Below are 144,179 nucleotides of genomic sequence, written 5' to 3' on the forward strand. Positions count from 1 at the left end.
CTGGGGTTAGTGGGTGGTAGGTTAATTATGAAAAAGGAAACACTTCAATTCTGAGTATAAAAGACTGCCTTGCATACCGGTTACTTCAAGAACCCCAGAAAGTACTTCTATTCAGTCAAAAGCCCTTGTGCTGCCCATGAAGAGAAACATACAGCTGAATGCCTGTCTCATCCCCCGCCAATCAAAATTAGTGAAATACACTGCTGTCACAGCAAAAACAATGGTATATTAATTTTAATAGTAAGAGCCGGGAAGAAAAGACAAAAACATACAAATACGTAGATAAAAGTGAAACACTGAATAATGTGGACTATTTAACTATTACACAGATGCACAGGATTCTGTGCTCACAGAGAATCTTGCTTTATTCCATGGGGGTGGGTCCCACAATAGTTTTAATTGCCCATCCCCATCCCCAAATGAATCAGACTGAAATGAATCACTAAATTCTGGATGACTGTTGCACTTCACTAAAAGGAGTTATCTGTATATAAGAAAAATCAACCATTACGGCAAAAACAGCCTGTGAATTGTAAACACACCAAGCAGGACAAGCTCACACCTGAAAGAGAACCTGCCCTGAGTCTCAGTGTTTGGAAGCAGATCAGACAGCTGTACTTCTCAGCCCCGTGTGAGCTCCCATCTTGATGTCATACAGGGTGCATCCTACAGGCCAGGTGTGTGCTCACCAACCTATACAGGGGTCTGGGCAGTCCCGCAGGTATGTTTCAAATTGGCCTTTGGTAACGTCTATCAAGGCTGTGTATACCGTCAGCTGAAAGAAAAGTTATTTTTACTTTAAGGATGTTTTCAATTCTAAGATGACCTGCCTCATATTAGCATTTCTTGTGGAATTGCTTATGAAGTTTCTTAACATTAAATAATTAATATATAATGTATATGTGAAAAGACACAAAATAAGTATCATATAATATAAAAATCCAAAAATTAATAAGTCAATAACAACTAAAACAACTGACTTCAGTAGAACCGTTACTCCAGGTCATGATATAAACAGGCGTGGGAGAGAATCTTCAGTTCTTTACAAGGTCTTAATTCTGAGCAGTATACTGCTTCACCACCAAAGCTTTAAGACTCACTTAACCCTCCTCAGTGCACAATTTACAAAGACTAACGGTGTACTATGGAGTCTAAACAGTTTAGCTTCAGCTATCCTTATCCTGAAAGCATTTCTCACGCAGTGAGGGAAACTATGCAGGCATGCAGAAGGCACACACCCAACTCCCACAGGATGTGTAACCCAACTGTGAGCTCACACGAAGATGGTGCGGGCAAAATGAGAAGTACGGCGGGGTCAGGGGGCATAAGGAAGGCTTCCCTCAGGGGCCAGGTTCTCAGTCACATGCTAATGAACAGGACAGTTTGTTCTGCCAGAGGTGATGGAAGCACACTGATTTTAGGGAGGGTTTAGGAAAAGGACCAAGGAAAAGAAGAGAAGGAACAAATGGGGAAAATCAGAGGAATCAGAAATACACAAGAAGGGGCTATTGGCTATTGGCAAATTGGATGATCAGGACACTTCTGCATATTTTAGCTATAGAGAAGGGATAAGATAAAAGGATGTAATAACGTTTAAGAGAAACCCTAATCCACTAAGAAAGAAAGCTGTCTGAAAACATACTTCAGACTTTGTCAAGTATCAGGTGCAGCATACAACATTCGATTCCCCACAGACGGAGAAGTCAAGACTGACATGCTAGACTCAGTCCAAATGCCATGTAAGTAAAGCTGGAAATAACACTCTGACCAAACTGGATTATCAAGCTGCAGTGACCAAGTTCTTTGTCACATTCCAAGAGTTACAGTTTTGGTCACACAAAAACATTTTAAAAAGCAGCCTTAAGCTGAACATGACTTGGGATTCTAGCTCTGATTAATCCAAGACAACAGGGAAAGATAAAACATGGGATCAAATTCTTTTCCTAAAAGCAAATTAATTAATTATTTTAAAAAAATACCTTGTTGAGGACAGGTTTTGTTGACAGGACATCGTACATGGTTGCAAATGAGATATTCTAAAACACAAAAATAGTTCTTTTCAGTACAATAAATACAGATGTTGGCAGCCTTATCCACACAAGTGGGTCATTAGACCAAGACATTCTTCAATCAACCTCCCCCCTCCCCCATAAAAGAATTTCCCTTGGGGTCACTGTTACAGGTGATGATTCTAATATATCACATTTTCTTTCTTTCTCTTCCTCCCCCCTTGAATTCTTGCCATTCAACTCCACAGAGTGGTGTCCAGCATTAACTAAGAAACAAAAAAGTACGGCAAAATTTTACTCTTTACATTAAAAATAAAACAGAAACTCGGTTGGGACTGTCCAGAGACAATGGCTAACAGGAGCTTTATAAATTCTTCAAAGGCCGATGAAAAATGCCAGAATGGAGATAACCTTTAATAGTCACCATTTCTTTCTGTATATGACACTGTGAATGTACCTCTTGGGTTGTCCGGTTTAGACACATCTTTGCAGGTGTTCTGCGATTATCAAGGAAGAAGGGATTTTTCCAACGGTCATAATTTGTTTGTACCACATACCATATACCCTGCTTGGGGTCGAGTCTAGATAAAAAAAGAGAGATTCCTCCTAGGTTTCATGCCTTAAACCTGTACATACGTCAGTCTATGCTTTACTGTCTGCTTATTTTGCTTTAACAAATGTACTTACTCATATATATCCAAAGACTGCACTCTGTCTCGTGTAATCACACAACCCTCCCCAGACTTGCTGCCTCCCAGGATAAAGTATGCTGGGGCCAATATCTTGGATTTGGTCAATATAGTCTTGGCTTCTTCATAACTATATAGAAACATTTGAAACAAAGGAAACATTTTTAGTTGACTTGGAATGGGAAATTTTTAGCTGTGGAAACAAATATCTGAGGAACACATTTTTTTTAAAAAGGATAGTGAACAATGGCTCAGGAAGAAACAATCCCTGACTCCTATGTGGTGAAACACTGAGATCTGAAATGTTCCCTCTAACCTGAAGGACAAAAAAAACGGTCTCAAGAGATCACCTTTCACCCTTACAGTCTATACCTTTCACTCAACAACAGAACTAGGAAAAATAATATAAATTTATATATATATTATATATATATATAAAATAGGTGATCACAAAGCACCAAGCTGATCTCCCTGTGCTATGCAGCTGCTTCCCACTAGCTATCTATTTTACATTTGGTAGTGTATATATGTCCATGCCGCTCTCTCACTTCGTCCCAACTTCCCCTTCCCCCTCCCTGTGTCAAGTCCATTTTCTATGTCTGCGTCTTTGTTGCTGTCCTGCCCCTAGGTTTGTCAGCACCATTTTTTAAGAAATATAGATTCCATATATATGTGTTAGCATACGGTATTTATTCTTCTCTTTCTGACTTACTTCACTCTGTATGACAGACTCTAGATCCATCCACCTCACTACAAATAACTCAATTTCATTTCTTTTTATGGCAGAGTAATATTCCATTGTATATATGTGCCACATCTTCTTTATCCATTCATCTGTCGATGGACACTTAGGTTGCTTCCATGTCCTGGCTATTGTAAATAGACCTGCAGTGAACCTTGTGGTACATGACTCTTTGAATTACGGTTTTCTCAGGGTATATGACCCAGTGGTATTGCTGGGTCATATGGTAGTTCTATTTTTAGTTTTTTAAGGAACCTCCATACTGTTCCCCATAGTGGATGCACCAATTTACATTCCCACCAACAGTGGAGGGTTCCCACTTTTCTCCACACCCTCTCCAGTATCTTATTGTTTGTAGATTTTTTGATGGTGGCCATTCTGACCGGTGTGAGGTGATACCTCATTGTAGTTTTGATTTGCATTTATCTAATGATTAGTGATGTTGAGCATCCTTTCATGTGTTTGTTGGCAATTTGTGTATCTTCTTTGGAGAAATGTCTGTTTAGGTCTTCTGCCCATTTTTGGATTTGGTTGTTTGTTTTTTTGATATTGAGCTGCATGAGCTGCTTGTATATTTTGGAGATTAATCCTTTGTCAGTTGCTTCATTTGCAAATATTTTCTCCCATTCTGAGGGTTGTCTTTTCATCTTGTTTATGGTTTTCTTTGCTGTGCAAAAGTTTTTAAGTTTCATTAGGTCTCATTTGTTTATTTTTGTTTTTATTTCCATTTCTCTAGGAGGTGGGTCTAAAAGGATCTTGCTGTGATTTATGTCACAGAGTGTTCTGCCTATGTTTTCCTCTAAGAGTTTTATAGTGTCTGGCCTTACATTTAGGTCTTTAACCCATTTTGAGTTTATTTTTGTGTATGGTGTTAGGAAGTGTTCTAATTTCATTCTTTTACATGTAACTGTCCAGTTTTCCCAGCACCACTTACTGAAGAGGCTGTCTTTTCTCCATTGTATATTCTTGCCTCCTTTATCAAAGGTAAGGTGACTATATGTGCATGGGGGTATTATGATTTAAATGAAGATTTTATTATACAAATTTTTCTTTTCTGTATGGGTGGGGATTTTTTTTTTAACACCAAGAAAAATTCATAGATGCCCTTCATAGGGGCACTATCCCCAGAACTTTTTAAATAAATCATTTCATTTTCTTACTATAAACATACACACACAAAACATGAAGAATTCCATGAGTGTGAAAGGTTCACCTAAGAAATTCTGAAATAGTTCCTCAGTGGAAGATAAAGCTGGGAAATATTTTAATATGAGTAATTTAAAGTAAACTATATTAAAAGGATCATACAGCATGATGCAAAGATGGTTCAACATCCACAAATCAATCAGTTTGATACACCCATTAATAAAATGAAGGATAAAAATATGATCATCTTAATAGGTGCAGAAAAAGCATCTGACAAAATTCAACGTCCATTTATTCAACATCTCAAAAAAGTGGGTATAAAGGAAACATACCTCAACATAATAAGGGCCATATATGACAAGCCCACAGTCAACATCATACTCGGCAGTGAAAAGCTAAAAGCTTTTTCTCTAAGATTAGGAACAAGACAAAGTTGCCCACTCTTGCCATTTTTATTTATTACAGTATTGGCAATATTAGCCAGAGTAATCAGGCAAGAAAAAGAAATAAAAGGTATCCAAATCAGAAAGGAAGAATTGGACTTGTCACTATCTGCAGATGACATAATACTCTATATAGAAATCCCTAAAGACTCCACCAAAAAAACTGTTAGGAATAATGAATTCAGTAAAGTTGCAGGACACACGATCAGTGTACAGTGGTTCCATACTACCAGAGAGAGAAATTAAGAAAACACTCCCGCTTACAATTACATTGAAAAGAATAAAATAGGGCTTCCCTGGGGGTGCAGCGGTTGAGAATCCACCTGCCAATGCAGGGGACACGGGTTCGATCCCTGATCCGGGAAGATCCCACATGCCGCGGAGCAACTAAGCCCATGAGCCACAACTACTGAGCCTACGCTCTAGAGCCCGCGAGCCACAACTACTGAGCCCGCGAGCCACAACTACTGAAGCCCGTGCGCCTAGAGCCCGTGCTCCGCAACAAGAGAAGCCACCGCAATGAGAAGCCCGCGCACCGCAACTAGAGAAAGCCCACACACAGCAACGAAGACCCAATGCAGCCACAAATAAATAAATAAATGTATATATATATATTAAAAAAATCTCTATAAAAAAGAATAAAATACATGGGAATAAATTTAACCAAGGAGGTGAAAGACCTGTACACTGAGAAGTGTAAGACACTGTTGAAAGAAGCAGAAGGAGACACAAATGAACAGAAAGATACTCCACTGTCATGGACTGGAAGAATTAATGTTAAAATGTCCAAACTACCCCAAAACAATCTACAGGTTCACGGCAATCCCTATCAAAACTCCAAAGGCATTTTTCACAGAATTAGAACAATCCTAAAATTTGTGTGGAATCACAAAAGGCCCTGAATAGCCAAAGCAATCTTGAAAAAGAAGAATAATTATATTCCACACTGTATTACAAAGCTATAGTAATCAAAACAATGGTACTGGCATAAAAACAGACACACAGATCAATGGAACAGAATAGAGAGCCCATAATTAATTTACGAAAAAAGAACCAAGAATATACATTGGAGAAGGACAGTCTCTTCAATAAATGGTGTTTGGGAAACTGGACAGCTACATGCAAAAGAATGAAACCAAACCACTATCTTACACCATACACAAAAATCAAAATGGATTAAAGACTTAAATGTAAGACCTGAAATCATAAAACTCCTAAAGGAGAACACAGGCAATAAGCTCCTTGACACTGGTCTTGGCAATGAGTTTTTGGATTTGACACCAAAACAAAGGCAACAAAGACAAAAATAAACAAGTGGGAATACCTCAAACTAAAAAGCTTCTAAACAAATAAAACCATCAACAAAATAAAAAGGCAACCCAGTGAATGGGAGAAAATATTTGCAAATCATATATCTGATAAGGGGTTAATATCCATAATATATCTGGAACTCATACCACTCAATAGCAAAAAAAAGACAACCTGATTAAAAAATGGACAGAGGATCCGAATAGACATTTTTCCAAAGATGGCCAACAGGTTCATGAGAAGGTGGGAAATGCAAATCAAAGCCAAAATAAGGTATCATCTCACATGTCAGACGGGCTATTATCAAAGAGACAAGTGGTAACAGTGTTGGCCAGGATGTGGAGAAAAGGGAACCCTTGTGCACTGTTTGTGGGAATGTAAATTGGTGCAGCCACTATGAAACCACGAGTATGGAGGTTCCTCAAAAAGCTAAAACCACCATTACCACCACCACCAATCCCACTTCTAAGTATTTATCTGAAGGACATGAAAACACAAACTCAGAAAGACGTCTGCAGCCCCACATTCACCGCAGCACTATTTACAATAAGCTAAGTTATGGAAACAACCTAAGTGTCCATCTAAGGATGAATGGATAAAGAAGATGTGGTACATATACACAAGAGTATTACTTAGTCAAAAAAAAAGAATGAAATCTTGCCATTTGTGACAACATGGATGGACCTTGAGAGCATTTTGCTAAATGAAATAAATCAGACAGAGAAAGACAAATACCATGTGATCACACTTATAAGTGGAATCAAAAAACAAACAAAGGAATTCATAGATACAGAGAACAAACTGGTGGTTGACTGGGGGCGGGTGGTGACAGGTGGGCAAAATGGGTGAAGGGTCAAAAGGTACAAACTTGCAGTTATAAAATAAGTCCTGGGGATGTCATGTATATCATAATGACTACAGTTAATAATACTGTACTGCATATTTGAAAGTTGCAAAGAAAGGAAATCTTAAAAGTTCTCATCAAAAGGAAGAAGAAATGTGTAACTATGTGCGGTGATGGACGTTAACTAGACTTACTGTGGTGATCATCATGCCATATATACAAGTATCTAAATATCTTGTAGTACATCTTAAACTAATATGTCAATCGTATCTCAAGAAAAAAATAAAATAACAAATATTAAATCTGATAATAAAGCAACCAGATTACCTTGTGCTGTTTTCCAGAACTGATCTAATGATGAACCCTATCCACTTGGCATCTTTCTTTCCCAAAATCCATTCTATGACACCTGGAAGAGATCAAACACACACAGTGTCACAGGTCCTAGAAGAGATTAAACTATTAACCAGAAGGCACAGTCTAGCCCTCCTCTTAAAACAGCTATGAAATTCCCATTTTATTTAAGAACTCTCTACTCACCCATAAAACCGCCATTTGTACTGAAACGCTCATTGAGCGTAAGACTAAATAGTCCCTGAAAAGAAAACAAAGCAACGTCAGAAACCTCAACCATCCTGTTTAAGGCCCTCTCACTGTGCCATTTTACACTCTTATATCAGGTCCTGAATTGGGGAATTGAGCCGGGGTAGGGGGAGAAAAATCAAACCCATGATACTATCACCTTCTGTTAACAGAGCTTTTTTAGAAGTTCAAAGCATTTTTCACATGTACTGTGTGAGGTAAGTAGGTGGGATGTTGTTGGCCACAATTTTCTGACCAGGAAACTTAAGTGCAGAGACTTAATGACTAACTTGCTTGAGGGGCAGACCCATGGCCAGATTCCAGATTTACACTCCCAGCCCTTGAGACCCACCACATGCTTTATCTCCACAAAAGGCTCCGAAACCTCCACTTCCTACTCTTCTCTACCACGTGAGCTCAAACCTAAGAAGGAAGGTAACAAGTACAATGCCATGAACTGGGGCTTCATATGCTTTCTAGATCCTCATTTCCTTAGACTCCACCTTTCGCAGAGAGCTACCTGTAAAATTATGTAACAATAGATTCCTTACTGGTTTGAATCCTGTTAACATGCCCACATAGCCAGCAAAGCCTGCCGCCTTGAAGACAGTTTTACTGTTTCTTTGGAAGTCCAAATTCACTGTTAAAGGTTTTAGTTCCTCAGTTACGACCCAGGTATTATTATTTACATTCCACCTACAAAAGACAAATTTCAGTGACGTTTAATAACAATGGTAATAATGATGAATATGATAATGATGGTCAGGCATTACACCATGTGCTTTATCTACCTAATCCCTAATGATCAATCCTCACAAGGATTTTTCAATACGGGTTGTTTTAGCCTCCATTTTCCACATGATAAAACTGAGGCTCAGAGAAGTTAAGTGACTCCCCCAACATGACACAGCCTATATTAGCAAACCCCAGGTTAGTATTTAGGTCTCTAATTACAAAGCCCTGTTATATTTTTTTCAGAAAGGTCAAGAAGACACATGAAATAGAATGCTACTCTTCCTTCTAAGCAATAAGCTAGACGTGCATCTAGGGCCTTCAAGCATGCTCCAGATTTCTGTTCACTGGGTGCACCTCAGCTACAAACTCTCAAATAACTGAGTAAGACCGTGCCCACCTGGTCTCAAAACGACGGAATCTGGGATCTCTGCTTCTGGTCATATTCTGGGAATGACTTGGGACTTACTTTTCATCAGTGTAATACAACCTACTCTTCTTAGGGACTGAGACACACCACATTTTTTACTTACCCAAGAAATACTCCAAAATCCATGTTTCGCGCATGTAGTAGATGACCTAATTCAAAGTAAGCAGAAGAGACATGTAACAGCAATTATGACAGTATGATTGATTCTAAACCAAAGCTGGACACTTAATTCTGGTTAAGTGATATTCCCAACTGTTCAATCCAACAATAAGAATTAAGCAGCATCTCATATCATAGGCTATAACAAGATCAAACTGCTGTCCCTGTCACATTGGCCAGATTCCCCCCCCAATACCTGAGAGCACAGGGTTCCAGAGAACTGAGACTGGAATATGGGACAAGGGTAGGCGGTCATTTTGTGGTTCACTATGACACAGTCCTACTCAGACACAGCTATCTCAGCCTCATCTAATGCAACTTACCAACATGTTTCCCTTCAGGGATTGTCACCTACAGCTATACCCAGAGTACAGGTCAAAAATAGAGTGAATCAGGGTAAATCATCCTGTGCCTTGTACACTGGGGACTTGTCAGGAAAAACATGGAAAAGTGAGCACAGGGTCCCTTGGCTGGAAAATGATGGGAGAAAGTCTGTCCTGCCCCTGTGAGTACTTATATCAAATCATAAATAGGGGTATAAGTAGACTATGAAGAATAGTAAGAATGTTTATAATCCTGAAACACTTCTTCAAAGAGTTTTGCATACCTGAATTAAACTTTAGTAGGCATTACAGTGGTCTTAAAATAAGAATAGCTTTCAATTCACTTTCAAAAACTTACCAAGGTCTGTAAAACCATATGCAACATGCACATGGTATTTACATAGTTAAGCCTGTATTTTACAAGTTCTAATTTCATTTATTTAAAGATTTTTCTTCTACTTTGTACCACCCACCTTCCCTCAGCACACGTTTATTTACCTTCTTTGTCTTCTGTTATTATTGAAGTACAAATGGTAAAAAATTCATAGAAAATATTGAATAAAATAATCTCTCCTATGAGAAAAGACAGGAAAATTTTGGTCAATATATAGAACCATGACATTGTTAGAAAATTCTTTTTTAAGAAAAGGTTGAAATATCATCGCCGTGTGAGTTTTTGCCTGGGCATACGTAAGTGTACGCAGACAGTCTGAGTGAGTCTGAATGGCTGGTTGGGTGGACATGTCTCACTAGCCTGTACTCTCTGCAGACTCAAGATAAAACGAGTCCCCAGAGAAGCAGCTATTGGACAAGCTGAACCCCTGGGCATGTTGGAATTATACGGCAACATAATGTTCACATTTTTCGTCAATATGCTTCATTTTAGTTTTCTTTGGAGGGCTCAAATATGATAATTTAATACATCTGGGTGTTGGTTGGATGCCGAAAATGTATTTTGCCCAGGTTTTTAGAGTGTGACTAATATTTCTAAGGTGAGAAAAGAGACAATAAAATAAGTGTTGAGCTGATCAAGAAATTCCATTGTAAAACATTTTAATTTTTGAACATTTTTCCTAACCTGTACAATAATGATACCACTCAGCCTTTAATTGGAAGGTATACAACATACTTTTTCTCTGTTCCATTTCATGTTAACATGTTAAGCTTAATATGTTTTTTGCCCACCCTAATGTTTATTTTATTTCCATTTGACTTCTATTTTGGTGAAATTCCACTCTAATTTTATTATGACTCATTGGTTAACCTTCTCAATCCATTTTTCTCTTGAGATATTTATACGTGGTATTCATTTGCTAGAGTCCTTTACATAATAAAGGAATTAAAGACATTTCTCATATAGACTGAAAAAATATATTTCTAGTATGTTAATTATATTTTTAAAGAAGCAAAAACAAAAAAAATCTAGCCACTTTTGTTGATAAATACTATTGATTTTTAGAAATTCTCAGTCATCTCTTGTAAAACCAAGGTATATAGAGTTTACTTAAAGTAACAACTCTATTGATTTGATGGCTTAAAAATAAAACTTTGGGGCGGCAGAAAAAGTCTTTTTCATTAAATTAAGTGCTATAAATTGGAAATGGAAATTTTAAAAATAGCTTCCAAAAACATCAATACTTAAGGATATAATGATTATGAAGAATATGATAAATGATATAACAAAGGATCTGATGAATGAATGATATGCAAGACCTCTTCCCTGAAAATAAAAAATACTGCTCAGAGAAATCAATAACCTAAATAAATGCTGAAATCTCATATACCAAGTTTGTGGCTTGGAAAACTCAGTATTATAATCCCACTGAAAATATCAGTAGGCTCTTTTGTCAAGTTGATTCTAAAATTTATGTGGAAATGCAAAGGGTCTAGAATACCTAAGAGAATTTTAAAGAAAAAAAGTTAGAAAACTTACACTACCTAATATTAAGACTTACTATAAAGCTTTAGTAATTGCAGTAGCATGGTATTGGTGTAAGGAAAGACAAACAGACAAATGAAACGAGGTGGAAAGTCCCCAAATAGAATCAGATACCTGCAATCATGTGATTTATATCAAAGGCACCACTGCAATTTACTGAGGGAATGATAGTCTTTTTAATAAACGGTGTTGTCAATTGGAAAAAACTTGAACCTTGATCCCTAACTCATACCATATGCAAAAGTTAACTCAAGATACACAATGGGCCTATATGTAAAAAGTAAACAAAAAACATACAGAAGAAAACATAGAAGAATATGTCTGGGGGTAGGCAAAGATCACTTAAATGGGCATAAAAAGCACTACCCATCAAAAAATTGAAAAACTGGACTGCATTAAAATTAAGAATTTCTGTTCATCAAAAGACACCAATAAGAAAATAAATGCAAGCTACAGTGTGGGAGAAGATGTTCGGCATACATATATCTGACAAAGGACCTGTATCAGTATACATATAAAGAATTCCTTCAAACCAATAAAAATGGGTATTAGATTTAACAAGCACAATGAAGGAAGGAGGGAGGGAGGGAGGAAGGGAAGAAGAAAGGAAGGAAGAAAGGAAAAGGTCAATAAACTGTTCAATCTCATTAGTCATCAGGGAAATGCAAATTAAACAATAATGGGCGAATATAACACACTCGACAAAATGGCCCAAATAAAAAAGACTGAGACTATCACGTGGAGAGTTAGCAAGTGGAGAAAACGAAAACTCTTGTACTAGGTTGACTGTCAGTGGGTACAGTCACTTTGGAAAACTGGCTGGCAGAGTGTACAAGGCTAAACATATAGCTACCCTATGACCCAGGACATAGCGCAGAGAAATGAGTGCGTATGCCCATCAAAGCACATGTACAAGAGTGTTCATAACTGCTTTATTCTTAATATCCCAAATCTGGAAACAACAAATATCCTATTCATACAATAGCCTACTACCTATAATGATAAGTGCAAGAAACCAGACAACAGTTCATACTGTTCGGCTCTATTTGTAAGACGTTCAAGAGGCAAAATTAATCTACAGTGAAGTCAGAATAGTGGTTAACAGAGGACTCAGAACTGTGTGAAAGTGCAGGATGGAGCGTGCTGGATTGCTGGAATTTATTTCTGTATCTTGTTCTGAGTTGTGATTACACGTATGTATGCATTTAAAAAATTCTACTGTATACTTAAGATCTGTGCACTTTATTGTATGTATATCATACCTCAATAAAAAAAATTTTAAGTACTTTATTCAATTTTTTAAAAGCTGTGAAGAGAACTTTACCTAAAGGTATTTCAGTAACTGCTGCAATCCCCTTCATTTCCTCCTCGAAAGGCCCAGGAAAGCTGCCAAGTAGACCAGGCTGAAAAACAAATACATTAACAGTCATTCAGCCTAAAGTGTGGCTTTGAGATTTGGTTCTTTTACATAGAATTTGTACTAGCTATTGCTGCCATAATAGGTGATCAAAGCTTACTTTTGAAAGCACTTTCACATCATGTATTTCTAAAAGATTCTATGTAATACTCAATATTGGGCCCCTATAATTCTTGCTTGTGTACCCCATAAACTCATCTCAAGTACTAGGCAGAGACCTATGATTCTCAGATTGTTTTTTCCTGCCTTACAGTTCACCCTATTCTCTAGAGAGATGAACTGGAGTAATTCCACTTGGATGTCCTAACATGGCTCACAACACAGACACATCACAACAAGCCCTCCTCATCTCTGCTCAAACTTGCCCTCCAGCCATTAGCGTCACACCCTCATTACTGCTGTCCTTCCTGAACCGTGGTTTCGCTTTCTGAGGTTCCAGTTACCCGTGGTCAACCACAGCCCAAAAATATTAAATGGAAAATCCCGGAAGTAAACAATTCATGAGTGCTAAATTGCATGCCATTCTGAGTAGCACGATGAAATCTCCTGCCATCCTACCCTGTCCCACCTGGGGTCCCCAACCACTGACGCTGTCTGCTCCTGACATTCAACCATCAGCTTTGTCATGGCTTGATGATCCAGGATCACCAGAAGCACATGCTCCTCCTTCTGAAGTAATGTCAGGTCACTAGTAGCCTAATGGTACGTCACAATGCCCACTTCATTCACCTCACGTCATCTCATCATGTAAACATTGAATCATCTCACATCTCACAAGAAGAAGGGTGAGTACAGGACAGTACGACAGCTTGAGAGAGAGAGCACATTCACATGACTTTTATTACACTGTACTGTTATAATTGTTCTATTTTATTATTAGTTGTTGTTAATCTCCTACTGTGCCTAATTTAAAAATTAAACTTATAGGTGTGTATTTATAGGAAAAAAATAAAGTACACATAGGGTTCAGTACTATCTATGGTTTCAGGCATCCACTGGGGGTCTTGGAATGTATCTCCCAAGGATGAGGGGTACTAATGTACTAGTCCCTTCCCACACTCATAGCAACAAATCTGTATTCTAGTGATTCACAAAACATTTGTCATGGTTAACAGCCAATTTTAGGCTGAGATGCATTACCACATCCTGTTAGCAAACAATGGACACATGAGCAAATTCAATGGTGGACATACATACTTTTTTTGCATGGTTTGATTTATATACATTATTAAGTGATTACCAAAATAAGTTCAATGAACATCCATCATCTCATATAAATATAAAATACAAAAAAAAAGAAAAAAATTTTTTTCTTGTGATGAGAACTCTTAGGATTTTCTCCTTAACAACTTTCATATGTAACACACAGCAGCGTTAATTACAATCATCATGCTGTACATTACATCCCTAGTACTTATTTATCTTGTAACTGAAGTTTGTACCTTTTGAACACCTTCATCCAATCCACCTTCCCAAATCTGATCTCTTTTTCTACGAGTTACTTTGTTTTTGAAGTATAATTGACCTACAACACTATGTTAGTTCCCAGTACACAACAGGGTGATTCAATATTCTATACATTTAAAAATGATCCAGTCTAGTTTTATCTGTCACCATAAAAAGATGTTAAATTATTATTATTAATTATATTCCCCACACTGTGCATTTTATACCCATGACTCTTTTATTTTGTAACTTTAAGTTTGTACCTCTTAATCTCCTTCACCTGTTCCTCTCCTCCCCCCAACCCCTCTTCCCTCTGGCAACTACCTGTTTATTCTCTGTATGTATGACTCTGTTTCTGTTTTCTTAACGTTTGTTCATTTGTTTTGTTTTTTAAATTCCACATATAAGTGAAAACATACAGTATCTGTCTTTCTCTGACTTATTTCACTTAGCATAATACCGTCTAGGTCTTTCCATGTTGTCGCAAATGGCAGGATTTCATTCTTTTTTACGTCTGAGTATTATTCCATTGTATGTATATATACGCCACATCCTCTTTACCCATTCATATATACTTTTATTCTCAACTGCAACTATTCACTAACAATTAGATCAAGAATTAAGCTTACAGCCCCTTGCTAAGATAATGTGTTTAAGGTTCGCAAGTCTCATTTTTCACCAACTTGGTATTTATATGTAATGTAATCTAACTAAGCAAATCATTTTTCCACCTAGGAATTCAAAGCATTGCACAAGTGGAATACTCCTGCCAATTTAACAAATGAAAATGACTTACTGAACATTTGTTTACCATTTTTTACATGCAAGCACTGGGCTTTACATACAGTAAGTCATTTAACCCTCACAACCACCATATGAAATATGTATTATTAGTAAATTCTCCCTGGTGAGAAATCTGAAGTTGCATATGTTAAGAAACTTGTCGAAGGACACACAGCTAGTGTGTGACTGATCTAACCTTAAAATCCAATGTTTAAAGAACAAACAAAACCCCTAATGTCTGATTGCGAAGTCTGGGCACCTAGACCTTCTGCATGCTGCCCTCCCTGCTGACACGCAGGTTAGGGGGATTAGGGCACCTGGGGCATCTGGGGGCCTCTTCTGCTACTGCTTCTGCCAACATTTGTATTTTGGGGAAGGCTGGTGAGTATGAACACAAAGGATAGCCTTAATCAAAGGCTCTGAGAGCATAAACATGAGGAATAACAGGTTTGGTGGCTGGCAGGTTCAAGTGTCATAGGGATGGTGTGCCCATAACGTCCAGCCTCTAGGACAATGATTCTCGACCAGGGATGGCTTTTCCCCCAGGGGAGATCTGGTGAAGTCTAGAGACATTTTTGGTTGTCACAACTGAAGGGGTGCTACTGGCATCCAGCGAGTCGAGGCCAAGGGTGCTGCTCAACATCCTACAACGCACAGACAGTGCCCACAACAAAGTGTTACCCAGTCCCACGCCATCACTACTGAGGTTAGAACAGCTGCCCTAGGGCCTCAGGTTCCTCCCCAGTCCTTTGCACCCTGCCAGCCGGCAAGGGCCCCAAAGCAAAGACTGAAAGAGGATGATGAGGATCTCTCTGGGGGTTCTAGGGGCCAGGCCCTAGATTTTCCACTGGTTTCATCTAAATAAAAAAAGGGTCTGAGAAATGGAATCTTCCTGCATGACCAAGAAATGAAATGGTCTGGTGAATGCACAAAGACACGAAACACACAACCCAAGTGCGTTTCAGTGGTCACAGCTACTGAGGGGCAGGGCTGGGCTGAGCATGTCATTTGTTCGTATCTAGAACATCTCTCAGTGTCTTGACATACTCAGGCAGAGTACTTAAGAAAAACCCCAAATTTTCAATAGTGAACTTGCAAACCTAAGTACACATAACAGAAGGAAATGCTGTCCTCCCAGATGAAACATGGATATTTGCCCAATGCTCTGTAAAACAGTTCATACTTTTATAAAACAATGAAGAGCAGCTAACTGCCAACATTTGCCACGCTATTTTATGTCGTCCTATTACTGTCATATTACCAAGCCCCAGAATTTTAAGTCCCTCTGAAGTTTTGACAGTAGTCTGGAATAAAAGCAAACTTGTCCAAATTATGCCTTTAAATAAATAACAGAGCCTTTGCTGAACTCTTGTGTGTATATGTGTACCTGTGTGTGTTTAACATTTACTGTAGGAAATAATATTTCTTACCAACTTTTGATCCACTAACTGCACAATTTTTCCACTTGGCTCAAATGCATTTATCATATTTTTCAGGTAATTCACTATAACTTTTAGCTGAAAAATAAATTTAAAAATTGATAAGAGACATAAAGAAGTGTTGACATTTAAGATTAATACTGGTATAATGAAAACAGATATAGACCTTTTGACTTACCCATATGCAGCTAAATAAAGGAGTACTATTTAAAAACGTATACGTAAACACATCTTTAACATGACATTTGATTAACCATTTAGATGATGCATATGATATGAGATAAAGAAACAAAGGCAAAGGCTAGTAAAAAGAGCAAGACGCTACAGAGAAATGACATCTTTCCTCTACTATCATTTATTGTAAATGGCAGAGAACCATGGAAAGCAGATTCTTAAAATACTTGGTACATAATATCATGACGTGTTCTTTCAAATGCAATTATATCCAGTAAAGTCAGAAACAAAAGATTTAAGAATCATAGCATACCGCTGGTGCCTTGTCAACCATCAATTCATGCCATCTTTTGTACGGTGGTAAATCGAGATTTATAGTGTACCACGGAACTGGACCCCTATAGCTGTAATGAGAGGGGTGTCATCTTGAAATGTTAAAAGCAGTTTTTTGATGATGGTTAGATAGTTACATCCATATGGGTATGTTAGAGACACATTCTTAATAACAATAGAGAAACTGGTACTCAAACCAAAACTCGCAAAAAAAGCTCATTTCCCACGCAGTGCTTCTGCCCTATGTTGTATATACAATCACAAGTCATTTTAGAAATCCTAGAATAGAATTATATGTTCTAGAAGGTTAATGTGTCGTGGTGATAGGCAAAATAATCAACTTTGGCTCAAGAGCTATACGTAACCTGAATATCACTGCTAGAAAATATCTGCCCTTTTTTCCCTCCTAAATCTCTACGAAGATTTAGTCTAGGCTCTGGGCACTTCTCCAGTTGGTTTCCCAGTCTCAGAATTCCCTCTTAGACAGTCTAACACTACTGTCAAATCACTGACTCCAGCGCTGGCTTCAGTAAGGTCACTTTTTAAGCCCCCAGAGTGGCAACACAGTGTATGAGTTTCCCATGACTGGCTTCAAGAAACTTCACTATTCCCTCGGTCATGCTACTCTTCCTACTGTACTCCCTCTCTTTCCTCTCTTCTCATTCTTCTGTAGTAAGTCCAAGCCCAAGCACTGTTTGATCATACCCATTCCCCAAAGTCCTACTCCTCAGTTTACACACAGCAATTTCTACTATGAGGATATAGCAACATCCACTCCCGTACCCGTGGAGCTGGGCCGTATTCCTGACGGATGAACTCTACAACTATTCTCTGTCGCCATAGAAACGTTATCTTCTGGCACTTGTTACTGAACTGAAATAGCCTCTAAGGGAGTGCCAGTCAGTGACTGATCAGCTTAAAGTGGCCTAAAAATAGCCAGCATTTGCTCCCTTACTGCCCTGCTCCAGAGAAGCAGAGGTGAGGTCTGGTGGGTACTACAGTGTTACCAGGCTCTTAAACATACAGACATAAATCCAGACTTACGTGCACAGTGGGGATGGGTTAAGGGAGTATGAGTTAGTCCCTAAAAGTCAAGAGTTGGGGTCCTATCTATACTTCTAGAGTCATGAATAATTATTTGATTCACACTGCTGAGCTTGGGCCCTGGGTGTATGTATACGGTTCTATGAAACTGTTAACCAGAAGCCACTCACGCTGTGATTTAGACAGAAAAGGAAAGCACATGCAATTCTGGAAACATACATGTAAACCAAATCACAAGATTGAATTTTGTTTTTCTCAAAGCACTTTCAACCTCCCATTTCCTTAGTAGTTGATCTCTATATTAAATACTGTAACACTTAAATCCCAGAAAAAAGCTTTATATAAAAACAAATGAATTCAACTTCTAACCGTAATTTCACACGTGAAATTCTGTCCCACAATTCAGTAAAATAATGACTGTTCCTCCTGTTATGGCAGGGGCTACAACCCCCTCGCCTCTCTGCCAGCACACGTTTGGATTTCCGTGTCTACTAGCAATGGTAAGTCAGCGGCCCCCTGGAGGCAGGCACTTTGGTGGCACTGTCATAAGATACGTGTTCTACCTGTGAACTCCAATCAGCTGCTTCTCCCCGCGTAACTTCCAACAAAACCCAAACCATGTCCCTGTATCTGCCCTAAACTCCTGGTTCTTTTTCAGTCTAGGATTCCAAAGAAGAAATGGAGAGGACAAACTCATTACAGCAGAGGATTATGATTAAGTGGGGATGGGAAGACCCCAGAAGCCTCTCTACAGTAAAATCTCCACTCATCAGAATTCTTTGACAAAACCGTTATTAATCTGATTAAGAAAATTATTTTAATAGCTAAAGCTTACTATGATTTTGGCTAACTATAATCCCATGTTTCACTTCTCATTCAATACTTTTCTAAAATATTTCAGTATTTAACATCTGTACCTCAATTTCCTAGAGAAATAAAGAGTATTTACCTTATGAGAGCAGTGAAGATTACATGAAATATGCAAAAAATACTTAGCAGCATCGGTATTTATTTATCTATTAAGGCTGTGCCGTGCAGCACGTGGAATCTTATTAGTTCCCCAACCAGGAACTGAACCTGTGCCCCCTGCATTGGGAGCTCACAGTCTTAACCACTGGACTGCCAGGGAAGTTCCACAGCATTGGTTTTTTTTTTTTTTGAATTTTATTTTATTTATTTTTTTATACAGCAGGTTCTTATTAGACATCAATTTTATACACATCAGTGTATACATGTCATTCCCAATCTCCCAATTCATCACACCACCATCCCCACCCCCCCGCGGCTTTCCCCCCTTGGTGTCCATATGTTTGTTCTCTACATCTGTGTCTCAACTTCTGCCCTGCAAACCCGTTCATCTGTACCATTTTTCTAGGTTCTACATACATGCGTTAATATACGATATTTGTTTTTCTCTTTCTGACTTACTTCCCTCTGTATGACAGTCTCTAGATCCATCCACGTCTCAACAAATGACCCAATTTCGTTCCTTTTTATGGCTAATACTCCACTGTATATATGTACCACAACTTCTTTATCCACTCGTCTGTCGATGGGCATTTAGGCTGCATCTATGACCTGGCTATTGTAAATACTGCTGCAATGAACATTGGGGTGCATGTGTCTTTTCGAATTATGGTGTTCTCTGGGTATATGCCCAGTAGTGGGATTGCTGGATCATATGGTAATTCTATTTTTCATTTTTTAAGGAACCTCCATACTGTTCTCCATAGTGGCTGTATCAATTTACATTCCCACCAACAGTGCAAGAGGGCTCCCTTTTCTCCACACCCTCTCCAGCATTTGTTGTTTCTAGATTTTCTGATCGTGTCCATTCTAACTGGTGTGAGGTGGTACCTCATTGTAGTTTTGATTTGCATTTCTCTAATAATTAGTGATGTTGAGCAGCTTTTCATGTGCTTCTTGGCCGTCTGTATGTCTTCTTTGGAGAAATGTCTATTTAGGTCTTCTGCCCACTTTTGGATTGGGTTGTTTGTTTCTTTAATGTTGAGCTGCATGAGCTGTTTATATATTTTGGATATTAATCCTTTGTCCATTGATTCGGTTGCAAATATTTTCTCCTATTCTGAGGGTTGTCTTTTCATCTTGTTTATGGTTTCCTTTGCTGTGCAAAAGCTTTTAAGTTTCATTAGGTCCGATTTGTTTATTTTTGTTTTTATTTCCATTACTCTAGGAGGTGGATCAAATAAGAACTTGCTGTGATTTATGTCAAAGAGTGTCCTTCCTATAAGAGTTTTCCTCTAAGAGTTTTATAGTGCCCGGTCTTACATTGAGGTCTTTAATCCATTTTGAGTTTATTTTTGTGTATGGTGTCAGGGAGTGTTCTAATTTCATTCTTTTTCATGCAGCTGTCCAGTTTTCCCAGCACCACTTATTGAAGAGACTGTCTTTTCTCCATTGCATATCCTTGCCTCCTTTGTCACAGATTAGTTGACCATAGGTGCGTGGGTTCATCTCTGGGCTTTCTATTTTGTTCCATTGATCTATGTTTCTGTTTTTGTGCCAGTACCATATTGTCTTGATTACTGTAGCTTTGTAGGATAGTCTGAAGTCAGGGAGTCTGATTCCTCCAGCTCCGTTTTTTTCCCTCAAGACTGCTTTGGCTATTCGGGGTCTTTTGTGTCTCCAGACAAATTTTAAGATTTTTTGTTCTAGTTCTGTAAAGTGCCATTGGTAATTTGATAGGGATTGCACTGAATCTGTAGATTGCTTTGGGTAGTTTGGCCATTTTCACAATACTGATTCTTCCAATCCAAGAACATGGTATATCTCTCCATCTGTTCATATCATCTATAATTTCTTTCATCAGTGTCTTATAGTTTTCTGCATATAGGTCTTTTGTCTCCCTAGGTAGGTTTATTCCTAGGTATTTTATTCTTTTTGTTGCAATGGTAAATGGGAGTGTTTCCTTAATCTCTCTTTCAGATTTTTCATCATTAGTGTATAGAAATGCAAGAGATTTCTGTGCATTAATTTTGTATCCTGAAACTTTACCAAATTCATTGATTAGCTCTAGTAGTTTTTTGGTGGCATCTTTAGCATTCTCTATGTATAGTATCATGTCATCTGCAAACAGTAACAGTTTTACTTCTTCTTTTCTGATTTGTATTCCTTTTATTTCTTTTTCTTCTCTGATTTCCATGGCTAGGACTTCCAAAACTATGTTGAATAATAGCGGTGAGAGTGGACATCCTTATCTCGTTCCTGATCTTAGAGGAAATGCTTTCAGTTTTTCACCATTGAGAATGATGTTTGCTGTGGGTTGGTCGTATATGGCCTTAATTATGTTGAGGTAGGTTCCCTTTATGCCCACTTTCTGGAGAGTTTTTATCATAAATGGGTGTTGAATTTTGTCAAAAGCTTTTTCTGCATCGATTGAGATGATCATATGGTTTTTATCCTTCAATTTGTTAATATGGTGTATCACATTGATTGATTAGCATGTATTGAAGAATCCTTGCATCCCTGGGATAAATCCCACTTGATCATGGTGTATGATCCTTTTAATGTGTTGTTGGATTCTGTTGGCTAGTATTTTGTTGAGGATATTTGCATCTATATTCATCAGTGATATTGGTCTGTAATTTTTTTTTTTGTAGTATCTTTGTCTGGTCTTGGTATCAGGGTGATGGTGGCCTCATAGAATGAGTTTGGGAGTGTTCCTTCCTCTGCAATTTTTTGGAAAAGTTTGAGAAGGATAGGTGTTAGCTGTTCTCTAAATGTTTGATAGAATTCACCTGTGAAGGAGGTAAGGGGGGTGGATAAATTGGGAGATTGGGATTGACATACACACTACTATATATAAAATAGATAACTAATAAGGACCTACTGTATAGCACGGGGAACTCTACTCAATACTCTGTAATGGGCTATATGGGAAAAGAATCTAAAAAGACTGGATATATGTTTATGTATAACAGATTCACTTTTCTGTACAGCAGAAGCTAACACGACATTGTAAATCAACTATTCTCCAATAAAAATTTTTTTAAAAATTAAAAAAAAAAAAAAAAAAAAAAAGAATTCACCTGTGAAGCCATCTGGTCCTGGACTTTTTTTTGTTGGAAGATTTTTAATCACAGTTTCAATTTCATTACTTGTGATTGGTCTGTTCATATTTTCTATTTCTTCCTGGTTCAGTCTGGGAAGGTTATGCCTTTCTAAGAATTTGCCCATTTCTTCCAGGTTGTCCATTTTATTGGCATAGAGTTGCTTGTAGTAGTCTCTTAGGATGCTTTGTATTTCTGCGGTGTCTGTTGTAACTTCTCCTTTTTCATTTCTAATTTTATTGATTTGAGTCCTCTCTCTCTTTTTCTTGATGAGTCTGGCTAATGGTTTATCAATTTTGTTATCTTTTCAAAGAACCAGCTTTTAGTTTTATTGATCTTTGTTACTGTTTTCTTTGTTTCTATTTTATTTATTTCTGTTCTGATCTTTATGATTTCTTTCCTTCTGCTAACTTTGGGTTTTGTTTGTTCTTCTTCCTCTAGTTTCTTTAGGTGTAAGGTTAGATTGTTTATTTGAGATTTTTCTTGTTTCTTGAGGTAGGCTTGTATTGCTCTAAACTTCCCTCTTAGAACTGCTTTTGCTGCATTCCACAGGTTTTGATCGTTGTGTTTTCATTGTCATTTGTCTCTAGTATTTTTTGATTTCTTCAGTGATCTCTTGGTTATTTAGTAACATATTGTTTAGCCTCCACGTGTTTGTGTTTTTTATGTTTTTTTCCCTGTAATTGATTTCTAATCTCATGGTGTTACGGTCAGAAAAGATGCTTGATATGAGTTCAATTTTCTTAAATTTTACTGAGGTTTGATTTGTGACCCAAGATATGATCTATCCTGGAGAATGTTCCGTGTGCATTTGAGAAGAAAGTGTAATCTGCTGTTTTTGGATGGAATGTCCTATAAATATCAATTAAATCTGGTCTCTTTTGTCATTTAAAGCTTGTGTTTCCTTGTTAATTTTCTGTTTGGACAATCTGTCTATTGGTGTAAGTGAGGTGTTAAAGTCCCCCACTATTATTGTGTTACTGTCGATTTCCTCTTTTATAGCTGTTAGCAGTTGCCTTATGTATTGAGGTGCTCCTATGTTGGGTGCATATATATTTATAATTGTTATATCTTCTTCTTGATCATTATGTAGTGTCCTTCCTTGTCTCTTGTAACATTATTATTGTAAAGTCTATTTTATCTGATATGAGTATTGCTACTCCAGCTTTCTTTTGATTTCCATTTGCATGGAATATCTTTTTCCATCCCTTCACTTTCAGCTTGAATGTGTCCCTAGGTCTGAAGTGGGTCTCCTGTAGACAGCATATATATGGGTCTTGTTTCTGAATCCATTCAGCAAGCCTGTTTCTTTTGGTTGGAGCATTTAATCCATTCACGTTTAAGGTAATTATCGATATGTATGTTCCTATTACCAGTTTCTTAATTGTTTTGGGTTTGTTTTTGTAGGTCCTTTTCTTCACTTGTGTTTCCCACTTAGAGAAGTTCCTTTAGCATTTGTTGTAGAGCTGGTTTGGTGGTGCTGAATTCTCTTAGCTTTTGCTTGTCTGTAAAGCTTTTGATTTCTCCATCGAATCTGAATGAGATCCTTGCTGGGTAGAGTAATCTTGGTTGTAGGTTCTTCCCTTTCATCATTTTAAGTATATCATGCCACTCCCTTCTGGCTTGTAGAGTTTCTGCTGAGAAATCAGCTGTTAACCTTGTGGGCGTTCCCTTGTATGTTATTTGTCGTTTTTCCCTTGCTGCTTTAAATAATTTTTCTTTGTCTTTATTTTTTGCCAATTTGATTACTATGTGTCTTGGTGTGTTTCTTCTTGGGTTTATCCTGCCTGGGACTCTCTGCACTTCCTGGACTTGGGTGGATATTTCTTTTCCCATGTTAGGGAAGTTTTTGACTATAATCTCTTCAAATATTTTCTCTGGTCCTTTCTCTCTCTCTTCTCCTTCTGGGACCCCTATAATGCAAATGTTGTTGCGTTTAATGTTGTCCCAGAGGTCTCTTAGGCTGTCTTCATTTCTTTTCCTTCTTTTTTCTTTATTCTGTTCCACAGCAGTGAATTCCAGCATTCTGTCTTGCAGGTCACTTATCCATTCTTCTGCCTCAGTTATTCTGGTATTGATTCCTTCTAGTGTAGTTTTCATTTCAGTTATTGTATTGTTCATCTCTGTTTGTTGGTTCTTTAATTCTTTTAGGTCTTTGTTAAACATTTCTTGCATCTTCTCGATCTTTGCCTCCATTCTTTTTCCAAGGTCCTGGATCATCTTCACTATCATTATTCTGAATTCTTTCTCTGGAAGGTTGCCTATCTCCACTTCATTTAGTTGTTTTCCTGGGGTTTTATCTTGTTCCTTCATCTGGTACATAGCTCTCTGCTTTTTCAACTTGTCTATCTTTCTATGAATACGGTTTTTGTTCCACAGGCTGCAGGATTGTAGTTCTTCTTGCTTCTGCTGTCTGCCCTCTGGTGGATGAGGGTATCTAAGAGGCTTGTGCAAGTTTCCTGATGGGAGGGACTGGTGGTGGGTAGAGCTGACTGTTGCTCTGGTGGGCAGAGCTCAGTAAAACTTTAATCTGCTTGACTGCTGATGGGTGGGGCTGGGTTCCGTCCCTGTTGGTTGTTTGGCCTGAGGCGACCCAACACTGGAGCCTTCCTGGGCTGTTTGGTGGGGCTAATGGCGGACTCTGGGAGGGCTCACGCTAAGGAGTACTTCCCAGAACTTCTGCTGTCAGTGTCCTTGTCCTCACAGTGAGCCACAGCCACCCCCAGCCTCTGCAGGAGACCCTCCAACACTAGCAGGTAGGTCTGGTTCAGTCTCCCCTGGGGTCACTGCTCCTTCCCCTGGGTCCCGATGCGCACACTACTTTGTGTGTGCCCTCCAAGAGTGGAGTCTCTGTTTCCCCCAGTCCTGTCGAAGTCCTGCAATCAAATCCCATTAGCCTTCAAAGTCTGATTCTCTAGGAATTCCTCCTCCCGTTGCCGGACCCCCAGGTTGGGAAGCCTGACGTGGGGCTTAGAATCTTCACTCCAGTGGGTGGACTTCTGTAGTATAAGTGTTCTCCAGTCTGTGAGTCACCCACCCAGCAGTTATGGGATTTGATTTTACTGTGATTGTGCCCCTCCTACCGTCTCATTGTGGCTTCTCCTTTGTCTTTGGATGTGAGGTGTCTTTTTTGGTGAATTCCAGTGTCTTCCTGTCAATGACTGTCCAGCAGCTAGTTGTGATTCTTGTGTTCTCACAAGAGGGAGTGAGAGCACGTCCTTCTACTCCGCCATCTTGGTTCAGTATCCTCACTGCATTGGTATTTAATCAGTAGTGATCACTATAGAATATTTTCCTCCTTTACTCTGAACAATAAACATCATGAAATTATTTTTGAAACTTAGCATTTCCCGTGCCCAAATCAGCACAAGCAACATTAATCACTGACTGAACCCACCTGGTAGCGTGGCAACTAGTCCAAGTGACAAACACACATACACAAATAAGACAGCAGATGCTAAGCACCAGTGAGCAGTAGAAAAGAAATGATAATGGGATTCAGTTGGATACAGGAGTGCCCTTGTTGTCAGTCCCTTGATCTCCAGCACTGATTTGACTGGTCAGGCTGGATAAACAGGTGTTTCTCTCCTCCCTCACAACTGCCAATGCAGACCTCCAGAATCTGTGCACTTGATTAAAAAGGATGGTCTTAAAGGTACAGGAGGGACTTCCCAGTGGCTCAGTGGTTAAGAATCCACCTGCCAATGCAGGGAACACGGGTTCGAACCCGTATGCGCACGCACGCACGCGCACACACGCGCACACACACACACACACACACACACTAACATGGAACCAGTTCAATGCCCAAGCAGAGAGTTTGCAGGGCAATCAATTCACCGACACCTACACACAAAATGGAGTAGGGACAAAAAAGCCTTAAATGTGGCAGGTACTCATTAAACGTTCGATGAACTGGGGCAGAGAGAGCAGCCAAGAAACCCTCGCAATCAATAAGGCACTGAAGATCAATACAATGCCAGTGGTGATGAAAAGGAAGAGCCTCAGAGACCGAGCCATGAGAGAGGGCTGGAGTGTGCACTGGCTTCATAGCAACACAGACACTGGTAACTTCTAAATACTTCCTGCCAAATATTTGCTGCTTTCCACAGAAAGGTGAGTAAATACAAAGAATTGAGTTTATTATGGCTTCACTGTATCTAGGACAGAGGCTATTTAGAAAACATAATTCAGACAAGTGTAGCACAATGTATATACACTTGAAGTGCCATGAAAACTGAAATGCCATCTTGATTTTAGTGGTTGAAGTTGTACGCACTCTGCCTTCCCTTCCCTGCAGCAGGCTTTTAGCGACAGGGAAGAGCAGGGATAGTACGCTTACCCTTCCCCACACACCTCTTCCTTCTTTTTCACATTCTGCACCCTCTGGACCGGTGCGCTGTTTTTATGTCTTTCCCACAGGCTTATTTAGCCACATAGGATCTGAAAAGGCCAAAACCCTAAACTAAAAATATTAATGTAAACACACTAAAACACGATATTGGCCCATCCCTATGTTTTCCAATCCGGTTTTGTCCTCAATAGCTTTGATTATCATGCCAGGGTTAATTTTTTTAATGTTCCACATGAGACCCTACACTTCTTTGTTTCAGTATGATCCAGTAGTTTATACTCAGGCACCACAGAAAACCACAGGTCGCCTCTGCCTTTGTCATGATGAGAAAAATACTCAGGGGTAGATAGAAGAATTTAGTGGAGAATGGAAATCCTTTTTTTTTCTCCTATGATTTTGAAAGGCTAGAAATGGACATTTTCATCACGGGGTATTTTCATATTTGTTCAAAGTCTTAGCCAAATGCATAATACACAAACCTGAGGGAAGAAAAATTTGTCTCAGGATAGAAGACATGACTTAAGTTTTTATTCACTGTCATTATTATTATGAGATCATCACATGGAGAAAAGTCTCCACGAAGGTCAGAGTGAGTCTTGATCATCTGATGTTTACTCACGTTGGTCCAGAGGGAGGATAAGTTGATTTTCTGCAGTCTTCTGTCCACTAAAAAACAAAGACAATTAAGTTTCAGAAAAACAAACTGAGTAGGCAATCTGCAAAAACAGTTAAAGCTTGTGAAGACAAAATCAAGTATGATCTGTCACTTTAGACCATTTCAATGCCTCTTAAAAGTCTTTTCCTCCCCTGAAAACTTCTAAAATCTCAAACCTAAGTGCATTTTCATTCAATTCAACTTGCACTATTTGCCAGGTATTGTAATTTCACTTTTCTACTGCAAATATATTGAGTAAAAAGAAAATATAAGAACGTAGATGGACAGAGTTCCCAGGTGGCCCAGTGGTTAGGGTTCCGGGTGTTCACTGCTGAGGCTCAGATTCAATCCATGGTGGGGGAACTGAGATACCCAACAGTGATTTATCATTCTTTTATTACTAGTTCAAGATGCCAAGGCATGTTCATCTCCTTTCTGCTGGAGACCCAATATTGTAAAGGGAAAAAAAATTTTTTTTTAAGAAGTATAAATCCACAATAAGAGGAAGGCCAAGTAGGGAAGGAAACTACTAGAACTGTAGTTTGAGCTCAGAAAATATATCTGCAGCAAATTTGTGTGGGAATGGAGATCTCACATCCTGTTTTAACTTTTGATTGTATGGGAAGTGTATAAGGTAGCTTGACATTACCTGAGATTCAAACATTAATTGTTGTCAAAATACTACAGTATGTTTCCCATATAAGTACTGTTTGCCTTGTAATTTTAGGTTGACCTCATTAACAGCATCAAGTGTAAACTTAAATTATCAAAGGATAATCATTAGCATTTATATTCTATTTCTAAATTATTAGAATATAAAATATTAGATATTAAATAATACCAATTTGATAATTCAGTATCAAATTAGCAAAAGCTAATTTCCAAAGCCATTCAGTGTTCAATAATAGTGGTTAAGGGTGGTTCTTCTTATTCAGAAAAATTTCAGTCTCAGCCTTGAGCTCAAAAGTTGTAGTAAAACTTCACTGCTACCAACCTATCTAACTGTTGAGTGGTAAGGGCAGTCAGGATATTCAGCATCTATTTCTTACAAAATTTACTCAAGTGAAAATCTATGAGAGCAAAAGAAGTTCATGGTTGAATATTAACAGAATGATAGATTTAAGTATTGTCCACAAAGGACCTGCCAATCAACAATATATTTAATAACCACAAGCTTTAAACATCTTGCATTTTCAGAAGTTCTGTACATTTGTCCAACTAAGATTTTTTTTGCTCCACACATATTTTTACCACTGTCAACTGTTACACATCATAGCAGATTCCACTTCAGGTCTTTCTGAATTACTCAATTCTCAACTTCTTTGAAAACATCCCTGCCTGTTATTGTTTTATGCAGACTATTCATAGAGACTAATTCTTTAGTCTCAAACTTGGCATCGGATGCTCTAATAAATGTTGATAACTGATCAGTATCAAGAGTCAAGAAAAACAACTAGGAATCATTTGCCTTGTTCTTTAATTGATGTTGATGTTGCTGCCAAAGTCCCAGGCAACTGTTCTCGGCTAAAAGCTAATAGTGTGAAACAAATTTTCTCAGGACACATTTCTTCAACTTGTACAAGCAAATGTGATTTCATCAACTCATCTTTGGCAAATGGCTTTCCTTGCTTTGCTAACAAATAAGCTACCTGGAGACTTAATTTGGCTGCAGCCTCATTTTACTTTGTAAAATTTGTAAATAAATTCTGCTGTGATGAGATACTCTAGATCTTGTTTTTCTAACCACTTTTTTCCCTAGGAGCTGGGAATACTGTGATGACTGCTCGGTCTCGTAATATCAACATACACTGTATTCTTTTAGCATAACTCTAGCGTCACTGTGTAATAAACACAATGCTTTGCCAGCTAATTAACAAGATAATCCCTACTCCGCTTGGCCTGAAGAGCACGTCTGAAGTCCACTTTTCCCTTCTTTTCTTGTTTTGATGTGATAGGTCTAGACTAGTAATTTACTTAAAGATTAAAATAACCTGGTGCATTGATACATGCGGAACTTAAAATGCAGTTGAGTTATAATTGCATAAGCGTCATCTGAAGTGTGCAGAGCAGCAGTGAAAGCCACGAGCACACTGCATTCAGTCTCTGCTGCAACAACCCAACTGCCATAGTGCTGAAGCAGCCAGACAAAATGCAAACAAACAAGTGTAGCTGTGCTCCAATACAACTCAGTTTATGGACCCTGACATGTGAAATTTACAAAATTTTGACATGTTACAAAATATTAATCTTCTTTTGAATTTCCCCCCAACTTTTAAAAGACGTAAAAACCATCCCTCACTCGCAGACTTTAAAAAAACAGGTGCCAGGCTGTAATTTGCCAACCACCACTCAGGATACTAACACCCATACAAGTTGCCCTTGCTCTTGCTAGATGATTTCTTCGGTTTCTGTCAAGGAAAACCCTTTGAGGTGGTATATATGTGTGAAAAAAAGAGAGAAGAGGGAGAGAGAGTGTGTGGGTTTAGTCTTTTGCTTAGCTATAATGTTATATGCAGATCTCTATGCAGAGGTTGGGATGGGGGTTATTTTCTGTTTGCTGGCCCCTCAACTAAACTCTTTTCATCCTCATTTATTATTCTTACTCTCCAGAATAAATGCTACTCTGAGCCAGGAATCTCTCTGGGATCTCCTTTCCTCAAAACAGCTTTGTCCACTTTGTTTCATCAGTCAAAACTCCTCCACCTATTACCTAAATGCTAAGAAGTAACTAAAAATCTCTCAGACATACAGAGACTCAATTAAAATCATACGCTCTTGGACTGATATTAGTCTTTGGTGGCACTTAGTTGTATTAGTTTCCTATTGCTGCTGTAACAAATTACCGCAAACTTAATGCTTAAAACAACACAAATTTATTATGTTACAGCTCTGAAGGTTGGAAGTCTAAAATGGTTCTGCACAGCTGAGTTTCCCGTGGGGCTCCAAGGCAGAATCTTTTTCCTTGACTTTTCCAGCTTCTAGGGGTCACCTACATTCGTTGGTTTGTGCCCCACTTCCTCCATCTTCAAAGTCAACAGTATAGCATCTTCTCTCTTCTTTGGCCTCCTGCCTCCCTCTTATAAAGATGTCTGTGATTATATCGGCCCCCTTGGATAATCCAGTACAACATCCCCATCTCAAGATTGTTTACTAAATCACATTTGCCAAGTTCCTTTTGCCATAAAAAATACAAGATGAATGTACAACAATCAAATGTATTTCTATACAGTAACAATGTGCAAACTGAAATGAAACTAAGAAACTACTCCACTTACAACAGCATCAAAAAGAATAGAATACTTAGGAATAAATTTAACCAAAGATGTGTAAGACTTGTACATTGAAAACTACAAAACACTGTAGAAAAAAAATTAAAGACCTAAATAAATGGAAGGATATACATTGTTCATAGATTGGAAGACTTAATATTGTTAAGATGGCAATGCTCCCTAAATTGATCTACAGATTCAATGCAATACCTATCAAAATCCTAGATGGTTTCTTTGCAGAAATAGACAAGTGATCCTAAAATTCACGTTGAAATTCAAGGGACGCAGAACATCCAAAACGATCTTGAAAAAGAATAACAAAGTTAGAGGACTGACACTTCCTGATTTTAAAACGTACTATCAAAGCTACAGTAATTAAGATAGTGCACTACCAGCATAAAGATATAAATCAATGGAATAGAATTGAGAGTCCAGAAATAAACCCTTACATTTATGCCGATTACAAACCATATATTTGGTAAAAGATTTGTCTAGAATATATAAAAATCTTACAACTCAATAATAAAAAGACAACTCAATTAATAAATGGGCAAAGGATCTGAACAGACATTTCTCCAAAGAAAATATAACTCAATAAGCAAATGAAAAGATGCTCAACATCATTTGCCAATAGGGAAATGCAAATCAAAAGCACAATGAGATACCACTTCACACCCAATAGGATGGCAGTTATAATAATAAAACAAGTGTTGGCATGGGTGTAGAGAAACTGGAACCCTCATGTACTGCCAGTGGGAATATAAAATAGTGCAGCTGCTTTGGAAAACAGTCTGGCAGTTCCTCAAAGAGTTAAACACAGAGTTATCATGTGACCCAGCAAATTACTCTCCTAGGTATAAACCTAAGAGACATGAAAACATGTGTTCACACAAAAACACTGTACACAAATGTTCACAGTAGCATTATTCATAATAGCCAAAAGCAGAAACAACCCAAGTGTCCATTAACTGATGAATGAACAAAATATGGTATATCCATAAATGGAATATTACTCAGTCATAAAAAGGAATGCACATTTACTGTACTGATAGATGCTACAATGTGAATGAACCTTGAAAACATTATGTGAAAGAAGCCAGTCACATGTATTGTATGATCCCCTTTATAGAAAATGTCCAGAATAGGTAAATCTATAGAGACAAAAAGTAGATTAGTGGCTGCCTAAGACTGAGAAGTAGGTTTCAGGGTTAAGGCTAAGTGGTGAGGGGTTTCTTGGGGGTGATGAAAATATTCTAAAATTGATTGTAGTGATGGTTGTACAACTCTGTGAATATACTGAAGCCATTAAGTTGTACACTTTTAGTGGGTGATTTGTATGGTGTGAATTATATCTCAGTAACACTGTTAAAAAAAGAAAAAAGAAAGGTGCAGGGAAGACTGTTGAAAGTAAACTACATTTTTATCCATCACTGAGATGGATATGTATGAGAGCAGACAATGCCTCAAGTGGATTCAGACAAATTCAGCATAAACACATTATCAATAGCAGTATTCATAAAGCTAACCAGGGGTGATATTTGGATCTTTCAGCACCCAATTTGGCATGGGCACCAATTAATCAAAACAGACTGAGCTGCAAACAACTAGTAGGACAGTAGAGGTGGTATCTGGCTGAACATCACTTGGGTACGAACAGTTAAAAGTGCCTGCTTCCAAGATGAAAACTCTAATTCGAAAAGATACATGCACCTCAATGTTCACAGGAGCACATTTACAATAGCCAAGACGTGGAAGCAACCTAAGTGTCTATCAACAGATGAATGGATAAAGAAGATGTGATGTATATATACACACTGGAATACTACTCAGCCATAAAAAGGAATGAAGTATTGCCATTTGCAGCAATATAGATGGACCTAGACATGATCATACTAAGTGAAGTAAATCAGAAAGACAAAGACAAGTATCATGTGATATCACTTATATGTAGAATATAAAAAGTAATATCAATACAAATGAATCTACTTACAAAACAGAAATAGACACACAGACATAGAAAACAAACTTATGGTTACAAAAGGGGAAAGGGAGGGAGGTAGGGAGGGATAAGTTAGGAGTATGGGATTAACAGATACATACTACTACATGTAAAACAGATAAGCAACAAGGATTTACTGTATAGCACAGGGAACTATATTCAGTATTTGTAATAACCTATAATGGAAAATAATTTGAAAAAATGTATATAACTTAATCACTTTGCTGTACACCTGAAACTAATGCAATATTGTAAATCAACTATACTTCGAAAAACACAACAATAACAACAAAAACAACAAAAAAGTGTCTGCTTCCAGAGAAGGGGGATGGGGTAGAAGGAATAAGCCTGGATACGGCTGGGTTTTTTTTATCATAAGCCTCTCTATATTATTTGACTTTAACTATGTACACTTTGATACCCATTTTAAAATATCAAATTAAAAAACTGCATGATTTCATTTACATTATGTTGAGGATTTTCAGAGAGTGATTCCCTGACATGATTTTAAGTTTTTTTAAAAAATTTATTTAATTTATTTATTTTTGGCTGCGTTGGGTCTTTGTTGATGCACGCGGGCTTTCTCTAGTTGCAGGGAGCGGGGGCTACTCTTCATTGCGGTGTGCGGACTTCTCACTGCGGTGGCTTCTCTTGTTGCGGAGCACGGGTTTCAGGAGTTGTGGCACACAGGCTCAGTAGTTGAGGCTCATGGGCTCTAGAGTGCAGGCTCTAGAGTGCAGGTTCAGTAGTTTTGGCGCACAGGCTTAGTTTCTCTGCGGCATGTGGGATCTTCCCGTACCAGAGCTCGAACCCATGTCCCCTGCATTGGCAGGCGGATTCTTAACCACTGCGCCACCAGGCAAACCCTGATTTTAAGTATTTTTAGCTGTCAGTATCTAAAATTATTTTAAGATAACAACATATGACTGCATTGGAGGGCAGAGTATTCTAAATTCACTAGTCCTTGCTTAGTGAAATTGGAAATGGGACACCAAAAGGCAACACTCTACTTAAGAACATCTTGATTTAAAACTACGAATTTTCCAAACAGCACTTAATAAGAAGGGCAAGTATTAACTTTAGAAATACAACTCTTACTTCATTCTAATTTATTCACTATAAGATTCTTCTAAATATCAGAGCTTTCGGTGAGTTTAAAATGTGATTTGATTCACAAAAATCTAATTCATGCCCTTTTTACTGAATTTCAAGTTTTCAGGAACTTTAGGGTCATGGGGTCATGTTCTGGATGCAAGGCCCAGCTCCATTAGTGACAAGGTTACACAGCGGGTGACAGAGCCCCAGTTCAGGCTCCCCCTGATCTCTCCCATAGCTTCCCACAGAGATAACAAGAAAACCTCAATTTAATTCCTAATAGGGAACAATCTGCATTTCCTTCAGGGTTTTTGATGATCACTAGAATCAACTCAGTGAGTAAATGAAATGTAATGACGCTCATCTTTCCCTAGTAATTTTATCTGCATGACCTGGGTTCCAAAGCCAATATAAAATTAAACTACAAGGCATATTTCTTACGACTGTAGGGAAGTTACAAGTGCTCTATCAAATTTTAGGAGAGAGTTCAACTGCCCCAGAGGTAAGAGAGCAACCTAATCATACATGCAAGAGTCTGAGGTTGATAAGACATTTTACTATGATAATGCTGACAGCAATAAATAAACATGAAATACAAAGACATGAAATCTGCATAGAAATTGGCTGTAAGAGTAAAGGGTAAATGTGATTGTAAGTTTTAAAGCTAGCAGCCATAAGATCAGGGTATTTCAGGTGTTCATAAGGTACTGACACTGAAGTCATTTTTTTTTGTTTTTAAAATTTTTTAATTTTTTAATTGAAGTAGAGTTGATTTACAATATTATATTAGTTTCAGGTATATGGCATAGTGATTCAAATTTTTATAGATTATACTCTATTTAAAGTTATTATAAAATATTTACTATATTCCCTGGAGTGTACACTATATCCTTGTAGCTTATTTATTTTATATATAGTAGTTTCTATCTGTTAATCCCCTACTCCTTATTTGCCTCTCCCCCTTCCCTCTCTCCACTTGTAACCACTAGTTTGTTCTCTATATCTGTGAGTCTGTTTCTGTTTTGCTATGTTCTTTTGTTTGTTTTATATGTTAGATTCCTTGTATAAGCGATAACATACAGTATTTGTCTTTGACTTATTTCACTAAGCATAATAGCCTCTAACAACAGTCATTTTAAACAAAAAGATTAGATTTGGGGTAGAGTGGAGACAGGTACATCCTTACTTTCAAGGGAGACCTCAACAGAAAAAGACAGCTTCAAAGACAGACTTGAAATAAAATTACAGTGAGCTCATTTGTTATTAAAGTTTCTTACTATCTCCAAATTTAACTATACATGGTTTTAATAATAGACAACCTTATCAAGGTAAGTAAAAATTTAAACACATGATAGGTATAGAATGTAAATAGATGAAAGGGAGCGATATTAGGTAGTCAACTTGGTATACTGTGCTACCTTGTCAAAGGGTGAAAAAATACAACCAACTTAAAATCTCAATCTTTCACGTATGTCCTCTCTCATTTTTGCTTCCTAAAGCCAAAGAAAGTGGTGAAAATCTCTGTAAAATGTTTTCTTAATATTTCCTGAGTCAGCGAATTCTCTAATTATTCTAGTTATTTGATAAGAACTTGAACGTCTTCAAAATTAATCAGTCTTTACGTCCTCCCCACTCACTAAAAAGAAACTAACTACAGAGCTACTTGACATAACTATATTTAGGAAAATAAAATATAAAGTGAAAATTATTCCGTTAGCAACCCGAACGCTCCATGCCTAAAAGAAATGAGATAATTCATCCAGCTCCCTAAAATATTTGAGTCCTCTGGAATGAGAACCTCAATGAAATGTATGCTTCTAAGACTGTACAAAAGAGTTCACAAAGCCCTCATTTGCTTGTCTTATTCACATAACCAGAAAAAGGCAATGAAAGGTGATTTAATTATATAGCTCACATCAGTGTTCTTACCATCAGAAAAGAAGCTGAACAATTTCAGCAAGACAACTTTTCTTTCTTCCTTCCTTCCTCCCTTCCTTCCTTTCCTTCCTTCTTTTTTCCTTTCTTTCTTTCCTTTTTTCTTTTGTTTCCTTCCTTCCTTTTTTTTAATTATTATTATTTTATTTTTTATTTTTTTTATTTTTTTAAAGATTTATTGATTGATTGATTGATTGATTGATTGCTATGTTGGATCTTCGTTTCTGTGCGAGGGCTTTCTCTAGTTGCGGTGAGCGGGGGCCGCTCTTCATCGCGGTGCGCGGGCCTCTCACTATCGCAGCCTCTCTTGTTGGGAGCACAGGCTCCAGACGCGCAGCCTCAGTAGTTGTGGCTCACGGGCCTAGTTGCTCCGCGGCATGCGGGATCTTCCCAGACCAGGGCTCGAACCCATGTCCCCTACATTAGCAGGCAGATTCTCAACCACTGCGCCATCAGGGAAGCCCCTTCCTTCCTTTCTTTATTCCTTTATTTATTTATGGCTGCATTGGGTCTTTGTTGCTGCGTGCGGGGGCTACTCTTTGTTGTGGTGCACGGGCTTCTCACTGCGGTGGCTTCTCTTGTTGCGGAGCACGGGCTCTAGGAGTGCGGGCTTCAGTAGTTGTGGCACACGGGCTCTAGAGCGCAGGCTCGGTAGTTGTGGCACGGGGGCTCAGTAGTTGTGGCTCACGAGCTCCAGAGCACAGGCTCAGTAGTTGTGGCACACAGGCTTAGTTGCTCCACGGCATGTGGGATCTTCCCGGACCCAGGCTTGAACCTGTGTCCCCTGCATTGGCAGGTGGATTCTTAACCACTGCGCCACCAGGGAAGTCCAGCAAGACAATTTCAATTCAATTCTTTAATTCACTGACAACTATTTTCTAAATAAGATTTGTTTCTTAAAGTGTTCCCTATGTAAGACAGAGCAGACACATATTCAAAACACACTTGAATAAGAAAAGGCATGTTTTCTTGCATATATAACAAATTCAAATGAGCATGCAAAGTTTTTCACTTGTTTCCTGACCTCTGATGGAACGGTACCCTATTAAATTGAGAATATTTAGGTAAAAGGCATGTGAACAAACTCTCCATAAGGGCAAAGACCTCTCTGTCTTGTTCACTGACCTGTTCCCAGCATCTGTAACAGGCTGGCACAGAGTAGGCGTGCAGTATTTGTTGACTAAGCAAACATATGGTATCTGTGTATTCCTTCCTTTAAAGTACTGGGTGGAAAGCAAATGCAGTACAGTAAAACTGGCCAGGCCAGATGGGGTTTAGGTGATTTGGGAAAACTTTGTAAAAATCATTGCTAAAAACCTGATTCAGTCGCTAATGTCAACAACGTTATTACTCACTTGAAAAACTGATGCATAAAAATAAGTTCGATTCAGCAATTCACTACTGAGCCAGTGTGTTTAATTTTCACACATTTTAGGGATCTGCTTAGATTTATTACTGAGAACAGTCATCTCGCCTACTCTGATTCCTTTCCTTCTGATCACTCCATAGGCTACTACAATCTATTTTCTGCTCCCAACATGCTCTGGCCAAGGTGACCAATGACCTCTAGGTGCCAAGCACAACAGATACTAGACATCTCAATGGCATTCAACACAGGTGACCTGTCCCTCTCTCCCCTGAGCTTCCCTAACACTCACTCTCCAGTTCTGGCTGCTGCTTTAACTTTGCCAGTTCTTCCTGACCTGACACATGCCAGTCCCCTGAGCCTTTGACTAAGCCTCTTCTCTTCTCTTCTCTTCTATCTGCTCATTGTTCACTCCAGTGGGCTTCAAATAATATGCCTACGACTTCCAATACCCTCTTCTGAGCTCCTGTCCCAAAGGTCTGCTGGGTATCTTGGTGCCATCTGAAATTCGACGTAACCAGAGTGAAAAATGATCTTCATTCTTCCCTCCTCATGTTCCTGGGTAGTGATGCCACCATTCTCCCAGCTGAGCACTTCAGAAAGGTGCCAGTATCTCATCCCCACCCAACCCCTCCTTCTTCTCATTCTACCTCCGAACCTTCTCCGGAACCATCCACTTCTTTCCTTTTCCACTAGCACAACCCTCCTGTAAGTCACCCCTGGACTAGCTCCTCAGATCCACCCTTGCTCCCTTCCAATCCAAACTGATCTTCCGAAAGTGAGAAATTCATCACATCTTGTTTAAAACCAGTCAACAGCTTCCCATTGTTTTTAGGATGAATTCCAAAATCCTTAACAAGGTCTACAGGGCCCTGGATGATGTCATCTCCATCTCCTTCTCCAGATTTTCTTGCACCACTTCTGTCACCACCAGCTCTCTTTTTAAAATATTTTTTAAATTTATTTTTTATGGACATAATATTGGTTTATAACATAAGTTTCCAGTACACATTATATTTCTACTTCTGTATACACTACGGCATGCTTACCGCCAAAATTTTAGTTTCCATCCATCACGATACAATGGATCCCCTTTACTCATTTCACCCTCCCTCTGCCCCTTTCCCTCTGGTAACCACTATGCTGCTGTTCTCTGTATCTACGTGTTTGTTTTTGTTTGGTTTGTTCATTTATTTTGTTTGTTTCCACATTTGAGTAAATCATACAGTATCTGACTTTCTCTGTCTGATTTATTTCACCCAGCATAATTCTTTCAATATCCATACATGTTGTTACATATGGTGAGATTTCATCTTTTTTTTATGGCTGACTAGTATTCCATCGTGTGTGGTGGGTGTGTGTGTGTGAGCAGGAGAATCACATCTTCTTTATCCATTCATCCATTCATGGGCACTTAGGTTGTGTCCATGTCTTGGCTCTTGTAAATAATGCTGCAATGAACATGGGGATGCAGATATCTTTTCAAATTAGTGTTTTCATTTTCTTTGGATAAATACCCAGAAGTGGGATAGCTTGTCACCACCATCTCTTAATAGAATCAAATAACTCAAGAAGACCTTAAAATATGCCATAGTCTGAAACGCCTCAAAAACAAAACAGAACAAAATCCACAGACATTCCAAATCCAATTTTTGTTTGTAATTTAAAGCCAGTTCCCACTATCATATTTATCAAAAGTAGTTTTGAAATATATTTTGTTACTATGTGTGGCTACAAACAGTTTATCATAGAACAATTCAAAATGAAAAAAAATGCTTATTCTTGTCAAAGGATGAGATCACTGAACTTCTGTGAAGTTCTCAAAATCCTGTCAGCCAGTGGCGCCCAGATTTTCCAGATCAGTTAAAAAACTGAGAGGGGCCCAGCACAGGGGAGTCCCAGTTTTTGTTCTCCAAAGTGAAGATTTTAAAACAAACAAAACAAAACAACTCACACACATAAAAGAACATTTTAACAACAAAAATTGGAAGGTCAAAAAAAAAAAATTGGAAGGTCATAATCAGAATAAAAGCTAACATTCTAAATTAATAATTTCAAGGCCTCATTTTTCTCATTTCATTAAAGACTTGTGAAAGCAGCTTCCCAAACTGACACCAGAGGCCAGACTAGAATTTGACAACCACTGTTCCAGATAAGAACTATTAAATTCATGGAGGGGTTGTTGTTTTTTCCTGTTCTACAAATACCTTTTAAAGTACTTTTGCTTGAAAAAATAAAGTACTGAGAAAGAAAATAAAAGGCAGACATTGACATATGAAACTGTTCTGAGGTCCACAAATAGACCTCTCAGTATTATCACTTGCTGATCCGACACTCAAAAGCCAGGCCGTTTCTGTTCTCTTGTTAGACACAACCAAACTCACAGAATACCTACCTCACTGAAGGTGAATCTGAGACATGATCAAATGAGACAAAGCAAGGCCACTTCATGACTCTGTCTAAGCAGACAAAAACAAAGGTACGTGTAACACGCAAAATACCAAACACCTCCTTCTCTTGCCAAACAAATAACTGTTTCTTCTTTACCCATAGTGTTGCCTCACTTTCTAAAAACAACCAATCTAGAGCAAACCACCGATTCCTAAGACCTGCCCCTGAAACACACAAAGTCCAAATTATAAAACAGGTTTTTCCTAATGCCCTTTTACTGAGAGGCCCCACGGTTGCCCATGGCATGCATTCTCATTCACGGCAAAATAATAAACCCAATTTCTTCAACTACAGGTGTGTTTCCTGGGCTCTTTGGCTGAAAGCATTGACAGTATCGAAGTATAAAATTCTTTAAAAATTCCCATAATCCCAACCACTTTAAAGCAAATTAATTTCCTACCCACACTAAAGCAGACTAATTTTATTTTTCCTTATACCCTTCCAATCCTCACCCACATGTATATACTGTGTATTTTTCTGTTACTGAAATCGCTGTGTATACTATTTTGTATTCTATTTTTACTTGCTTTATCTTGCATCAATTTTGAATGGCTCAGTAATATCTCACCACGATCTTATTCTTAAAGCTTTTCTCCGCAGAGAAATAAAAGAATAAAAGAGGAGAATGCACATCTTGCTCCCAATGTCAATGTTCTACCTAAACTATTCAAAAACACCCTCACCTAGTCTTAGGTCACATGCACCCAAGTTCCTATTTATCTGATCTGTTGATAAGAAAAATGCAGTCTTATTGCTTTTAAAGAAGAGAATTATGCAAGAGCACCAGACCGGGTGTCCAGAGGCTTGAGTTCAATCATGCTTCCAAAAACAATACTGTGACCTCTGGCTAGACATTTTCTCACTCGGAATCAACTTCCTCCCTTGCAAAGTAAGAATGAAACTGGTCCCTCATTGTCTCTTGTAGTTATCAAGTCTGTGTTCCTGCTACTTCCCTCAAGGGGAAATAGCCACAGGCCCAGTGTTCACTTGACTCGGAGATAAAGGCCAGGCATCCACACCTGGGTTGGCCTGGGCTGCTCCCATTGCCCTGACTGGGGACGCCTCGCCCTTTCCCAGGGCCCTCAGGATCCTTAGCTAATACTTTTCCTTCAGCACCTCGTCACCAGGCAGAGGATGCCAAAGTCCTCAGGAAGTTCGTCATTTAATCATGTACACAAATCAACTGTAACTTTTTCTCTTACAGTTCTGGATGCTCGAGGCTGGTACTGGTAGAACAGATGCAATCCATCAAACGTGAGGGTATGCAAATCATAATCGCCAGTCGGCAGAGATCAGGATTTCCCCAAAAGGTTTCCTTGTTCCAGCTTGTACCGAATCAACCCGGGGTGAAATTCGCCAGCCCGCTCTGCACCCACACCTCTGCTCAGGAAAACACCGACCCCTGTAAAGATGCTGCCGGGACTAGGTGTCCCTCAAGCCCCGCCGGCCCCACACCTGAGCCCCCCGCTTCTCCGTGCTCCCGCGCGCCCCTCTCCGCGCCCTCGCCTCCAGCTCACCCACCGGTGGCACATGCTGCGCCACCGAGCAGGTGACGGTCACGCTCAGTAAGACGAAGGTTAGGCGACTCCGGCCCAGCATCGCTCCGACCGCGAACGCCGCTGCAAAGGACGCTAGATGAGGCCGCACTAGGTACCACCTGAGCTCAGAGCAGACCACGCCCCCGCCGCCGCGTGACCCGCAGGCTGGACCGCACCACGCGAGGCGGGGGGAGACGGGCGCGCAGGAGATGGAGAGGGCCGGGCTTTTCGGTGACACGGCAGGACAAGGGAGCCTTCCGAGAGGAAGAACGAACCCACAGGATGGGGGTCAGCGCTTGCGTTAGGACCGTGGTGTTTGTCGGTCCCCTCCACCCCCCCCCCACTGCTCCGCGGGCAATGGTTGCGCCGAGCCCGAGCTCCAGCCCCAGCTCCGCCCCGGCGGGTGGGGCTGAGGAACTTCTAGCCGGAGAGCTGCCCCACGAAGGGCCGCGCCCACCCCCGAGCTTGGGGATGGATGCCTTCTTCTCCGACTCCTCTGCCGGCCAGGTGCGGCCGTGCAGCGTACGCAAAGGGCTCAGGGCGAAGTCTGCCTTCGGGCAGCTCGGTACCAAAAGCCCACGAAACGGGCGCAAGCCACGAGAGTCTCAAAACGCGGTGTAGCACGCGAACGCGACCCGTCTTTGCGCTCTAAGGAGAGCAGGGCCGAAGTGAGTGAGGTTTTTCGTCCTGACCGTGGGGTCACCGGACAGGTGTCGAGGTGGGGGGGATACCCGGGAGGGGGGATAATTAATTCTCAAGGATAGTAAAGACTGTGAATTACCCATTTAGACTTTAGCAGCCGAGCTGACAAGGCACAGAATTTAGGCTTCAGTTCCTTGCACTTACACAACAGGTGGAATGTTCAGGTAGAACCGCGAACCTTCCTTCACTGATGGAAAGCAGCTGTGTGTTTTCACTTAACTGATGAAACGCTTCAGGTTGGCAGAGCCGGGGGTGAACCTGGGAGGAGGGTAGGCTTTCGCACCTGAAAAACAGCTTTACAGATGTATTTGCTTGGCCTTCGTCCCTTGTATGGACGCCGTCGCCCTAGTAGGATGAGTTACTTAAAAGTCCAACAGGAAATCCTACCCTCTGGGTTCCACTTTCTGATTGAGTCTCTTTGACATCCAACTAGCTTTTTTTTTTAATGCTTCAGTAAAACTCAGAATACTATCACTAAAATCTTCATATATTCTTTTTTTTCTTGTGTGTGTTTGAAATTGCAATTTGACCCATTTGTATTACTTCGTTAGAAAACCAAACAATCTTTTTGCTGGAGATTGGGAAACGAGAATTTGATGTTTGAAGGCTGTTTTCCTAGGGTTTTTTGTTTGTTTGTTTGTTTTGGTTTTTGGTAGATGACAGGGTTCCTCTCTCTGAGGAGGAAGTTTGACTTTTGAAACATATCACATGATTTTGAAACATATCAGTGGTTCCTGATTCAACAGTGAGCAAGCAGATCATAGAAATGTTCATTAATTCAAAAATATTTACTGTCCACCTACAATGTGCTAATCATTTTTTCCAGACATTGGGGATAAGCAGGGAACAAAAAGACAGGAGGTTCCTCCCTCATGAGGCTTACATTCTAGATGAGAAATGGGCAATAAACATCATACCCGAGAAAATTTATATAGGATGTTAGAAGGTAATAAATGTTATAGAGAAAAAATGGAGTAAGGGGGATCAAGAGTAGGGAGAGTCACAATGTTAAGTAAGATGGACAGGACAAGCATTATTGAGAAAGTGATGTTTGAGCAGAGATTTGAAGGAGGTGAAGAAGTTAGTTTTGTGGATGCCTAGGGAAGAGTATTCCAGGCAGAGGGAGCAGCTGGGGCACAGTGTTGACAGTGAGAATGTGCCTGGCATGTTTGGCTACAGCGAGGAAGTCAGTCTGTGTGGAGAAGGAAGAGGGGGTAAAAGAAGTAGAAGAAGTCTGAGAGGTAAGGGGGGTAGGGCAGATTATATAGGGTATAAGGAGCTATTGTAAAGACCTGTGCTTCACTCTGTGCAAATGTGTAATGTGTAAATAGGTTGAATTATCTTGGACCTTAAAATAAGTCTGAAAAAAAAGAAAAAAGAAATAGAAGATTCCCATCTTTTATATAAGTAGCTATTTGGTTTGAAGATCATTCATCTTTTAAAAAATTTTTTTTTATTGAATGAAAGATTCTTTAAATTCTATGGTGCTTTACAGTTTTCAAAAGTTTCACGCACATGATTTCATATAATCCCATTGTTGTCTCTCCCCTTTCCCTTCTCCCCAGCTGGTAACCACTAGTTTGTTCTCTATATCTTTGAGTCTGCTTCTTTTTTGTTTTATTCCCTAGTTTATTTTTTAGACTGCACGTTAAGTGATATACAGTATATATATTTCTCTGTATTATTTCACTTAGCATTATGCCCTCAAAATCCATCGATGTTACTACAAATGGCAAAATTTCCTTCTATTTTATGGCTGAGTAGTATTCCATTGTATATATATGCCACTACTTCTTTATTCATTCATCTTGATGGATGCTTAGGTTGCTTCCATACCTTGGCCATTATAAATAATGCTGCTATAAACATAGGGGTGCATGTATCTTTTCAAATTAGTGTTTCTGTTTTTTTTAGGTATATAGCCAGGAGTGGAATTGCTAGATTATATAGTAGTTCTATTCTTAGTTTTTGGAGAAACCTCCATGCTCTTTTCCACAGTGGCTTCAGCAATTTACATTCCTACCAACAGTGTATGAAGGTTTCCTTTTCTCCACATCCTTGAAGATCATTCATCTTAAATACTACCAAGAGCACTTTAAACATGTCACCAAACACATTTTTTCCCTATAAGGGGATATTAATTGCTGGTTAGATGGTATGGCAAAATCAGAATCTTTATACAGAAAATTTACGTCAATGGGCATGATATTCTTAGGCATGAAAAATTCTCATTTTCATATAACTTTGCATTTAACTTTCAAAGCCCTATTATATACCATTGATTCTATTTTCAGGCAAATTAAAATTTAAATCTACTTCCCTAAAATTATACCATTTTATGCACTTTTTTCTTACACCTACATCTTTTTTCTTAATCTACTTGATTCTTCAGTACTAGAAATGTACGGAAGGCCAAGGCAAAGCATGTGGCTATAGGAGACTTTGCTGTGGTTTATGGCATACAGACATATTCATAGAAATGGTATTTAAGTGTACAGAGGCATGATTATGTCGGCGGGAAGGGTGGTTCAAATACTATCTTCACAGCAAGCATCAGGTGTAAGACTTGGATGACATATTTAATGTGCAAGAGTCAGCATCAGTAATCGAATTGTTTATCAGAATAGCTGAAGTTCTTGGCAAGCTGTGGACCTTTTCTAATCTCCTACCTAACATTCCTGGGTTCCTGAGGTGATTTAAAATCATTGCAAAAAAAAAAAAAAAAAAAAAATCATTGCAGTCTAATCACCCAACCCTTAATGAAATCTACCGCACATAACACATTACCCAGAACAGATATGACTTGATTTAATAAAACTGAATATTCAAAGGTTTGCACTAAAAAATAAAGAAATATGGAAATAATGATCCAGTTTAAAAAAAAAAAAAACATTTTAGGGAATTCCCTAGCAGTCCAGTGGTGAGGACTCTGAGCTCTCACTACAGGGGACCTGGGTTCGACCCCTGGTCAGGGAACTAAGATCTCGCAAGCCACGCGGTGCAGCCAAAAAAATAAATAAAAATTTTAAAAAATAATAAATTAAAAAAATTTTACCAGAAGTATTTACCAATGAATTGTTTAATTAAGAAGAAAAGACTTAGTATATCTAAAATGTAATCTGAGTTTCAAAGCTTTGATTTTTATCCATATTTTCAGAAAGGAATCTAGAGAATGAAAGATGAAATAGATGGAAAATCAGAAGTCTTGCAAAACTGTTACATGATTCTTTTCCTCCAGGAGCTTTATTTATCACACTAAGCAAGATTACTTGCTTTATATTTTACTTTTATAAAGAAAAATATGTCAAATTATTACCTTTGGCTCAAGGTATAATGATATTTTATTCTATTACAAAACTATAAATTAATTGCTCACATTTAATCTAATTGCCCCCCCATGTACTATCAAAATCAAAAGGTTATCTTAATTATCCTTTACTTTGCGCTTATCTTTCTGTTACTTTGTGAAACATTTTTGTTGTCTTATTGAACCCCTGGTACCACAGACATGTAAGAATCTGAAGAGCCACTTTACAAAAAAATCCTTTTGTCTATTTCTACTTTCTTTGAAAAGACATATAGTTCTGACCTGAAAATTATTCTTCAATTCGGTTCAAATCCAATAATCTCTGAATCTTTTTTTCTTGTTCTGACTTCATATTCCTGCATAGTTCCATTTTACATAAACCATTATAATTACCTATTTAATGCTTCCAACAGTTGTTTCTCATAAGTTTGTGGTAAATTCATTTTTCCGTCAATAAACTCTGAGTACTTACTCTAGGTGCTGGGTAACTAGCGAACAAATGATCCCTGCCCTCGGGCTTTGTTTTGTGGGAGAGAAAAATGAAGACGGAAGGGAAAATGTAAATCAAATGAGTATTTTGTAAAACATCAATAGATTTAACTCATTCCATGCTCTACCCTCTGGTTGGTTGATTGATTGATTGATTGATTTACTTACTTACTTACTTACTTATTTTTTTTTAAATTTTTTTTATTTTTTTAAACATCTTTATTGAAGTATAATTGCCTTACAATGGTGTGTTAGCTTCTGCTTTATAACAAAGTGAATCAGTTATACATATACAATATGTTCCCATATCTCTTCCCTCTTGCATCTCCCTCCCTCCCACCCTCCCCCATCCCACCCCTCTAGGTGGTCACAAAGCACCGAACTGATCTCCCTGTGTTATGCGGCTGCTTCCCACTAGCTATCTATTTTACATTTGGTAGTGTATATATGTCCATGACACTCTCTCACCCTGTCACATCTCACCCCACCCCCTCCCCATATCCTCAAGTCCATTCTCTAGTAGGTCTGTGTCTTTATTCCCGTCTTGTCACTAGGTTCTTCATGGCCTTTTTTTTTTTTTCCCTTAGATTCCATATATATGTGTTAGCATACTGTATTTGTTTTTCTCTTTCTGACTTACTTCACTCTGTATGACAGTCTCTAGATCCATCCACCTCATTACAAATACCTCCATTTCATTTCTTTTTATGGCTGAGGAATATTCCATTGTATATATGTGCCACATCTTCTTTATCCATTCATCTGTCGATGGACACTTAGGTTGCTTCCATGTCCTGGCTATTGTAAATAGAGCTGCAATGAACATTTTGGTACATGACTCTTTTTGAACTATGGTTTTCTCAGGGTATATGCCCAGTAGTGGGATTGCTGGGTCGTATGGTAGTTCTATTTGTAGTTTTTAAGGAACCTCCATACTGTTCTCCATAGTGGCTGTATCAATTTACATTCCCACCAACAGTGCAAGAGGGTTCCCTTTCCTCCACACCCTCTCCAGCATTTATTGTTTCTAGATTTTTTGATGATGGCCATTCTGACCGGTGTGAGATGATATCTCATTGTAGTTTTGATTTGCATTTCTCTAATGATTAATGATGTTGAGCATTCTTTCATGTGTCTGTTGGCAATCTGTATATCTTCTTTGGAGAAATGTCTATTTAGGACTTCTGCCCATTTTTGGATTGGGTTGTTCGTTTTTTTGTTATTGAGCTGCATGAGCTGCTTGTAAATCTTGGAGATTAATCCTTTGTCAGTTGCTTCATTTGCAAATATTTTCTCCCATTCTGATGGTTGTCTTTTGGTCTTGTTTATGGTTTCCTTTGCTGTGCAAAAGCTTTTAAGTTTCATTAGGTCCCATTTGTTTATTTGTGTTCTTATTTCCATTTCTCTGGGAGCTGGGTCAAAAGAATCTTGCTGTGATGTATGTCATAGAGTGTTCTGCCTATGTTTTCCTCTAAGAGTTTGATAGTGTCTGGCCTTACACTTAGGTCTTTAATCCATTTTGAGTTTATTTTTGTGCATGGTGTCAGGGAGTGTTCTAATTTCATACTTTTACATGTATCTGTCCAATTTTCCCAGCACCACTTATTGAAGAGGCTGTCTTTTCTCCACTGTATATGCTTGCCTCCTTTATCAAAGATAAGGTGACCATATGTGTGTGGGTTTATCTCTGGGCTTTCTATCCTGTTCCATTGATCTATGTTTCTGTTTTTGTGCCAGTACCAAACTGTCTTGATTACTGAAGCTTTGTAATATAGTCTGAAGTCAGGGGCCTGATTCCCCCAGCTCCATTTTTCGTTCTCAAGATTGCTTTGGCTATTCGGGGTCTTTTGTGTTTCCATACAAATTGTGAAATTTTTTGTTCTAGTTCTGTGAAAAATGCCAGTGGTAGTTTGATAGGGATTGCATTGAATCTGTAGATTGCTTTGGGTAGTAGAGTCATTTTCTTTTTTTTTTTTTTTTTTTTTTTAGTATCTTTTTTTTTTTTTCCACACACACACACTGTATTTTATTTTTACAAGAGATAAATAGACTGACACCAAGCATTGTACATGGATGACCACAACAAAAGCAACAATGATTGCAATTACCAAACATGAAACACACTCATACTATGTCATAATATTGACATTCAGTTCAGTAATCCTCCACTGTAACAGCTCCTTTACTTTGCAGTGAAAATTGATTTGTATATTCTTTCCCTTTGAGTCCTTGTGGGATTTTTTTTTTTTAATTCAGACAGAAAGTCACAAAAATTATACTCATCCTCATCAGTTCACTCAGTCCCATGTAATTAATTTTTTTTTTCATCTTGATCTTTTGTTAGCACTTTTATGAGTTCATCAGTTTTTCATTAGAGTTCTGAAAATGCTTATTCATTCAGTTCAGCAGTACAGTCAGTTACCAGAAACCTGTACTTGTCAGAGTCTTTTCCATGAATTTCTTGAAGATGAAACCCTTTTATAGGAACATATTTGCAAAATCATCAGAGTACACCCAGAACTGTCTGTAAATGACAGAAGACTTAAAAATGACCATGGTTAAAGATTTGATGAAAGTTCATAATAATGCAGTTGACAAGAAAATTAGTTATTTCTGAGATATACATTTTAAAGTAATAACTAGGATTATTACTTATAACATTATACCAGACCATATAAGATTTTTAGAAGTTTCCTGTAATATCTGAAACATTTATATTAACATATTTCCATACAAATACAAATATAAGATTTTTAGAAATTTCATGTAATGTCTGAAACATTTATATTAACATATTTCCATACATATTTCCATACAAATACAAATATAAGATTTTTAGAAATTTCATGTAATGTCTGAAACATTTATATTAACATATTTCCATATAAATAACCCAATGAAAGTTTAGTATTAGTTGTTTTGTTTGTTTTTTTATACTGCAGGTTCTTATTAGGCATCAGTTTTATACACATCAGTGTATACATGTCAATCCCAATCGCCCAATTCAGCACACCACCATCCCCACCTCACCGCAGTTTTCCCCCCTTGGTGTCCATATGTCCATTCTCTACATCTGTGTCTCAACTTCTGCCCTGCAAACTGGCTCATCTGTACCATTTTTCTAGGTTCCACATACATGCATTAATATACAATATTTGTTTTTCTCTTTCTGACTTACTTCACTCTGTATGACAGTCTCTAGATCCATCCACGTCTCAACAAATGACTCAATTTCGTTCCTTTTTATGGCTGAGTAATATTCCATTGTATATATGTACCAAAACTTCTTTATCCATTCGTCTGTTGATGGGCATTTAGGTTGCTTCCATGACCTGGCTATTGTAAATAGTGCTGCAATGAACATTCGGGTGCATGTGTCCTTTTGAATTACGGTTTTCTCTGGGTATATGCCCAGTAGTGGGATTGCTGGGTCATATGGTAATTCTATTTTTAGTTTTTTAAGGAACCTCCATATTGTTCTCCATAGTGGCTGTATCAATTTACATTCCCACCAACAGTGCAAGAGGGTTCCCTTTTCTCCACACCCTCTCCAGCATTTGTTGTTTGCAGATTTTCTGATGATGCCCATTCTAACAGGAGTGAGGTGATACCTCATTGTAGTTTTGATTTGCATTTCTCTAATAATTAGTGATGTTGAGCATCTTTTCATGTGCTTCATGGCCATCTGTATGTCTTCTTTGGAGAAATGTCTATTTAGGTCTTCTGCCCATTTTTGGATTGGGGTGTTTGTTTCTTTGATATTGAGCTGAATGAGCTGTTTATATATTTTGGAGATTAATCCTTTGTCCGTTGATTCATTTGCAAATATTTTCTCCCATTCTGAGGGTTGTCTTTTCGTCTTGTTTATGGTTTCCTTTGCTGTGCAAAAGCTTTGAAGTTTCATTAGGTCCCACTTGTTTATTTTTGTTTTTATTTCCATTACTCTAGGAGGTGGATCAAAAAAGATCTTGCTGTGATTTATGTCAAAGAGTGTTCTTCCTATGTTTTCCTCTAAGAGTTTTATAGTGTCCAGTCTTATATTTAGGTCTCTAATCCATTTTGAGTTTATTTTTGTGTATGGTGTTAGGGAGTATTCTAATTTCATTCTTTTACATGTAGCTGTCCAGTTTTCCCAGCACCACTTATTGAAGAGACTGTCTTTTCTCCATTGTATATCTTTGCCTCCTTTGTCATAGATTAGTTGACCATAGGTGCGTGGGTTAATCTCTGGGCTTTCTATCTTGTTCCATTGATCTATGTTTCTGTTTTTGTGCCAGTACCATATTGTCTTGATTACTGTAGCTTTGTAGTATAGTCTGAAGTCAGGGGGTCTGATTCCTCCAGCTCCATTTTTTTGCCTCAAGACTGCTTTCGCTATTCGGGGTCTTTTGTGTCTCGATACAAATTTTAAGATTTTTTGTTCTAGTTCTGTAAAAAATGCCATTGGTAATTTGATAGGGATTGCATTGAATCTGTAGATTGCTTTGGGTAGTATACTCATTTTCACAATGTTGATTCTTCCAATCCAAGAACATGGTATATCTCTCCATCTGTTGGTATCATCTTTAATTTCTTTCATCAGTGTCTTATAGTTTTCTGCATACAGGTCTTTTGTCTCCCTAGGTAGGTTTATTCCTAGGTATTTTATTCTTTTTGTTGCAATGGTAAATGGGAGTGTTTCCGTAATTTCTCTTTCAGATTTTTCATCATTAGTGTATAGGAATGCAAGAGATTTCTGTGCACTAATTTTGTAACCTGCAACTTTACCATATTCATTAATTAGCTCTAGCAGTTTTCTGGTGGCAGTTTTAGGATTCTCTATGTATAGTATCATGTCATCCGCAAACAGTGACAGTTTTACTTCTTCTTTTCCAATTTGTATTCCTTTTATTTCTTTTTCTTCTCTGATTGCCGTGGCTAGGACTTCCAGAACTATGTTGAATAATAGTGGTGAGAGTGGACATCCTTGTCTTGTTCCTGATCTTAGAGAAAACGCTTTCAGTTTTTCACCATTGAGAATGATGTTTGCTGTGGGTTTGTCATATATGGCCTTTATTATGTTGAGGTAGGTTCCCTCTATGCCCACTTTCTGGAGAGTTTTTATCATAAATGGGTGTTGAATTTTGTCAAAAGCTTTTTCTGCATCTATTGAGATGATCATATGGTTTTTCTTCTTCAATTTGTTAATATGGTGTATCACATTGATTGATTTGCGTATATTGAAGAATCCTTGCATCCCTGGGATAAATCCCACTTGATCGTGGTGTATGATCCTTTTAATGTGTTGTTGGATTCTGTTTGCTAGTATTTTGTTGAGGATTTTTGCATCTGTATTCATCAGTGATATTGGTCTGTAATTTTCTTTTTTTGTAGTGTCTTTGTCTGGTTTTGGTATCAGGGTGATGGTGGCCTCATAGAATGAGTTTGGGAGTGTTCCTTCTTCTGCAATTTTTTGGAAGAGTTTGAGAAGGATGGGTGTTAGCTCCTCTCTAAATGTTTGATAGAATTCACCTGTGAAGCCATCTGGTCCTGGACTTCTGTTTGTTGGAAGATTTTTAATCACAGTTTCAATTTCATTACTTGTGATTGGTCTGTTCATATTTTCTGTTTCTTCCTGATTCAGTCTTGGAAGGTTATACCTTTCTAAGAATTTGTCCATTTCTTCCAGGTTGTCCATTTTATTGGCATAAAGTTGCTTGTAGTAGTCTCTTAGGATGTTTTGTATTTCTGCAGTGTCTGTTGTAACTTCTCCTTTTTCATTTCTGATTTTATTGATTTGAGTCCTCTCCCTCTTTTTCTTGATGAGTCTGGCTAATGGCTTATCAATTTTGTTTATCTTCTCAAAGAACCAACTTTTAGTTTTATTGATCTTTGCTATTGTTTTCTTTGTTTCTATTTCATTTATTTCTGCTCTGATCTTTATGATTTCTTTCCTTCTGCTAACTTTGGGTTTTGTTTGTTCTTCTTTCTCTAGTTTCTTTAGGTGTAAGGTTAGATTGTTTACTTGAGATTTTTCTTGTTTCTTTAGGTAGGCTTGTATAGCTATAAACTTCCCTCTTAGAACCGCTTTTGCTGCATCCCATAGGTTTTGGGTCGTCGTGTTTTCATTGTCATTTGTCTCTAGGTATTTTTTTATTTCCTGTTTGATTTCTTCAGTGATCTCTTGGTTATTTAGTAACGTATTGTTTAGCCTCCATGTGTTTGTCTTTTTTACGTTTTTTTCCCTGTAATTCATTTCTAATCTCAGCGTTGTGGTCAGAAAAGATGCTTGATATGATTTCAATTTTCTTAAATTTACTGAGGCTTGATTTGTGACCCAAGATGTGATCTATCCTGGAGAATGTTCCGTGCGCACTTGAGAAGAACGTGTAATCTGCCGTTTTTGGATGGAATGTCCTATATATATCAATTAAATCTATCTGGTCTATTGTGTCATTTAAAGCTTCTGTTTCCTTATTTATTTTCATTTTGGATGATCTGTCCATTGGTGTAAGTGAGGTGTTAAAGTCCCCCACTATTATTGTGTTACTGTCGATTTCCTCTTTTATAGCTGTTAGCAGTTGCCTTATGTATTGAGGTGCTCCTATGTTGGGTGCATATATATTTATAATTGTTATATCTTCTTCTTGGATTGATCCCTGGATCATTATGTAGTGTCCTTCCTTGTCTCTTGTAACATTCTTTATTTTAAAGTCTATTTTATCTGATATGAGTATAGCTACTCCAGCTTTCTTTTGATTTCCATTTGCATGGAATATCTTTTTCCATCCCCTCACTTTCAGTCCGTATGTGTCCCTAGGTCTGAAGTGGGTCTCTTGTAGACAGCATATATATGGGTCTTGTTTTTGTATCCATTCAGCCAGTCTATGTCTTTTGGTTGGGGCATTTAATCCATTCACGTTTAAGGTAATTATTGATATGTATGTTCCTATGACCATTTTCTTAATTGTTTTGGGTTTGTTTTTGTAGGTCCTTTTCTTCTCTTGTGTTTCCCACTTAGAGAAGTTCCTTTAGCATTTGTTGTAGAGCTGGTTTGGTGGTGCTGAATTCTCTTAGCTTTTGCTTGTCTGTAAAGCTTTTGATTTCTCCATCGAATCTGAATGAGATCCTTGCAGGGTAGAGTAATCTTGGTTGTAGGTTCCTCCCTTTCATCACTTAAAGTATATCATGCCACTCCCTTCTGGCTTGCAGAGTTTCTGCTGAGAAATCAGCTGTTAACCTTATGGGAGTTCCCTTGTATGTTATTTGTCGTTTTTCCCTTGCTGCTTTCAGTAATTTTTCTTTGTCTTTAATTTTTGCCACTTTGATTACTATGTGTCTCGGCGTGTTTCTCCTTGGGTTTATTCTGTATGGGACTCTCTGCGCTTCCTGGACTTGGGTGGCTATTTCCTTTCCCATGTTAGGGAAGTTTTTGACTATAATCTCTTCAAATATTTTCTCTGGTCCTTTCTCTCTCTCTTCTCCTTCTGGGACCCCTATAATGCGAATGTTGTTGCGTTTAATGTTGTCCCAGAGGTCTCTTAGGCTGTCTTCATTTCTTTTCATTCTTTTTTCTTTAGTCTGTTCCTTAGCAGTGAATTCCACCATTCTGTCTTCCAGGTCACTTATCCGTTCTTCTGCGTCAGTTATTCTGCTATTGATTCCTTCTAGTGTAGTTTTCATTTCAGTTATTGTATTGGTCATCTCTGTTTGTTTGTTCTTTAATTCTTCTAGGTCTTTGTTAATCATTTCTTGCATCTTCTCAATCTTTGCCTCCATTCTTATTCCGAGGTCCTGGATCATCTTCACTATCATTATTCTGAATTCTTTTTCTGGAAGGTTGCCTATCTCCACTTCATTTAGTTGTTTTTCTGGGTTTTTTTCTTGTTCCTTCATCTGGTACATAGCCCTCTGCCTTTTCATCTTCTCTGTCTTTCTGTAACTGTGGTTTTTGGTCCACAGGCTGCAGGATTGTAGTTTTTCTTGCTTCTGTTGTCTGCCCTCTGGTGGTTGAGGCTATCTAAGAGGCTTGATGGGAGGCTCTGGTGGTGGGTAGAGCTGACTGTTGCTGTGGCGGTCAGAGCTCAGTAAAACCTTAATCCACTTGACTGTTGATGGGTGGGGCTGGGTTCCCTCCCTGTTGCTGTGGCGGTCAGAGCTCAGTAAAACCTTAATCCACTTGACTGTTGATGGGTGGGGCTGGGTTCCCTCCCTGTTGGTTGTTTTGCCTGAGGCAACCCAACACTGGAGCCTACCCGTGCTCTTTGGTGGGGTTAATGGCAGACTCTGGGAGGGCTCATGCCAAGGAGAACTTCCCAGGACCTCTGCTGCCAGTGTCCTTATCCCCACGGTGAAACAGAGCCACCACTTGCCTTGGCAGGAGACCCCCCAACACCAGCAGGTACGTCTGGTTCAGTCTCCCCCAGGGTCACTGCTCCTTCCCCTGGGTCCCGATGCACACATTACTTTGTGTGTGCCCTCCAAGAGTGGGGTCTCTGTTTCCCCCAGTCCTGTCACAGTCCTGCAATCAATTCCCACTAGACTTCAAAGTCTGATTCTCTAGGAATTCCTCCTCCCGTTGCCGGACCCCCAGGTTGGGAAGCCTGACGTGGGGCTCAGAAGCTTCACTCCAGTGGGTGGACTTCTGTGGTATAAGTGTTCGCCAGTCTGTGAGTCACCCACCCAGCAGTTATGGGATTTGATTTTACTCTGATTGCGCCCCTCCTACCGTCTCACTGTGGCTTCTCCTCTGTCCTTGGACGTGGGGTATCCTCCTTGGTGAAGTCCAGGGTCTTCCTGTCAATGATTGTCCAGCAGCCAGTTGTGATTCTGGAGCTCTCGCAAGAGGGAGTGAGAGCACGTCCTTCTACTCCGCCATCTTGGTTCACTTATTTATTTATGGCTGTGTTGGGTCTTCGTTTCTGTGCCAGGGCTTTCTCTAGTTGCGGTGAGCGGGGGCCACTCTTCATCGCGGTGCGCGGGCCTCTCACTGTTGCAGCCTCTTTTGTTGCGGAGCACAGGCTCCAGACGCACAGGCTCAGTAGTTGTGGCTCACGGGCCCAGTTGCTCCGCAGCATGTGGGATCCTCCCAGACCAGGGCTCGAACCCGTGTCCCCTGCACTGGCAGGCAGATTCTCAACCACTGCACCACCAGGGAAGCCCTACCCTCTGGTTTAATATTGTGGATGTTTTACCAACCTCAGTTCCACGCCTCCGTTATACAGCAGACGTGCGATTTGGATGAACCGTGTCCTTAGCCTCATCTCTGGAGGTGGGCCCTGGTTGGCCTGATGTTTAAGGTTACCCTGGTCCTCTTGCCCCCATGCTTGGCTTCGGCCTTAGTCACTCACTCTTGAATTCAGTAGGCCATGGTTTGAATCTCAGGGTTTTTGCTCTATGATTGAGGCAATTGTCCTTTCTCTTCTAACAGGAAAGAGTAAGCTATTAGTCCCCATTGCTGCTGGCATGCATGCTGTAAACTTGAAGGGAGCTGCCTAAGGATGAATAGGTACTGTGGACAGCCCAGAGGAGAGAAGGAAAGAAACTGGGTCATTATGACATTAAGCTGATAGATGACCAAACACGGAGCCTGTCCAACAACTGGACCCTTAATTACGGTAAGCCACTACTCTTCTTTATTATTTAAGCCTGTTCAAGTTGGTTTGCTTGCAAGTTGAATTGTTGTATCTGATAGCATCCTAAGTGATGCACACATAAAAATAGATATGTCTACCTTCTCAAGAGCAGAGGAGAATTTATAAAGCTATATATTTATAAAGCTGTAATGCTTAAGTTTCAGGACCTTCACTTGCTCAGGCATCTTCCAAACCTTCTACCCAATTTTACACTTGTAATTTTGTATTCTTTTCTTTAAAGAGGACCATCCAAATTGTATAAGCTTTAGGCCTTACAAAACCATCAGATGTTTTGGGGGAGAAAATTTCCACTTTTCTCCCCAATCCCTTTAATTCATGTTTCTCTAGGGGAAGAGTGACTTACCTAATTGGTAAATAGCTGGATGGGTCACTGCACACCTGTGGCCTGACTTCTCTAGCTCTCTCACTCAGATCTGTGTGCCCACAGTGGTAAGTCCTGGATGACAAGAGTGGAGGGGGAAGTAATTGCTGTCTTTGACTACATCTTCCAAAATTGGCACCTATCCACCAAATTTTTAAAATACTATGTTAACGTCTTGGCTGTGAAGACTTTGAAGAAAGCATCATGAAAGGGTGGCTCTGAGAGACACTGAGAGAAGGTAGTAAAAAAAATGGAGCCTTTTGTATGTACTTGCATCTGTTGCCCCCCAACCTGGCCTACTCTGCCCTCAGTTTACTCCCTGTCATGTTAGAAATTGGCTGTGCCCCTGGGAAGCAGTTTGCATTTGTCAAATGACTGAGTGCATAAATTCATTCCAGAGGAGAAGGAGTTGGTATCCCATCTTGGCCTCAGGTCCAAGTTGTTTTCTCTTTTCTAGCTTAATTAGCAGTAAAGCTGATGTTTATTGCCACCTGATGCCTGTGTATATTCCTCAGTCATTTCCCAACCAGGAAAGGTGAGGAGAATGATTATTACCCTGAAATGACAACATACGTCAGCAGTTGCAATTATAATAATATATATTAAAAGTACTAAATGACCTATTAAAAGTACCAAGCAGACCACTAGGTGCCGTGAAAGACACACATGCAGTAAAATAGGAATTCCTGACCAAAGGGAGTTTACAACTGAAAAAGAAAATACCACGAACATAAATATATATCAACTTATGAGGCCAACTACAATTCAAATGTATGTTTTATATATTCAGTTATATTGGGTTGAACCATATGAGATTGCCATTTTTGTAGGTTAATAAGTAGTTGACTATCAATACTTTCATATGGCCTACCTAATGTTACCGACACCCAAAACATTCACAGTTATTTGACTTGACTTGGAAGCTGCTGCCATCATACTAGGTCATCTGTAGACCTCTGATGGCTCCTGCTTTTCCTCACCCCTTGAAGATTTTTCACATCTGGCTCACTGTCACTCTTTTAAATATGATACCTGTCAATATTCTTGGTGATTGCAATTTCCACAGAGACAATTTTTCCAATATTCTGGTTTTTCTCGGTTTCTTGACCTCTTCCCTTGCAATGTTCTTAGCCTGTATTTTACCTCAAATGCCCAATTCCATTGTCATATCTTAGACATTGGAACACTTACTTGATTTTGCTTCTGGAATACCAGTCTTTTTTGATTCTTATATTCCTCACTGGACACGTCTTCAATATCTTCCATTGGTTTCTACTCATCAACTGACTTCTTTATGTGGGGTGCCCCAGAGCCCGGTCTTCAGATGTCTTTTCTTCTTTATGCATGTTCTCACTTCCCCACTTAATATCTCTCAGTGATTTCCCATTACCCTTACAGTCAAGTCCGGCGTTCTCAACCATGGCTCAGAAGGCTCTGCTTAGAAGCTGGATTGCTTCTGACTTCCTCTCTGGAATATTGCTTATCACACCCCCTCACTCATTGCCTTAAAGCAGTTTTTCCAAAATACCATGCTTTTTCCCGCCTTAGTGGCCCTACTCACTGGCTTTCTATGCATGGAATATTCTTTCTCACACCTGCCTTCACACGTATAACTCCTGAGAGTTCTGCTTAACTTATGTCTTCCTTAGCAGAGGCTTCCCTGACTTATATCTTTCCAAACCAAGTTTTGTTACCCTGTTAATCAATTCTCAGATATCCTGTACTTTTCCTTGTCCTTTGCACATGTAGTTATTTGATTAATTACTATTTGTTTAAAGTCTGCCTTCCTTAACTATAAACCCTTTCAAGACAGGGGTCATGTCTATGTTGTTATCATGGTATCTGCAATATGTAGCACAACTCCTGACATAATGATGGTATAGAATAAATATATGGTGATTAAGTGACTTATTACTTACAGAGCTCAGGATCCTAACTTCTCTAAGTAACAATACTTTGTGGGGAATGCATTCAAGTGCTAACTGGGGTTCTACAAGCCTATCCTTCCCTTCTCTTCCCTCAATCACACTTCTTTGATTTTCTTTCTCTTTTGCTTTCTGTGGTTTTCACAGTCTCCAACCTTCTTGTAGAAAGTCTCCAATTTGTGATGGGCTTTGGAAGAAGTGTGAGTTCTAGAAAAAGGACTGGGTCAAGGACCTAGGGTGAGACACCTTGGCTTTTATCTCAGAGATAAGCTGTCTTTCTATTCTTCAGGCTCTAAAATAAAGCTTTAGGGATCTTGTTGTTGTTGTTCTATTAAAGATACAAGAAGCACAACCAAACCAACCATAATCCTATACTTCATTTTATCAGGATCATGTAGGAAAAGACCAAGTCTAATCCTGGATGTTAATATTACATCTGTATCTAAAATACAAAGATCTGAAGGAGTAGTATCTATGAGTTGTAGGATATGCATATATTCAGCCAAAGCGATTAATCCTATTTACTACCACAAACAGTGGATTAGAGTTCCTAGTGTTTCATATATTTGCCAACTCTGGTATTGACTTTTAAATTTTTACTAGTCTGGTGGCTGCAAATGCTGTCTCACCGTAGTTTTATTTTGCAGTGTTGGCGTGGGCTCTCATGAGCCAGTGACCACACAGTGTGATTGTGTTCAGTGACAAAACGTTGGTAGTTTGATTCATCATATGATATTTACCCCATGGAAATCAGCAAACATTACAAATCAGGGCTTTCCCCTCTGGAGAGCCAAGTGTTAAAGATTACCTATACACCATTGTTGATAAGGTTAAATATTTTCTCATGTATTTATGGGCTTTTGTAATTCTTTGAATTGTTATATCTTGGGTGGCTTGGGCTGTTATTACAAACTACCATAGACTTGGTGGCTTATAAACAACAGAAATCTATTTCTTGCAGTTCTAGAGGCTGAAAAGTGCAAGATCAAGGTGCTGGCACGTTTGCTATCTGGTCTGGGCCTGCTACCTGGTTCATAGACTACCGTCTTTTCGCTATAACCTCACCTACAAATATCATCACATTGGCAATTAGGTTTCAACATATGAATTTTGGGGGAACATAAACATTCAATCCATGTCATATCTGTTTGTGTCTTATGCCTATTTAAAAATTTTTTGGCTATCTTTTTTTTTTTTGATTCATTCACAATTGTTTTTTGTATCTTATAAATACTTTACTCATTATTATCTTCAGTATATTTGCTTCACATTTCTTATTACACCTCTGACCTTCCCTCTGGGATCATTTTTGTTCTACCTAGACTTCTCTTAATGGTGATAAAGTCTCTCAATTTTTATCTGTTGACAGTGTCTTTATTCTGCTTTAGTGCTTTTCTCTTATTCTTGAAAGATAGTTTCATAGAGTATAGTATTCTAGGTTGACAATTTTTTTCTCTCAGCTCATGGAAGATACTCCTCTGCTGTTTTCTGGCTTCATATCTGCTAGTGAGAAGCTAGCAATTAGCTGAATTGCTGAAATTTTGGAGTGATCACTCTCTTCTTTCCAGCTGCTTTTAAGATGAAACTTCTTTCTCTGTAGTTCTGTAGTTTCACCATAATGTGTTTAGGTGTGTATCTTTATTTATCATGTTTGGGATTCACTGGTATGCCAAGATCTGATGTCTGAAAAGTTCTCAGTTGTTATGTCTATTATCTCTTTCTCATTCTTTTTATTACCTCCTTTTTGTATCTGAAGTAGGCATATATTAGACCTTCTCATCATGTTCTCTGTCTCTCGATTTTTATTTCATTATATATTCTACCTCCTTGTCTCTGTGAGCTGTATTTGGGATCAATTACTGACTTATATTCTGGCTCATTATTTTTTTCTTTGCTTTTGTTTAATCTGATGTTTAATCCATCCACTGAATTTTTAATTATGTTATTTTTTGAAGTTATTTTTTTTCAAATCTTCATAGTCTTTTTATAATCTTTTTTTAATGAGGTTTTTTTTAAATTAATTAATTTATTATTTGGCTGCGTTGGGTCTTTGTTGCTGCGCACAGGCTTTCTCTAGTTGTGGCGAGCTGGGGCTACTCTTCGTTGCACTGCATGGGCTTCTCGTTGTGGTGGTTTCTCTTGTTGTGGAGCATGGGCTCTAGGCACACGGGCTTCAGTAGCCGTGGCACGGGGGCTCAGTAGTTGTGGCTCACAGGCTCTAGAGCGCAGGCTCAGTAGTTGTGGTGTACGGGCTTAGTTGCTCTGCAGTATGTGGGATCTTCCCGGACCAGAGATCGAACTCGTGTCCCCTGCATTGGCAGGCGGATTCTCAACCACTACGCTACCAAGGAAGTCCTATAATCTCTTATTTCCTGCTTATATCCCAGCCTAAGTTTTATTTCTTTAAACATGTCAAGTATAGTTATTTAATATTATACATTTGATGATTAAATTTTTTTTTTGCTTCTCCTGATTCTCATTAATGGTGCTTTGTTTCTCTGTGTATTTTTAATTTTTTCCTTTCCTTCTACTCAGTGCCAAACAAAAGAAAAACTTTGTCACCCACCTCTGTGCAATAAGATTTACTTCTCTGCACTGTTACCCTTGAAGGCATAGCCCTTTATAGCCATAGATTCCCTCCTGGGTGAGTCCAGGCTCCTACCTCCCATATCTTGGACACTTGTCAAAGCAAAAGCTCAAAGTCTCCAGGATTTGGCAGAAACTTCCAGGTGAGAGTGAGGTTTGGTCCTCATTCATCTCTGCGGGTTCCTGTTTTCCCTTTGTTTGATATCTGTAGATTCCTTTCTTTTGTGCGGATGAACACCTGCAGATTTTAATTTATAAGTCCTTGCTATGCAGTCTGAAAAGAAAATCTGTTTTTTTTAATGAAATACAAAGGCAGGGTTGAAACACAAGGCCAAATGGAAAGAAGGCTTGTTGTTTCTCCATCATGGAAAATAAGCCTCAGTAATGTTTTAAGTAGCCCAGTGGCAAAAAATTAAACAGAAATACATCAAATAGTGCCAGAGATTTTCCTGGGGTGAAGTACACAGGAAATGTCGTAAAGCAAAACCTGCCTTAGCACCATCCAGTTCACTTAATGAAATACGCATTAAAGAAAAAAGCCTGTAAATTAGTAGGTGGGTGAGGGAAGGGGAAGTAAAGGTATGAATTGTTCTTTTTCTCATTTTGTTTCTAATCTTTTAATTAAATGGATTTCAAGATGAGTGAGCTTGAAAAAATTATCACAGAGGTTACCTGCATTAATCCCTTTAGGCTAATACTGATGATAATACCATAAAAGAACAATATCTTGAAAAGTAATTTTTGATGTTTTTCACCCGTTATGAAAGCTATCATGTCATAATAATTTGGTTAATAAAATATGATGTTAAGCTAGCATATTTTAATATATTCTGCTGTGTTATAAGAGTTTAGAATTACTGAGTAAATATAATTCCTACAATAAGGAGTTGAACCCATGCACTGATTAGCTCTACACTAGAGCTGACCCAGGAACTCTGTGGCATTTGGGTGGGTACTGGGTCATCTGGTATGCTGAGTCCATTTTAGGAATTCAGGCCTATTTTAAGATGTATGAATGTATTCATTGATTTTAATGATTTCTTTATTAACTTCTTTCTGTAGGATGTTGGTGAGTTTTGTATCTGTATTTAGGAAAGTCCAGGCAGGCCCTTAATTTGGGAAGAGAGGGCAAGGAAAAAATAAGAGTTTGAGCATGTCATGGTGGAGTAGCTTGACTAGACTAACACTCTCACATACACAAAAATTAAACTTTGGACAAAATATTAAAAATTATCTAAAGGTAAAGGAGAGTGACCAAAAGTACACAGAAACTTGAGGGGAGTTAATTCTAGTAAGAAGGGACTCATATTTTCAACAGTTTTTCAACTTAGGGCAGGCCCCAGGCAGTGCCACTAAGAGTCATTAAAACTCACACAGAAACCTTTAGTCTTAGTAGTTGAGGAATCTGAGGACAGAGTTCAGAGTAACCAGAGTCTAGAAAGTGAGGAGGAAATCCTGAAAAAAGAAGAAAGCCACAGAGGGTAGCCATACTGCCCAAATCTCTCACTGATCTCAGAACTCCACATCTTTGGGGCAGACTTCAAGCAGCCCGGCTAAAACTGAAAGAACTAAAAGGATATTTCAGCTGTTGCCCACTGTGGAGAGATAGAATTTGGAGCTTGAGGTCAACCATGTTAACTGCCTACTAAACAACAAAGATTCTTCAGAAGGACAAAACAGAATCCACAGTTTCTATAATGTATTATTCACAATGTCCAGGATACAGTCTAATTATATCAGACATATGAAGAAACATACTAAAAAGAAAAGGCAATCAGTGGTGACTGATCCTGAGATGACCCAGATGTTGGAATTAGAAGACAAGGGTTTTTAAGGTAGCTATTATAATTCTGCCTAAAAACAAAAACACCAAAAAAAGACTTTTAATGAATGGATAAGAAATTTCAGCAGAGAAAAAGAAATTATAACAACAGTAGCAATAACCACAGGATCAAATGGATTCTAGAGGGCTTCCCTGGTGGTGCAGTGGTTGAGAGTCTGCCTGCCAATGCAGGGGACATGGGTTCGAGCCCTGGCCTGGGAAGATCCCACATGCCGCAGAGCAACTAGGCCCGTGAGCCACAATTACTGAGCCTGCGCGTCTGGAGCCTGTGCTCCGCAACAAGAGAGGCCGCAATAGTGAGAGGCCCGCGCACCGCGATGAAGAGTGGCCCCCGCTTGCCACAACTGGAGAAAGCCCTCGCACAGAAACGAAGACCCAACACAGCCATAAATAAATAAATAAATAAAATTTAAAAAAAAAAAAAAAATGGATTCTAGAAGTGAAAAATAGTGTCTGAGATTTAAAAATCACCAGATGGGTTTAATAGCAGTTTAGAGATGATAAAAGAGTCAGTGAACTTGAAGATAGAAAAATCAAAATGATCTAATCTGAAAATGTGTGAGCAGTCAAAATTGGGTGTGGGGAGCTTTTTGTTTCTGCTTTTATTGTATATAACCTTCCTTTTGATAAGGTTACTAAACTAGTAAATCGGGAATGTTTGATCAGAACGTATCTTGATTTTGATAGTGCTTTAAACAAAATTTCTCATGATATGCTCATGCACAAGATGGAAAAATGTGCACCACATGACTATATGCAGAAACATTCATTCTTGATCTCTGCCACTCTCCCAGACTAACTTCAGTGCATAATGGGGGTTGTATAAAGTGCAATGCTGGAAACAGGGAAGGAATACTCACCTATTACCTGCAATTTTTATTCATTTGTTGTCCTCCTTCACTAGTGTATAAACTCCATGAGGGCAGGCGACGCCTGTTTTTAATCTGTATCCTCCAGTTGCCAGGACCTGTAATTAGTCCTGCTCTCTCAAATGGGGGCAGGAACCGGGTGAACATGAGGGTGAACATGGTGACAAGGAGTCCAGGAATATACTACGTTCAGAAATTCAGGCAGACAGAATGTCTGTTCCAGGGAAATCAGTTGGCCGGCAGATGGCCTTTGGTACCAGGCCACTGTTGGAAATAAGACTTCAGTCTCTTGAGGGTAGTGTTTCTCAAAGTGTGGTTCAGATCGCTTGCTTCCGAATTACCTGGAGTGCTTGTTAAATGTCAGTTTTGGGGACTAATCCTAGATATGCACCTCTAAGGATGGGTCTTGGAAATCTACAGGTACCCTAGGCGATTCTTACGTATATGAATTTGAACTATTTCTTTGTAGAGGTTGGGGAGCTGACAAAAGCAAGGACTAGACTAAGTCCTCGGGCAGGTTTCACAATCTCGGCACCACTGGCAGTTTGGCTGATGGCTCTTTGTTGTAAGGGAGGGCTGTCCTGTGCATGGCAGGATGTGCAGCAGCATCCCTAGTTTCTAACCCTCTAAATGCCAGAGTACCCCCTGTTCTCCCAGCTGTGACATCCAAAAATGCCTCCAGACATTCCAAAATGTCCCCCAGAGGGCAAAATAGGCCCTGCTTGAGAACTGCTGCTTTGGGGGATCAGAGTAGTACGTATCCAAGGATCCGAAGAGGGAGAAAGCAATATGGGGGAATGTCCAGCGACTGGAATTGGAATGCCAAGTTAGGGCCAGAGCTACAGCAAGAGCTTCTCCTTTATAAGGCTGATGTTGGTGGCTTGGCTACCTTGCTGTAGAGGGGCCGTGGAAGTCTAGAGCTGGTGACAGATGGAATATAAATATAAAAGCTGAGAATTAGACGAGGTGTGGTACCAGGTCTCCGTCATGGCTGTGCACTGGAGTCAATGTGGAATTGTAAACACATAAAAATGCCTCAGCCAACCTTAGCTCTTCTGAAGCAGAATTTCCAGTGGTGAAGTCCAGGCAACTGGTATGCAAGCCGGTTCGGGAACACTCACAGGGCTAGATGACATCCTGGATACTGTGTTCAGGAACTCAGAAAGAGACAGGCTAGGAATGAAACTGCCTCAGCATAGCAGACCTCAGCAATGCTTAGTGTCTGAACCTCTTTAATAGCGCCCATCCCATCCCACAGGTGAGGATGAAAGCATTATATAAATACACATCCATTGTGGCTAAACTGTCCTAAGTAGGGAATTTCCCCAATTTTACTCTTATCCTCTGTTCTGAACCTACTTGCTCTTTTCTAAAACGTTTCCTGTTCCCACCCCACTGCTTAATACCCGATTTCTTTCTCTCTGTGCAGCCCCCTTGTCCTGATATTTGTTTGGCTTGTGTGTGATTTGGGCAATATTTAAGAGGCAGAATCAAAGCCTTGCTGATTGATTGGATTGGGAGTTTCTAATTTCCTTTTAAAGGTACTGATTAGGCATCTATTGTACTAAGTAATGCAAAGTAAGACTGTAAAGCAATAAGACAGCTTCCAGAAGCTGCACAAGCATCAGTTTCACAGAGTAGCACTTCATGCTTTATGACAGGAAATCCAGAAAAAGAAGCGAATTCTGTGGTACTTTAAGTGTGTACTCTAAGTTTCATTTCCATGTGAAACACTGCAGTTGACTAAAAAAGTACATCCATGGAGAATCTCAATTAAACTTGATTAATCTTGGTTAAATCTAGCAACTGGTTCAGCAGTAATTCCATAAAAGCCCAATAATTCTGTAAAAACACTTCCACTGATTTTTTTATTCAGAAAAAAAGGAGAAGACAGAAACAAAAATCCTGGTCATTTGCAATATCTGTCAGCTTTCAGTTTGGCTCTCCTGTTTAAACAAAAACAAATAATAAAAATTAATCTATGTAGAAACATGTCATATATAGTCAACTGCTACTAAACATAAACTCATGCTCAGAAATTGTGCTCTCAATTTTGGTTATTATATTACCATACCGCTTATATTAAAATATTTTAATTAAAATTTTACTTTTCAATTTTATGTTTCATACTACATGGATTTTATTCTTACAAAAAAAATCTTTTCCTGATCTTTAACTCATGTTGCTTAAGGGCTTTTTAAATCCATAACAGCGATTTTAATTGCCTCTGAATTTAAGCATGCCCTAAGCTTCTATTTAACAAGGTGGCAATGTTGTATTTTCATAAGTGATAAAAGTTAGAGGACACAGACCTTACTCTGTTTCTTTTGAGTCCATATCCTGATTGTTATTTATAGCCTATTCTTGATTTCTTAGAAATAGGTACGTTAAATTTGCTCAGCTGGAAACAATTATTACATCATTTGCTATCTTTAGGTAACCACCTGATTTATGAAACAGTTTCAGTCAGACCTGAATTTCTTGCAATAAAATATATAAGCACTTGGAATCTGGCTATTTCCAGATATTCTTTCTTGGTGATCTTTTCCCAGACTTATGATGTCCTTTTAAGGTAATACCACCACATTCAAAACTTAAAAATAAAGACAAAAATTTGAAAATTACAGCAATTAAAAAAAGAACATGGGTTTATATACACTACTTCTATTGGCCACTGAAAATAGTTGGAAATGATTAAAAATATACCTACCTGTCCAGAAGTGTTTCATGCAAAAATCCATCTTTCCGGGCCTTTTTAAGGACTTTACTGTCTTCTTTACTTATTTTAAGTTTGTGGTCTTGGAAGCTCTGGAATTTCTTTCTGTTAAGAAAATATCTTTCTTGAAAAATATCTCAAACTTTGATTATACATGTTTACTGATGAGCTTAAAATATTTTTAAAAGTTTTTTGTTTATTTAAAAAAACTAATTGTTTTTCTTAAATAACATACAACTTTTCAACAACAAAAATGACTTTAGTACCCCACCATCAAGGAGGCAGTTGTTTGGATAGCTCTACAAACTCAAGATTTGGAATGTTGGCTGGAGTCTCCTGTGTCCTGGCAGCATTTGGTTGGCATTATGTACTGACAGTGACAGACACTCTATAGAGTAGGGAGAATAGACTAACTCAAGTGACTTGAGCATTGAAAGCTAGCAGGATGATAATTACGAAAACTGAAGCTTTAACAGAAGCATTCTGTTTAGTGCTCTGTCCTAGAGTCTACATTATGTTGTCTCTGCTTGTCCTTCAGGTTATTTTATTTTAGGTGCCTTGAGAAGCATGTCACTGCCAAATCTACAGTTCTAAAAGGAAAAAATATACGTACACATAATTGATTTCACACTGTTTAACATTTCCTTTGTCTTCTTCTGGAATATCATCTTTTTGCTTAGTTTCTCTTTCAGCACAGGATCTAATCTGCATATTGGAGATGAGAACCCAACAGGTAACACATTTATCTTCCCCCTGCTCCACCTTGCTTATTACAAAAGAACATTCTAGGTGATTTCTTATGCAAAAGAAGAAAACAGTTAACTTAGCAATTAGATTCAGAAAAAGACAGATTCTAGATATGTGTTTTTATTTATATATATAATTTATCTAAATAATTGCTATTATATGTTTCTTTAGAGCCCTTACATCAGAAACACTGAAGAGAAACTTATTTGAAAAGCATTTTACAGATCAGATCCCGCTAAGCCAATAAGGCAATAATTTAACTAGTTTAATTTTGGCTGCAAAAGTAAATACAGTAGGATCAAATTATCCTGCTATTTAGTGTTCATTTTATAACACTGAAAGTTTAAGATAGTAGCTGTTTTACTATGCATAGGATATTACCAACACATTAAAACTTTTAACATAGCACAATTTGTTTTCATCTAATTGGAATCTATCCCTTTTAAATCCTCCTTATACTTTCATAAGTTTTGACAGATACTTACTAAAACATTCCATAAATTAATTGATACAGATATAGCAATTAGGATCAACTGAGTGGGGTAAGAGGAGGACAGAATTCAGGGCCATGAAACCGGCAATTTGCAACCCAAAGGACCCACATCTGGAAAGGGATCTCTGTGGCTTAGAGCACAATTCCAAGATTGCTTAGAAACTGGTGAGCAATAGGCATGTGCAAATAATACGTGTGCAACGGTTTTGGCTGGAGGAGTCCTAGAAGACCTGGGGAAATTCTGGGCCAGGTCTGTGACACAATACTGCTTTTGGCAGGAGGGAATGTGTTCTGGTAGATAAGGCTAGGCTATAAAGGTGGATGCTGACACAGACTAGCAGAGCCTGCAACGTAAAAGGCAAGGTGGAAAGAGTCCTGGATTATCATTGCTCAGAGCTTCTAGGTACCTGACTAACCAGACAGACCCAGGGAAATCTGACAGGTACTTCATATAAAAACGGTTGTAATTTTTTTTGTTTGTTTTAATTTTATTTATTTATTTATTTATTTATGGCTGTGTTGGGTCTTCGTTTCTGTGCGAGGGCTTTCTCTAGTTGCGGCGACCGGGGGCCACGCTTCATCATGGTGCGCGGGCCTCTCACTATCGTGGCCTCTCTTGTTGGGAGCACAGGCTCCAGCCGCGCAGGCTCAGTAGTTGTGGCTCACGGGCCTAGCTGCTCCGCGGCATGTGGGATCTTCCCAGACCAGGGCTTGAACCCGTGTCCCCTGCATTGGCAGGCAGATTCTCAACCACTGCGCCACCAGGGAAGCCCAGTTGTAATTATTGATAAATATAGCATAGTGTTTTTTTATTTCTGTAGATGTGCAAAGTACTGCACATACATTTGTACTGCTTGTTTTCAATAATCATACTTTTATAATATAATCCAGATGAAAAACAATTCAAGCATGATACAATAAAATTAAATATAAATAAATAAAACTAAAAATAGGTGAGTCAGAAATCCACCAGCATTTTTCTAATGACTGCTTCCTGAGAAGCAGTGTGGTGTGGAACGTAATTTCTAGAGTCAGTTGGGCCTGGGTACACATCCTGTCTCCACTTTATCTGTGTGACTTCATGAAGTGACTGATCAAAACAGTGAGGATGTAGGGGAGGTCAAAGGTTGTTTCCTCCTCTGTAAAGTTAAGACAACCTCACAGGAACACTATGAAGATGAAAGACAACTATGCATGTGCCTCACTCAGCAGAGTACCTGCAGCTACTTGCTGTAGTTTTGTTTACATAATTGAAAAATATTATGACTAATACTTTTTAAAATATAACAAGAAAATCTAGGTTTTAGATTTAAATTTTTTGAGATTTTGGCAGTGAAAATGGCTTTTGAGAAAACTATGGAAGATAGACTGAAACTTCTAATTCCTGAGCTGTCTAGAATGGTATTTTTTTCTCCATCAATCAACTCCAAACGATGAAATGAAGAGTTACTGGTATTAACATTCTTGTTTAAAAAGATTAGTGATATTTTTCAAGGTAAAAAGAATACTGTAAGACTGTGAAACTGAGGATTATGAAAATCAAGAACATTTAAAAAATAAAATCAAATATATGACACAGAATTTAAAACATATACAGATACTTGATAGATGTGTTTAAATTATGCTGATAGTAGAGAAAATGTAACATGGATTTTTATGCTTTATTTATAAGGATTAAAGCCACTTTAGAAAAGGCTTTTTTCCCTCATTTCTTTAAGCCTTCGTCTCTGGCCCTCACTAATGCATTACACACAGCGAATCTGGATCAGACTACAACATTTTAAAGAGACGTAGTCACATCATACATGTGACGTGTATTAGTCTATAGAAAAGTCTCATGATTACCTTTATCATTTCTTCTTCTCCTGCCGTTTTACTTTTTGCTTCTATATCACCTGCTTCATTGCATCTAATAAAGCAGCTATTTGAGGCCAGTAAAGCCATTTTCCCCTAAATGGACAAAATAATAAGAAATAAGTTATAAGAATACCTGTGAAAAAAATTCTTAAGTCTTGAGACTAAATTGATTTTTTCCCATGTCTAAAAGTAATCAGGAAAAATAATGTGAAGAAAACCTGGAAAAATAAAAAAACGTACAGAAAAGAAAACCAAAATCACCTATAATCTTACTACTCAAAGATAACCACATTAAATATTTTTAGTATATTCTATTAGTAGGACTAAATTCTAACTGTATGGAATAGAATTATTTCCTTTGGCCTCAGAGATTTATTGAGGATATAACTGATTTAGTGTTTTAAAAAGTTAGCTTTAAAAACAAAAAAAATTATAATAGTAGTGTTTTAAATTTTTCTCCATAATTAGAAAATATAAAAACATATCATAGTTGACAGAAGTATAATCAACTATACTTCAATAAAATTTAAAAAAAAATGCAGAGAAAATATATCTCATAAAAGCTAGCCTTTGATGCCTTTGAATTTATTGTTCAGAACTTTAAGAATCAATGTCTGAGGGACTTTTGGGTGTAGGAAGAATTAAATCTTCTATCATATCCAGTTACAAAAGTGCTAATAACACGGATTTGACTTAATTTCTTATCTGAGGTGGTAAGGGCTGGGTTTTCTGTTGTCTGCATGACTTTTGGTAAGCTTGGATGCGGCTGTATAGTCCAAGGTGATTTAAATCTGTGCTGCTGATCTTTCTGCTGAGTACCTTTTTGTAGTAAAGTTTTACTTGTTACATCAGGGACTGTTAAGTCTTTCTTTCATTTAAATTTAAAATTTTTAAACTTAGTGTTTTTCCCAAAAATAAAGTGAAATGAACATCCCTCAAATTCTGTATAACTGGTAGTATCTGACTCATCATCCTGGCCTTATCATATGTTGGCATTTTCTGTTGATATAATGAAAAATATCTATTCAGTTTCTTTGCCCTTTTTTTAATTTTTCTTTTTTTTTGAGTTTCTTATATAATTTGGACATTAACACCTTATCAGATATATGGTTTGCAAATACTTTTCCCAATCCATAGCTTGTCTTTTCGCTTTGTTGATTGTTTTTTATCCCGTGTTGTACTATTTTTTGAGATCTTTTTAAGGTTATGAATTCATGTTGGTTTTAAAAAATTTAATGCATTATTGCAGTCTACTTTTTTTGTTTTTTTTTGAACATATGTTCTCAATGAATGTTAGAGACGTTCTCATTCACTGACAAGGAACTTCTATAAACAATAAGAGTACTTACATCTTGAAAGACCGGTTCCCATTGTTCTCTTGGTCCAATTGCATCTGAACGCCCAACAACAAGTCCATCTGAATTTATACCTAGGTATTTTCCATAGCCAGATTTCAGGGCAATTCTTCAGATCAATAAAATAGATCAATGTTAAAAACGGAGAGAAAGGAAATTAAATATGGAACATAAAAATAGTATGTGTGTGTATAAAAATTCAAGACTAACCACAGTCCAAATGTTCAAAAGCCATGTGTGGCTAGTGGCTACCATATTGGACAATGTAGTTCTATGTATACAATTTAGTATTCTATTTTTTTAATACAAGTATTATATAATACCTTAAATAGCAAACATTTTCCAAATTCATTATTTTTCGAAAACACTACTTTTAATGGATATATAATATTCTATTACAATATATCGTATTACAATGTATTAATTATATTAATTATAGTTCAACTCAAGCTTACCTGGAATCAGACAATTTGACAGCTGTAAACTGCTCTGGAGGACTAGGCCCCTCATCAACTACAGGAGAAAAAACAATTTGAGATAAATTTGACATTTCTTATAAATATACATATAAAGATACGCTTTAGCTTGAAAGAAGTAGCTCTTTTTCTTTTAAAAACAAACGTAAGAATATTATATTATGATGTAATTATAATACAGTATTCATAGTATCAAGAGTTACTTTATCTTCTATATAACTCATGTTTAGTTTTACATACTTAACAAGATAGGTCAGCATGATGCTTATTTAGTCACTTCCAAGATACTATCTCTTTGTATTTTAAAATGCAGTCAGCACAGAGACAAATAAGCACTTAATATTTAAAAAGCTAAATGCTTTAATTTATTCAAGGGATGGCCATTCAGACAAGAAGCTACTGCTTTTTAATCTTCTGATTTCTTCATATCTTATTACTGCTTCTTCCCATGGGCTAAAAGGAATGAGAAAACTTTAAATTATTAACAGTTAGTTAATGCTCCAGGTTAGTTTTGGCAAAAGGTCTAAAGAATGAAGGAATTCAAACCTTTGACTCAACCAGGTTTTCCTTTTCTTTCTACTTATTATTTCAATTATTCATATTGCTTTTGATTCCCATGGATACTCTTTTGGAACTATACAGAATGTTTTCAAATGCTTACACTGGAAAGAGGGAGTTGCCAATAACTGGTAAATAGTGAAGAAGGAAAAAAAATGGAAGAGTCAAATCAATGGATTCATTCATTTGGAATATATTCAAGATTTGTGAGAATTTGGCCTAAGTGAATGAATGTCATAAAATATATACTGTAGCCTTTTCCCTTATATAGCTTCTACCAGACACAAACCTTCTTTATGTGGGGCTCCCAGTGTAAAAAGTCCATTGTCAAGTGCATGTATGTAGGTTCCTTTATCCATTTCAATCGCTATGGTTCCTGAAATTTCACCAAAGTTTGTTACTGTCCACCAGATTCCTAAAAAATAAAATCAGTAATTTAAATTTATATTCTGGATTTGACAGAAGGTTCTTACTTGTTGCTGTTGTCATTATAACATATTTAAAATTTTTATTTTGTAGTTGTAAGAAATAATACAGGGGGATCTCATATACCCTTTAATCACTTTCTCCCAATGGTTAACATCTTGCATAACTATAGTCAGTATCAAAACCAAAAAACTGACACTGATACAATCCATGAAACTTACTCAGATTTCATCACTTTTACACACACTCACTTGTATGTTTCTATGTGGGTATGTAGATCTAGGTTACTACCACCACAGTCAAGATTAGGTTCTTTTAAAATATAAATTAGCAGTACACATGACGGCACAAAATGATATATACAGACAGTCTCTCTCATACCAGCCTCCAGTCATCCACGACTGCTTTCCAGAGGCAATGACTATTACAACCTGTTTCTTATGTATCCCTCCATATTATAATTACAATTGCTAAGACTGAGGTCAGAGAGCTTATTACGTATATTTTCCTGCTAGGAGTTTTATGGTTTCAGGTCTTACATTTAAACATTTAATTCATTTTGAGTTAATTTTTGTGTATGGTACAAGATAGCAGTCCAGTTTTCCCAACATCATTTATTGAAAAGACTGTCCTTTCTTCATTGTATATTCCTGGCATATGCATGGGTTTATTTCTGGGCTCTCTATCCGGCTCCATTGATCTATGTGTTTGTTTTTATGGCAGTACCATACTGTTTTGATTACTTTAGCTTTATAATATACTTTGAAATCAGGAAGTGTGATACCTCCAGCCTTGTTCTTCTTTCTCTATATCGCTTTGATTATTTGGGGTCTTTTGTGGTACATATAAATTTTAGGACTGTTTGTTCTACTTCTGTGAAAAATGCCACTGGAATTTTGATAGGAATTGCACTGAATCTGTAGATTGCTTTGGGGTTAGTTTAGACATTTTAACAATATTAATTCTTCCAATCCATGACCATGGAATATCTTTTCTACGTGTCTTCTTCAATTTCTGTCATTAATGTCTTATAGTTTTCAGTGTACAGGTCTTTCACCTCCTTCGTAAATTTATTCCTAGGTATTTTATTCTTTTGGATGCAGTTGTAAATGGGATTGTGAATTTCGCTTTCTGATAGTTCATTATTAATGTATAGTAAATGCAACAAATTTTTGTACATTCATTTTGTATTCTGCAACTTTACTGAATTCGTTGATCAGTTCTAACAGTTTTTTGGTGGAGTCTTTAGGGTTTTCTATATATAATGTCCTGTCATCTGCAAATAGTGACATTTTTACATCTTACTTTCTGATTTGGATTTATTTTTCTTGCCTAATTGCTCTGTAGGATTTCCAATACTATGTTGAATAAAAGTGGCAAGTGTGGGCATCCTTGTCTTGTTCCTGATCTTAGAGGAAGAGCTTTTCACTGTTGAGTACGAACCTAAATTGTATCCAATTTTTGTTGGGTCTGATAATGATTGTGTTATGTATTAAAAGAAAGAGCAAAACAGACAGAAGGAAGAAAACAGAGAGAGAAAGAGAGAGACTGATCTTATAAGAAATGCACATTTATGTATATATGTATAATGACATAGTATCTGTTATTTATTTTAAAATTCTCCAGAAAAATGTATACATGAGAGATTATCTCACAGTGGGCATGTGTGTAAATGAAACAAGACTGTTAAAATATTGATTATTACTAAAGCTCAGTGATTCATTATATTCATGGAAGAGTCATTACATTCTTTTCTCTACTTATGTATTAGTTTGAAAATTTTCCATAATAAAAAATCTTAAAAATTGAGTTAATCACACTGTACAAAATTATCTATTCAGCTAAACAGGTCAGGCTTTTCATAACTAATAAAAAAATTAGTAGAAGTTTAGCTTAAATGAAGCTGGACTTTACCTAATATCATATACACATACTAACTCAAAATGGATCAAAGACCTACATGTAAGAGCTGAAACTATCAAGATAAAACTCTAAGAAGAAAGCATATGGGAGAAGCCTCATGACACTGGATTTGGCAATGATTTCTTGGATATGACATCAAAGGCACAAACAACAAAAGAATAAACAAACTGGACTTCATCAAAATGAAAATTTTTTGTGCATAAAAGGACACTATAAATAGAGTAAAAAGACAACCAGAAAATATTTGTACATCACGTATTTGATAAGGAATAAATATCCAGGATATATAGAGAACTCTTAAAACTCAGCAACCACAAGAAAAGCAACCCAATTCTAATGATGGGCAAAGGACTTGAATATGCATTTCTCCAAAGAAGATATGCAGATGGCCAATAACCACATGAAAAGATGCTCAACATTACTAATCATTAGGAAAATGCAAACCAAAACCATAATGAGATACCACTTCATACCCATTAGGATGGCTATTATCAAAAAAACAGAAAATAACAAAGTGTTCATGAGGATGTGGAGAAACTGGAACTCTTGTGCACTGCTGGTGGGAATGTAAAATGGTATGGTGGTTTCTCACAAAATTTAAAATAGAATTACTGTACATGATCTAGCAATTCCATTTCTGGGTCTATACCAAGAAGAAATGAAAGCAGAGTCTTGAAGAGATATCTATACAACCATGTTCACAGGCAAAAGGTAGAAGGAACCCATGTTTTCATTGATAGATAAATGGATAAACAAATGTGGTATATACGTACAACAGAATATTATTCAGCCTTAAAAAGGAAGGCAATTCTGACACATGCTACAACGTGGATGAACCCTGAAGACATTATGCAAAGTAAGACAGTCATAAAAGGACAAATACTGTATGATTCCACCCTTCTGAGGTACTTAGAGTAGTTGAATTCATAGAGACAGAAAATAGAGAGACAGAAAATAGAATGGAGGTTTCCAGGGACTAAGGGGGAGTGAGGAATGGGCATTTATAATTTAATGGGTGCAAAGTTTCAGTTTTGCAAGATGAAAAAAATTCTGGAGATGGTGGTGATGGCTGTATAACAATGTGAATGCACTTAATGACACTGAATTGTACCCTTAAAAATGGCTAAAGCGATAAATTTTGTTATGTATATTTTACCACAATTAAAATAATTTAGTGAGAGGCTTACATGATAATTTAAGTTATTTCTGACTTATAGCTATAATTGTTTTCAGTAAAAAAAAAAAATGCTTTACTCAGAATCATTATCAGCATCTTATGATCATTAAAATCTTTTTAAAAAATGTAATAGTTAATGATTTAAAATTATTTGTATTTTATATGCTCTGTGCCATGTTGACCAAGTACACTTAATGTTGATTCTCCCCAGATGACCTAGATTCAATATAACTCTCCCAGAAAATCCAACAGGATTTATGGTAGAAAATAATGAATTGTAAAATTTATATGGAAATGCAAAGGATCTAGAAGAGTATAAAGAAGTACAGAAGTATAAAGAAGTATAAAGTTGGGAGATTCACACAACCTAATTTCAAGACTTTATGAAATGACAATAATCAAGACAAATATTACACTAGAACAGCAGACAAATCGATGGAACAGAGTCCAGAAATAGACTTAACACATATAAAGTCAATTGATTTTTGACAAAGATACCAAATAATGGAGAAAGGAAAGTCTATTCATCAGTGATGCTGGGACAACTGGATATCAATATGAAAAAAAAAGAGAAAATAATTTGTAAAATGTATTTGGTTAAATAATATTTATCTATATTAGGCCTTTAAAATGATATATCAGAATCTCTGGGTTATTAAGCAATGTAATGATTCAGAGAACCATGTTTCCTCTCTCCTGTGCTTTGTTCTGATGATGAAGAAAAGACCTCAGCAGTGACATCTACTGTGCTAGAGCATAAAAGCAATCATTAACTATAAGTAATATTTGAGCACTTTAAGACAAATATGAGTCGGTCATAAATTCCTTCTACTTCCTTTTTACTACTTATCCTGACTAGGAAAATATTTTTAAAGGGATCTCAACTGATGTTAACTTTTCTCAGAATAAAGTATACAAAACTGACTCACCAACAATATCAAGTTGAATTTCTTCATCTTCTTCTCTTTTTCTCTTCTTCTCTTTGCTCTTTTTCTTCTTACTGTAGGAGATAATTTATATAGATGAGTTTAAATATATTGATTTGCATACTGTCATAAGATGAAATCTTAGAACTCTTCTAAGATGTACATTGATATATAAATTATTGATTTACAACGATATACATTGATATACCCTCTTACTTCTAATCCTGAGAAGTCACTTCTGATCCTGTACATACTGTGTTACAGTTAAGAGAACAGACTCTGGAGCCAGACTGCCTTTTAAAAGCCTGATTCTGTCATTTCTTAGCTCTGTGATTTTTGGAAAATTTACTTAATCTCTCTGTAAGTCAGTTTCCCCACCTGCACAATGAGGATAATAATTTAACCCAACTCTTAAGGCTGTTGTGAGGATTAAGAGAATGCGTATCTTCATACATTGCTCATGAAAATGTAAAATGGTGCAGCCACTTTAGAAAGGAGTTTGGCGTTCTCAAAAAGTTAAACACAGAGTTACCATAGGACTTAACAATTCTACTCCTAGGTATACACCCAAGAGAAAAGAAAACATATGTCCGCACAGAAACCTGTATAAGAATATTCACAGCAGCATCATTGACAAGTGCCAAAAAATGGAAACCCAAATGTCCATCAACTGATGAATGGATAAACAAAATGTGTTGTATCCATACAATGGAATATTACTCAGCCATAAAAGGAATGAGTACTAATATAACATAGATGAACCCTGAGAATGTTATCCTAAGGAAAAGAAGCCAGGTACAAAAGGCCACATATTGTATGATTCCATTTATATGAAATATTTAGAAGAGGCAAACTGATACAGACAAAAAGTGGATTCGTGGTTGCCTGGGATTAGGGGACGAGCAGAATGGGGAGTGACTGCTAATGACGGTGGGGTTTCCTTCTGAGATGATGAAAATGTTCAGCGACTTGACAGTGGTGAACCTTGTGACTATCCTAAAAGGCACGGAATTCTACTTTAAAAGGGTGAATTGTATAGTATATGTATTATATCTCAATAATTAAAAGAAAACCAAGAGTGACTTTAAAAAAAAGTTAATATGTAGTACTTAGAACAGTTCTTGGCACATAGAAAGTGCTATGTATGTGTTAATTATATTGATAGTTGTAATGATTATACGACACACTTGTTTGTATTTTCATCACAAAATAAGCTTTCAGAAGCTAACTCTCCCCTCCCTCCTATTAATTCAGACAGTAACAATTTCACATGTATTCAGGAGAAATTCTTGATGCCAGACCCCTAGGCAGAGTTCTCAAGTGCAGTGGCTTCAGTTTGCTCCTTGACACTTTCTTTCCGTCTCTCATAAAAGTACCTAAAACTCTAGCACTCAGACCAGGATGAAATGCTCAACATTTTTGTGAATAATCAACCCCGAGCAAATCTAGCAGTTAAAAAAGAGGTGGAGGTATGAGTGGGCAGATATCTTTTCCTAAAAATCTAATACTGATAAATCACCACTATAACTTCTTCCTTGTATTTGGCTCTAGTTATTTACTGTACATGTTATCTCACTTAATCCTCATAATAATCCTTTTAGAGTATCATTAATCTCTCCCAATAAACGAATAAACGGAAGCTCAAAGATATTAACGTACCTGCCACAAATCACAAAATTAGTTATTAGTGGAGTCCAGGTTCAAACCCATATCCTTTTCAAAATCCACATCTACATATTGCATTAAAAGCTAATTTTTTTCTAGGTGGGAGGGAGACAATGTTGAAAATAATTATTCCTAATAAAGGAAGTTACTGTTATAACCTACACGATCAGACTAATACAGACCCACCAAGCATAGGTCTGGAGGTGGGGGGCTCATCAAGGGACCCGAACTTGTGGCTCCTGGGCTATCGGTCCGCCCTGCTAGGGCGCGACTGTGGCGCTGCGTCTCTGCACCGGCCCCGGGAACTGAGTCCAGCCCGGCAGGAGGCCAGGCCCAAGGACTGGGAGCCTGAATGACAGCTCCCGGCGGCTTCCACAGACTAGCCGCTGGGAGGGGAGAGCGGAGGGTTGTCGGAAAAGAGGGGCAGATTCTCCCGCACAAACTCGCAGTTTACCTCTTGGCCTTGGTTCCCTTGAGCACGAGTTTGGTGGGCTTCACGTAGGAGTATTCGGCCATGGTTGCGGTGACGCTTCTGTATTAAGACAGGGAGCTGGCTCAGGGCAAGATACGCGAACCGGCGCAGAAGCCGGCGAGCGAGGCACAAAAGTGGGGATGGAGTCCAAACTACCTGGGAACGTATCAGCGGAGTGGGCGTGTTTTCCCGGAATCCCTGGCCTTTCTCTCCCGAATATTGAGTCCCAAATTGAATTCTACTTCCTGTTTACAGCCTGCGGCTACGGCAACCGCAGAGGGCCTAAATATACCAGCGTTCATTCGCTCCGTCCTGAGAACGGGAACCTTAGGGCCTTTCTAAGCGAGGAAACCGGGGAGACGCGCCCTCTGGTGGATGTGGCGGGTCTCACAGCCCTGCTCGGCGTCTTGAGCCACTCTGGAGAGAGCCGCCTGCTAGGTCTCGGGAAGAGGCAATAGTTAGATCAGAGGGTGAAATAAATGACTCCGTCAACCCTCCGGATTCTGCACAGCGGTCTGGTCCTGACTGCGCCCCGCGGCCGAGGGCTGAGCCGGCGTGTGGGAGCGGGGCGGCGGGGGCGCTGGGTAACACAGCGCGTTATCTGGCCTTGGACGACGTCGTGAGCCATCTCAATTACATAAACGTTTATTGTACTGTTTTAATGAGAGAGACTCGAGTAATGTACAGGAAACAAATAGGGAATAAAATAAAAGACAATTAAGTGTCAACATTTGGGCCGAAGATTTCACTAGTGCTGCAGGAATTTGGGCGGCGGTAGAGTGGGAGGGGGACCGTGGAAACTAATGCAATCAGAGAGGTCTTTCCATATAGGGTGGGTCTTGAGAGGCTTTCACAACTTCAGTCACCTGTTCCAGTCTCTTCATCAGTTTGATAATCCACCTCCCTGATTCCATTTTCTCCACCTTCCAAACCGTCCTCTGTAGTGCTGAGTGATCTCTCTAAAGAAATCGCTGATCATTATTCCCCTACCTAAAATCTATTAAAGGGAAGCCTGTTGCTTTCTGGAGGGAAAATCCTAGCATCATTTAATAAACTGGTGATCATGACCTCTTTACCCACCACTGAACCCCTGCCACCTTAATTCCAGTCACACAAAATTATTGGAAATGTTGGAGAGCTCTGTGTTTGCTTCTGCTGCCTAGAATGCTGCTTTAGACTCTTACCCACCCTCTTCACGTGGCCCTTTTTTTTTTTAGACTTTAAGACAAACTCAGGCTTCATTTTCTCCAAAAAACCATCTTTTTTAAAAAATTTTTTTATTAATTAATTAATTAATTAATTTTTTGGCTGTGTTGGGTCTTCGTTTCTGTGCAAGGGCTTTCTCCAGTTGCGGCGAGCGGGGGCCACTCTTCATCGCGGTGCGCGGGCCTCTCACTATCGCGGCCTCTCTTGTTGGCGGAGCACAGGCTCCAGACGCGCAGGCTCAGTAGTTGTGGCTCACGGGCCTATTTGCTCCGCGGCATGTGGGGTCCTCCCAGACCAGGGCTCGAACCCGTGTCCCCTGCATTGGCAGGCAGACTCTCAACCACTGCGCCACCAGGGAAGCCCCAAAAAGCCATCTTTGAATGACTTACTCTGTTTCCCCAGATAGCCTTCATTTCTCACTCTGTAGTTTAATACTGTGCTTTTTAAGTGCAGGAGCCATGGCTTATTTATCCTTGTTTCACCTACACCCGTACCCAATGCCTGCTTCATAGTAGACCTTGCCTAAATGTCAGTTAAAATAGTAAGATTCAAATTCTGGTGTGGGATAATGAAGAGAGTGGAACAGAGTGTGACTGGACTAGATAGGAGGGGTTGTGATAGAAAAACACAAGTAGACATATTGGATGGGTAAGGAATAGCAGGCCATTGAAAGTCAATTCCTTATTTATTTATCAGCTGTCTCTGCAAAGACCCTGCTTGGTGATAGGAGAATACAAAAGATGCTTAGACTAAGGGCCTGATCTTAAGGGCCTTCATCTAAATAAATAATGAGCTGTGAGAGGCAGTATAACACATAATTAAGAGTGTAGCTTCTGGAGACAGACTGCTGGGTGGACAAACCTTGCTGTCTTTATAAGTTAGATGACATAGTTATTTAACCTCCACATAGCTATGTTTCTTCAGCTATAAAATGGGATGATACCTCCTAGGGTTATGATGAATATTAAGAGAGTTAATACAGGAAAGTACTTTTAAAAGTTCCTGATAAATAGTGCATCATAAATGTTAGCTAATATTATTAGATATCAAAGTGCCCTGAGAAAGATATAAACAAAATGTTGTAGCAGGATATGGTGGTGACATATTATAGGAGTTTGTGCTCCTGTCTTGCTCTAGGGATCAGGAGAAGATTAATAGTCAAAGTGGCATCTGAGAAGGGTCTTGAACAATGGGTAGGATTTTGATAGATGGAGATGGGGGAGGATAGGCATGTCTGATGGTGGAAGCAGTATTAGCAAAGGCATGGAGATAGAAGAGTAAAGGGCTTGTGTAAGGAGCAGTGAGCAACCCTGTTGTTTGGAGCACAGGGCATGTAGATTAGAGTGGTGCGAACTAGGACTGAGAAGGCAAGTTGGGGTCATTTTTTTTTTTAACTTATTTTTATTTTATTTTTATAAATTTATTTATTTATTTTTGGCTGCATTGGGTCTTCATTGCTGCACGCGGGCTTTCTCTAGTTGTGGCGAGCGGGAGCTACTCTTCCTTGCGGTGCATGGGCTTCTCATTGAGGTGGCTTCTCTTGTTGCAGAGCATGGGCTCTAGGCGTGTGGGCTTCAGTAGTTGTGGCGCGTGGGCTCAGTAGTTGTGGCACGCGGGCTTAGGTGCTCCGCAGCATGTGGGATCTTCCCAGACCAGAGCTCGAACCCGTGTCCCCTGCATTGGCAGGCGGATTCTTAACCACTGCGCCCCCAGGGAAGTCCCTGGGGTCATTTTTTGGCTGAAGAATTTGCATGAAATCAGTAAGCACTCTAGAGTGATTAAATAGTAGTGGGGTGAGATGAACAAAGTGGTATTCCAGGATGCTTATTCTGCAGCAGTGGGTGTGATGGGTTGTGTAAGCGATACCAGGATCCTCCCACTCAAGCCATAGCTCTTTGTGACATAGAAAAAAAATGGAAACCAGTTTGAATATTAAAGAATCTTTGGCAATATTGAACTCTTGATTCCTGGTGCCACCACAGAATCAACATGGGCCCAATTCAAACCTGACTCAAAGCAAAACCATGACAAATGGTTTAGTAGATTAGTATCCAACCTAGTTTGTAGAATCTAAGACGATGCTTTGTACTGGAATCAAGATAAATTCATGACTCTCCCTTCTAGTCCCACCCTCCGTTTTGAAGTTAAGCAGCTGCTTTTTTGTTTTTTTAATTAATTTTATTTTCAACTCCTCCAGGTTTCTGTGGGTTTCAGGAGTTACATAAGTCCTCTAGGATCTTGATGAATTGAGGAGGTGTGAGCAAACGTGTTTTTAGCAAGGGGAGAAATTTGAAATTCTGTTAACATATTTTCCATTAACATTCCCAAGTTTTCAAGGTTATTCAATGAGAGGGATCCTTGTGCAATTTTCCAAGCTTTACTGACCTTAAGAATCGTTGCAGGGAATTCCCTAGCGGTTCAGTGGTTAGGACTCGGTGCTTTCACTGCTGTGGGCCCGAGTTTGATCCCTGGTCGGGGAACTAAGATCCCACGAGCTGCGCGGTGCGGACAAAAAAAAAAAAGAATCACTGAAGATATTTTTTAGAAACACTGACCCCCAGGCCGCTCATCTAGAGATTTTTATTCAAGAAGATCATTGATGGGACCCAGGAATATGTGTTTTTGGTAAGTGTCACAAATGATTCTTAGTGGTCAGGCAAATTTGGGAAACATTGACCTAGAATTTATGTTTTCATGACTGGCAGCTGGAGAAGGTTGTTCCCCAAACTTCTATCTTTTCTGAAAATTAAATATTTAGTTTTTAAAAGGAAAATTTTTATAACTAGATACAATGTTTATACACATACTATATGTATTGTACTATACTGTATCTTTTGTCATTTGTATACTTAAAGATAGGTAAGAATACTATGAGAAAAATCAGATATTAAATGAAAAGAGAAGTGTATGGAGGTAGAGAATAATGGGAGTGGTGTGTTTATTGCTGTGCAAAAGTAAAGTCCAAAATGATAGAAGTCTGAGGTTGCAAATAGCACTTAGTAAGGTGCAAGAGCTTCAAAATCATTTCTGAAATCTTTGATGTTCAGTTGTAAATGGTGACTTGGGACTAGATTTAGGGGAGAAACCAATTATGCTTTAAAGTGTTCTTGTAAAAAGGGCTTTAAATGAAGGAAAATCCTTATATTTACTTGAGTTAATTTAAATGGGAAGTTTTTAACAAATTACTAACCCTCCCCTTCTTAAAAATTTTCATTTGAAATGAAAATTTGAAATAAAAATTTAAACTGATGTTTATGCTCTATTAGCATCCTTATGCAAAGACTTAACAACATATTTTACATTTCCAAGTTTTTATTTCTTAATTTTTCTGGAAGGAATTGTTTTACCTTGAGTTTTTAAAAGCAAGGTAAAACAATGAATTTTGACAAGTGCATATGGTACATTCTTCCCCAATTTTTTTGTGGCAAAAGATTAGGTTTAACAGTGATTGCAGTATGAGAGCAGTGGGTCCAGACCAATTGCACTAACTTTACTAAAATTGTGTTCTGTTGTTTGGACTAAAAGAAAATGGAGGCAAAACATATAGGTCTGACATGAAAACATCGACTGTTCTACTCTCTGTTACTATGAGAGAGTACACACACACACACACACACACACACACACACACACACACACATATACCACATCTTATTTATCCGTTCATTCATAGACAGACATTTAGGTTGTTTCCATCTTTGCTATTGTGAATAATGCTGTATCGAACATGGAAGTGCAGATATCTCTTCGAGATACTGATTTCCTTTCCTTTGGATGTATACCCAGAAGTGGGATTACTGGATCATATGGAAGTCCTATTTTCACTTTTTTAAGGAACCTCCATGCTATTTTCTACAGTGGCTGCTCCAATTTACATTCCCACCAACAGTGCGTAAGGGTTCCCTTTTCGCCACGTCTTTGCCGGTACTTATTATCTCTTGTCTTCCTGCTAATAGTCATTCTAACAGGTGTGAGATGATATTTCATTGTGGTTTTGATTTGCGTTTCCCTGATGATTAGTGACATTGAGTGTCTTTTCATATGCCTGTTGGCCTTTGGAAAAATATCTATTCCGTTCCTTTGTCCATTTTTAATAGTTTTTTTTTCTAATGAATGAATTTCTTATATGTTTTGGATATTAATCCCTTATCATATATATGATTTGCAAATATTTTCTCCCACTCTGTAGATTGCCTTTTTAATTTGTTGATTGTTTCTTTTGCTGTGCGGAAGCTTTCTGGTCTGTTGTAGTCCCACTTGTTTATTTTGCTTTTGTTGCCTGTGCCTTTGTTGCTTGTGCCTTTGTTGCTTGTGCCTTTGTTGCTTGTGCCTTTGTCACATCCAAAAAATTAATTCCATGACCAATGTTGAGGAACTTTTTCTCTATGTTTTTGTTTAGGAGTTTTATGTTTTCAGGCCTTATGTTTAAGTCTTTAATCATTTTCAATAGAAATATTTAACATTTCAGGAGTGTTACGGAGGCTATCATGAGCACATCTTCTAAGGACCTAAGCTGGGACATTCTGGACTATACTCTTTATGGATTTACCCCTTCAACATGTAACATTGGCTAATATACACAGAAGATATATCATATAGAGTACAAGATGACAGGACAGGAGATATATGACATTCTGCCACATTCTATCATTATTTTCTCACTTATCAAAGCCTCAAAGCATCTTCTTTTTTCTTTTTGTCTGTTGACCCATTACTAAGTAGAGCCCTATTTACTTGTGCTGGAGAGAAGGAACATTTAAAATATATGTCTTAGAGAGAGAGGGTATGAAGGAAGTGGTTTCAAATAGGTTGAGGACATTGAAGGGTGCTTTTTGTAGAGAAGCTAATAAATAATTCCCACAATATGGAGCACTTCCCCATATGAGGGAGGCCTGGAGTAGAGAAATAGTTTCTGGATTTTGCAACACAGCTTGGGTGAGGGGGACGGGAGATGATCAATCAAGTACTGTCCTTAAGAAATGGAGTAGGTGGAAACTATTTCAGAGAGTATGTGCTTTAAAGCGTCAGGTCTCAAACTTTTTGCTGTCAAAAAGTCTATACTCTTAAAAATTATTGAGGACCCTAAAGAAGTTTTTTAAAATATGGATTATATCTATCTATATTTACCATACTAAAAATTAAAACTGAGAAATTTTAAAAATTATTAGAAAATAGACCTATTACGTGTTAACATAAATAACATATTTTATTAAAATTGATGAGAAGAGTGGCATTGTTTTATATTTTTGCATATGTATCTTTAGTGTCTGGCTTAACAGAAGAGATTTTGGTTCTCCTATCTGCTACCACATTCAATTTCTTGTGATATCGCATGCCGGGCAGCTTCTGGGAGACTCCAGTGTACACTGGGGAGAAGATGGGTGTGGGAGAGGCAAGTAACACCTAAGTACTGTCAAGGAAAGGGTTTTGACCTTGCAGACTTCCTGAAAGGGACTCAGGACCTCCCAGCGTCCCCTGGACCACGTGAGCACAGAGTAGAGGGTAAGTTCAGGTGAGAAAGCAGCCTTTGTGGAGGGTTTTGTTGACTGGCAGGGGGATCCGGGTTAGGGAGTGTGGAAATGAAGGTTGCGCTCTTCTTTCCTTTCATTTTCCTTTACACTCTTGTTAGAATTTACTTTTTAGATTACAGTAATCCAAAAATAAGTAAATAAAAATAAATTAGATTACAGTATTGCCAGAAATTAGGAATTGTGTGAATGGACGTCATTGATACTGCTTGATTAAAGACTTATTTTGTCCATCTTCTAAGTTTTTGGTGCATTCAAAGAAGCTTTCTGTCTCATTTTTTCCCACACTCCAATTTGGAATTTAGAAAGCGTCCTTGAAGCTGTATTTAGATGACGTGTCTCCCTGAATACACATTGAGATCACTTAACCATGTTATGCTGTCCTTAAAATACAAATATGACACTACTCCTCATGTAGAAAGGGCTACAGAAACCTAAAAAAATGATATATTTAATACAACCTGATGCTACTTGAACAAAATGTCTACTTTCTTATGTGTCCACAAGGTGCTGCCGTTTCCCTTCTAATAACACAAGGCAGCTGCTCCCAAGAACACAAGGTGCTCAAAAAATTACTATCGTTCCTATTCCATAATTATTAAGTTTTCAGGGTGCAATTAGGTTTGTCCCATAGAAGAAACGTGTAGGGTTTTTCTTATAGAAACATAATTTATGAGTTAGTCTAAAATTTGGCTTTGTTAGAGTGAAGATTTCTCTTTTTTCCTTATAATTTCATTTATAATAATTATATTTTTAGTGATACTAACGGCTTCTTAAAAACATCATTATATTATACACCCAGTGACTGTGAAATCATCTGCCTTGAAGCACAGCGAAATCATTAATCAGCAAACTGGGTCTGAAATGGGGCCATTTTAAGAAAGCTATTTACACTCTGATTTGCAAGTTGGGTTTTTTTTTTTTTTTTTTGAAATTAAAACATTTCGAAAATGTACTAACTCTGATTGTTTAAAAAAAGTAATGGTTCTTTTTATGGTAAGGAAATAAATTGAGCCTCTGTGTTGGAAAGTGCAGAAAACAAATCAGCATTCTTTATAAATACCTTTTACTGCTGGTTTAGAAATTACCTTATGTGCTTTTTAGATGATGGAGAAATGAAATCAGCCTCTGTTTGCACTGTGCATGCAGCGTATTTGCTGTGTCCCTTTCAAGAGGATTACGGAATGTTGGGGGGTCAGGATTCTCAAAAAAGAGAATTCTAAGAAGTGGCAAAATGAGAAAATGAAAATAAAGCAAGCCTGGTTGTTTAATATATACACTGATGGAGTCGAGGGAAGACCCTGAACTGGGAGCCAGCGGGTCATGTTCGGACTTTGATGGAGTCATAGGTGGACCCAGCAGGCCTGGTATTCGGTGAAGGCCAAGGCTGACTGGGGGTCAGGCTGACGGGCATTGGAACAGGGAGAGAGGCCACTGGCCAGAGGTAATGGCCAAATGTTCACTGCTCAGTGCTTAAAGCTAAGCAGGGCATTAATGTGCATTCTGAGGGCAAAGTTGACACCAGAATCTAGACTTCCCAGCTGAATCCAAGACCTCAGTCTGATGGGCAGGATTAAGTAGTCTCAGAGGTCCAATGAGCCCACAGAGGTGTGCTCTGCAGATGTTGGCTGGAGAGCAGCATAGAGATGTTTCATTCCACTTAGTAAACATTCTTTGATAGTCTAAGTTTGACAGAAACATCCTTCAGGAGCAGAGACAAACTCTTCAGATTTGAGTTAGAGGTCTGGCTCCTTGGAGCTGTAGCCCTAGGAGAGAGGAGACAGCACCTCAGGATGGTAGGCGACTGCAGTTAAACTGGATTTTTATAAAAAGAGAATTCTTATGTCTTAGTCTGCTTGGGCTGCTATAACATATTATCATAAACAAAAAACATTTATTTCTCTCAGTTCTAGAGGCTGGGAAGTCCAAGGTTGAGGCAGATCTCATGTCTGGTCAGGACCTGCTTCCTGATCTGCCAATGGCTAGCTTCTCATATCCTTGTATGGCAGAGAGAGCTCTCTTTCTCTTCTTATAAGAACATTCATCGCATTATGAGTTCCCCACCCTCATGACCTCACCTAAACTAAATTACCTTCCCAAAACCCAATCTCCTAATATCATCCCATTGTAGGTTAGGGCTTTCACATATGAATTTTGGGAGGATACAAATGTGTAGTCCATAGCACCTTATCTAATAAAATCTAGTCCCTAAAAGAGACGTAGGAATTTGATTTTTGTCCAAACTGTCTTGATTTTTGTCCAAACTGTCTGTCTGGATTTCTTAAAAACAAACCATACTTTACTATTTCATCTAAAGATTTATTCATTCTTAATCCATTATATTTACAGAATTTTTAAAGAATTGCATACATGAGACTTCTAATAGCTTTATCATAGGAAGCTTTATAATATTGTAGGTAAAAGCATGTGCTTTGAAACCATACAGTAGAATTTATGAAAAAATCCACACAAAACCCTATTATTGGCTACTCTTACTGTTCTAATTGTGCTGAGGAACTAAATTTGAGAGACTTGCCCAAGGTCACACAAATAATAAGTGGTATAGCTGGAGTGTGAATCGAAGTCTATTTGATTCCAGGACCTATTTACCATTCTCCTACAATGCTTTTTAAGACCTGGGAATGCTAACATTCTTTCTTTTGAAATCTCACTTCTTTCTGGGTAGGAGCTTTATTGATCTGTGAATAGGGTACCATAATACAGACAAAAAATTCTTTGAAATCTTTAATCTTTGCGGTGAGATAAGGAACAGTTCTGTGGTATTGTCAGTGGGTAAGCATCATTTGAACGCTCTCTGTGCACCAGCTCTGTAAGAAGTAGAGACATTTCTGTTGGCCTGTGGAGGACAGAAAGCCCATAGCTTCTATCATACCTTCCCTTTTACTTCATCTCCATGGAGATGGACTTCTATGGTTGGTCAAATTTAAGGATCTTTTATGAGCCACAGCTAGAGGTAGAACTTTCCTAACTCTAGGTTAAGATTTATGAGCAAGCTGGGGAGCTAACGTAGCTTGCGACTACTCCTTTTGGGAGAAAGTCTAATCATTTCTTTTTTGGGAGCCCCCTTTGTTCCCCCAAATGCTGCATAAAATAAGTCTGCATTCTAATCCTTTGGCAGTAGAGGATATCCACTCTCTTCCGCTGAACGCACAACCAAAAACAAACAAGAAAAACTAAAACAAAACCTAGGCAAGCTCCCCTGGCTTCCTTGGGACTACACTCTCTCTGGCTGCTTTCCTCTTCCTCCTCTCCGACAGGTGTTCTGTCCCTTCCTCATAAGGGAGTGTCCAGATCTAAGACTTGGGCCTGGGCTTCGGGAGAAGTAGGCGGGAGGGGTCTCTGGCTTGCTTTGGCACCAGACCAAGTTAGTAACAGAGTCCTTCCAGCTTTAAGGTCAGCTCAGTAGACCTCTCTCTGTGTTTGGGGAAAATCTCCAGGTAGCAATAAAGTGTTATTTTCCTGTGCTTTGTTTTCTGTACATATGTATCTATCTTAGGGACATCATGTGGAGATTTGTTCCTTGGCCAAATACCATCCTCATCACTTCCATTATGGCAAATTGTATTCCCGTGTGGAACTGAAATCTAACTGGAGATTCAGCAAACAAGTATAGTGAGAGAATTATGTTATGGGGTAAATCCTTTAGTGTCTTCTTAGGGACATTGATTGTTTTCCCCCTTATTCACCAAGTTCTAGGCTTGCATAAAAGTGATGTTTTGGTCTGAGGCAAACTTCCTGATTTGTTAGCAATAAATTTGACTGCCTCCCATAGGACTGCTGGGAACTATCTCTTGTCTCAATCAGAAATTCCACTATTTGGAGATGTGAACTGGGAAGGCTATTAATATTTATTGAGTACCTGTTGTATGCTCAGCACTATGTTAAACATTGGACATATTAAATAATTTTGAATATCTTCACATTCAACCCTGACAACAATACTCTGATATACATGTTATTAGTCCCATTTTAGAGATGATAAAACTGAGGGTCAGAGAGACTAAGAATCACACAGCTAGGAAGAGATGGTGCTGAGATTTGCAGCAAGTCTAACTCTGAACCACCACATTTATGCTGTCTCTTTACTAGTGAGTTCTTTCTTTGATTCCTCAAAGTCATTAGTCTTCAGGAATTAATCCTCAACTGTAGGTTTCACAGGGAGGAGCTGCCACTTTAAACTTTGTGGCTAAAAGTGCAGATTTGGAACCTGGGGAGAGGCACAGGGGAGGGTTCTGTTGATAAACTTCATGTATTGGGTTGGCCAAAAGTTTCTGCAACAGCTTACCGAAAACCCAAATGAACTTTTTGGCCAACCCAATACTTTGTGGGGCTCTGAAAGACTGTCTCCAAATTCTCTGTCCTGTTGGCTTTCCCGTATTAGTTCAAATGTCATAAGTCTCTCTTTTAGGTTAAATTAAGGAAAATTTCTAAAAAACTAAAAAAAAAAAGGACTGAGAGAGAGATAAAAAGCCAACTCAGATCTCATACTTAGGTCCCAGAGCTTTGTTCAACCTAAAACAGGCCTTGGTTCAATTTGAAGAAGGCAGAATTGAGCTTGGATATCTTTAGCAAACCCGTCAGGAAGCAGGCAGGGTCTGGGGGAGGGTGGCACTGGTCATCTAGGGAACTGGGCACCTTTGGGTTGGCCAAAGATCACAGAACTCCACTCTGCTTTCTTCAGGCGCTGCTCAGGTCTGCTGGCGCTAACAGAGCTCTGAGAAGGACTGAGCATGGGTCCTGAGCTGCCTTCCCTCATCAGTATCTTGGCTGGTGGCTCTGCCCTCAGGGGCAACTGGCCTGGCTTTCTTGATCCACGCCAGAAAACTTGCTTTTGAAGTGGTTTGGAAAGCTCCAAAAGAGACGTGCTTCATGGTATTGGTACTGCTGCCAAAGAGACAAGGTTCTGCTTTTCATCAGCTGTTTTCTCCAGCAATCTGCATCTCTCTAGCACCGACTGCTGATGGCCCTGTTACGCTGACATACAGATAGTGTAGCTGAGGGTGAACAACAGCCAAGGGTCCTGTTCCTCTCAATTCCAGCCTGGGCTAGAAACAGACTTAAGATGTTCTGATGCTTGAATGCAGGTAAGCTGGAGATCTGCGGCGGCTCTTATAACATGAGGATGGACATTCTTTATTGTTTCTCCAGATACAGGAATTGGCAGGGCTTGAAAAAGAATCACTGGCAGGAAGTTCATTTTCTTTACTGCTACCTCCCCAGCCATAAAGCTAAAAGCTTTTTACCTAAATCATGTTTGATATCTCATGGGAGTGGGAGATATTTCCTTCAGAGTTTTTCCCAATTGGAGTTTAGTCCTAGGGATTTGCTAGTTTTAATAGTCTGTTTGAATTTGAAAAGCTTTTCTAATTGATGTTTCTCATATTCTCTCCCTCCCCCAGAAGGCTTCTGATTTTGTGTCTTTAGGTTTTCCCCACTCCCCCTGCCAAATCTCAAATTCCTGAACGTAAAATCCTTTCATTTTGAACTTCACCATCTTTCACTTAATTAGAACTTCATTCACCTATTATGCTAGGTTTAATTTCATCCCTTCAGAATAACCTTCCTCTGTTTGAGTTTTCTCTAACTATTTGACCCAGAGCTATTTCATTCTTGCAAATAAGCAGAAAAGGGAACCTCTCCTTGTGTCTGGTGATTTGTGTAACAAAACGTTTTGAGGTGCTGACTCCCTGATTTGTGCTTTGTTAATGAATAAAAATCTTACTAAGAATCTTCTGATTTTCAAGATTTAAAAGTGTAGTAACTGACATTGTATCTAATTCAGTCTACATTTCCAGTGTGAAATAGTGTCAGGAGCCCTGTGACCTAAAGCTGACAGTGGGACTAACCCGCTGTGTGACCTCAAGCAAACCACTTCATCTTGCTGCTGCTTCTTTCTTCATGTGTAAAATGTAGATAACTTGTCTGCCCCACTTAATTCACAGGGTGACTGTATTAGATCATGGGTAGCCAGGTTTATTGAAAATCATAAAGCTCTACAATTAGGTACGATATTATCTGTAATTTATAAGCTTCTGCAATCCTGTGACCATAGAGGAAGTCCCTCTTCTGGTAAAAGAACCCTCTACAGAATTTCTACAGGATCCCTGGGTCTCTTCTTTCCTTGGCTTTCAGGGATTCTGTTGTTTATCACTTTTCCATTTCTCATCTGCATCTTCAGTCTTTCTCCTCCTTGATGTTTTTTGTCAGCATTTAAATATAAATCTTTCATAGAGAATGAACTTATGGTTACTGGGGGGGAAGGGTGGAGGGAAGGGATAGTTAGGGAGTTTGGGACTGACACGTACACACTGGTATATTTAAAAGGATAACCAACAAGGACCTACTGTATAGCACAGGGAACTCTGCTCAATGTTGTGTGGCAGCCTGGATGGGAGGGGAGTCTGGGAGAGAATGGATACGTGTATATGTATGGCCGAGTCACTTTGCCGTGCACCTGAAACTATCACAACACTGTTAATCGGCTATACTCCAATATCAAATAAATGAAAAAAAAATGGGATCAATATTACACACAGAATAAAAATAAAGACAAAAAATTTATAAATCTTTCATTCATATGGAAGATATTATCTTCCATTTTAGAGAGATCCCTTCCCTTGACTCTGTATGCCTTTCTAGCTACCAAGCTCTCTCTTCTCTCCCTTCATGGCCAAATTTTCCTCAGGAATATTCCGCATTTACTATCTCCTCTTCCTCACTTTCCTTTCACTCTTTATCTAGGCCAGCTGGTTTTCACTTTCATTAAGTCCGTTAAACTACTTTTGCTAAGGCCACTGAAGTAGTTTGCTAGGGCAGCCATAACAAAATACCATAGACTGGGTGGTGTAAACAACAGAAGTTTATTTTCTCACAGCTCTGGAGGCTGGAAATCCAAGATCAAAGTGTTGGCAGATTTGGTTTCTTCTGCGGCGTCTGTCCTTGGCACCTTCTCTCTGTGTCCTCATGTGGCCAACCCTCTATTTTTGTCCTAATCTCCTCTTCTTATAAGGACACCAGTCATATTGATTAGGGTCTACCTGCGTGACCTCATTTAACCGTAATTACCTTTTAAAAGGCCCTATCTCCAAATCCAGTCACAGTCTGAGGTATTGGGGTTAGGACTTCAACATATACGTTTTGGGTGAACACAACTGAGACCGTAACAGTTACCAACAGCCTTCCTTTTTTTTTTTTTTGTAGGAATAACAGTTTTATTTACCAATTACAGAATCCATTCATTTTATGCACACTGCACCCCCTGTTTTTCCCCTCTCCTTACTCCCCTCACTAATAGATTTAGAACTGACGGTGCTTTCACTTCTCAGTATAAAGAATAATTTTCTTTTGAACATAGAGACAACTATAAAATCAAAATCAAACTTTAAAATATAGTCCTCTTCTAACAGTAGTCTTCCTAGTTTTAAGTCCAGTGGGTTCTCAGGAATATTCAGTAGAGTAAACCTCTTCCTCTGAATCTCTCTTTTTTGGGTGCTCCTTTGATTCTATACTTGGGTGATTTTCCTCCCCTTTCTTTGGCTCAGATCCTCCTTCCTTACCTCCAAACTCTAAATGCTAGCGTTCCTCAGGGCTTGGCTCTGGGTCCTCTTCTCACTTGATACAGACTTTAAATAAGATTTTAATAATTCCTGTACTTTAAATATCATTTAAATGCTTATGACTCTCAAATGTAAATCTGTACTACAGACCTCTCCTGCTAAGTGCCAAAACATCATGTCCAACTGTTTTTTTGAAGTTTCCACTTGGATTTTCACAGGCATACCTAAAATCAGAACTCAGAACTTTTGAGTTCTATCCCCAAATTTATGCCTCTTCCTAAATCTATTCCTTCCTGTTAGCTTATTTCTTATCCAACCTTCTTGTTCTTTGTAGAAGTCACCTCCATTTGCCTACTTTCTTCTCCCAGAAATGAGGAGTAATCCTTGATGCTTCCTTCTTTTTGCCACACCTCTGTTAGAACCACTTGCAATCAAGTCCTGTTATTCTACTTCAAAAACATGTCCTAAAAGCAATCTCCTTCCATCCCCATCAATATCTCTCACCTGGTGTGTAAACAAAACTCCTCTTTCCAACTTTGTGTCCCTCTAATTCATTCTCTACAGAGCATCCAGAGAGATCCTTTAAAGATTTCAATTGGATCACATTTCTCCTCTGTTTATAAATTTTAATGGTTTCCCACCTACAAGGTAATTCTGCTAGACTGCAAGCTCTAAGGATGCAGGGACTAAGTTTGCCTTATTTATTTCTGTTTACCCAGAGCCTAGCCCAGTGCCTTGTACCTAGTCGGCCCCTAACACATTGACCTAGCTCTCGTCTACCTTTTTTGGCCTCACCCTTCATGCCAGTACTCATCTGTCTTAGTCACTTTGCTCTTTTCTCAGATCCGTGAGCTGGCCTGGTCCAGGCTGCCTGGGCTGGGATGTACTCACTCTCCCTTTGGCTAGCGTTCACTTGTATCCTTACTACGCTAACTGATGTCCAAGACCAGCAGCACGGGCTTCCCTGAGAGCTTGTTAGGACTCAGACCCCACCCTAGACCTGATGAATCAGAATCCACACTTTAACTAAGTCCCCAGGTGACTCATGTGCACATTAAAGTGTGAGAAGCTCGGCTGTAGATCTCAGCCTAATTGTTAGTTCTTTAGAGAGACCTTTCCCAACTGGGCAATATAAATTAGGCCAAGTAATGGATTCACACATCTGTGACACCCAGAAGGGAAAGGAAGTAAGATGCCAGGGAGGAAGGCTGGGGGGGTGAAGCCTGCCAATCAGAAGCTGTTCACTTTAGAATTTTACCTAAGGCTGACCTTTCAAAAGTTTTGGATTACACAGAGGAGCATGTGAAATCTGTGAATAGTTCTGATTTGATCTGAGCAAATAGAAAAGTGCAAGAAATTTTGTTTGCTTTAACAGATTTTTGAGTCCACTCTGAAAATCCCTTTATGTAGTTGTTTTGTGTTGATTTGCCACATTATGACACCACAGGATAAATGCACAGCAGTGAGTCATAATCACTTTGGGTTTTCCAATATTTCATCGATCCATGGTTGTGTATTGTAGAAAATCTGGCCAGGACACCTTTTCTTTAAGGTAGTTTGATTCCAGCTTTGTTGCAAGGCAATTGTTCAGTGTTTTGATGCAAATGCTTTAGGCATTGCATTGTTGACTGATTGGTTTGTGGTTCCTGGGGCCTTCTATAGGTTCTGTCAGGAGCCCCAAAATAACATTATTGCAGATCTGCAGCACTTTACAAAGGACGTGCGATGAGTGTTCAACCGATGAACTAAGCCATGGTTTGTGACTGAGAGATGGAAGAAAACACACTAATTAAAAATAAACACCTTTGTTACTTATCTCTGAAAACATTTCTAAGGTGTCAAACATGTATTTCAGGATTTTATGGTGCCAAAGTATTTTATTAATTTAACTAGACAATTTGTTTTAGTTATTCAACAAAGTGTTGGCAGAGCTGTCATTTTAAAGTATAATCCCACATGGCCCTTGAGCATTACAGCTGCTCCTTGTTTGTGTAATAGAGCTGATGAGTACTTAATTTCAGAGGAAAGCTGGCCGCAGGTGTAGTGCTATTTAGACGTAACACATTTGACATCTGTTCCATGATTTATAGGTAAAGCAAAGCAGAAGTTAAAATCAGCCCTATGTCAAATCTACATAGTTTAAAACTTCACAGAGTTTTTCTGGACATTGAAGGAGGAAGTTTAGTGGAAATCTAAGGGAATGAGAGAGAGAGACCAACATTTGTTGATTTGTTGATTACCTTCAATGGGGTACTCATTTAATCATCACATCCACCCTTTGAGATGGGGTTTATTTATTCCATTTTACCCAAATGAAAAATTGAGCCTCAGATGATGCATGCTTTCCCCTCACCCCACCGTTACACATTAAAATCATAGGAGTGGCATTAAAAAAACACATTGTACACTCGTTAGGATGGCTGTTAGAAAATGGAAAATAACAAGTGTTGGGGGACTTCCCTGGTGGCACAGTGGTTAAGAATCCACCTGCCAGTGCAGGGGACATGGATTTACGCCCTGGACCGGGAAGATCCCACATGCCGCGGAGCAACTAAGCCCTTGCGCCACAACTACTGAGCCTGAGTTCTAGAGCCCCCGAGTCACAACTACTGAGCCCACGTGCCACAACTACTGAAGCCCATGCCCCTAGAGCCCGTGCTTTGCAACAAGAGAAGCCACTGCAATGAGCAGCCCATGCGCCGCAACGAAGAGTAGCTCCTGCTCACCGCAACTAGAGAAAGCCCGCGTGCAACAGTGAAGACCCAACGCAGCCAAAAATAAATAAATAAAATTAATTTATAAACAAACAAAAAAAAAGTGTTGCAAGGATGTGGCGAAATTGGAACCCTTATGAATGGCTTGTGGGAATGTAAAGTGGTGCAGCTGATGTGGAAAACATTATGCCAATTCCTCAAAAATTTAAACAATTACCATGTGAGCCAGTGATTCCACTTATAGATTGGTATATATCCAGAATAACTGAAAGCAGGGACTCGAAGAGATACTTGTACATCCATGTTCATAACTGCATTATTCACAAATTTCAAAAGGTGGAAATAACCTAAAACTCCATTTATGGATAAATGAATAAACAAAAGGTGGTATATACACATAATGGAATATTATTCAGCCATAAATAAACAAAAGGTGGTATATACACATAATGGAATATTATTCAGCCATAAAAACAAATGAAATTCTGATTCTTGCTACAACATGGATATGAAAACGTATGCTACGTGAAGTAAGCCAGACACAAAAAGACAAATATTGTATGATTCCACTTACATGAGGTGCCTAGAATAGGTAAATTCATAGAGACAGAAAGTAGAATAAAGGTTACCAGGGACTGGGGGAACGTGGGAATGGGAAGCTATTGTTTAATGGGTACAGGGTCTCTATTTGGCACGATGAAAGAGTTCTGGGGATGGATAGTGGTGATGGTTGCAAAGCATTTTGAATGCACTTGATGCCACCAAAATATTCGCTTACAAATGGTTAAAACAGTAAATTTTATGCTATTTATATTTACCACAATAAAATTTAACACATTGCTTGGGCTCCACTATCAGCTGAGTCTTGGGCATCAGTGTCTCCCAGGTACCTTCTTCTGCTTTCAAGCTATCCTTTCCAGAGCTGTTCCAAAATCCCTCTTGGTTTCCAGTTTATGCCTGATTGCTTCTGAAGAGCGCCACGCATCAAAGCCAGCTCTGTTTCTTCCTCTTCTCAATTCAACCCTCTACCTACCTCAGCTAGGCATTAGGAGAAAATCAAAATTTGCTGTAGGATACCAAATAATCTCCAGGATTATTGATTATTAACCCATATGACTCCCTGGAGAGTGGTGGATCCCTAAAATCCCACCATTCAGTCAGGCATTTGTATGTCAAAAATGTCTTTATTTTTGCTAAAGCTGGGGATGGGGAAAGAGTAATGAATAGAGCCAGAAGCTACTCTGAGGCCCAGTGAAGACCTCAGGCTCATAACTCCAGGGGCCAGAAGCGGTGAGGGAAATTGACGGCTTCACATCCTTTCTCCACCTCTACTTTTCTGTTTCTCCCCTTTGCCCTCTGCAGCTTCCCCTGGGGTCCGGATCCTTAACCATTCTCCACTTCAATCATCTACCTTCCACCCCCTTTAATGAAGGAGGTGGGTTAAGTGAGGGTGCTGAGTTGCATTAAATTACATTAATTCAGGAATCTTGATTAGTTCCATACTGGCTTCTAACACCAGAGAAAGAATGTGGAATGCTCTTCTCTATAACAGAAATGTCCCTATGTACCATATTGATCATGTGTTTCCTAGGGCATAATACAGATATGATGTCTATTCAAGCCATCTTGAATTTGGATCTTGCTTCTGGATATACATTTCACTTTCCTCTAGTGAAATATAGTGTTGGACTAAACAATCTCTCTGCTCTCTTGAAACTCTTAAGATTGAATACTTCTATGGCAGAGTTACTTTTTCTCCTGGTGCCTCCTAAGTCTAGCTTCATTAATTGGCTTGGCCAAGCCTGCCTTCTTCTTTCCTCTCCATCTACTTTTTCCCCTCTGTTTGATCCAATGTATATTAAAACTTTTTATTTTTTTACCCAATAGCTCCTTTTATGAAGCTGGCCTCTGATACTGTTTCTGTGAAAAATAGGCAAGACTGAATATAGTTCAGTATGTCTTCTGTTTGTTTAATGGCAATATTCTGATAAGAAAGTAAGAGTGCTTCTTTTTAACTCATCGTTTAATACGAGGCAGAGCAGGTAAAGAGAAATTAGATTCCAAAATCTTGCATTTGTCAACATCGGGTATCTTCTCACTGATTCTTTTTTTTTTTTTTTTTAAGGGATGGGCAGAGGGGGGGTCTCTGCTGTCAGAAACTTAAAGTGGCATCTCTTGGTTACTATGTAATTCTAAACACTAGTGAAGATCTAGTATGTAGATATTTTTGCTCTGTCTTAGTAATTTTGATTTCTTAAATGTATTATATTCATGCTATTGTTATTGCTAGTAATAATAATATCTTAACAGTTACTGTAAAAAGTGGTAACTCTCCAGATAATCAAGAGATTATTATTATTGTTAATACATTTATTAAGTGTTTAAACTAGGCCAGGCATGTTAATTGCTTAACTCTTTTTTCTCTATTAATTGCCACAATAATCAGACAGAATAGGTATTATTGTTTTTCCCTTTTTTTAAAGATGGAGAATCTGAAGTGTAGCTATTAAATGGGGGATCAAAGATTCTAATCCATTTCATTCATGTTTTAAAAATGTAAAAGTTGTTAAATATGGAAAAGTACACAGATTTAAAGTAATAATCAATGAATTTTCACAAAATAAATACACTTTCATAACCAGAATCCCAGAAGCCTGCTTGCACTTCTTTCTAGGCAATCTCACCCCTCTTCTAAGGGTAACTACTATTCTGACTTCCATCACCCATTCATTTTTTTTAAAAATTTTTAAATTAAATTTAATTTTTTTATACAGCAGGTTCTTCTTAGTCATCCATTTTATACACATCAGTGTATACATGTCAATCCCAATCGCCCAATTCATCCCACCACCACCACCACCCCCCCACCGCTTTCCCCCCTTGGTGTCCATACGTTTGTCCTCTACATCTGTGTCTCAATTTCTGCCCTGCAAACCACTTCATCTGTACCATTTTTCTAGGTTCCACATATATGTGCTAACATACGATATTTGTTTTTCTCTTTCTGACTTACTTCACTCTACATGACAGTCTCTAGATGGATCCACATCTCTATAGATGACCCAATTTCATTCCTTTTTATGGCTGAATAATATTCCATTGTATATATGTACTACATCTTCTTTATCCATTCGTCTGTCGATGGACATGTAGGTTGCTTCCATGACCTGGCTATTGTAAATAGTGCTGCAATGAACATTGGGGTGCATGTGTCTTTTTGAATTATGGTTTTCTCTGGGTATATGCCCAGTAGTGGGATTGCTGGATCATATGGTAATTCTATTTTTAGTTTTTTAAGGAACCTCCATACTGTTCTCCATAGTGGCTGTATCAATTTACATTCCCACCAACAGTGCAAGAGGGTTCCCTTTTCTCCACACCCTCTCCAGCATTTGTTGTTTGTAGATTCTCTGACGATGCCCATTCTAATTGGTGTGAGGTGATACCTCATTGTAGTTTTGATTTGCATTTCTCTAATAATTAGTGATGTTGAGCAGCTTTTCTTGTGCTTCTTGGCCATCAGTATGTCTTCTTTGGAGAAATGTCTATTTAGGTCTTCTGCCCAGTTTTGGATTGGGTTGTTTGTTTTTTTACTGTTGAGCTGCATGAGCTGTTTATATATTTTGGAGACTAATCCTTTGTCCATTGATTCCTTTGCAAATATTTTCTCCCATTCTGAGGGTTGTCTTTTTGTCTTGTTTATGGTTTCCTTTGCTGTGCAAAAGCTTTGAAGTTTCAATAGGTCCGATTTCTTTATTTTTGTTTTTATTTCCATTACTCTAGGAGGTGGATCAAAAAAGATCTTGCTGTGATTTATGTCAAAGAGTGTCCTCCCTATGTTTTCCTCTAAGAGTTTTATAGTGTCCGGTCTTACATTTAGGTCTCGAATCCATTTTGAGTTTATTTTTGTGTATGGTGTTAGGGAGTGTTCTAATTTCATTCTTTTACATGTAGCTGTCCAGTTTTCCCAGCACCACTTATTGAAGAGACTGTCTTTTCTCCATTGCATATCCTTGCCTCCTTTGTCACAGATTAGTTGACCATAGGTGCATGGGTTTATCTCTGGGCTTTCTATCTTGTTCCATTGATCTATGTTTCTGTTTTTGTGCCAGTACCATATTGTCTTGATTACTGTAGCTTTGTAGGATAGTCTGAAGTCAGGGAGTCTGATTCCTCCAGCTCCGTTTTTTCCCCTCAAGACTGCTTTGGCTATTCAGGGTCTTTTGTGTCTCCATACAAATTTTAAGATTTTTTGTTCTAGTTCCGTAAAAAATGCCATTGGTAATTTGATAGGGATTGCATTGAATCTGTAGATTGCTTTGGGTAGTATAGTCATTTTCACAATATTGATTCTTCCAATCCAAGAACATGGTATATCTCTCCATCTGTTGGTATCATCTATAATTTCTTTCATCAGTGTCTTATAGTTTTCTGCATACAGGTCTTTTGTCTCCCTAGGTAGGTTTATTCCTAGGTATTTTATTCTTTTTGTTGCAATGGTAAATGGGAGTGTTTCCTTAATCTCTCTTTCAGATTTTTCATCATTAGTGTATAGGAATGCAAGAGATTTCTGTGCATTAATTTTGTATCCTGTAAATTTACCAAATTCATTGATTAGCTCTAGTAGTTTTCTGATGGCATCTTTAGGATACTCTGTGTATAGTATCATGTCATCTGCAAACAGTGACAGTTTTACTTCTTCTTTTCCAATTTGTATTCCTTTTATTTCTTTTTCTTCTCTGATTGCCATGGCTAGGACTTCCAAAACTATGTTGAATAATAGTGGTGAGAGTGGACATCCTTGTCTTGTTCCTGATCTTAGAGGAAATGCTTTCAGTTTTTCACCATTGAGAATGATGTTTGCTGTGGGTTTGTCGTATATGGCCTTTATTACGTTGAGGTAGGTTCCCTTTATGCCCACTTTCTGGAGAGTTTTTATCATAAATCGGTGTTGAATTTTGTCGAAAGGTTTTTTTGCATCGATTGAGATGATCATATGGTTTTTATTCTTCAATTGGTTAATATGGTGTATCACATTGATTGATTTACGTATATTGAAGAATCCTTGCATCCCTGGGATAAATCCCACTTGATCATGGTGTATGATCCTTTTAATGTGTTGTTGGATTCTGTTTGCTAGTATTTTGCTGAGGATTTTTGCATCTATATTCATCAGTGATATTGGTCTATAATTTTCTTTTTTTGTAGTATCTTTGTCTGGTTTTGGTATCAGGGCGATAGTAGCCTCATAGAATAAGTTTGGGAGTGTTCCTTCCTCCACAATTGTTTGGAAGAGTTTGAGAAGGATGGGTGTTAGTTCTTCTCTAAATGCTTGATAGAATTCACCTGTGAAGCCATCTGGTCCTGGACTTCTGTTTGTTGGAAGATTTTTAATCACAGTTTCAATATCATTACTTGTGATTGGTCTGTTCATATTTTCTATTTCTTCCTCGTTCAGTCTTGGAAGGTTATACCTTTCTAAGAATTGTTCCATTTCTGTCAGGTTGTCCATTTTATTGGCATAGAGTTGCTTGTAGTAGTCTCTTAGGATGCTTTGTATTTCTGCGGTGTCTGTTGTAACGTCTCCTTTTTCATTTCTAATTTTATTTATTTGAGTGCTCTCCCTCTTTTTCTTGATGAGTCTGGCTAATGGTTTATCAATTTTGTTTATCTTCTCAGAGAACCAGCTTTTAGTTTTATTGATCCTTGCTATTGTTTTCTTTGTTTCTATTTCATTTATTTCTGTTCTGATCTTTATGATTTCTTTCCTTCTGCTAACTTTGGGTTTTGTTTGTTCTTCTTTCTCTAGTTCCTTTAGGTGCAAGGTTAGATTGTTTATTTGAGATGTTTCTTGTTTCTTGAAGTAGGCTTGTATAGCTATAAACTTCCCTCTTAGAACTGCTTTTGCTGCATCCCATAGGTTTTGGATTACCGTGTTTTCATTGTCATTTGTCTCTAGGTATTTTTTGATTTCCTCTTTGGTTTCTTCAGTGTTCTCATGGTTATTTAGTAACGTATTGTTTAGCCGCCATGTGTTTGTGTTTTTCACATTTTTTTCCCTGTAATTCATTTCTAATCTCCTAGCAGTTTGGTCAGAAAGCATGCTTGATATGATTTCAATTTTCTTAAATTTACTTTGGCTTGATTTGTGACCCAAGATGTGATCTATCCTGGAGAATGTTCTGTATGCACTTGAGAAGAAATCTGCTGTTTCTGGATGGAATGTCCTATAAATATCAATTAAATCTATCTGGTCTATTGTGTCATTTAAAGCTTCTGTTTCCTTATTTATTTTCATTTTGGATGATCTGTCCATTGGTGTAAGTGAGGTGTTAAAGTCCCCCACTATTATTGTGTTACTGTCGATTTCCTCTTTTATAGCTGTTAGCAGTTGCCTTATGTATTGAGGTGCTCCTATGTTGGGTGCATATATATTTATAATTGTTATATCTTCTTCTTGGATTGATCCCTTGATCATTATGTAGTGTCCTTCCTTGTATCTTGTAATATTCTTTATTTTAAAGTCTATTTTATCTGATATGAGTATTGCTACTCCAGCTTTCTTCTGATTTCCATTTGCATAGAATATCTTTTTCCATCCCCTCACTTTCAGTCTGTATGTGTCCCTAGGTCTGAAGTGGGTCTGTTGTAGACAGCATATAGATGGGTCTTGTTTTTGTATCCATTCAGCAAGCCTGTGTCTTTGGTTGGAGCATTTAATCCATTCACATTTAAGGTAATTATCGATTTGTATGTTCCTATGACCATTTTCTTAATTGTTTTGGGTTTGTTTTTGTAGGTCCTTTTCTTCTCTTGTGTTTCCCACTTAGAGAAGTTCCTGTAGCATTTGTTGTAGAGCTGGTTTGGTGGTGCTGAATTCTGTTAGCTTTTGCTTGTCTGTAAAGCTTTTGATTTCTCCGTCGAATCTGAATGAGATCCTTGCCGGGTAGAGTAATCTTGGTTGTAGGTTTTTCCCTTTCATCACTTTAAGTATATCATGCCACTCCCTTCTGGCTTGTAGAGTTTCTGCTGAGAAATCAGCTGTTAACCTTATGGGAGTTCCCTTGTATGTTATTTGTCATTTTTCCCTTGCTGCTTTCAATAATTTTTCTTTGTCTTTAATTTTTGCCAGTTTGATTACTATGTGTCTCGGCATGTTTCTCCTTGGGTTTATCCTATATGGGACTCTCTGTGCTTCCTGGACTTGGGTGGCTATTTCCTTTCCCATGTTAGGGAAGTTTTCGACTATAATCTCTTCAAATATTTTCTCTGGTCCTTTCTCTCTCTCTTCTCCTTCTGGGACCCCTATAATGCGAATGTTGTTGCATATAATGTTGTCCCAGAGGTCTCTTAGGCTGTCTTCATTTCTTTTCATTATTTTTTCTTTATTTTTTTCCACAGCAGTGAATTCCACCATTCTATCTTGCAGGTCACTTATCCGTTCTTCTGCCTCAGTTATTCTGCTATTGATTCCTTCTAGTGTAGTTTTCATTTCAGTTACTGTATTGTTCATCTCTGTTCGCTTGTTCTTTAATTCTTCTAGGTATCTGTGATGCTGGAGGCCCCTGCAGGTCCTAGGAGGAAAGTGAGGCAGGTCAGGAGAGTGGGCAATGATGCTCTGCAGGCTCCTTAGGCAGTCTCTGAGATCTCTGGTCAAGGCATTATTAGTGCTGAGTTATTTGTAGCCTAAGGTCATGGCAGATATAAGAGATGGATGGTAGTTATTGCCTTGTCGAGAGTCCAGTAGCTTTAAGTCCAGTTTAATCTTTTCTGTCCCAGTCAAATTCATGGACAAAGTTCCTCCTACATTTATGATCAGGTCTCTGTACCATTATTTCTCATCTGCCAAGGGCATCTTCTTTGGGCAAATGGAAAAGTCTTAGTACACCTGGGGCAGGTAGGGACCCACGACTCTTTCCTCTTCATTGTCAAAGCTGTAGGTTGCCAAGGTCAGGACAGAGCCTAGTTATAGCAGTTTGGCAATCATATCCCTCATTTAAAAAAAATATCTCATTAATTTAATTTAATTTATTTATTTTTAAAATTTTTTGGCCGTACCGTGTGGCATGTGGGATCTTAGTTCCCTGACCAGGGATTGGACCTGTGCCCCCTGCATTGGAAGCTCGGAGTCTTAACCACTGGGCAGCCAGGGAAGTCCCATATCCCTCATATTTGAATAAATAAACGCTTATACAATTTCATATCCCATTTACCTCACTTATTCACTTGTTCGTTCATCCAACACATTTATTTGTGGAGCAATTGGCCTGGGAAGAAGGGGCCATTCCTTAGCATCAAGGGGGAAAGAAGAAAGAATGTTCAGAGATATAAGCCTGATTTTGTATGACTTTTGACAGTTTCTAAAATAAAATAAAGTAAGATCTAACCTGGAGGGGCAAGACCTGCTATCACTGGAAATATTAAGACATCTAAAAAGTCAGCACCAAAAGAACTTCCAAAATGTTATTAAAAATGATTACCCATATTGGAACGTCTGTGTAGCATTCCAAGGTTTCAAAGTGTTCAACCAACGTTAGTGTCTTCTGTGTGCCTGGTGCAGGACAATTGTAGTGGGAGTCACAAATGAATTGGAAAGTCCCTGACCGTAGGCACTCAGTTACCATGTAAGGGTAAATACCTCAGAGACAGTACCTCGTGTTCTGGGCAAGAGGACGCAGTCAGCAAGTGTATCTGGTGAGAGGAACAGAGCTGGTATCATGGAGAAGGTGCTATTTGAGTTAGTCCTGAAGAATGAGTAGGATTTTATAAGGCAGATATGAGAGGCATTTTGTTAGTTACATGTCCTACTTCGGTACTTGTTCGGAATTTCTATTTCATTTGCTTTTTAGAGATACAAGACTCACATTTTGTGTCTCAGGATAAGAAGAGAGGATCGATTCTTTTTGTGCAGTATTTTTTCACAGAATTTCTTTGTGTTGCCAAGCTTACTCTGACGAGCTGAAGCTTGTCAGAGTTCTCATAACACATGCGTGATTGAACTAAATTACAACCTTCACCTCTGGCACTGGAGCCTTGCTACCCTAATGCTTCCAGGGGGGATGGTCTGCCCTCTGCAATTTATTTACAGACCAGATGATAACCAATAACAATTCCCGGGCTTAAACCTATAGCAGGGGTCAGAAATAAACTTTGTGATTTGCACTAATAAATGCAGTCTTCCAAAACTGTTGTTTTCTAATATGCATAAATATATCGAGCCAGTTGTAGAGTTCTCTTAAATATAGGGAGGTAATGAAAGTGCTTTATAAAGTAAATTCTAATATTGTTATTATTATCGATATGGTTTATTAAATACTGGGTGATTTTAGAAAGTACAGGGATTTTAATTGTGAAATTAGTCTAAAGCATGCAGAAGAATTTTGGAATAATCTTTCCCTTTAGAACACCATGTCTGGTTTTTAAATTCCCTTGATTTATACTTTTAGTATAGTGTAGATTAGCAATGGAGTGTATTAGTGTCCTTGAGATGTATTAAGATTTTTGTATAAATTTTTAATTTATCAAGGAAAAGGCTAGATAAATAAATAGGATCACATTTGTCCCATCATTTTGAAGGATGATTTAAGACCATAGGAAATACTGACTTACCTTTTCCAGAGAGGCAACTAATTTATTTGTATTTTTAGTTTTATCCAAATTCATCCTGCCTACCTTTGATTAATTGAAACAATATGTTATCATAAACCTTAACAGAAAAATTCTTCTTCTTTTTTAACCAGAAGAGAAACATGAAATGTTTTGCTTTCTTGGGCCTGCTTTCTATACTTCAACATCATAAAACATTCTTGACACTTCTGTAATGTTTAGCTTCAATTTTTTTTTTTTTTTTTGGCTTAAACAATCAAAATGAATTACTTGAATTTTCTCCTCCTCCTCCTGTTCAAAATGGAACCTAATATATCCTTCTACACCCCCAACCCCTGGGATTATTTCTTTTACTCCTGTAGCCCCTATTATTTCCACCTTGTTCAGGTCAGAAAGCTGTGAGTTTCCTTACCCTCCACCCGCTCCTATATTCCCCCTTCTAGTTTTCTGTTTATTCTGCCTTCTAAAAATCTCTTGTACACTTTATTTCCATTTCCACAGCCACTGTGAGTTTAGACCCTTATCATTTTTAAGAGATTCCTCCCGCCCCTCCCGAATTTATATTCCTTCTAAATGTGATGTGATGATGTCATCATTTCCTCACTAAGAAACCTTGCACGGGTCCCCAACACATATAGAATCAAGCACCAACTCTTTAATATGTTTAGATAGTCTTCCATGTTCTGGCTCCCAGTTATTTTCTCAACACCTCATTCTCCAAAATAATCAAAGAGCTTGCACCCTCCTGTCTCCTGTTGCAGACCTCCACGCCTTCCCCTCTACCCCTCGGCTACCTCCCTCTTGTTGAAACTTCGATTGATTGACTGGTGCCTGAACTGTGTGGACCTCCCGCCTGTGGTGTTCTCTGGTATTTGTACACTCCTGGTTTTTGGTCTTTCTACCTGGCTTCACCTGCCACTTGTACTGCCCCTGGCTTATCTGCCTGGTTCTGGTTGATTGTGTTACTTGTAAGCTTCATATCTACTTGTTCCCAATTATTTTTTAGCCTCCCTGGATCACGGTCCTTGTCTTATATCTATAAACTGCTGTTGGCTTGAGAGTGACAGTGTATTTCTAATCAAACTGTTTTGTTGCTATAGGTCCATGACAATGGTGCAGTAGACGAAATGGATCTGTCTTTGAGTATATTACGACATTACCTTGTGATCCATAAATATATTTTTTTGTTATTATTGATGTGGTTATTCCCTAATGGGAGGATCAAGGAAGGCAGAGTCTTGGCCAGTGATCTGAGTTTAGACTTTAACCTTTCTTAGAATATTTGTGATCCCTGCTAAAATTCTGAACTTTAAGTGCCATTCGGTGACCTGATAAATAGGAATTTTGTTTTATTATGAACTGAGCAGAGTTTCAGCATTTGACTATTGTATCATAATTCTTATAGCTTCAAAATGTAAAAGAAACCTTCATTTTTTAACACAAGAGCATCCCAGGTCTCAATCCTTAGCCCTCTTGCTATCTACGCTCATGCCTGATGAAGCCCGATGGCATTAAATGCCATCTACGTGCTAAAGCTGCACAAGTATGTATCTCTAGTTCCAACTGCTCCCTGAACTCCAGGCTCATATCTCTAACTGCCTCCTAATTCTTGCCACTTGGAAGAGTAATAGACAACTCAAACATCACACAAACACAGGAGAATTCTCGCTCCCTCACTCCCATTCTTCGGCCCCCACCCCTGCTCTGCACTCAGTCTTCCCGATCTCAGTAAGTGGCAGCTCCACTGTACCAGTTACTAGGTCAGAAGGTTCACCCTGACTCCTCTTTGTTTCTTACACCCCAACCAGCAAACACTGTTGAACTATATTCAGAATCTCACCTTTTCTCACCACATCTATTGAGTTCACTCTACATCACTTTGTAATCATTTTCCTACATTATTGAAACAGCTTCTTAACTCATTTTTCATTTATTCACTCTTGTCCCCTGCATTTTATTCTTCACTGAGCAGCCAGAGTAAGCCTTTAAAAACATGAGACAGATAATGTTTTCATCTGCTGAAAACCTTGCAGTCGTTTTTCAGATCAAAGTAAAAGCTACTGTGTCACCACAGTGAACAAGGCCTTAAATCATCTTGTTCCCTGACACTTTCCTGTTCTCAAGTCCAACATGTTCCCCTCTTCCACGGTAATCCTCGAAGGTGTCAGGCAGACGTGCTTCTTCTGCCTCCGGGCCTTTGCACCTGTGATGCCCTTTGCCCGGGAAGCTCTTCCACCAAATATCACCATGGCTGACTTTCTCTCTTTATCCAAGCCTCTGCTTAACGTTACCCTATCATTAGAGGAGTCTTTTCTGAACACTTCATTTAAAATGGTCCCCCCACCATTCTCTAGTCCCTTATTTTACTTTATTCTTCTTCATAGCACCTCTTACAACCTGACATATTTTATATACACATTTAAAAATTTCTTTGCTGGTTGCTCTCCCTCTCCCTTATGTAAACCCCATGAGATCAGGGACTTAATTTTGTTTATTGCTGTATCTCCGGTTTTAAAAATAGTACTTGGCATACGGTAGGCATGCAGGTTAAGTACTGCATGCATGAATGCGTGTATTCAAGAGGTACAGTTAAACTATTTTAAAGGTTGTTTCAGTAGGCTAGGTGCTGAATATTTATTTGTGGAAAAAAACCCCAAACAAATGATAGGGAGCCCAAATCCTTTCTGAAAGTTTTCCCTCAATATTTGGGCTAGCTTCATACCCCCAAGTCTCTCTGTGTCTTGACTCTTAATGACTCACTTACTGTGTCTCTGTCCCATTTATTTGATGATTGTTTTCTACCTTGTATTGGTGAGTTGTTTTTTACATACATATCCACTCTTTCTAAGAAGACTACAAATTTCTTGAGGGTGGGGACTGGGTCCTAAACTTGTATTAGATACAAAATGAGATTTTAACTTACAAATTAAACCTGGTTTCATTAGAATCTATTTTAGTTATATTGTTAGTGTATACAAATGATTAAAGATTAGGGCATATTGTACATGGTGTGGCTTTCGGCCCAAAAGTTAGGGTAAAACAGAATTCAAAGAAAAAACCTGGAAAATAGCACCTGTACCCCTAGCCTGAGTGTTCTTTGTTCTGTGCAGTAAATTCTATATATGACAGAGTAACCGCCTGGCTTGTTGGAAGGTGATTGTAATAATATCAACGCCAACCTTGGCATCAACACTTGAGCAAGTCCCAACTGACAAATATTTGTGCAGAAGTGTTGAATATTCCATTTTAAGAGTATGAACGGAGGTTTGAATATTTTCCACACATTTTCAACACACATTGGGTAACAAAGGTGTTTAGCCCAAGAAGAAAGGATGGGGAAAATGTGCCCTCAGATATTAATGAAAAACAAAGAATCTATGATTTTCTTTTGTACCATAAAATATCCCCAAATCACATAATGAAAGACTTTAGATTTGGCCATGGTGGAGTTTGCTTGATGTCTGTTGAAAGACTAGTACCACATCCAAGTAAAGACATCATAAATTTTTCCCCTCAATTTCATTCTATCTGTTTATTGTCATTAGTTTTCTATAGGTTTCTAAGTAATTTTATGTTTTCTTAAATATTTACTCTCTATAGACATCTGTAGATAGTTGTATCTCTCCAAAGTCATTATTTAGGCAAACCACACAGATCTGACCTTTCAAATCTTTTCATATAAATTATTCATTGAGGTGTTTAATTCTTACTATTTTCTATTTTCTAAATTTACTTTAATTTTCTGTATTTTTCTCACCAGAAGTCCTGAGAACTAAGCATAACACTGTGGTGCTGATTCACGAGGTCCTTTTTTGAGACAACCATATCACTTCTCAGTGGGACGAGATACCTGTGTTAGTACCACCCACACCTCAGTCACTGTTCTTTTTTCAACTGTCATCACTCATAGTAAATCCTGTTTTAGTTTCTTATAACAGTTCTATGTCTCTTCTACTATTATACTTTTACAAGGACCTTCCTTCCATTACAGAAAGGTGTTTTATAACTTTCCCCACAGAGATATTACCTTACTAGGCTGGATCTTATTTTTATTGCCTGCCTCCATTTCTAACCTGGCTGTATTACTTGGTTTCATTTCTCAGCTCTGAATGTTAACAACACTGCACAGATGGATGTTGTGATTTGCTTGCAGAGGTTATTAAGATGCTGTTTGCTTCTCCTCCCCAAAGTCATTAATAAAGATGGGGAAAGTCAGTTCAAAAAAAAATCCCTGTGTTATAGCATTAGAAACTCTCCCCCCACCCCAAAACAAATTTAATATGCAATTACTTAACCTTTCCTTTTGTTTTCTTTCAGTCAGTTGAATCCCTTTCACTGTGCTCATGGCAAAAGGAATGTAGCCCAATTTTGTGAGTTGAATTAGATGAATCCCTGAACTTTCGTCATTGTTAAAGTCAGGATTTAGGACATTTTCTTTTGTGAATTAGTATTAACTGCATCAAAAGAGCTTAATGAGATTCACCTGGCATGATTTGTAAGGTGATTATTTTTCAGAATTTACTGAAAAAGAGAAGTCCTTTGATTTGTTATGCTTTCAAGGAGTAGAAAACAGCAGCTGGGAAAAGATATTGGAAAGGGTCAAAGTGTGTTAAGGCATGGTTGAGTTCCTTTGCAACAGATCAGTGGGGATAATTTTGTGTTCAAGTTATACTGGTGTCAGCAGTCTGAACAGACAACATGCAGAAAGGGCAAACAGAAAATGACCTGTGGTCATTCATTTAACAGCCGAATACCCGAATATCCACCCCAGATGCTGGGATGGCGATGATGAATAAGAGGGACATATTCATGACTTTGTGGACATGTTATACTGGGGTTAGCTGACATACGGAAAGACCATTTCAGTACAGTGCTCTTACCCAGGGAGTTCAAGGTGCTGTAGAAGCCCATTGAGGGAGCATCTACCTTCTTTAGAACTAACTGAAAACAGACACATCTCAAGTTTGGAACTGTTAGCAGTTCCAGTGGAACTGGAATTAAAAAGTTGGATGAATCAACATAGAATACATATTTACTTGGGTTAGTTAGCATCGACTAATAATTTAGCTGTATTAGTTAAAATAAAAAGAATTTGTAAGGCCAAAGGAGGAAGAGATATGGGAAGTTTTTAGCAATGCTATTGAAAACCCATATGCTATACTATATAATTCTCATAAAAATGTGATAAGAACATGCATAAATGCAATGCAGTAGGAAGCTGTAGAAAGAATACTATTGAATATTATTCACTGATTACTCTTCACAGCACAACCGTGGGTACTTAGTAGACATTCATTTAGTTGGTGAATAGAATTAAGGAGATGCAGAAGGGTAGAATCAGTTGCAACTGCAATTAAGCATGACTACATCACAGGGCCAACTTCCCTTGGGTGATGTCTGATGACTGAGAGGGAAGAGCTGTCCCACGATTGTATCCCGTGTGAGGTCCACGTCAGGGGGTCTCTGGTGGGACCAGCCAGCCCCTTCCCTAACAGGGGAATAGGAATCTCTCTCCGGTGAACTTCAGAAAGTGCCCTAAATTTAGATGGGTGCTTTCGGTAAATCAGCAATAGAATTTATTATGAAATCCTCAAAGATGGCTTTACCTTCCAGTGAGGGCACTGGCTGAGATAAACGAGGTAAGACAACTGTCCTGACATGGCTATCCTGTCCTTGAAACTTGTAGAAATGCCCTCAGTGCAGAGACAGAGCAGCCCACTCTCTGGACTCAGCTTCGCCTGTAAAAGCGGAACCCTCTGCAATTGTAGGCTTGAGAATCTTAGCTGTAGGCGCCTACACACGAACGTCCTTATGTTCTTAAATTCTATCTTCCATACTCAGTTCCATATTCAGTTCTGTTCTGTTTTCCCCATGTTCTCTATTTTAAAATTGGCTGCTGTGCCAGAACCTTCCTGGCTCCATGAAGGTGGAATTACTTGGATGGTTATTTATAACATTGCACTTTCTCTATCCTCCTGTCTTCTGCTCTTTTGGATTACCTGTGTCTTCTGCTCTGCATCAACTGCTGGTCTTGACTTCAAATTCTTCCGATATTAGGAGTTCAAAATAGAAAATTTTCCTTTCTTTTAAAACTTCCTTTAGTTGTCAATACCTCCTTAAAAAATAAGCAAGGATGAGAATAGAATAACACAGATTATAGAAGTAGAGAGAGGGAGACAGCAGCAGGGCCAAAAGCAAAGGAGCATGTGGGCTCTGGTTATCCGCTTTGCTGGGGACTCCAACATTTACCAGCCTTGGGACTGTGATGGTTTCTGCCATCTTAAAAATGTGCCTGTCCTCTGTTCTGACAGTGATGTGCAGCAAGTATGGTCTGCTGAAAATAAGACTTGATTTAAACAAATTACAACTGTAATCTGGATCCTTTTGAGATGGCAGATTATGAAAAATGAATTTGAAAAATGGACAGCTATTGTGAAAAATCACATTTGGGTGAAACCTGAATACATGAAAACCAGGCAAGACTTTGGTGTCTTTCATTTACCACAGTGTAGCTGCATGCCAAGTGAAAAATAATAAATTATAAGGGATTCTTGTGGCAATGGAACTGTCCAGTACATTGACTGTGGTGGTAGATACAGAAACCTACTCTGGTGATAAAATTGTACCAAACTTAATAAACACACCCAAACACACAAATGAGGACAGATACAACTGGGGGAATCTGAATAAGATTATTGGATTGTACAATGTCAATTTTCTGGTTGTGGTATTGTACTGTCGTTTTGCAAAATGTTACCATTTGAACAAGCTGGGAAAAGTATACAGAGCATCTCTCTCTATTATTTCTTATAACTGGATGTGACTCCATGATTATCTCAATAAACATTTCAAGTAAAAAAAGACTTACAGTGAAATCTGTCTGGTTTTAGTATTATATCATGATGATTTTGCTTCTGAAAAAATAAATCAGAGCAAATTCCTTTAAAAATTAGGGTGTAAGGATATAGTTGTAAAAGAAAACCATTTCTGGAAATTTTAGCTAACTAATTTGCTTATAAGCAGAATGATATCTTGATCTAACAATTTCTTGGAAGGAGGTTTAGTTTAAAAGTTTCACAGTAATATAAGCAATTTGGGAATAATGCATAAGGATTCACTTTTGGTGAATTTTTAAATGATGTGATGCATTTTCATATGTGAGAATTTAAATGAAAACAGTTAAATAGTAGGCACTGTGATATAATTACACAGTTATTTAGAGAGCAGAATCTGTACTCACTGTTTCACAATCTGTAAAAGATGAGTTCTTTTCCTACACATCCAGAATGTAACCTATACATATAAAATCAAGTAGTAAGTCAAGTAATAAAAACACTAATTTTACCTTTCCAGGTCATTGTTTGCCATTTGAATTTCTGTGTTTGTGTGACCTTGGGAGGCCACATACTTAGTCCAACTGTTCTCTTAGTCAAAGCATTCTCTGAACTTTCCTTTTGAAAATGCCTTTGGACTCTGTGACACATTAATTTGGATATCATCGGGGAAGGAGTGTTTGTTTTTTGAGGAGAGTGAAATAGTCAAAATCTATCAAGTTAAGTCTGGTAAATAAAATGGTAAATGAGATTGAATCATATTCTCTTGGGTCAAAAACGAGGGGTAACTGTAAAGCAATGCATTTTCTTTTCTTGTGTGGTTTATTTATTGGCTCTGAAAAAAACAAGAGATGTTTAGAGCTCAAAGGGGTAAGCCTTTAGGACACTCATTTATGTGAGTATGTTTATCATAGGGCCAGTTTTATGACTCTGTGGGCAAATCTTATGCATAATGTGGTTTGATACACTGGGAATAAACCAATCAACCAAGACATATTTGCTGATACCTTTCTATATTCCAATGATGAAGGAATAAAAAAATAGTATTCGGGGCTTCCCTGGTGGCGCAGTGGTTGGGAGTCTGCCTGCCAATGCAGGGGACACGGGTTCGAGCCCTGGTCTGGGAAGATCCCACATGCCACTGAGCAACTGGATCCGTGAGCCACAACTACTGAGCCTGCGCGTCTGGAGCCTGTGCTCCGCAACAAGAGAGGCCGCGATGGTGAGAGGCCTGTGCGCCGCTATGAAGAGTGGCCCCCACTCGCCGCAACTAGAGAAAGCCCTTGCACAGAGGCGAGGACCCAACACAGCCAAAAATAATAAATTAAAAATTAAAAAAAAAATAGTATTGGATATATTTTCAACCCCATGAGGTAAATCCCATTCCATATATTTCATATACTCCCTATACTTAATTTTTAATCGACAGACCTGCTACTCTCGACCTATTTTATTGAGAGATTGGTGATTACTGCATCCTGGACTCTGTGTCTAGAATGGAGTACCTCGCAGGTGTGTGTGAGACTGGATCCTTGCGGGCCAGAGCTGCTGAGTGTGAGAAATCCTTGTGGACACGGAGCAGAAGCCATCCTCAAACTCCCAGGATGAGGTGATAAAGAATTTGGGGGGACGCTTGCTCTGAACATTCCGGGGAGATTTCCGTGTTCACAGAGAGTCGAGAAGTGCTTCTTGAGTCCTTTATCCTAGGAAGGTAATGTTCTCCTATTTCTCCTCTGAGGGTGTCCAAGCAAATGCTGCGTTCCCTGTAGGTCAGTTGCAGTTCTATTCCAAGGTCAAGAAATCAGGGAATTCTCCAGGTGTTAAGGGTTGTGCTTGAGAATGAACCTGTAGACTCTGTGTGAACAGGAATTAAAGCTCCATTACACAGGGCCCTGTGAATTACTCAAAGGCTCCACTCTGGGCCCACAGACTGTGGGTTGTGATCAAGTTACTGAATATCCACGTTGCTTCCCCAATCGGCCTTGTTTCTGAATGTCGATATCTTTGATCAAGGATGCAAAGTTATTTTAATCTGCTTGCTTACCTGTTGAAGAATGACTTCTTTGCCATCTCGAGTCATCTAAAATTTTAATTTCATGACCTACTGAGATCTACAGACTATAAAAATAAACATTATATCAATATAAAACAATGCATATGTAGAAAAAAATTCCTAACAGAAATATTTGGGTTACACGTATCACAAAAGGAAGGCTCACTTTTAGAGAGTGAGGATACATAATGTAGACAGCTAGGTGTATTAAAAAAGAGAAGGGAATTCAAAAAAAGGAGAATTGGAATAATTGTATTTTTCAATTTTTACGTTTCTTTATCTCTAGGTTTTGTGGGATCCAGTTCCATGACAAAATTTTTCCTATTATTATTCTCCTGGTGAGCCTTGTAATTAGGGAAAAACTAAAAATGGATCCTCCCTTTCTATATACATTTGGGTTGAGTAACCTTATTTTTGGATTCAGTCAGCATGAATATAAGGCTTATACTCAATTAAGCTTATAAAATAAAATACTGTTTCTTTCAAATTTGCCTCTGTAGCCTTCATCCCTCATCAGATGTCAAGATTAATTCAGTCATAGTGGATACAAGGCTTATTCTTTACATAAGAAAGAAAGCACTGTTTTCCTACAAGTGAGTAGAAACTGCTGAAAGATGGGGTCTCAGCATCGTGCTTTTATCTCGAGTTCCTGGGAGAGTCAATGTGCTAAGAGATATTATCCATTCTCCTCCAAGATATTATTAAAGATCCCTAGGCCTCCCATGTGCTAGAAGGTGAGAGAGGATTTAAAGTCTTTCTAGAATGATTCCTCACATTACTGTGGTTTTCTATTACTAATACAATACTTTCCCAACATCTGTGACACATTTTTTCCCCCCCCAAGGTAATGAACATAGGTAACTTCTCTTAAGAAACAGAATAGTTAAGTGTAAGTACCAGATTGTTTACACTTAGCTTCAAGTGGTTCAAATTATTCATCCTCTGATATACTTTCTGGTCTCCTAAGAAAAGTACAGCTATATGTTTATGAAGACTAAAGAAATTCCGGGAATTCCCTGGCGGTCCAGTGGTTAGGACTCTGAGCTTTCACTGCTGAGGGCCTGCAAGCCGCTAGGCATGGCCAAAAGGAAAAAGAAAATCAGCTTTGCAGAAGGAATGTAACACTTCAGCTGCTATAGCCTTTTTATTAGTTATTACTTATAACCAGGAGCTCCAATTTTCTCTCCTGGGTCTATCTATTTTAAAGGGTGCAGCAGTGCCTCTTTGGATGCTGAAGAAGCAGGAATAAATCCCTTTTGGCAGTGGAGGCCTTCCAAAATGTGGAATGTAGGTTCCATGAGGAAAGAGATTTTTGCCTCTTTTGTTCAGTGTTCTATCCTGACAGCTAGAATAGTGCTTGGTACAGAGTAGACCCTCAGTAAATATTTGTGGAATGAATGAACGCATCTTCAAGAAAAACTGTGGGATGTGGGTTTGTTGGAGCTTGATTTCCAATAACCTTCACACGGGGAGAAAAATGTTATCAGTGAGTTACACTGATGCCTTGGTCCTCTGTTATCCTAAGAAAAACTTGCCTCTCCTCCTTCCAGGCTCAGTACCTGAGGGAGCAGATCTCTGTGGCCTAGGTTACCAAACTCTGCGGCTCTTCAAGGGGCCATAGTTGAGAATTTGAAAGGCCTCAGAGTGGCTGCATCAACCTTGGAGAGAAATGCCAGTCAGCAGAGGGGCTGTTCCCAGGATCACATGACTAGCTGCGCTGGGTGCCGGCCGGGTGTGGAAGCCTTTCTCAGACTCCTCAAATGCATGCCATAGAGTCTACCTGGTTAATAAAGTATAAACCAGCAACCAATGATTATATTTTAGAGTTCTTATTTCATCACAAAAAACTCAAAGTATGTGAAGATAGATTGGAATGTGTAAAGAATAGCCAAGAAAGCAGATTTCTGATAAGATCAGCATGTGACTTGTATAACAGCTCTGATTTACAGTCTGAAGGATGGAATGCTGACAGTTCTTTCTTTCGTGTGATCGCTAGGATTTTATTTCCCCCTGTAAAAGGGACCCCCAGGTCCCTTTTGAGCCCGATCTTAAGATGAGAAAATACTTTGAAGAATTATGCATGATGTGGAATATATCTTCCTTGTTATCACTGGGGGTTCCACTGCTTACAGGGTGGATGGAGATGATGCCCATGCCTTTGGACATAATAGCTTTTGACAGACGGACCAAAATAATTCCTTTTTAGCCATGCAGTTGTCTGTAAATCTGCTTAGTTGATCATCCAAAGTGATGACATTTAAGATATAGTTGATACACTGTTTATCTTAAAGGAACATTTTAAAATTAATTTGTCAGACCTGTGCAATATTTCATCTTTTCAGTTTAATAATATCCAAATGTGCTTTTGGTCGCTTTTGTGAAGCAGAAAACACATGTGTGTTTCTTCATAAATCAGTCAGTTAGGTTTGAAAATATAGTATGTTTCAAGTATGTAGCAAAGGCCCTCAGAACACAGTTATTAAAGCAGAATGAGGAGTTGAGTTTGCTTCAGTTTTGGATTTTTAATAGATTTCACTGTGATGTCCTGAAGATGGAATTATACCATAGGAGTCTCTGGCTAAGAGCCAAGACTTTTTCTTTTCTATTATTTTAGAGCCTTTTGTTTCTTTCCTCAGAAGGGAACATATACATTTATACTGCTGGGTAAAATTATTAGAAAATATAATTCCCATAAACTTACTCTTTTGACTCTTTAGGTAAATGTGCTGGCACATGAACTTGAAATTTCAAGTTATGACTTCGTAAGAAATTTTCATGCACTCCCGGTGAAGGTGTTATTGTGCTTGTGTTCTTTGCTTGATTTATCATAACATTATGAGACCTTTATGTTTGTCAAAATATAATGTATATCAATGTAACTTGAAAGTTATTTTAAAATACACATCCAATTCATCACTTTATTTTGTCAGTTTTGTCTCTAAATAATTCTATGTCTTCATTTATTTTAATCCCACCTCCTATCCTCCCAATCCAGATCATCGTCATCTCTTTGTTATCTGAACTACTAGAATAGAATCCCCTCCCAATGCCCCGCGATAGTTAATGACACAGGAAAACACTTCATGGTTTTTATGTAGAAAAGCAAAGTCCTAACTGAATATTCAAATAAATCATGATGGAAACACACTAAAAATACTAAATTAGATGTGGTTTCACTATGTGTCTAGCTGTGGATTTCTTTTCTTTTTTTTTTTTTTTTAATCTATTCTGCTTTGGAATATTCAGCTTTCCTTATTTTCTCTCTTCTCCCCTTCTGGATCATAAATAGAACTTTGTTAAACCTTAGCATGTTACTGTTTATTCTACATTTCATTATGTTTCTGAACTTCATTCTGGAAGTCATTATTTCCTCAAGTCTGTGTAATTGTTTGTTTATCTGATCTATTAAATTTTTAACTTTAGTGATTGCATTTTTCACTTGAGAGGTTTTTTTGGTTCTTTTTCAAATTATCCTGTTTTTTAAAAATAGCATTTTATTCCTAGTTTGTGATTTCAATTTATTTTTTGAATAATTAAAAATACTTATTTTATATCCCATATTTCTAGTATATGAAGTCTTTGGTGGTTTAATTGTACTGTTGATTGTTTCGGCTAACTCTTAAATACAGTTTTTCATGTTTTGGATTGAGCTCATGTTTAAATGCCTGGGCTTTATGTGCAAGAATCTTGTAAAGTTTATGTTGATGGTGCATCCTTCTGCAGAGAATTTGTTTGTGTCGCTTGGGCATTCCAAGGTATAACCAACCCAGGGCTACTTAAAATAGTTTCTTGTTTGAGCTTCCTTGGGCCTACTAGGTAGTATCATTTAAAACCCAGTTTTGGAGTATGTCAACCCTGTGGTTATTGTCATGGAAAACTTCTATTTATTTTTATTCACCCTGAGTCTAGGCCAAGAATGACATTTTTATTTGTCATCTCTTTTTGTCAGTGGGTGAACATACTTTTTGAATTGACTTTGTGGACCCTGGCTTTGTTTGTAGACCTTAATTTTAACTACTGCTTTGGGTTGATATCATGCTTTGCCTACTGTCTCCTATAAACCATATAAAGCTCAAGCTTCCAGCTCCAGACGTTGTTGAAAATACCTGATGACACCCCTACTGCAGTGACAGCTTACCACTCTGGACTGAAGTCCTCATTTTATTTTTTGCCTTTGAAAATTTCTACCCCCTTTAAAGTTAATTATATTATTATTTCTAGCTAATTATATATTTAAAATGATTTAAAAATATTCTTTAGTATTTCTATATGTTTTATATGAGAATTTTCCAGAACATTTATTCTACTATATTATTAAAAATGGAACACACAATTCCCTCTTAACTGGTCTCCCCCTTCTGCTTTAGCCTCGTTCTAGTCCATTCTGTACCTGATAGGCAATGTGATGTTAAAAATGCAAAATGATCATGTCACTTCCTTGGTAAAATTCCTCAGTGGCTTCCTGTTGTGTGCTGAACCTTCCTGGTAGTATCTGTGACTGTGACCTTATTTGGAAATAGGGTCTTTGCAGGTGTATCAAGGTAAAATGAGATCATACTGGATTAGGGTGGGCCCTAATCCTTGGGTTGGTGTCTTCAGTAAAAGGGAAATTTGAAGACAGAGTCGGACACACAGGGAGAAGCCATGTGGTGCTTGAAGTTATGCTGCCACAAGCCAGGGGATGCCAAGGATTGCTGGCAGCCACAGGAAGCTGGAAGAGGGACTTAGAATAGTTCCTCCCTATGAGCCTCTATGTAGGAACCAACCATGTGATAAACTTGATTTCAGACTTCTGGCCTCCAGAACGGTGAGAGAAATAATTTCTGGTTTTTTTAAGCCACCCACTTTATGGTAGTACTGGTCACCCTAGGAAACTAATACACTGGTAAACAGATGAATAAGTGAAAACTAGTAGAGCAGACCGGAGAAAACTGAAAACAGGTGTTTTCAGAAGTGAGGCCTGGAAACAAGCTGATGGACATTGCAGAACGAACAACTCTTCTTCGTGTAATTAGTATAAAATAAAAGAGTCTCAGTATGGTCTGTTATGCCTTTTTGATCTTTCTTGCTTTGCTTTTTCCAGCTTCACGTTGCCTCTGCTGCTTTCACTGGCCTGTTACGGTTCCTTGAATAAGCCAAGCTCTTGTCTGACTCAGGGGTTTTGTATATGCTGATCTCTCTGCCTAGGAAACTCTTTCTCCTTTGTTCTGCTTGGATAACTACTACTCATCGTTCATGTCTGGTGAAATGTCACTCCTCGAAGACCCTGTCTGTAATATTTTTCCTCCATCGGCCACCTGAATTAGGTCCCTTAGTTATACCTTCTCGTGCACGTCCCCGCTTCCTAGCATTTATCATGGATTGTCTCTAGACTATGTATGTTATTTGTATGATTGTTTTTTTAATGTCTGTCTTCCCCACTAGACTGTATGCTCCATTAGGCAGCAACTGTATCTGTTTTAATCTTCTCTATTTCCCTAGCTACCAGCATAGTGACGGGTATGCAACAAATATTTTTGAATGAATGAAAGCACATTTTAAAGCTTACAATTAGATGGATGGGCACAAAGAGAAAAACATCCATTTTTCAAATTTTTTTTATTGGGGCCAGAGTATTAGGCGAATTGTTTCAATCATTTTACATTTTACTTATGTAGCTATTCTAACAGGTTAATTATAAATGTCATTATAGTAAAAGAGCAACCACTCTTCATTCAGTCAGAGTCATATTTTGAAATATATTTGAAATGTCATATATTAGTATAATTAGTATTTTTCACTGGTTGCTTAGAATAGATACCATTTAGATATTTAAACTAAGTTGGTTCAGTGTTCAAACTCAGTACTCTGTATATACCAAGATAGCAGAAACTACTCAGTGAAGATAGTATAAAACGTGTGCTTTCTCTAAAAAATTCATATAAACTTGTCAATTTGTGCTTAATTATAGGTAATATTTAAGATCACCAAGGATTTTCTGTATAATGATTCTCAAAGTTCTTCTTAGAATGTGGCTCTTGAGGCCCACATGACGGAATTCTCCACCTGCCTTGGTTTGGCAGAAGCCCAGCTTACTGACCCTCACAGCAGGCTGTGAACTCACCTTTTAAATGATGTATATTTCTTGAGTGTTTTCTCTATACTTGTGCCCTGAGACAGGTAAATTATGGAAGGCAGAATTCTATAAATCAAAATATATCACAAATAATTGTGGCCCTAGGACCCAAGGAATTCTGAGAAAATACAACTACCATGGTCGGCCCCAGCTACTCCATTAAAGAACAATCTGCTCTAGCTGGCCTCAGTTAGTAAGTAAATTTTGAGGCTGTTGAAGAAAGTAAGCAAACACATAGGAGAACCACATATGGAAATGCCACTTTGCTGAAATCCCCCCTTGATCTATTCCAGCCCTTAAACCTGGGAGCATATGGGTTTAGTTGTGTTACATGTTCTTCAAATTCTAGAAATGTTATTAAGGCCTAAATTTACATTGAACAAAATTGATAATTGCTTTTAATATAGAAATGATGATAATGGTTTGGGTTAAACCTTGAAAATATGCTATTGAAAGACAGTAGAGGCGTGTATCTACCTTTAGGTGGTATGTCAAAAGTTTACTAATGGATGTGGTAGCCATGTATATGGTAACAGGAAGTACCCATTCAGAAGAACTCCTTCCAGATAAGCAGGTGTGATTTGTGTTGTATCTTTTTCTCTAGAGATGTCCTGCTTGACGTGGTGGTCAAATGAGATTCGGAAATGTGGAGTCCATTGTTTTGACTCCATATATGACCTGAACAGGTCTGGTTCCCTTCTGTATCTGTAGGAAATTTAGAAGGCCAGGTGATGTCTGGAATCCTTTTCTGGCTTTGACATATAGAATCATAGGTTTTTAGAGTTAGAAGGGATCTTTCCTTATGTTTTGTCCATCCCTTTCCCCTCATCTAAGAGATGAGGCCTAAGGAGGTTCCTTTTTTGCCTGAAGCAATGCCTCTAGTTAAGGGTGAACCAGCATTAGAACCCAAGTCTCCCAATGATCAGTCAGCTCATTGCTTTTGCACTGAACTGTGCTACATCTGAAAGATGTCTTGTACCCTACGCTCATTGAAAAGTGGCCTATAGCTTGGACAAAACTGACCCATTTAAAATAAAAAGACAAACACAACAAAAACTTTTTTCTACCCAGAGACAGGTGGGTCCTGTTAGTGCTGTTTGGTTTAGGATACTTTGGGTTTGTCCTAGAAGTCAAGTACATCATCCTCCAACAGGAGCAAGACCTCTTGAGCTGTCAGTCTTTATAAGGGGTACTGCTGGGCAGATCTACCAGCCTGGCTGCCAGAGCTTTATTGCCGTTATCAGGTGAGTTCATCTGGTCTAGATATTCATAATAGGAGTTCTTACTGCAGACCTTAAAAGGCAATCGAAGGATTGGTTGAGACAAAATGAATGAACTTAACATACATAAGGAGAACTACATACACTTTTTTAAACACAGCAAACAAACAAATTCATAATAAACCAACTAAATATACTTACATTATGGATATGGTACTAACTTTGAATCCCTCTTTTTTTTGGAATTCATGAAAATCAGATCCAGAACTGATAAAGAGAGTTTGTCATCTAGAGTATGTGTTACAGGATGACCTTCTGTTTGTCCTGGGTTGAGCTATATAAGATTGGTTGCCTATGTGTAGCCCAGTGTTGAATACTAATTGTAGAGATATTATGGTTTTCTGAAAGTTCTCAAAAGTTTATATTTAAATAAAGACAGTTTCTTTTTATCAACTTAGTGGAGATGTAATTTATATACAATAAAATGTACATATTTTAGAGGTAGTTTTGATGTTTTGATAGTGCACGTGACCTAACCAACATGTAGAACATTTATGTCACCCCCCAAAGTTCCCTCTTGCCCTTTGTCAGTCAATCTCCCTCCCCAGTCATCTCCCAGCCCCAGGCAACCACTGATTTACTTTCTGTCACTATAGGTTAGCCTTGCTTATTCTCAAACTTCATATGCATGTAATCATACAATATGTACACATTTGTGTCTGGCTTCTTATGTTCAGCATAAAAAAATCACATATTTTATCAAATATTTCTAAGGAGGATGATTTCATTTACTGTATCATACAAAATACCAGCTGACCATTTTATCTTGAAAATACTTTGAACAAGGCTCTCCGCTTGGTCTCCTCTCTAATCATCCTCTGACAGCGTCTGCTGCAGCTCTATGGGTTGTTGATTACAGTGAGAAGTTCAGAGGTCAAGGTCAGTTCTGAACTAAAAAAGATTCCCCACCAGAAAATGTTCCAGCACTTCCCATATATGATGGTTAAATACCCCCATGGCCGCGACTCTTTACTTTTAATGCTCCACATTTCATGGCCGTTCGTCATGCTGGAAGCAACCAGGTCTCTTTTTCTAACTTGGTTACTATGAGTCTGCCTAGGGAGATACCTGGTAAAAACTGCAAAGCAGGAGAAATCAGGTTTTGGTGCCTTTCTAATGACCCTGCTTGTTTACTCTCTTTCCCATGTCGGCTGTACCTATCTCTCATACCCCAGCAATCTCCCACTGTCATTCCCACCCAGGCCTGTCTTCCACATCTTTCCCTGCCAACAGAACCTTCCTCTTCAGGGTCTCATTTCACCTGGCACTGCTGTCAGCTAGCTCCCATTTCAACAAGATGGGCTAATCGACTGCATCTTAAGTTACGGGATGCAGCCGTGTGCCCAGCACTACGAGGAACTGCAGCTGAGTAAGACATGGTCCTTGTTCTCAGCGAGTCCAGAGTGTGGTGGGGATGTTCAGACAACAGCTCTAATCCCCAAACCATCTTTTCTCCTCTTCTCAAGGGTCCCTGTTGTGTGTTTGGGAAAGCGAGGTGATTTTGTGGGTCGCCATTCCTCAGTTACTCATGTGGCTGGCGCTCCTCCACATCATGTGTTTCTCACTGCCTGGCTGTGGGCACCATTCACTTTGTTCTTAGTTGTGGCTTGGAATCCAAGGATATGAACCCTCTCACAGCCATTGTGATACTACTGCATGAAAGGGAAGTGGAGGAGTTATGTGTAAGTAAGGGGTCGGTCTCACTTCTCATGGACCCCAGAGTCCTGTTCTGTCACAACCATTCAAAGTTATGTGGATAAATCAAGGAAATGGCAGTGCACATGGGAAGATTTAAAAACCATCTCCTAATTATTAGTTCTTTTACCATCCAAGAGAATAGCGCCCAGAAGGTTAAATGTGTGTGTGTGTTCCTCCTATTATTAGTTAAAATAGTCTTTTCAGAAAAATACCTTCCTAAGAGGATTTTCCAAGACCATGGGACATTAAACTTCTGAACTCATTGTATAATAGTTTGTTTCAAAATTAAAATTTTAAATAATTTTCTCCCAGAAGTAGGTTTTAAAAAAAATTTTTTTTTAAATTTTATAAATTTTTATTTATTTATCTTTGGCTGCGTTGGGTCTTCGTTGCTGCGTGCAGGCTTTCTCTAGTTGTGGTGAGCGGGGGCTACTCTTTGTTGTGGTGCGCAGGCTTCTCATTGCGGTGGCTTCTCTTTGTTGCGGAACGTGGGCTCCAGGGCACGTGGGCTCAGTAGTTGTGGCGCACGGGCTCAGTTGCTCTGCGGCATGTGGGACTTTCCAGACCAGGGCTTGAACCTGTGTCCCCTGCATTGGCAGGTGGATTCTTAACCACTGCGCCACCAGGGAAGCCCTCAGAAGTAGGCTTTTAAATTTTATTCATTTATTTATTTATGGCTGTGTTGGGTCTTCGTTTCTGTGCGAGGGCTTTCTCTAGTTGCGGCAAGTGGGGGCCACTCTTCATCGCAGTGCGCAGGCCTCTCACTATCGCGGCCTCTCTTGTTGGGGAGCACAGGCTCCAGACGCGCAGGCTCAGCAATTGTGGCTCACGGACCTAGTCACTCTGCGGCATGTGGGATCTTCCCAGACCAGGGCTCGAACCCGTGTCCCCTGCATTGGCAGGCAGATTCTCAACCACTGTGCCACCAGGGAAGCCCGAAGTAGGCTTTTAAAAGTGTGCTTTTGGAAATTGTAAAAAGGTATATTAAAAAAAATTTTAAGTATGCCAATTTTATTTCTGGGGCCCACAAATTAATATAACACTATCATTGTCAACTAAAATAGGAGAGAGTTAAGGAGCATAGCAGAGAGCCATAGTTCAAGTGATTTGAAGTTATCTTAATATGACTTTAAACTCCTGGAATAGGGAAAGATTTGGAACTTCAGAATATATAAGGATATATTAACCTTTTCTCAGAGGTTATATAGCAGATAAGAAGAGCTCTAAAAAAATTTCTGGCTCTAATGCAATGTATTCAGACAAATATCATCTCCAAAAAAGGTATCTGAATGAATAGATGGGCCAGGAAATTAAGGTTGAGAATGAACACTGCTGGAATTGATGAGTTTGGAAAATGAATGTGTTTTCACTGAAATGTAAAGTGGAAGAAAAAGGAAAAGGGAATATGATTTATGAAGATTTCGTGATCTGGTACTAAACAAGGTGGACTAGTAATGGTGATTCTGCCTCCAGATAGATACTGTCCTATCATGATTTACAGCCGGGGGTCTGGGAGTGGGTAAAGGGTGCTATCTGCATTGATCGTAGAGTCTTATTTCATCAGAATTTAGATCTTTAAAATAAATGGAAGTCATTTGATAACATTTGTATAGTAAATTGCAAAGAATTGATTACAAGTGATAAAATAAGAAGATGTTAAGAATGAACTGATGAAAAAGATTAAAAAATCTATAATTGCATGTGAAAGTAAAACTGGCCTATTCAGCTCTGGATCCAGGCTCTATTTTCTTATGGTTTGACAGGCAATTTAAACTGCAAAATTAAACAGTAAAGGATATGGCTTTAAAAGCAAATGAATTTAAATCTCAGTAGAAATCCAAACTTCTTACAACGTACTTTGTTGTTCCAGTGTTCCTTTTATTTAGCAGAAGCTTTCGTTTGCCCGAGTTTATAGTGAGTGACCAACGTGGATTTATTGTAAGATTTTGCTACTGAAGAACAGCTTTAATGAAATATCAGAAGACAGTATTTTTTGCCCCAGCTCTACCATCACAAAGTTGTTCAAGTGATTGCCACTTACAAAATATTTGAAATTTTTTTTGGTATTAGTATATTTTATTTGTATTTTTGATGTGCTGACTCTTTTTCTTGCCTGTGTCCCCTCTCCCAGAGGCAAACAAAGGATGGGTTTCCAGGACTTTTTCACAATAATCACCCAAAACAGTTCCTAGATCAAGGGTCAGGAATGTGGTTTTGCCTTAGACCTAGACTTAAGTCAGGTCTGACTTAGTGGGCATCTGCCCTGTACACTTACCCAGGACCCTATGCTCAGAAGGGTCCTGCACTTGATTTAAAGGCCTGCTGTCGAGGTCTTGAAATTCTTAATAATTTTTGAACAAGGATACTGCATTTTCATTTTGCACCAGGTCCCACAAATTATAGCGCCATTCTTGCTGATAGTAACATCATAGCTGACATTTATTGCATTCTTATTATGTACCAGGCATTGTTTTAAATTTCTCATATATATCAGCACATTTAATATTTATAACAACCTTCTGAGTTAGGCGTTATGGTTCCCACATCACAGAGGAGAAACTGAGCCCAGAGAGGATAAATAGGCAAAACTAGTCAGCAGTGGAGCAGAGATTCTGGCCCCAACTGCCTGCTTCTAGAGTGGGTGCCCCTAACCAATAACCTTACTGCCTCTGCCCCACACATATTTTCTCTTCTAGTTCTCATACAAAATTCTTATTTCCTGTGATGTGCAAAAATGGGCAACACCAATGGAACCCTGTGTAAGGTTTGCTTGCTGGGAATGCATGTGACAGATGCAACTTTGTGACCTGAAGAAGCCAAGCATAATTCCTTAATCTCATCTAAATGAACTAGCTGTTACTATGGCCAGGTTTCTGAGGGAATAGAAGAAAGAAAGGAAATGAGTGAGGGAAAGAACTTAAAAATAAAAAAGGCGAGAGCATGGGCTGCAGACACGCAGGGCCCCAGGCAGCCAGCTTGGGAGGAGCGAGGTACCCGGGTAGGCTGGTGGAGGAAGGAAAACATAAGGAAAGACAATCCGTGCTGCCTACTTAGCAATTTGATTGTGGCAGGTGCTGGAGACAAATGCATATGGTTTTAGATTGCTTTAGGGGGACTGAGTGAGAACAACATTTTTTTCTGATTTTCAGGTGGCTGGGTCTATGAATGCTGGTGGGCGTGTGGCTAGATGTGGCTAATGGACACCAACTGCGGGGAAATGCAGCGAGAGGCCTTCCTGCAGCTGGGGCTGGGCAGGGGATTTGCAAGCTAACTGGCTTCAGGCTACCCAAGGAGACCTTCTTGCTGCCCCTCAGATCATATTACCTAGGACACGGCACCTAGTAGGCACTCAGTAACATGTGAGCAATGAATGGATGCCTCTAGCCGCTACCCACTGTGCTCGTGTTTAAGGCAGGCTCAGTATTGAACAACTGTTTTTCTGACTGATGGGGTCTACCGAGTTACAATTTGTCGTACTTCTCCACTCCAGCCTTCCCGTTATTCTTGGTGCGCCAAGCAGGGCAGGGACCCGGACCACTTGTGTCTTCTTGGATGTTGCATTCCCAGTGCCCAGCCTGGCACATGCTAGGGGCTTAAATATTTCCTGAAAAAAATGAATGTTGTTAATGGGGGAATAAAAATCAAAGTTCATCTTTGAGGTCCTAGGTTCCGTATTTTCCCTCCTAGGCTAAGTATGGTGATCCAGCTCACTGTATCTTGACATCCTGACGCAGGTTGTTCATTACTGATAGACCTGGATGAAGCCTCCTTGCTTTGAGTTAGCTAGAGTGTTATAGGCTGGTAAACTCCTCATTTGCTTTGAAGGCTTCAGCTATGCGGAGGCTCTGAAGTGTCTACCTTCTAGACGATGTCATCTTTGGAAGAGTATTTTTCTTTACTATTATCAGATGTAGAGCCCGAAGACCTGGCAGCCATGTGATGATAGTTAGCTGTGTTAGGTGTCCATGCCATGCCTAAAATTTCTCTTTTGAGCCTGGCCCCATAACGTGCATCACAGCACTCCTAAGTCTGTATCTGTAACAAGTCAGTCCTAGATGGGTGCCTTCTTTCTGGAGATTTTACCATCTCCCTTCTCCCTCCCTTTTTCAAACCAGACCTGTATTTCTGATCAGAGAGGTTAGGGACTATTGCTCATGGCACTTCTGATTATTTTCATAGCCAATTTCAGGAATATTATATCACTAGAATATCTCATAATATTCTAGCATTTAAGATGGCTCCCGACGCATTTCTGGTGAGAAAGTGTCCTCTTAAATTTAAGTATTGCTCTGAAAGGCATGATACCTTAAATAAAAGGAAGTAACAAAGTATTCTAAAATAGTAAGCAGTTTTGGATCTTAATTATCTGAAAATTGTTTAATTTGTTTACACATCTGCACACTCTGAAAATTCAGACATTTGGACTCTGAGCGGGAACTCTGATCATCTTGCTTGCAGAGCACACCTACTGCTGGGAGGGCGCCTGGAAAATACTAGAAACTCGGCATTTGTTGACTGACTTCTCAGCATTCTGAAATCATTTTTGTATTAAAAAGCTTTGATCTTGGGCTTCCCTGGTGGCGCAGTGGTTGAGAGTCTGCCTGCCAATGCAGGGGACACGGGTTCGAGCCCTGGTCTGGGAAGATCCCACATGCCGCAGAGCAACTAAGCCCGTGAGCCACAATTGCTGAGCCTGCGCGTCTGGAGCCCGTGCTCCGCAACGGGAGAGGCCGCGATAGTGGGAGGCCCGCGCACCGCGATGAAGAGTGGCCCCTGCTCGCCGCAACTAGAGAAAGCCCTCGCACAGAAACGAAGACCCAACACAGCCATAAATAAATAAATAAATAAAAGTTATTAAAAAAAAATTTAAAAAAAGCTTTGATCTTGATTTTTGAAGATAATAAAAATTAAAAATGGATAATTAATAAATTGATATATTTATTATTATCCATTTCCTACTGTGTGTACTTTGGAGTGATGGATTATGCCCCTAGATGTGAGCAGGGCTGCTGGATGCATCAAGGACAGACAAAAGGATAGAACTGAGAGGATAAGAATTACTATCACCATTAGTTATCCCCCTTTTCCCTGTGGAATATGGGGCTGGTGGAAGATCTAGGGACTTAGCATTTACAAGGGGAATGCTAGGATGACAGAGCGTGTACCATTTAGGCCTGGTGTGACTTATCTACCATCTAGTTGTTTACCTCCTTCTTAGCCTAAGCATAAGGGGAAAGCGTGTTGTCTGAAAGAACATCGTAGGAATGTAATGCAAACAAAGGATGTGCATCTGGCCCACATGGGAATGTTCTCTGCTAATTGGTTTGGCAGATGGGAGTGCTTTTGAAAAAACAGAATCCTGAGTCCTAGGAAATCATTTTCTCTTTCTGTAAGAAAACTCAAGAGGCTGTACACTTATCTTCCTGTTATTCAGTAGTATAATTCTAGGTGTCTGTTAAAGGTTTAAAACCGATCAGGTGCAAAATATCCATGTGGTGTCAGGGCACCAGGGAGTGAGGCATCTGTAGCCTCTATCATTTCTAACAGTGCTGGCATCTGCTGTCTCTATAGGTAGCAAAGACTTTTACAAGCAGTGCTTCACTTCTTCAAGCATGCTAGAAAGGTAGAAATCCCTAAGAGAATCTCCAGATTTTGGGTGAGTTTGAAATTGTGTTATAAATTGCTTCCGCTAACTCCTTGTTGCCTGTAAGCCGCAGACTTTGAAAAGGAACACATTTTACAGATTGGGCTTTCCCATCATTTCTTGCAGGGAAGCAGCTGTCTTATTTCCTCTAATAAGGTAATAAGCCTAAAAATGCAACGTAGGGTTGCACCTTCAGGGTGTGTGATTAGAGAGGCTTGCCCACGCAGACTGAATGCCTGGGAGCAATGGAATGACTCCTCCCCCCAATCAGACGGCTCCTTCACTGTGGTGGAGAGGGGACTCTGGCCAATTCTGTTGTCATATTTATGTGGAAGAAAGAAACCAGCAGACCAGGTGTGAGGAATGTTGACTTCTAAGAACAGAACCAGACTTCAGAGAACTATTTTAGAATCTGCAGGAATGTCATATTAAAATACTTATTTCTGACCACAGAGAGCAAATTCTAGAATGGAATTATAGAAGAAGCTCTATACAGTCAACCCTCTGTATCCATGGATTCCATATCTGTGGATTCAACCAACCTTGGATTCAAACCAACCTTGGATTGAAAATATTTGGACAAAAATCCCAGAAAGTTCCAAAAAGCAAAACTTGAATTTGCCGCACACTGGCAACTATTTATATAGCATTTACATTGTATTTACAACTATTTACATAGTGTTTATATTGTATTAGGTATTATAAGTAGTCTAGAGGCGATTTAAAGTGTATGGGAGCATATGCATAGGTTATATGCAAATGCTATGCCGTTTTATATAAGGGACTTGAGTGTCTTTGGATTTTGGTATCCGAGGGGTTTCTGGAAACAATCCCGCTTGGATACCAAGGGACAACCGTACTTGGAAACCAGATGGACTCTTTGCTTCTGTCCATTGGAGTGGGGAGGAATTCAGCCCAGAGAGCTTCTAAAACGAGCCAGCATAAGGAAGGAGAAATGGCTCTGAGAGCAACTTGACTTTCCCTGGGCTCCTGACTTTTTTCATATTCAGTGTTCATGCAGAGCCAGATATTCTGCAGATTACACGTGACTGCTGGCTCTTCTCACTTACACCCCAGCAAACTCTGTTCATAGATAACCCAGGGTAGAAGATCTTTTGTGACTGTGATTGCCAGGGAGCTTTATCTTTGGTTAATGGGTATGGTAAAAACAATTTGCACAATATGATAAGAATAATAACATTCAATTAGCAAGGTCTTCCTGTGTGTCAGGTAATGTTCTAAGTGCTTTAAAAAGAGGATGTAACTCTTTTAATGCTTACCCTTGCCATATGAGGGGGTATCATCGCTTTAATTTTAAATTTGAAAAAGGGGAGGCTTAGGGGAAGTTTAATATCTGGTCTAGGATCAAACAGCTGGTAAGTAAGTGGTAGGGGGCTGTGGTTCAAACTTAGGTTAGTCTCACTGTGCTTGTGCTTATAACCACTGACTCTAAGATGAAAATAAAAATAGGAAAGTACTACATAATATTTATACAGTGTAGTGGTTTCAATCTTAGGGAAAATATTTCTCAATGATTACAGTTCGTTCTTCTCTCTTCCCTGCCACGACCCATTGAGAACTACTGGTATTACACTTTATAAAGTGATAAAGGGCTTTCGTGAACATTTTCTCATTCACAAATTGGGACTTTTCCAGTTTTTCTATCCCTGTCGGCTCTCTTATTTCCTTTTAATGATGGAGTAAGTTCTAAAATACAATGTAAATTGTAAGGGCATATAGAGTAAGGTTGCCAGATAAAATATGCGAACCTAGTTAAATCTGAATTTCAAGTAAACAATGAATAATTGAAAATTTTTTACATATGTACCAAATAGTGCATGAGATATACTAAAATATTATTGCTTGCTTTTTAAAATGCAAATTTATCTAGGCATTCTGTATGTTTATTTGCTATATCCAGCAGCCCTAAATTAAGTCAGAGAGGCTTGTGTACAAAGAGTGAAACTGAGTTTGCTGTTTCACACCACCGGCTCAGCGGCCAAGGGAAAACTCAACTGCAATGGGTAAAAGAGAAACCTTGGGGCAACTATACTGAGTGCTTAGATCTACTTGCCTTGTATAATTAGTCTTTTCAGCAAATCTTGCTAATATCAAATAGTGTTCTCAGTCATTGATATTTTGTGTAGTGTGGAAATGACTAGAAGCTTTACCAGGGTTATTTTACCTTTATCAGTAGTTCAGTTGAAGCTCCACCAAGGCAAGAGCCTCAATGCAAACCTTGTTTTAATGTTTTCATGTTTTTTCTTTTTATCTGAATGTACTGCAGGGCCCTTGAGGTCTTCTGGAAAAAAAGTCCTTCTATCAGCCGGGACATGAACTTATTCATTTGAGATCAGCATTTCTGCTTTTGAAAGCTGGCAGCACACAGAGAGCTAAGGTTGTCCCTTTATCCACTGATCCTCAGTGGTTGACTGGACACCCTGAGCTCTGGACTTATTCCCCTAATCACTTTGAGTCAGAAAAGCTACCTCTTTTTTAAAGGAATGAAACCATTAATGTTTCAGGGAAGCCTGGTTTTCTGGGCAAAGGAAGCTTCTTTGGTAATAATATCTTAGTAGGAATCGTGGTGGTGGTGATCGTGGTATGTGTGTGTATCTGGAGGGGTGGACGAAATGGGGGTGCGTTTCTTTTCTAGAGTGACTTTGACAGAAAACACTTCTTGTCTCTGGAAGTTTACTTGAAGAATATTTTAGAAATATATCTGTTTGTTGAGCACTACATAATTTAAGCAACAAACCAAGTTGTAAAACTGCATTGCAGCAACATTTATTAAAAAAAAGTTGCATATGGTATAAGTAGTGAAACATAAGTAGGACTTTGTGAAAGAAATAAAGAAAAGTTTCATTTTTCTGACAGTACTTATAAGTTTTTAAGGCCCTGATTGCCATTGCTTTCTTTCTGAGTTGCCTTCTCTCTGATGGATGATGTGTCTCAGATTTGGTTACTTTTCACCACATGTTAATTTCAGATATTTTTCACTGGGTGAATATGGATTGATAATATACAGGAAAGTAAAAACACACAGGAGAATTTTAATATATAATAAAAAGGAATTCCATTGTAAGTGATCTGAGAGCTCAGTTCTTTTACCCACTCTCTGTTTTATTTAACAACTCCCAGTCTATTAAGACTTTGCTTCACTCAACGATTTCATGTTAATCATCTTTTGTTTTATAGCCTCTTATTTTCCTGCTGCAATCAATATCCCATCAACTTCACCGACCATCTACTCCGTGATCTATGAGATGGCTCTGGTACGGGGCTGAATTTATACCAGAGAAATTTGCTTTAAATGTTACCAACATTTTATCCAAAACATATCTTCCAGTTTATTCTCATAATTTTACTACTTTTCACAAAGTTGCTTCCCTGCTTTTAGAGAATAGGGAGTGATAAGTAAAATACAAAATGCCTATATAGAGTGTATAGAAGTCGGGCTTGGAAACACAAAAGTTAAGTCCATGAAGTGATGTAAGTTAAGTGTGGGCTCGGTTTTCTTACTGTGTGGAGGCAGCAACACAAGCTTGATGAATTCATTTCCACCTTGCTGGTAAAACTGGATCTTTTCAGTGAGACCATATTTTAAAGCATTTCTGGATCCTGCTGGTACGTTCAGATTGCCTTGGCTCAAGCAAAATCAATCAATTTTGGCGCCCTGTAGATGCATCGTACTGATCACCTCAGCTCCCTTTCCTTCTCTACATTTGCCTGCGTTTGGTTGGTGCCAGCTGTCCTTTATATCTTTAGTAGAAATCCAAGTCGCGCACCGCAGGGGGCTCTGAGTTCTTTGTAAAGATTAATTTAGAAATTAAAAGTGCATTATCCCCCTGTAAAAATACGTTATCCAGACTGTGATGCCAGCATTTTTAATAAAATAAATGATTAAGTTACCTCATTTAATCTTATCACCAAATGTAATTTTTTCCTTATCGCTCAGAAATGGGCAATTAATTCTTTTTTTTTTTTTTGAAACTTTTTTTTTTTTAAAGAAATTCACGTTCTTTTATTTATTTATTTATTTATGACTGTGTTGGGTCTTCGTTTCTGTGCCAGGGCTTTCTCTAGTTGTGGCAAGCGGGGACCAGTCTTCATCGCGGTGCGCGGGCCTCTCACTATCGCAGCCTCTCTTGTTGCGGAGCACGGGCTCCAGACGCGCAGGCTCAGTAATTGTGCCTCACGGGCCCAGTTGCTCCGTGGCATGTGGGATCTTCCCAGACCAGGGCTCGAACCCGTGTCCCCTGCATTGGCAGGCAGATTCTCAACCACTGCGCCACCAGGGAAGCCCCAATTAATTCTTTCTTGATGTCTGTTAGGACATTTTATTGCACAGAAGGATTTTAACGGTAGTGATGACAACTTGTACTTTTCAGTGATTATTATATTCATTTTAGAAGATACCATTTTCTTCTCTAAATCTAATTCCCAATATCCACATGAGGCAACTATATTTTAATTTGTTTCAAGATATCTTTTTGCATTTGGTTTTGAGTGTACAATAAAACATAGTGAAAAAGCAAATTCAGTATATGTGTAAATTCTCTCTCGCTGAAATCTCTTAGATGTGGTCCTTTAAGGGGAAGTTCCAACAGAAACTTATTTTAGTGGCCTAATTCTAAGAAGTTAATAATTCTTGCCCGTATATCCTCTCAGGGCTGCTTGAGGAAAATGGGAAAATGCTTAAAAAATAATATTAGTACACAAAGTCAGACTTATTTTAAAGAGAGTGAGATACACTAGGATTAAACAAGATAGAGTACTTGTCAATATACATAATGTCCAGTTACGTTGTTGAAAATTATTGTAACAGTATGTTAGCCATACTTTTACTAATAATGTCTTCTTCTAACTTCTCTCTCTGTGTATGTGTAACTCTTTTTACATTTTGTCTCTAGATAAGAAAATCCCTTTGTAGTTGCTGTCATCCTCTTTTATTAAAAAAAATTCTTTTTTTTTTTTTGGCCACACTGCATAGCATGCAAGATCTTAGTTTCCTGACCAGGGATCGAACCCATGCCCCCTGCAATGGAAGCATGGAGTCCTAACCACTGGACTGCCAGGGAATTCCTACTATCACCCTCTTAACTCTGGAATTTTGAAATCACCTTTTACCGCTTGTTGCGTCTGGTGTCCCACGCAGATATTGCTTAAAGTAGTAAATGACATCAAATTTTTCTCTGGGCATCAGAGCACTCTAGGTGACTCGCATGGCTATACTGGGGGATAATCCCTTTCACCAGAAGAGAAGGTTGCATCATAAGAGGTTTTCTTTTTCCTTGGTGCCTCATCTGGAGCTAGACCAGGCCCAGCCCATAGGGTCCCTGCCACATTAATTCAGTTCTGATCTTGTACTAAGCTATGTCCTCACAGACTTATGCTGAGAACGACTACCATCTACAAATGAATATATTTGCTGAGGATTTTGTCCCTCACTAATAAAAAATGGAGAAAGTTAGAGCTATTTACTTGGCAGCAATTACTCAAAGGCAGTGTCATGCATTTATGGGAAAACGCTTGTAAATCTAAAGAAAAGTGATTTACTCACAGTGGGAATAGATTTAACACAGATTAGAAATATCTTTTCCTCCTTTTCTGCCTTATTTTTTGTATTTTATAAGAGGTTAAGACCAGCTCTGAAGTATTATTAACATGTTTTATTTTTACTGGCAAAAAGTAGTTTTAGCCATGTAATGAAATTCCACCATTTGCTAATGATGTCTGCCTTTGAAGTATAACTCTTTCATTGCAGGCACAAATTATTTTATGGATGTGATATTGTGCCATATAAATGTGAGGTTTTTTTAAAAAATAAATTTATTTATTTATTTATTTTTGGCTGCGTTGGGTCTTCGTTGCTGCGCGTGGGCTTTCTCCATTTGCTGCGAGCAGGGGCTACACTTTGTTGCGCTGCACCGGTTTCTCATTGCAGTGGCTTCTCTTGTTGTGGAGCACGGGCTCTAGGCACACAGACTTCAGTAGTTGTGGCTCTCAGGCTCAGTAGTTGTGGCTCACGGGCTCTAGAGCGCAGGCTCAGTAGTTGTGGCGCACGGGCTTAGTTGCTCCGCAGCATGTGGGATCTTCCCAGACCAAGGCTTAAACCTGTGTCCCCTGCATTGGCAGGGGGGTTCATAACCACTGTGCCACCAGGGAAGTCCAGTGTGAGTTTTTGACATGCTAATTTATAATGACTGGCAGATGTGAAGACCTTAAGGGAAAGACAAGATTGGCACTTGGACAACTAAAATGTATAAGGGCGATGGATTCAAAGATCAATTTTCAGGAAAGAAATATTCTTAAAATATGTATTTAAATGTGAGTAAGTAGACCATGGTTCTTCTTTAGGGCTTATGGATGCAGAATGCCAGGACTGCAAAAAAAAAAGTCAAAGATCAGGTAATGTGGGAGACTTTGGACTCAACCTGATTCCACTCTGAACCCAGCAAGAAAGGACAGAGTGTCTGAAGAAATGGGTATTAGCAGGACTTGCAGGTATCAGGCCAATCTCCCGAGATGGTTCTCAAAATTCCTCCTTTTCTGCATCTGCTTGCTGCTCTTCACATCAAAAGGCAAAACAAGATCCCCTCTATTTGAACCCAGGCTGGCCTTGTGACTACTTTGACCGGCCAGAATGTGGTGAAAATGGCATTCTGGTACTTTTAAGCCCAAGCCTTAAGAGGCTTCCACTTCCTTCCTCTTGGAATACTTGCTCTTGAAACCTTCACTCTTAGAAAGCACTCGCCATGTTGTTTAAAGCCCGAGCCGCATGGAGAGGCCGTGTAGAAGAGAATCAAAATGCTCTGGTATTGCTCAGAGCAATAATGCCAGCCATGTGAGTGGATATGGATACTTTAGATATTCCAACCCTTAAGCCCCAGATGAACTGTAGTCCCAGCTGCTATCACATGTGGTGGAAAACCCACCCAGCTAAACCCAACAACCTACAGAATCATGAAGGGTGCTGCAGGATTGCTTCTACCCCAAAGGGTACCTTCTTCTATTCCCAGAAAGGTCCTTGTAGGTTGGGCATGACCCTGAGTGTTAGAGTGAACCAGTCACTGGATAAATATTCTGTATATCTGCAATTTACCTGCCAGCAGAGAGCTTATGCCTCCATAGTCCTCATGCTGTAGTAAAGTAGATTTTTGCATTTTAAATGGATGGTTGGAGTGTGCTGGGCTGATGCTTATCAATGGGAGATAAGATGCCGGGAAGGCTCTCAAGGGTGAGGTTATAGGTTAGGGAGAGGCCCTTGCCCCGTTTGCGTAGAATGATTTTGGTCGTGAAAGTGACAATGAGTGAACGCTGACTTTTATTTCGAAAAGTCTCAAAAGATTTTGTCACAGACTTCTAAAGGAAAGTTGATCATTTAAGCAGGAATATAGTGCTTTCATGTTCTAATCCATGTGGCAGAGAAATACAAGCTTTGTCCAAGAGCCATTAACTCTTTGTATGTTTTACATTTATGTTGCGTTTTAGCTTTTTTGACATTACGTTTTAGCTTTTTTCTTTTCCTGGACCAAATCAAGGCTCATGCTTTTATATATAAATTTGTGGTTTGTTTTTCAAAAGTTTAATTTCCCCCTTAACTTTAATTTTTAAAAATTTCTTGTTAAAGATTATTTAAAAGCATTGTGAAGTCTATCTTATTTTTCCATGGAACAGTCTGATTTTTTTCGGAAAGTGTAGGTCATGATAAAGACATCAAAAAAAGTGTACAATATATATAAAGGAAGGAGAGAAGATTTTAAAACTATTTATTTGAAAATAGCAATAGTTTCAAGCTTTAGAAACATTATAAGACTAGTACATAGGACACCTGTCTACCCTTTATCCAGATTAACCTCTTGTTAACATTTTGTTCCGTTGCTTTCTCAATTGTTTTCTTATCCTCCACCCTCTTTCTTCGGGTGTGTGTGTGTGTGTGTATTTTAAATCATTTTTTTCTCTTTTTTTGTCTTATACCATCAAGGCTCATGCTTTTATATATAAATATAAATTCATGAATGCAATTTGAGAGTAAATTGCATTCATCATGGCCCTAAAATCTTCAGTGTATATTTCCAAAGAATAAGGATATTCTCTTAAATACAGTAGCTATCAACTTTACTATATTTAATATTGCTACAATAATTTTATCTAATCTACCATTCATATTCTAATTTTGTCAATTGACCCAATAATGTCCTTCCTATCCCCCTTTTCCCCTGAAGTACATGATCCAATTTAGGAACACATTGTCATGTCTCTAGTCTTCTTTAATCTGGAACATTTCCACAGCCTATTTTTGCCTTTTATGACATTGACATTTTGAAGACTACAGTCCCTTTTAAAAAAAGAGAATGTTTCTCATTTTGGGTGTGTCCAGTGGCTCCTCAAGTTTCCATTCCAGGCCAGAAGTGATATGTGTCCTTCTCCAGAGGCACACAATGTACACTTGCCCCTCAATGTTGGTATTAATTTTGATTACCTGGTTAAGGTGTTCTCCAGTTTATCCCTATAATGTTCTCCCCACTACATTTGCAACTAATAAGCTATCTGGGGAGACCATGCAAATATTCTACTTCTCATGAAAATTCCCCCTGAGATTTGGTATCTATTGGTATCTAAACCTAAACTAAAGTTTAATATGATGGCTGCAAAATGATGATTTTCTACATTCACCACTTCCTCCACATTTATCTGTCAACACTCAGCATTCTACAAGCAAGAGTCCTTTTTTCTCCCCACTGATTTTTATAATCTATTTATTATTTGTTTGTGCTCATTAACTCTGTGTTTTCAATGGTCTATAATTCATTACTGTCCCTAATTATTTTAGTATTTAAATTATCCCAGATTAGGATGATGGGAGCATCGTCCAGAAGTCTCCAGTGTCCTTGTGATACCCCCACTTTAAAAAAGCATTTTCTTACTTTCCGGCATAACAAGATATCCCAGATTCATCTTGTATCCACCTTACCCTAGCCTTGAAATCAACCATTTCTTTAATGAGCCCTGGTTTCTTTTAGTGGGGAAAGGTATTAAAGACAGAGACCTCTGGGCACTAGTATGATAGGAGGGTAATTTTTGATGGAGTTAAACTGGATTTAGAATGCCTTTCACTCCAAATTTTATTTGAGCTATGGCAAATATGGTGTCTATCTACTTTTATAAAAGACAAATGACAATTTTCTGCTTTATGCCGAAAATTATCCCTAAATTCAAGTGACTGTATCAGAATGAGGTACATATTTGAGGACATCATCTAGATAATTAAACCCCCAAATCTGCTCTTAAGGATAAAATTTCATTTTTTCTCTCTAGAATCTTTTATTATTAGCACTTGTAGTGAAAAATGTCATATAATTAATAAATTTGCTATATTCTAAGAACACAAACTATATTACCGAGTGCAGATAAGATTTTGACTGCATTCTTTATTGGTATTTTAGAAATACTCAGGGGTTTGGCTATAAACTCCTATAATTTCACTTCATGCTGAAATTATTTGCTTGTCTTTCTGCTGTTTGGAAAATTCTGAGATTCAGAGCATTTGGTGTGTTAATAAAAAAAGAATGAAAAAACCTTAAGGTCCAACACTAACGGGAATGTAACAGTTCAGAATTAGAATGTAAAACAATTAGGACCACAACAATCAAACCAGGACTGAGTGTATGCCTGAGGGATGTGTCATGAAATCGGTTATAGGGACACCATGCCACAACCTAGTTATCAGTGATCCAGTGATACTGAATGGAATATGTAATAGCATCTCCCCTTTCTGAAGAGCAGTTACACAGTGTGGCTGAGAGCAGCTGAATGTGTGTGTGTGTGTGCGTGTGTGTGTGTGCGTTGTGTGTGTGTGTATCTGCCTATGTCGGGAAGCTGTGATAGTGGGAAGGAATTTGCCAGTGTTCCCTGTGTTTGTGTGTGAGGATGAAGTGGGTTGCCATGTTTTCTTTTGTAATCTTCCGCTTTCTACCCGTAATGGGGATAGTATGTGGAAATCTATCACTATGCTTTTCTTTTTCATTCAGAGGAACTAATTTGCTTCAGCATGTGTTAAGATTGTTACAGAAGCAATGTTTTAACTTTTGATATCCAAAATAGTATTTCTGAGTCTACCATAAGCCCAAAGCCAAGGATTGAAGAGTTAGAAATGAGCTTTTAAATTTTCTTTAGCTTCCTTTATCACAAATCACAGATAAAATTTCTTTATCTGTGATTTGACTAGATCACAAAGTTTTATTTTAAGCTATGGGGCAGAGAGAATCAGAATATGACGTCAGAGAAATTCCTGCGGTAGGAAAAGGGGAGCGCCTCTACCTCATGGCCCGGGAGTCACAGCAGGTGAAGGGAGAGGGAGGGAGGATAAACAGGTGAGGCACGAGCATCGTGGCTCCCCGACCCTGGGGTGAAATCTCACAGAAGAGTCATTAGCTAAGTTGAGGGGAAAGCCAAAGGCAGAAGGACTTTTATCTTGCTTACTGTTTGGAACTTTGGTAGGGAGACTGGAGGGCAGGGCAACCCCTTAATAACATGGGGCTGTCGTCACAGAGTAAAAGCAGCACAGTTGGGCAGAGGGACCTAGAGTCAGCACTTTGGGTCCCTGCTTGCCATAAGGGGAAAGTAGATGGTCACTAGCTCTGCTGATAGCCAGGGCCTTGCTTCCAGGGGTCATCAATGTAAGTTACAACCTCTCCAGGCATATCTTAGAAGAAGTCGTGTTAAGGGACCAGGGAGCATGGCAGGCTGGTGGCTTTACAGTAGAAATCAGCAAAGATACAAAGGACCCATGCAGACCCAAATCTGCTTCCTGAAACTGCATATCCGCCTCTCCATGAGCCGTCACTATGGATACCTGAAAGACTGAACATTTACCCCCAAAAGACAGAGTCAGTTGCTAAGAGTTGCTATTTGAACTGTAAGAGATTGAGACACCATTGAGTGACAAGTTGAAAGCATTTCTCTGCAATTCCCCCATGGTAACCCAGTATGATAGAGGTTTGAGAGAAAGATTCAGTCATAGAAAATGAAAATGCTACATTTTCTTTGCTTGAGTAGAAGTGTATGATTTTAGATTTCATTACATACTCTTTGGCAGAGGGAGGGCAGAGATCATTCCACAATCCTGGCAGGCAGGTTTTCTTACTGGGAACCCCCCTGCCTCCATTCGCTCTTATAGCTGTTCCCACTAATTTTGCAAGCCTGAAAATTGGACTGCTATGCCTGTTGCCCACACTGTGTTACGAGGCTCCGCAGAGAGTCCCATGTATATATTTTGAGTTTTCCTGGGTAACTTGTCCATAGTATTCAGTTATGTGTGAAATAGATTTGGTCCCAAACTGTTTGAACTCAGGAGAATTAACTGTAATTGGTTCTGGGAGATAAAATATGTTTCCCCAGGAGTTGATGGTTTTGAAAGGGTAGTTTTTCTTCTGGGCGAGATAGACATGAATCATCAAATAGGTGTACAATGCAGTATCTTTGTTTCTGACCACAGAATCCAGATGTAAAGCTCTGACTAGTGGTTCCAGGTTTCTGGTCAGTCTCACTGGGTTAATAATAATTACTAACATTTGGCTGGAGCTTTAAAGTTTTCACAGTGCCTTCATGTGCATTTGTCACATTAGATGGTGCTGCTGGTAGTGCATGATTTGTGTCTTCACTTACCCACACACCCTGCCATGGTGTTTTGTCTCTTTCTAAGAATTTCTTCACAAAGTTGATTCAGTTACTCAAAGCTGTTTTAGAATAAGACAAAAATGAATGAGTAGAGAGACCCTTGGCCTTTCCTGCTCTAGAAGATCTAATTGCCCTGTCTGTGGTTATAGAAGATAAACTTTGATTGGTACTGGGAAGTGTTTTTCCTCTAGCTTGACCTGATGTCATTTTTCAAAAACAAGCAGTTAAGCCTGCTTTGTTCAACTTACTTTTTCAAATTGCCGGTAAGGATTTCTTTGAAAGCCTTGTGATCCATAGACATTCTAGAAAGGGCTGGATCTTAGATGCTGGCCTTTACTTCCATAGGTGGCTAAAAATGGTCAGAATTGGAAGGAGTCACAATAATCAAATCTATTTTTAGAAGTACATTAGCATGTGGTTTTGCAAACTCACATTTCATTCCTGTAAAAACCAGCAAGCACTGTCATAAAAATACTGTCAAGATTTACTGCTTCTTCATGAGACCCGGGACTAAGCCAGAGGGACACCAGGCACCCTAAGCCTACTTATAGCTGCTGCCTCTGAAACCCTACTCGGTAATGTGGAAAGTGTTTTTAAAAATTCAACTAAATGGCTACCACATGGTGGAAAATTAGCAATCTGGGACTGAAACTTTTGTGTGGTATTAAATCCACATATGGAAAAAATTAAATATCATCCTCGATGCCCTCCATGTGTTCAGTTGTATTAAATGAAATGCTTAAAAAGTGCGACATTATTTAACTTTTACAAGGTTTGTCACATCTAGTAAAATTATTACTGTTCTTTTGGAAAGTTTCATACAGGTGCCTTCTGAGCTCACATCAGTCTGGCTGTCCTATAATATACATATAATTTGTTACTGGATATAGCGCAAGGCAATCAACAGAACTCCAACCACGGCAACTTAATATAGCACAGAAATGCAGTAACTGGCAACAGGCAATGCTGTGGTAGGTTGGTCCATAATAATCTTCTTTTCTATAGAAAGGATTTTATAAAACATAAAGGGTGAAGTATTTACCATAAATTGTTTTAAGAAAATCTGACACTTTAAATGACTCCAAGTATTTTATATTTTCATAGATTTAAACAGTAGTGCCATGTGACATTCTTAGTCTGCATTTGCTAATGTGCCTAGCTTGCTCAATAAATGTCATAATCATATCGATACTGATGATAAAAAGGGTTTTTCAGGAAATTTGTCAGCTTCACTCTGTTTACTCTGGTGCAAGAAGATATTTCCTGAGCTTAAGGGCTAGTTGCTCCATTTACTAGAGACCTGGCTTGTGTGTTGTATGCTTAGAACCCAGATGTTCCTGGGAACCTTGATCTCTGTTTCAGCAGGTGTGGTTTACAGCCCATCAGCGTCAGGATCACCTGGAGGATTTGTTAAACATGTGAGATCTGGGCTTAATTCTAGATCTACCGCATCTGCATGCATATCAAACTCTCCAGGTGATTCTTATTCATTGTAAAGTTTGAGAGACTTGACAGTCCAAAGCCCTTTTGTTGTAGAGAGAAAACCAAGGCTGAGAAGTTTATCAAATGTCCCAACTATATACAGCTGGTGTATGCAGCGTGCAATGATACAGTATTATCCAGTAATCCCCGGAGGTTTTCAGATGTGCAAATGAGCTCCACACAGAATTGGTTCCCTGGGAGAAGGTGAACCGTAAAGGTGTATTGACTAACCTACTGTAGCGGCAGTCCACGTCAGGAGGAGCCATCTCCGTGCATTCAGAGTCTCAGCCTGGTGGACGGCGAACAGGGAAACTGTGCTGAGACTTGATATCCAGGGGCCTCAAACTCTCCATACGAGTTATGCAGTGTCCTTACATTTCTTACATTTAGTTTCCAGTCCTGGAGAGTTTTTTTAAAAAATTATATTTTTAAAACCATGGGCCAAAAGAGTTTAAGCCGCTCAGATCTGTAATAGATCAAACTCCCAGACAGTTTAAAAGGTGTACTTGGTTTCAAACACAGCATAGCAAAATTTATCAAACCCAGTTCTTCCCTGTAAAGCACAGGACTGAAGTCCGTTTTATGGCTTCATATGGTGAAACAACGTCTGCTGGGCGGAAGCTCCAGGTTCTGGTTAAACGATCTTACATCAAGAGAAATACCTGGGCTCAAGTTGCACCTTGAGTAAAGCAGGAAAGAGTCAATGACTATGTCTAAAGAAAAACAAATGAGCTGTTTTCAAGGAGGATTTTGAGTTTCTCAGGCACGATTATTCCTACCACGCCACGTTGCTGCTGTTCTCAGTGACAATGTTACTGTGGCTTATGTTACAATACCTTTGGCTGCCTGGGTCTAGATTTCCCATGAAGCAGCAAACTGCCCAAGGCAGCTGGCATATGATCAAATGCTCAAAGAGCCGCTAAAAATGTAACTACCTGTAAATGTCAGTGTTTTTCAAATAAGAGTGTTTTTCTTTGGTTCCAAATTTTGTGCGGTACATTAATGTCACTCAGGAGCGGGCATGATGGGATCTGATGAGAGCACTCCTGCAGTTACTGGTTTTCTGTTTCCATAGGGCTTCTTCACAAAGCAGTGGCAAAAGCCCATGAACTGTGTCGCTTCACCACATAAGTGCCTCCTTTTTGGTTTTGTCCAGAATATCCCTTCCTCTTGGGTCACCTGTGCGGAGACTGTTAGCTTCTCATGCTTAACTGCCTTTGAAGTTCCAACAGAACCACCAGAGTTGGGAGGCAGTCCTTTTCTTCCTAACAATGGTTCAGGCTGAGTTTTGTGGTTCAAAAATATGGTTTGTCATTTTTTGCCACTATTGACAAAAAATGAGCATTTACCCACCAGCAGCCAAGAGTCAACGTTTTTCAAAGAGATTAGTAAAATGCATGATTCCTTAGTTTACTTACATTTCTGGTTGAGAGTGCAGATGGATAACTCTTGGACTTTGGAGTCAACGGTACTTTCTAATGAACTCTATGGTTCCAACTGCCAGGAATAGGAGGGCCAACCACCCAGTTTTGAATGTGACAGTTGGTCTTTGATTGCTTTGCGTCAGCAAAGGGGAGATTATGGGGGTTGGGTCCAGGTGGAATGGGCTGTGGCTTCCTTCCCCGCAGCAGGGATCTGGCATGACTGGGTCTTGGCTCTCACTTGCCAGGGCAGCGTGTGTATTGACAGAGGGGACCTGTTGTATGAAGTGAAGCTTCACTCCTGTTGTATGAAGTGAAGCTTCACTCCATGGCAGGGCTGCCTTCTGCCTGGCTGAGGGCCCCAAGGAAAGTCTCCCTGCCATCTGGCTCCAGTGAGGGCTGAAGAAGGGAGTGCTTCTGCTGCATGAAACCCTAAGTCCATAGTCCAGATGAGATCTGCAAGGACCCTTGACAGTTTGTGACACTTAAATGGAAGGGAAGGAAAAAACACACACAGACCTGCTCCTCCACTGGTTTGGAGAACACTAGTTAGGAGAACAATAAAATATTTCAGAAGTGATCTTATATGGCAAGATTAAGATGGATCTCTTGTTGATTAATTAATACAGTCAAAGTCCCTTGATATGTGAAGTGTATGTGCTTGTGTGTGTGTATATCGGTCTATACACATATACATATTTATGCATATAAATAAATGTGATACACATATATTATTTTAACTTAAAAACACACACACATATATTTGTTTGCTGATTTTTTGATATAGGTCCAAGGCCTTTTCTTTAATTGTTGGTTGGCTGATTGGAATCCTTATTGTCTTTCTTCTGGAAAGCACCAGCACAAGTCATTTTCCATTTCTTTAAAATGGAGTGAGAACTTGAAGGTACTTGCAGAGCAACCTGAAGGCAGATTCCTTACGGAGCTTTACCTAATTCGATGACTATTTTTAAAAGGTGACTGATCTCTATTGAGCTATTCCAAAACAATTACCTTCATTTTTTATAGAAACAATAATTCTCTTTTTGTACTCTTTAGCAATTTCAATAATAGTTCCTTAATTTAGGTAGTTAAAAATGCAACTAGTATAAAGGGTTTGGGTACAAACTCAACTGACTCATCATAAGCAAACAGCTCCTGGGCTGGGAGGAGAAGGGAGAAGGCACACCAGTGTTCTGTAGCCAGGGTGGCATTGCTTAGCACGTTTCGCAGAGAAAATGGAGAGCATTGGTTAATGGAGGGGGTTGGATTAAAGAAAAGTCATTTAAAAGAGGTTCTGTTGTATTTAAGAGGAGGAAGCTGGTGTCTTTCACCTCTCTCTGTGATGGACCCACAACTTAGAAAAGTGGTGAGCTAAGGACCTTTCTTACGGATACATAGACATGATTCTAATTAGAACTGTAAACCCTGAGTGCATAAGCTGTTGTAACTTCTTGGATAGACATAAGCTTGGCCAGGTAGGAGAGCACTAAGGTGTGGACTGGGTCAGGCTTCCATTCTTGGACCTTCCTTGTCCAGGTCTTACTGGGAAAGTAGATTATAGAATGCCTTTGCCCTCTATATATGAAAAAAATTGAGACTTGACAGCCACATTAAAAAAGGAGTTTAGTTGAAGAACAGAGCTGAAGAACAACATCTGGTTTTGGTGAAGTCTGGCCTTTGTGCCCAGTTTTACAGCTCAGTTGACTGAAGTACCACAAGGTCATGACTCATCTAGGGTCAGCTCATTGGTCAATAGCTCAGTTGCTATCTGATCCCCAAACTCTTGTAACTTTCAGTCCCATATTTTAACTATTAAGCCACGTGTCCTGCTACAGAATATGCCACAAAATGCCCCAGATGCGCACTGAGAGAAATCTTTCTATGACCCAGCTAGCATCAAGTCCCCTCAGGACTTTCTGGTTATTAAATGTTCTTGGAGACCTCTCCTCCAGTGTAAGCGCATTAACCTGAATGTTATGAGGATTTCCCCACATGACAGTGTTATAAGATTTTCTTATGAGGTCACTTCCTAGGAAGGCAGGGATTTAAAAGCTGCCACAACCGGCAGTGAAGCAAGCAACATGTGGTTTTGCTTTCTGTCTGTCATTTTAAGCAATA

At 38.8% G+C, this 144,179-nt stretch overlaps 2 protein-coding genes across 2 annotated transcripts; both read right to left on the reverse strand.

Annotated features, from left to right (window-relative positions):
• Nucleotides 1–219: 219 nt before the first annotated feature.
• On the reverse strand, nucleotides 220–40,857 carry ASAH1 (N-acylsphingosine amidohydrolase 1). The gene is made up of 14 exons (XM_007173991.2): nucleotides 40,698–40,857; nucleotides 27,026–27,072; nucleotides 16,919–17,009; nucleotides 16,423–16,509; nucleotides 12,671–12,749; nucleotides 9,906–9,980; nucleotides 9,029–9,074; nucleotides 8,315–8,459; nucleotides 7,722–7,776; nucleotides 7,509–7,590; nucleotides 2,697–2,828; nucleotides 2,467–2,590; nucleotides 1,980–2,036; nucleotides 220–775 (listed from the first exon to the last, which is right to left on the reverse strand). Exons 1-14 carry the CDS (start codon nucleotides 40,773–40,775, stop codon nucleotides 686–688), a joined length of 1,188 nt encoding a protein of 395 aa, XP_007174053.1. The 5' UTR covers nucleotides 40,776–40,857; the 3' UTR covers nucleotides 220–685.
• A 23,414-nt stretch (nucleotides 40,858–64,271) lies between these two features.
• FRG1 (FSHD region gene 1) lies at nucleotides 64,272–77,500 on the reverse strand. The gene is made up of 10 exons (XM_007173990.2): nucleotides 77,379–77,500; nucleotides 77,205–77,282; nucleotides 75,089–75,159; nucleotides 70,923–71,048; nucleotides 70,055–70,112; nucleotides 69,594–69,708; nucleotides 68,233–68,337; nucleotides 65,761–65,852; nucleotides 65,142–65,252; nucleotides 64,272–64,377 (listed from the first exon to the last, which is right to left on the reverse strand). The coding sequence occupies exons 2-10, from the start codon at nucleotides 77,264–77,266 to the stop codon at nucleotides 64,341–64,343; spliced, it is 777 nt and encodes a 258-aa protein (XP_007174052.1). The 5' UTR covers nucleotides 77,267–77,282; nucleotides 77,379–77,500; the 3' UTR covers nucleotides 64,272–64,340.
• Nucleotides 77,501–144,179: the final 66,679 nt, after the last annotated feature.

Source organism: Balaenoptera acutorostrata, chromosome 21 (assembly GCF_949987535.1).
Source record: "Balaenoptera acutorostrata chromosome 21, mBalAcu1.1, whole genome shotgun sequence".
Classification (NCBI taxonomy): domain Eukaryota; kingdom Metazoa; phylum Chordata; class Mammalia; order Artiodactyla; family Balaenopteridae; genus Balaenoptera; species Balaenoptera acutorostrata.

Excerpts from the sequence above, each read along its gene's own strand:
- FRG1 (XM_007173990.2), bottom strand. The coding sequence starts at position 77,266 with ATGGCCGAATACTCCTACGTGAAGCCCACCAAACTCGTGCTCAAGGGA. Across the intron at positions 65,853-68,232 it reads GAGAAGAAGAAATGATAAAG|ATTAGATCCTGTGCTGAAAG; the intron begins GTAATCATGAGA and ends TCCAATATGCAG. Across the intron at positions 64,378-65,141 it reads CATGAAACACTTCTGGACAG|GAGAGCCAAACTGAAAGCTG; the intron begins GTAGGTATATTT and ends TTGTTTAAACAG.
- ASAH1 (XM_007173991.2), bottom strand. The coding sequence starts at position 40,775 with ATGCTGGGCCGGAGTCGCCTAACCTTCGTCTTACTGAGCGTGACCGTC. Across the intron at positions 2,829-7,508 it reads GTTCTGGAAAACAGCACAAG|TTATGAAGAAGCCAAGACTA; the intron begins GTAATCTGGTTG and ends GTTTCTATATAG. Across the intron at positions 2,037-2,466 it reads TAAACCGGACAACCCAAGAG|AATATCTCATTTGCAACCAT; the intron begins GTACATTCACAG and ends TTTGTGTTTTAG.